The 139404-nt window shown below is 41.4% G+C and overlaps 12 protein-coding genes and 1 long non-coding RNA gene across 25 annotated transcripts in view; 7 read left to right on the top strand and 6 right to left on the bottom strand.

Moving 5' to 3' along the window:
* Positions 1–396: 396 nt before the first annotated feature.
* Positions 397–24196, bottom strand: LOC113028453 (alpha-1,6-mannosylglycoprotein 6-beta-N-acetylglucosaminyltransferase B-like). Of its 4 annotated transcripts, XM_026178729.2 has the most exons (19): positions 24040–24196; positions 23560–23615; positions 21113–21228; positions 15728–15857; positions 15489–15637; positions 9922–9986; positions 8306–8479; positions 8060–8227; positions 7791–7960; positions 7405–7536; positions 6823–6956; positions 6124–6228; positions 5403–5536; positions 4036–4191; positions 3812–3958; positions 3555–3671; positions 3364–3438; positions 1815–1975; positions 397–1502 (listed from the first exon to the last, which is right to left on the bottom strand). In XM_026178729.2, the coding sequence occupies exons 2-19, from the start codon at positions 23583–23585 to the stop codon at positions 1331–1333; spliced, it is 2331 nt and encodes a 776-aa protein (XP_026034514.2). In that variant the 5' UTR covers positions 23586–23615; positions 24040–24196; the 3' UTR covers positions 397–1330. The 4 variants fall into 4 exon arrangements, with proteins under 4 accessions (XP_026034514.2, XP_026034518.2, XP_026034515.2 ...); XM_026178733.2 differs by lacking the exon at positions 6124–6228; XM_026178730.2 differs by lacking the exons at positions 23560–23615; positions 24040–24196 and adding an exon at positions 21583–23529.
* A 3670-nt stretch (positions 24197–27866) lies between these two features.
* tbc1d24 (TBC1 domain family, member 24) lies at positions 27867–41725 on the top strand. 2 transcript variants are annotated; one of them, XM_026178742.2, is made up of 8 exons: positions 27879–27997; positions 30100–30189; positions 32582–33688; positions 34658–34816; positions 35116–35179; positions 36302–36397; positions 39117–39363; positions 40695–41725. In XM_026178742.2, exons 3-8 carry the CDS (start codon positions 32703–32705, stop codon positions 40847–40849), a joined length of 1707 nt encoding a protein of 568 aa, XP_026034527.2. In that variant the 5' UTR covers positions 27879–27997; positions 30100–30189; positions 32582–32702; the 3' UTR covers positions 40850–41725. The 2 variants fall into 2 exon arrangements, with proteins under 2 accessions (XP_080161663.1, XP_026034527.2); XM_080305537.1 differs by lacking the exon at positions 30100–30189 and having other exon boundaries at positions 27867–27997.
* A 2604-nt stretch (positions 41726–44329) lies between these two features.
* atp6v0cb (ATPase H+ transporting V0 subunit cb) lies at positions 44330–52541 on the top strand. Its single transcript, XM_026178744.2, has 3 exons — positions 44330–44802; positions 49382–49565; positions 51057–52541. The coding sequence occupies exons 1-3, from the start codon at positions 44727–44729 to the stop codon at positions 51262–51264; spliced, it is 468 nt and encodes a 155-aa protein (XP_026034529.1). The 5' UTR covers positions 44330–44726; the 3' UTR covers positions 51265–52541.
* Positions 52542–52557: 16 nt separating this feature from the next.
* nubp2 (nucleotide binding protein 2 (MinD homolog, E. coli)) lies at positions 52558–56297 on the bottom strand. The gene is made up of 7 exons (XM_026178743.2): positions 56137–56297; positions 55591–55706; positions 54507–54705; positions 54078–54232; positions 53725–53835; positions 53449–53518; positions 52558–53018 (listed from the first exon to the last, which is right to left on the bottom strand). Exons 1-7 carry the CDS (start codon positions 56150–56152, stop codon positions 52879–52881), a joined length of 807 nt encoding a protein of 268 aa, XP_026034528.2. The 5' UTR covers positions 56153–56297; the 3' UTR covers positions 52558–52878.
* A 1303-nt stretch (positions 56298–57600) lies between these two features.
* Positions 57601–63594, top strand: spsb3b (splA/ryanodine receptor domain and SOCS box containing 3b). Of its 6 annotated transcripts, none has more exons than XM_026178746.2 (7): positions 57601–57750; positions 59798–59933; positions 60337–60604; positions 61138–61325; positions 61424–61526; positions 61605–61730; positions 62551–63594. In XM_026178746.2, exons 1-7 carry the CDS (start codon positions 57710–57712, stop codon positions 63051–63053), a joined length of 1365 nt encoding a protein of 454 aa, XP_026034531.1. In that variant the 5' UTR covers positions 57601–57709; the 3' UTR covers positions 63054–63594. The 6 variants fall into 6 exon arrangements, with proteins under 6 accessions (XP_026034531.1, XP_026034532.1, XP_080161664.1 ...); XM_026178747.2 differs by having other exon boundaries at positions 60424–60604; XM_080305538.1 differs by having other exon boundaries at positions 57674–57750; positions 59765–59933.
* A 1-nt stretch (position 63595) lies between these two features.
* eme2 (essential meiotic structure-specific endonuclease subunit 2) lies at positions 63596–66868 on the bottom strand. Of its 2 annotated transcripts, none has more exons than XM_026178749.2 (8): positions 66312–66868; positions 65599–65720; positions 65416–65514; positions 65198–65322; positions 65015–65078; positions 64438–64553; positions 64165–64354; positions 63596–64088 (listed from the first exon to the last, which is right to left on the bottom strand). In XM_026178749.2, exons 1-8 carry the CDS (start codon positions 66730–66732, stop codon positions 63933–63935), a joined length of 1293 nt encoding a protein of 430 aa, XP_026034534.1. In that variant the 5' UTR covers positions 66733–66868; the 3' UTR covers positions 63596–63932. The 2 variants fall into 2 exon arrangements, with proteins under 2 accessions (XP_026034534.1, XP_026034533.1); XM_026178748.2 differs by having other exon boundaries at positions 65416–65517.
* Positions 66869–74647: 7779 nt separating this feature from the next.
* mfsd1l (major facilitator superfamily domain containing 1-like) lies at positions 74648–78652 on the top strand. Its single transcript, XM_080305542.1, has 13 exons — positions 74648–74773; positions 75091–75191; positions 75287–75396; positions 75480–75535; positions 75638–75781; positions 75879–76037; positions 76119–76234; positions 76371–76471; positions 76654–76765; positions 76996–77133; positions 77272–77411; positions 78234–78345; positions 78442–78652. The coding sequence occupies exons 1-13, from the start codon at positions 74719–74721 to the stop codon at positions 78595–78597; spliced, it is 1500 nt and encodes a 499-aa protein (XP_080161668.1). The 5' UTR covers positions 74648–74718; the 3' UTR covers positions 78598–78652.
* Positions 78653–86765: 8113 nt separating this feature from the next.
* On the top strand, positions 86766–89911 carry LOC145430426 (uncharacterized). Of its 2 annotated transcripts, XM_080305535.1 has the most exons (3): positions 86766–87261; positions 88393–88437; positions 88530–89911. In XM_080305535.1, exons 2-3 carry the CDS (start codon positions 88398–88400, stop codon positions 89273–89275), a joined length of 786 nt encoding a protein of 261 aa, XP_080161661.1. In that variant the 5' UTR covers positions 86766–87261; positions 88393–88397; the 3' UTR covers positions 89276–89911. The 2 variants fall into 2 exon arrangements, with proteins under 2 accessions (XP_080161661.1, XP_080161662.1); XM_080305536.1 differs by lacking the exon at positions 86766–87261 and having other exon boundaries at positions 87746–88437.
* On the bottom strand, positions 89396–90554 carry LOC145430427 (uncharacterized). The gene is made up of 2 exons (XR_013910999.1): positions 90272–90554; positions 89396–90196 (listed from the first exon to the last, which is right to left on the bottom strand). It is a non-coding gene; the product is annotated as an uncharacterized LOC145430427 (long non-coding RNA).
* A 3307-nt stretch (positions 90555–93861) lies between these two features.
* On the top strand, positions 93862–121569 carry ift140 (intraflagellar transport 140 homolog (Chlamydomonas)). 2 transcript variants are annotated; one of them, XM_026178752.2, is made up of 30 exons: positions 93862–94032; positions 94448–94611; positions 94695–94916; positions 95734–95855; positions 95939–96069; positions 96564–96739; positions 96908–96999; positions 97076–97182; positions 97307–97449; positions 97715–97918; positions 98023–98095; positions 98191–98282; positions 98400–98527; positions 98629–98746; positions 98865–98986; positions 99085–99211; positions 99291–99422; positions 99952–100184; positions 117096–117273; positions 117639–117829; positions 117941–118036; positions 118116–118248; positions 118443–118583; positions 118705–118833; positions 118983–119165; positions 119257–119460; positions 119644–119856; positions 120032–120198; positions 120344–120485; positions 120646–121569. In XM_026178752.2, exons 2-30 carry the CDS (start codon positions 94465–94467, stop codon positions 120823–120825), a joined length of 4326 nt encoding a protein of 1441 aa, XP_026034537.2. In that variant the 5' UTR covers positions 93862–94032; positions 94448–94464; the 3' UTR covers positions 120826–121569. The 2 variants fall into 2 exon arrangements, with proteins under 2 accessions (XP_026034537.2, XP_080161670.1); XM_080305544.1 differs by lacking the exon at positions 94695–94916 and having other exon boundaries at positions 93875–94032; positions 94448–94629.
* Positions 105687–116121, bottom strand: tmem204 (transmembrane protein 204). The gene is made up of 3 exons (XM_026178753.2): positions 114854–116121; positions 112619–112774; positions 105687–106997 (listed from the first exon to the last, which is right to left on the bottom strand). Exons 1-3 carry the CDS (start codon positions 115131–115133, stop codon positions 106753–106755), a joined length of 681 nt encoding a protein of 226 aa, XP_026034538.1. The 5' UTR covers positions 115134–116121; the 3' UTR covers positions 105687–106752.
* A 1228-nt stretch (positions 121570–122797) lies between the features above and the next one.
* On the top strand, positions 122798–127065 carry ccdc78 (coiled-coil domain containing 78). Its single transcript, XM_080305754.1, has 13 exons — positions 122798–122860; positions 123113–123244; positions 123333–123419; positions 123518–123874; positions 123995–124045; positions 124136–124224; positions 124473–124551; positions 124696–124821; positions 124901–125097; positions 125405–125579; positions 126404–126447; positions 126538–126634; positions 126740–127065. The coding sequence occupies exons 1-13, from the start codon at positions 122798–122800 to the stop codon at positions 126869–126871; spliced, it is 1629 nt and encodes a 542-aa protein (XP_080161880.1). The 3' UTR covers positions 126872–127065.
* Positions 127066–137880: 10815 nt separating this feature from the next.
* metrn (meteorin, glial cell differentiation regulator) overlaps positions 137881–139404 on the bottom strand; it is a 4142-nt gene continuing 2618 nt past the window's right edge. Inside the window, exons 3-4 of the mRNA XM_026178756.2 lie at positions 139242–139301; positions 137881–138825 (exon numbers count right to left, since the gene is read on the bottom strand). Coding sequence (XP_026034541.1) covers positions 138512–138825; positions 139242–139301 — 374 coding nt within the window. The 3' untranslated portion in view covers positions 137881–138511. The remainder of the gene's footprint in view (positions 138826–139241; positions 139302–139404) is intronic.

Consider the following 139404-nt stretch of genomic DNA (forward strand, 5'->3'; position numbering starts at 1 on the left):
TCCACCAGTTCATCAGCGTGTTGTTTCCAAGAAAAACCTCACATCAGTCAAGCTCAAAACAGCAGCTTGTTGCCATTGCTGGAGCCATCTTTGCTAACAGCTGTGCTTTGTAAGTGCAGCACCTCATCACTGACTGTGAGCTGTAGTTTCACCTTTACTTGTTATCATTTGTTTCTTTCACGCGTAGTTGTGCAACCGGTTGGTGGGGGTGATGAGAAAAGCCTGTGTGACTCTTTGAGCTTTCAGAATGGAAATGATTAAATGTACATATGTAAGATTTCCATTTTTGTTCATATCAGCTTGGACCGTAACGCACCCTTGGGCTCTCAACAAATCTGTAAGTCATGAAGCAATCGGGGAATAATCCTGGAACCCCAGTGCAAAATGAGACACTCGTTGTGATTAAAATCATTTTAAGCTTTAATTTCTATTTTTTTAAAAATCATGAAAATACAATTAATTCTGTCTTAACTGACTTTTTTCCCAGGTTTAAATGACATAAAGTTTGCATTTGAAAGCCAAACAATGAGTTCCTTCCTACAGCAATAGTGGGGAAGGGGGGGGGGCATAGATTTAAAAAGAGCTGAGGGGGTTTCCTAAGTCAAAGATGGTTGGGAACCAATGGTTTAGATGACAGTATAATAATGGTCATACGGCTGTGACCTCCCAAATGGATTCAGAGGTTATCCATGATTCACTCCGATAATGAGCCTCATCACTTAGGCTGTCACCCTCTCTCCTTTAAGGCCCCAGGCTAATATCTGCAGCCAGCAAAGCATGAAGGAGCAACATGAGCAGCAATCCCATGCAGCACTGGCCACTGTGATACATTACTGTAAGCGAATGAATAATTAGATACTTATTTTGCATAACACTGAAGCCTACTGCACTGTGTATGACTAGAGTAGGCGAAGAACTGATGTAAACTGGTCTGCTTTTGTACTCGCCAATGCCAGTTTCCACTTGATTTAAACACATGTAAACACATTTTCCCTGAGGTGCATATTGCCGGCATTCAAAGGCTTTTTTTTCTTAAGCTACAGTAACACTTGACGCCAAGGGAAATCAGGCCTTGGATTTACAGTTCTTCAGCTTGTCAAGTACTTTAAGGAAAGGACATTCAGTCATGGTTACTTCCTCAGAATTGTATGTTATTTGAATGTGTACACGTACACAAACATGACTGCAAGGCTTTCAATGGCTTTGGCGGGAGAGCTGTCTCCCTTTTGTTGGGAATCTTTACCTGTACAGCATGCATTGCAGATGGCTCTTTGGTGCTTTTCCTGAGTTCTTTCAGTGTTACTTAGAGGCAGTCAAGACAGATTGCAACCTATCCAGTTAGGTGAGATTTGCAGGGACACAGTCTGCGATAGGACGGATCAGAGCCAGCACAACTGAAAAGCAGGGGCTCCTGCTGGAGGCCACACTGACGACCCCAAGGACTGTAAGAAGGAAACAAGTGGTTGAGTTCCGGCAGCACGCTGGCGCAACTTAATCCAAGCCTGCAAATTAAAAAAAGGTAATTAATTTATTTGCATATACAGTAGTGTACATGTTGATACTATAGAACATTCTACTATATTGCATTGTATTTGTTTAATGGTGTCTTTGTGATCTTGTTCAGTTTTATGGGGAATCCTGGATGTTGTACAAGAAAAACGGCGGTGATTACTGATTTTTATCTGCTGAAAAGGTTACACAGCATTAACATTCGGATCTTATTACCACCAAGAGATCTCAAACATGATTTTATTCATGTTTTGTCCTCGGTCTTTTTCCAGATGTGCATGTGTCAGTGTTTGCTAATTTCTCACCTGGTAAACGCAGCAGGGGTGTTGAGGTGGTGAAACAGAGCCGGCTCACACATGAGGGAGGACCGCCGGCACACACTCACACAGGACTGACCCAGTGGAGCGAGGTGAACCCTCAGAGCACTTTTTGGTGGCCAAGTAGGGACAGATTTACTGCAGAAGTTCTTGATGATAACAAAGAGAAGGAAAAAACTGACAACAATTAGAGTTTGAACCAAGCAAGAACTGAAAAATCGCTCCTCTATCTAACGCTCATAAGGGAACAAAGGCCTGGGAAACAATCCTGACTTTAACTTAAAATCTGGATTTATCTATTATATAGATACACATATACACACATCTTTGATAATATTCTGTTTGATAGATCCCCAACTGGAGAAATCTTTTTCTGTCAATACTTTACTCATATGAACTGCAGTTGTGATCAGAAGTTTCCATGCACTCATCATGGGCATGAATGTTATGGTATTGCTCTATTGGAATATCCAATAGGACCCAATAGTAAAGTTTAAGAATTTGGAGGTAGACCTCCATGATGATACCACCACTATGCTGATACAGTGTTGTTAGGTTTGAAAGGCTGAGATTTACTCCTCCAAACATACCTCTTGTCACTGTGGCTAAATAGCTTAATCTTTGTCTCATATGATCATAAAACATTTCTCCAGATGACATCTGGCTTGTCCACGTGGGCAGCTGCAAATTTTTAGTCAAGCTTGAATACATCAATTTTGGAGCATTGTGATGTAAAAAATCGCTTTACAGTGACGTTGGTGTTCCAGGAGTTTCAAGTTCAGGGCAGGCTTGAGCCTTCATGCTTCCTGCGTTGTTCCTGAACCCATATTCCCTTTTGAGGACCTTTGCAAAGAAGTGACACATCTGAATAACTTGTGCTTACGTGCAACTGTCTGAATTATGATCTTGGAATCTGCAGTTGTTTAGAAATGGCTCCAGCTAGTGTAAATCCACAGTTCTCCTTCTTAGCTCTTCACTGAGTTCCTTGGACTTTCCCAATGTTCTGAGGTCAATCCAGTGAGCACTGTCAAACAAATCCTTTTTGTGCCAGCAAAGAGAAAGAGTTGCAGGCTATCATGATCACTAATGAGATGTTAATAGGATTTGGCCTGGTCAAGTTAAAAGACCCTGTAGAACCTTAAACTTATTAAAAGATTGAAGTGAGTGTCTGTATACACCTGAGACTGTAAGTCTAATTTAAAACCTGTGAGGATTAGAGAAAATCCAAAATAATTACCAACTTGTGCACCCAATTTTTCATTTGTAAAGTCATTAACGATGTATGCTGTACAATCATTCCACTCTGGAAAGAACAGTTAAAAAAATAATTAAAAGCCCCAAATTATTGTGTAAAATTCTGACCACAAAAATTCCAACAAAGGCACCGAGGCGTCAACTGATAGGTTTACAAAGGCATGCACTCTTTTTTGAGATTTCCACACATTTCAGAACATACTTCATAAATCTGATTTATGACTGAAATTTGCTGGGGTACCACCTAATAATAATACTCCATCGCTTTTTTACATCTTTGTACCTGGTGAGTGATGTAACCAAGGACCCGCTTCAGCATTCCCACACAAGTGAACTCCTGAGGAGTGAAGGACTTCACCTGCAAGATCAGACATAAACACGCTACCTTAAATGGAATTTGGGGAAATAATATGTGTGCATGTTTGTACTGAGCATACAGTTTAACTGTGATTTAGTATATTTAGTCAAAACTACCTCACTTCTTAGAATCGCTTTGACGGCCTCGCGTATGTCACTCTTGTTGGTCACATCCACAGTCCATACGTAGGGTTTACCAATGAATTCCTCAGCATAAGGGTGCTGGGAGGAGATCTGCGATTGAAAATTATAAACTGTTATTATATCTTTGATAAAATATTGCCAGTATTTGGGATTCAACAATGAAATAACAATTTAGATAATATAAAATATTTATTTTCACGTTTTATCCCCATGATTTAAGAGTTGCTTGCCTGTCTTGTGGTGGGCTTGCCCTTGTAGAAGTCATTGCTGGCTGATGAGTGTGGAGGGTCAAATCTAGGCTGAATAAAGACACATCCCATTCCTATTGCCTCAATAGGTGCTGGACCTTCATAGGGGAAGCCAAGACCTACAAACAACTGAAAGGGAAGATTTATAATATTGCAGGTTATCCAAAATAATTCTCTTTCTACACTGTGATCGGCTTTAATTAGACCTTAGCTTTACGGAGAAGTTGTTGAAAGTGTTCCTGAGTCAGCAGTCCGTGGTTTCTGATGAAGCTGGGCAGATGCAATGTGTGTCCAGGAGGCTGATAGACTGTGGCGTGAGTCTCCAGTTCTTCACTGATCACTTTCACATACTCATATTTACCCTGGAGATTACACACAGAAAAACAACAACAATAAAAAAAAAACAGATGGATCACTGAGTACATGAAATTCAAGCGTGTTCAAAACCAAAATATACATGATATAAATATTTTCTTCTGTCCTGTGGCGCTATTTATCCATCTGGTGTAAGCTTCCCAATTTTGGTGATACCGGCTGTAGAAATGTTTGCCTTCACATCAGCATAACGGAATAAACATTGCCAGTCTTGTGGTTCTCCAAAAAAGTTCCAAAAAATGCCTTTTAAAAACAGAAATAACGATCAAGTTTCTCAAATAAAGCCACAAACTTTCTGTGAGCAACAGAACCATTTCCGTTCTACCAAAGTGAACCCACCAACCTGGCAAGCATGCAAATAAATGGAGTGGTATTTATATAGTATGGTATTTAACTGTTCTGCTCTAAGTGAATGAAATCACACCACATAAGCCATATTCACCCATTTACTTGGAATTACTTCTGCTCTTTAAAGTGAGCTCAACCTAATAGTTGCATCGAGATCAGGGGTTCAGTGTTTCCAAAGTTTGCTCAACAATATTTGGTAACATGTAGACTGGAAGATGCCCTCTGCCCCCCTCCTAGCTATCTACCACTGATGAGACACTTGACATTAATGCTCCGTGTCTCATCTATAAGGTTTGCTAGTTGCATGTTTTCTTTGGCTGGCAGGCATAGTTTGGTATAAAGGCAAAAGCTTCACAACAATTGCCATGGAGCTTCAGATTTACTTATCTTTTAACTTTTCAACAATTCAAGTGGCTAGTACCCTTAGTAACGCAGTTATTAGCAGTACCATCTAGAACTATCGTACTCGAGAGAAGGCAGACATTTTTATACCCAATATCTCCAGTGCAGTTCACACCAAAACATGAATCCTTAAATAAGTAGTTCTACAGGTCTGTCTATTAACAAGTATTTTTGAGTTTTGGGTGACGTACAAACTAAGATCTAGTCGATATGGTGGCCACGAGGTTTCAAACGCATTGCAACTTAAGGAAATGTCAACGTGTTTTTTTTTCTATTGCCATTGTGTTTTATTCAAGCTCAGCTGTGTTGTGTGTTTTTTAATAGTTGGTGTTTTCCTAAGGTTGCAGTGCATTTAACCTCTCATAGCCATCAAGTAGAGGACTTCTTGGCATAATTTGTTGTGAATGTTTGTTTTCTGGTATATATGCACTTTTTTTGGTCCTCATACCTGCCACATGTAGTCCTGTTTTCCATAGACCACCGCTATCCTGTCTTTCTTGTAGCTCACTGGCTCGAGCTCGCTTCCCTTCCTAACGGTTCCTTCACTCACAAAGCCCAGGAAGGAATTATCAGGAGTGTGAGCTGGAGAGAACAGAGCAAAGAGGACTTAAAGGAGATCTAAAAATAATTACTCAAGGGTTTGAACTTCAGCTACGTTCAGAGAGAAAAAGGTAAAGCAGCAAGTCAGTCCAGTAAGTTTTTGGTAGAAATGCTGACAGACTTGAGCAGAAACTTCTCCCTAACTTGGTGATTATTTTAACTAAACTGTGATCAAAGACGGTGAACACTTATGAACCTATCTGCTCTGAAGATGACATAAAGAATAAGCTGATTGAGAGAAATGTGAAGGCTACTATTGCCGAGGACGCTTATTAGGACTATAGTTGAATAACAGTTTATATTAAAATTCTGCAAGAGAGGAAAAACATGCTGTGCAGCATAAATCATCCGCTGAAGGAAATGAGAACTCCACATATATAAGAAGGTTAGGTGTTTGGATAGGCAGCTGCCACCCTGCTGCCCTCTGACACACTGAGGTAGGTGTGAGAGATGAGTATTTACTTTAAAAGGAATGTGCCAGCAAAGGTGTGTGTTCAAACATCGATTTGTAACCTTTGCGTGTGTGTGTGTGTGCTGTCCTCTTGTCTCAAGATACTTGTTTAAAAGACCTTTGCCAAATCTCCCCTCATTCACCCAGCACAGAATTTCCTGCTGGCTCCTTTTCAGCTCCACTTGTCTCCAGCGTCTGTCTGGGTTCACCGCTTCACACACACCTATCAGATATAGTAGTGATATGCAATGAAACACTGCTATGGTCATGCAGCTTGTGGGGGTTTGGAGAAAAGCTGGGAGTGAATGAAGCGACCTTTGGTTTCTTCTGCCTGTTTACAGTTCTTGTTTCCTGTAATCCTTCAGTCAACTGTCTTCCTCTGGACTTTTGCAAAACAGAAGCATAAATGCTTAAACATTCTCAAACTTCATTCTTTTCTTTCGTCCTACCGTGTCCTTCTTCTGTTTTGTTTTCTTTCTGTCTTTTGGTCCTTCTCACATCCTCAACTAACACCCCCCTCCTCCTTTAGCAGGACAAATAAACAGTGTTCCAAGCTGAGGGATGAAGAGTGGCTCTCGGCCCAGGGCTTCCAGCTTTTCTCCATCTCCCGGCAGGGTGGGAAAGATGACAAGGAGAGGTGTTGGAATGAAAGCTCCGTCTGGGCACGAAGTTTATTTAACCTTAGCTGTTAATCCTCTCATTGTAAGGACACTTAGAGGGTTGCATTGGAGACATATTTAGAGTGCATTTTAAGATAATTGTATCCATGCGTAGGAAAGACATAGGTACAAATCAACATGCGTACAAAATAACTTACGGAACATGGTCATGTACTGTAGAGGTTGGAGATCCCAGCTGCCCCACAGCGTTTTATATCCATGGCTACGTGCGTAGCTCGCAAAGTTAAAGGCTGGTTCAGTGCCAAATGAGTCCAAGATTCTGAAGCGACACCTAGAAAGATTGTTGTTTTTGTCATTCATTGATATACTTATTACTACATGTTTTGGCGCATAAAGCTGCAATCATCATGTGACATACTTATATTTAAAATCTCACAAAGCCCTGAATGTGTCGGGCAAATATCAGGGCCAATAAAAACTGGACAAAACAACATGTAAATGTTTAATTGCTTTGACTAAAGGATCTCACAGTTTTCCTACTTCACACTGAAACAATAATCCACTAAAGCAAGCTGTATAAACGTGTCATATAAGTTCAACTTTATGGAAAACAGAAGTAATTTTTTATTATTACTGGTGGTTTTTTTATTAATGACAATATCATTTTTTATTAATGACAATAATGGTAGTTTCTAAATCATTTATGACTACATCAAAAGTCTTCATAAGAAAGGACTTGAAATGTACTTCCTATATGATCCAGAAAATTGTTTATGTACTGGTAATGCTTGAAAGCCAGTCCCATGGCTCCTTGGAGGTGAGCGAGGCCATGATAGTCGGTATAAATGAGGTCAAAGGTGAGGGGCCTTTGGATCGGACAGCTGCCTCTGCCTGGAGCAGCACCTATCAAGCTGAATTAATCACAACAAACACAAGTCAGGTTCTAGAAAGGACAACAATAATATTGTTTCCCTCTTTTCATCACTACAGTGTAAAGTAATCACAGATTAGCTGGACTGACAAACACAAGGTTGTGTAAAACATGTATAAACTGGCTTTAAGGTCTGTAATTACATCATATATCAGTGATGCCAGAGTATAAATCCTATTCAGTCCAATTAACTAATGAAATTATGTCAAAATAAATAAAATTAGTAGTAGTAACCTGTGAAGTTGGTGCTGTGAGGTGCTGAAGATCAGGTTGTGGCCAAGGATTGTTAGGCAAGCGCTGAGGTCTGCCCACTGAACCAGTTCTCCTAAAGGACCACCTCTTTCCACCATTGCTTCAAAACGCTGGCCAACACTTCCAGATAGGGCACCAGGATAAAGCAGCACCTAAAGTATATAAAGTCCCAAATTATTATTTCATTGATTATCGACTATATAAAATGAAATACCTCAATAAACTTTAATCACTTATACATATACATATACCCTCATCTGTGTGGAGACTGTGTTATTGCTGCTCTCTTTCATCCTCAGACCAGCCTGTATCCACCGTTCAGACATTTTTTCCACTCTGGAGCGGATAAACTTCATTGCTGGGCTGCTGTTGTTGCTGATCGCCTCATACAGTGGGAGTAGAGATTTACGTATCTCAGCCTGCAAATGATTATAACATGAAAGCAGTGAAAATGTCATCATTCCACATCGACATACACAGGCGCATCAAGAAGCTACCTTCTTTGTGTGAGCTTGAGGTTTCTGATGCCATGGCAGACTAGAGTGGTTTCTTCCATCTCGAGGGGGACAAAAGTCCTCTGTCTGGCTGAGGTAAGTCAGTACGGAGCAAGTGGTACCATCCACTCCATAAAAAGCATAACAGGGGTCTGACTGCCACTGAGCCTGCAGGAACTGCCACAGAGAAACTTGTTATGTTATTAAACATGTTTTTTACCTGATCAAAATTGGTCTTTGTACACTGCAAAAACTGAACCATAAATGACACATTCATTTCACTGCCATTCATTTCAATACAACTGAACTCATTTCACTTTTATTTATATAGCACCAAATCGCAACAGCAGCATATTATAAGGTAAAGACTCTATAATAATAGAGGGAAAACCCCAACAGTGGCTCCCTATGAGCAGGTACTTCGCAACAGTGGGAAGAAAAAACTTCAGTTTAACAAGAAGAAACTTCTGGCAGATCCAGATTCATGCTAAGGCAGGGCATCTCCCATGATTGGTTGGGGGTGAGGGGAGAACGATAAGACACACTGAAAAAGAGCTGGAGATTAATAAAACTAATGATTAAATGCAAAATGGTGCATAAGCACAAATAGTGAAAACAGAGGAGTGAAGAATAAAGGCTCAGTGCATCATGGGAAGCCCCCAGCAGACTAGGCCTATTGCAGTGTAACTAAGGGAGGATTCAGGGTCACCTGACCTAGCCCTAACTATATGCTATATTAAAAATGAAAGAGAGAGCGTCTTTAGGTAGAGAGTGAGTAGGTACCTTTTTAGATACTGTTTCTAAGATTTTTAGAACAGAGTACAATAACCTTACTTTTATCTTAATTTAGAAACAGTAAGTTAGAGGTCTTTATGTTTTTAAGACATTCCTGCAGATAAACTAATTGCTGTGTGTCATTTTGCTTCATGGGTAGAAAGAGCTGGTGTCATCTGTATAACAATAAAAATATACGGTGTACCTTCTAAGGGAAGCATTTATAATGTAAATAGAATTGGTCCCAGTACAGAACCCTGTGGAACTCCACAATTAACCTTAGTGTGTAAAGAAGATTCCACATTTAGATGAACAAATTTTTGACATTGCTTCCACATACAGTAGAATAGAGCTTTAGTCACACCCTCTCACAAAGAGAGAAGAGAGAGAAAAGTATAGATCAGGTGATTACAATGAAGGAACTAAATGCATTTGTCAGCAACAACTAATTTGCTTAGAACTTGATTGTGTATGGACAGCCACAGAGCGTCTTTTCCATTTACAAGGACTAGTATTATCGGGTTTTTAAGAAAATGCACAACACTTGAGTTACATAATGAATTTAACATATTGGCCAGTTACAGATATTGCGTCATAAAGCCATGGATGGAGCTGATACAACAACAAATCTATTAGCTAAGTAGGATTAGAAATGGAAGTCTTGTCTCTTGACCAGAAATAGATATTGACAAAGGTCATTCAAGGTTGAAATGTTTGCTAGGATGTCTTCATAGTAAAAATATATATATATATATATATATTTTTTTTTAAAGCATTTTAATATAGGCATAAGCATTCCAATACACCAATTAAATTTGCACTCCAAAACATTTCCACTTTCTCACCTCCACCTTCTCTGCACATACTGGATATGCAGGATCCACTGGCACTTGACACTTCTCGTTGGACCCTGTGGGGTAACATATTAACCGTCAAACTTTTTTTTCCTTTTTATGGCACTTTTGAATGCACCATTATTCTTTAATTCCTGCATCAGTAACAAAACGTATACTGTTGAGTCACCTCAACTCGGCTAATGAAGAACAGCGGACAATAACTTTGATATACAACCTCTTGACTGAAATGTGCACAGTGAGTAGCAGCCATCAGCACAATGTATAGTGCTGCCATGCCTGTATGAGGTATTAGACTAGTGCTCTCAGAGACCCTTTCCCGTAAACCCCCCACCATCTCTAGCCCATGTCAATCAACTGGAATGAATGCACTCACGCACACCTGACACACCTGCCTCCTACCAAACATTCCCATTTACCATGCTGGCCTTGCCAAAGTACACAGTCCTTAACTGTGTAAAACAACCTAGTAAAAAGGGAAAGAGAAGAAAACTTGTAGGCTGAGCTGAAGCATGAGCACCTAAAAACAGTGTTATGCTATACGAGCACAGCAGAAAGAAAGAAAAAACCTTCTGCAAAAACAGGAGTATGGGCAGACAAGTTGGTGAAAGGACTCCTGGGTAATTCAGACATATTTTATGAGTGTGAGGTAATGTAGGAGGGAGAGGGTGAGGGGCGAATAGGCTGGTATTGGTGGGAAGTGTGTGCCTCTGAATATGCGGGTGGCACATGTGGACATGCATGTCCACAGAAGTGTGTCTACAAGCATATCCATGTGATGGTGTCTGTGTGGCCTAAACTATATGAATTCCACTTTTTGAATCATACTTACCCATCCCCGGCACTCACATACCCATACAATCCTTCGCGTGCTAACTGGCGTGCGTGCGTAACCCGACTCTCACCTGACACCTCACAGGAGGGTCGTAACGTAAACTTTTTTCCCTCCCCATGCCCAGTGGATTGGTGCTGGCTATGTGGGACTTGTTAAACTTCTATTCAAGGACTTCATCCCCCATAACCACCTGCACACACACTGACCTGTAGACCCACCATTCACACCTTCTATTATCACAGCTTGTTAATTTCAGTGTGTGGTTAACCTTTTCTAAGGCTGTGAACCATACATTTGGCTCAGAGGATCACTGTACCGATACAGGCACCCACAGAGAGGTAAGTAACCAGCCAATTATTGGGATTTTTTTTATTATTTAGTATAGTCAAAGCACAGTTTAATTTAAAAAAGTATAATTCTTATTGGATCTTGAACAATGGAGTGCTTCTAATGAAGGGAACTCTAAAATTAAGTTAAACTAGGAAAGATTTATATGCCCGACCTCTCAGTGAGACCCAGTCAGCCAAATTTAATCTCCTCAAATTTGGTTTTGGAAAACTTGAACTAACTAATAATTTGATTATATGTAAATTTTCCATGTCATTTTGTTTCATAGTTAAATTGTTAAATTTAATGGAATCTGATAAAATTAAATATACTTGATTGTTATACTGAAAATATTATACTGAATATATTTTTAATAATTAATTATTTGAAAAAAATACACCTTTGATTTTACATATTTCAGTTGCAAAGAATCTTTATATATACAGGATATACAGTTGTATACTGACAATTTACAAATTCTGAATGGAAAAAATAGTAATATAAAAAATGGTAATTCACTTTTTGCAAATTTAAAATTGAAGTTAAGTAACTATAACTTCGGGTTGTGCAAAAGTTTCGGCATCCCATTAAGTCATCTGTTTTGTATCAAGCTAAAAGTCTGTCTTTATTCTGTCTGCAATGTCCTGCGGATAACTATAACTCCTGAAATAGTTTTAGGTGGTCTTGTACAGTGGGGCAAAAAAGTATTTAGTCAGCCACCGATTGTGCAAGTTCCCCCACCTAAAATGATGACAGAGGTCAGTAATTTGCACCAGAGGTACACTTCAACTGTGAGAGACAGAATGTGAAAAAAAAAATCCATGAATCCACATGGTAGGATTTGTAAAGAATTTATTCGTAAATCAGGGTGGAAAATAAGTATTTGGTCAATAACAAAAATACAACTCAATACTTTGTAACATAACCTTTGTTGGCAATAACAGAGGTCAAATGTTTACTATAGGTCTTTACCAGGTTTGCACACACAGTAGCTGGTATTTTGGCCCATTCCTCCATGCAGATCTTCTCGAGAGCAGTGATGTTTTGGGGCTGTCGCCGAGCAACACGGACTTTCAACTCCCACCACAGATTTTCTATGGGGTTGAGGTCTGGAGACTGGCTAGGCCACTCCAGGACTTTCAAATGCTTCTTACGGAGCCACTCCTTTGTTGCCCAGGCGGTGTGTTTTGGATCATTGTCATGTTGGAAGACCCAGCCTCTTTTCATCTTCAAAGTTCTCACTGATGGAAGGAGGTTTTGGCTCCTTCCATCAGTATCTCACGATACATGGCCCCATTCATTCTGTCCTTAACACGGATCAGTCGTCCTGTCCCCTTGGCAGAAAAACAGCCCCATAGCATGATGTTTTCACCCCCATGCTTCACAGTAGGTATGGTGTTCTTGGGATGCAACTCAGTATTCTTCGTCCTCCAAACACGACGAGTTGAGTTTATACCAAAAAGTTCTACTTTGGCTTCATCTGACCACATGACATTCTCCCAATCCTCTGCTGTATCATCCATGTGCTCTCTGGCAAACTTCAGACGGGCCTGGACATGCACTGGCTTCAGCAGCGGAACACGTCTGGCACTGCGGGATTTGATTCCCTGCCGTTGTAGTGTGTTACTGATGGTGACCTTTGTTACTTTGGTCCCAGCTCTCTGCAGGTCATTCACCAGGTCCCCCCGTGTGGTTCTGGGATCTTTGCTCACCGTTCTCATGATCATTTTGACCCCACGGGATGAGATCTTGCGTGGAGCCCCAGATCGAGGGAGATTATCAGTGGTCTTGTATGTCTTCCATTTTCTGATGATTGCTCCCACAGTTGATTTTTTCACACCAAGCTGCTTGCCTATTGTAGATTCACTCTTCCCAGTCTGGTGCAGGTCTACAATACTTTTCCTGGTGTCCTTCGAAAGCTCTTTGGTCTTGGCCATGGCGGAGTTTGGAGTCTGACTGTTTGAGGCTGTGGACAGGTGTCTTTTATACAGATGTTGAGTTCAAACAGGTGCCATTCATACAGGTAACGAGTGGGGGACAGAAAAGCTTCTTACAGAAGACGTTACAGGTCTGTGAGAGCCAGAGATTTTCCTTGTTTGAGGTGACCAAATACTTATTTTCCACCCTGATTTACGAATAAATTCTTTACAAATCCTACCATGTGAATTCATGGATTTTTTTTTCACATTCTGTCTCTCACAGTTGAAGTGTACCTCTGGTGCAAATTACTGACCTCTGTCATCATTTTAAGTGGGGGAACTTGCACAATCGGTGGCTGACTAAATACTTTTTTGCCCCACTGTATATGTTTAAAATTCCCCTGCAGATTTTCAATAATGTTGAAGTCAGAGAACAGTGGGAGTCATTCCAAAAGCTTGAGCTCACACTCCTTGGAGATTTGCAAGGTGTTATTTTATCAAATTCCTATGGCTTTTTTGGCCAAATGGCACAATTTAGCATTTATTTGTCCCTCAAAGAAGTCTTTTATATCCAGACATTGCTTTACGTTGTTCACACAAGGACTTTTATGATGAGGCTACATGTAGAAGCTGTTAGTGCAGCAGATAAGAGAAGTTCTTTCAAAAGAGGACACACGAGCCACCGTCTGTGTTTGTTTCTATTCAGTCACTGATTTGAAAAAACCCAGTAGTAACTTGAATTTTTTTGAATTCTAAAATTGTTCGATTTGGCCATCGTAAGTGTTCTTTCCTTTCCCTGTTTAGTGCATAGTCAATTGACAGTAACACTTTATAATACAGCCCATAACTAAGGGCACAATTTTCCTGTAATTAAATAGGATTTCAATGTGTTTAATTGAAATTACAGTGTAAATATATTTATCTAAAAATAATCAAAGGGAGGCAAAGTTAAGCCACTCTATATTTACCGAATACTTATGTTGAAAGAAGGAGAAATATTGTTTATTTTTCCGCTATGTTACCAATGAATAACGTAATACTTAAGGTTACTGACAGTATCATTATTTCTTTGTTTCCTGTAAAAACCTGACTTTTTACCTCCTTCTAGTGAAACTGCCTTTAAGTAGTTTTAGGCAAATATAATTGCAATTCCAAATAAAATACATTATAAAGCCATTTAATTACAGCGGAATTACCCCCTTAGTTGTGGGCTGCATTGTAAAGTGTTACCCACTTTTTTACTCTCAACTAGCATGCAAAGAACTCTATGAGCTGCATCCATAGATAGGTTTTTAGCACTCATGGACATATGCAAACCCGATGGATCAATTACAGGGTGCTTTGAGTTTAGTACCTTACCCAAGGATACTCTGATGTACAGATGCGGGAGCTGGGGATCAAATTACTGACCTCCTAAATTGGCAGACAGCTTTTGAAGTGTGTAGGTGATGATTGGCTAATGAGGAGATGTGTCTGAAACAAAAAGCATTATCTGCTCTACAAAAATAAAATAAAAAATAAAATGTGTGAGTAACTTCAGACTTGTACAACTGACTTCTAATTCTTGACACGTATGATTTGACACTAGGACGATTCAAAAACACTGACAACTGCCAGCACAACCCCTCAGCCTCCTAGTAGACACATCTGTGCTGTGAATATTTGAATGAAATTTAAAATATTCACAAGATTTTCAGAAAACTTCTTCTGACCTTGAGGTCAAGGTCACTGAGATTCGAACTCATCCAAGATTTTTAGTAGATACCCCCTATGGTATAAATTTGAAACTCATACGTTGTCTCATTCTGAAGTTATGACATTCACATAGTTAGGTGTCCACGCCAGCTAAACCTTCTCACAGCCCCTATGCATATGACTGAATATGACAGGGTTTACTTTGTCTTTTGGTTCAGCAGATAGAGTTTCTTCCAGAAGTTTTTTCCCAGATCTCATCTTGACTACCACAACTCCCTCATTTTAATTCCTACAGAAACTGCAAGCTGGAATTGTTTTTTAGCTGCTTAGAGCGACTTTTGGTCAGAACAAGGTTTAGAGTCAGCAAATTTGCTCATTGTAGCTTTGAAGCTGTAGTGAGCAGAAAATTCCTAATCACAATTTTTGATGTGTTTACATTTGAAGAAAGATTTATTTTTAATGTCTGTTTGTTATTGTAGGGGTTGTATTCCCTTTATTTTTACTTCAATAATTACCACTAAAGCAAATATTATTTGCTCATGGGTGCCCAAACCATTGCGTACAAGTTTACAATTTCCACCCACAGGAAATAACAAATCCAAACTGAACAATGAAATACAAAACTGTCTCTTGAAGTCAAGAAAAAAGTGAGCACATATGGTAAGTCTATTCCTGTATCATCGTTTTAGTTTAAGAGAATCGAGGTTGATCATTGTAAACACAATGTAAACCATGTTAAGTCATTTAAGAAATATTGGAAGTGATAAAAGCCTGGACTTCACCTGTGTGTGATCTACGGCTAACAAGTGGTGTTGGAGCTTCAGCCTGATGGTGGTGTTGGTGGTGACGGCTGAGCTGATCAAGCCTCTGCGATACTCTTTTCAGCTCTCTTTCTACTAAACGAGCCAAACCTTGCTGGTCCTGTCTGAAGCTGGGAAAAAGCAGAAACCCATGTGTGACCACAAAAATGCACTATAAGTCATATCTATATTTAAAAATACTGAGCTCCACAAATCAATACCTTTGCAGCAGCAAAGTGAGATCATTTCTGGTCAGCTTGGAGCCATCTTTCTCTCTGCTCAGCCTCTGTACCTGAGTATTCAAAGCCTCCAAGCGAAGAGCCAGGTTACGAAAGCTAAGCCCACGCTGACCTGTAATTTAAAGTATACGCATAGAGTATGTCACATGTTGTAATCTAGAAGTGGTATTATTAAGTCTAAAATGAATATTATTAGTCTATTAAATAAAGGTATTCATAAAAACACACTCTTTCACTACAAAGAGCACTATTGCATTTTATTTGACTAAACTTATTTGCTCAAACCTTGTCCCATAAACCCCAAGAAATAGCAAACTCAGTGGGTTAAAATGTGACTTTAAGGTTTCCTGACTGAGCAACAATGAATGATGAACCAGGAGGGAGACCAGTCTATTTAGCGAATGCTTGCACATTCTTTATTAGAGGTCACGCTAGTTCAAAATACTGACCTCACGTGCTTTAGAAAAGGCTCTTTAGCGTTCCAGTTTGCCGGTTGGACTTGAAGCAGACTGGGTTTGAGTCCCGCCCACAGCCCTTTGCTGCATGTTTTCAAACTCTCTTACTCTGCTGTCCTGTCTTTCTTCACTATCGCTATCTAATAAATCAAAAAATTTAAATAAACAACAATAATAATAATAATCAAGCAAAAAGAAAAGTCTCTGAGGTGATATACAGTCATGGTTAGGAGTTTACATCCCCACCTCATGGGCATGAATTTTGGACTTTTAATGATTTCTTTGAACTTTTCTTTTTCAAGGGTAGATATGATTGAGTAGCACAAACTGTTACTGACTTAAATGTTGAATTTTCTTTGATCGTCAAAGGGTCAAAGTATACATAAAGACCCACATACAACCCCACTAATAGTTGGTTAAATTTCCCATAGCAAGTTCCACCTCGAGCAGATATTTATGGCATAATTAGTTCACTCTGCAAGGCAGAATTAGTATAGTTGATTTGAATTGTTTGGTTTCCTGAAATGGATCCAGCTTTTAAGTGTTGTCCACAAATTTTTAACAGGGGTGAATTCGGCGCTTTGGAAACACCATTCCAGCAGCTTAATGTTATCCTTCTTTAGCCGTTCCAGAACCAGTTTTGTTGTGTGTCTGGCATCATTGTCCTGTTGGAACACCCACTTGTGTTTCTATGTGCTCCAATCTTCTAACTGTTGATGTGAGGTGTAGTTGAAGAATCTGGAAGTAGTCCTCTTTTTTTAACTGCTCCATCCACTTCGTGCAATGCACCAGTACCACTGGCAGCAAAACAGCCCCGAAGCACCGCGCTACCACCATCATGCTGGACAGTTGCTGTAGTGTTCTTAAATTTGAAAACCTCACCTTTATACCTTCAAACATACCTCATGTCATTGTGACCACTAGCTCAATTTTTTGACTTGTTTGACCATCAAACTTTTCTACAGGAGGCTTGTCCCCGTAGGCAGACGCAAACTTCAGTCGAGGTCAATGGCGTTGATTTTTTGGTCTGCACCTTCTCAGTAAGATTCATTTCAGTGTTGACGGTGACGCTGGTGTTCCAGCAGTTTCCCATTCATGGCAGACTTGAACCTTCCTGGTTCATGGGGTTTTCCTAACTATCTTAACCGATTTCCTCTCATCTAAGGGTGACAGTTTGAGTCTTCCTCCAGACCTTTGCAAAGTGGTGACACATCTGAATAACTTGTGCTTACGTATAACTGTCTGAATTATGACCTTGGAATCCGCAGTTGTTTAGAAATGGCTCCAACTTGTATAAATCTACAATTCTGTTTCTTAGCTCTTCACCAAGCTCTTCACCAAGTTTCTTTGGACTTTCCCAAAGTTCTGAGTCAATCCAGTGAGGGCTGGTGAATAAATCCTTTTTATGCTTGCAAAGAAACACTACCAGTTGTAGTCCACCATGATCGCTAATGAGAAGTTAATAGGCCTTGGTCCAGTGAAGTTAAAAGACACTGTAGAACCGTAAACCTATTAAAAGATTTGTGTAAATTTATAATAGTCCTTCTGACAGTTGTAGACTTCTCACCACAACTGTACACATACATGAAAAAAGAGGTCAGTTGCCCTACGTCACCATACATACATCTTGCTAGTTGACCAAAGGAGGTAGGTTACAGTGATATTTTTAACACTGACTATTATGACAAGTTAAACAAGAACCCTCTACTTCTTGAGTTTGGGCATGTGGACTGAGTATATAGTAACTGGGTGACCTAAAGCAGCATTTTTCATTGTCAGAACCTCAGTTAGACAGCCCTCTAACTGTGAAAATAGCGACTGTATGTTGCCATAAATACTGATGATGATGCTTAAAGAGTTCAGAGTGAAACAGCGTAATATATTGAGGATGTCTTGACCAAACAAAAATTCTATTCACAAAGAGCATTTTAAAATAGTTTTGCTGGCATTGAGCATCAAATATTGAGTGCTACACTGGCTTTAACTTGTGATGCACAGAGAAAATCATAATGTCATTTCATCTTTGTTTGCTCAGCTGATTGTCAACATGTTATTACTGGCCTGCCAGGGCTCCTTTGGGTGCAGAGACAATGAGAGAGGACATGGGACCCTGCAATAACTTACAAGCTAACTGCATGACTGTAATAGTTCAAAGCTTGTAAAGATTGTGCAGCTAGTAAAATCATGTGTTTCTGTATGTTTACATGTCTGCAACCTTTACTTTGAAGTCGCAGACGTAGAAAATAGAAAATGTTTCAAATAAAATTCAAATCATTCCTCATTTGTGTTTTCTTTTTCTTTTTTTTCATATATTTGTCACAGTTACATGTTACAAATCCTTAAACAAATTCTTATAATAGACAAAGATAACCGGAATAAATACAAAATGCAGTTTCTAAATGATGATTTCATTTATTATGAGAAAAAAGTTATCCAAACCGACCTGCCGTATGTGAAAAAGTAGCTGGCAGCTAAACCTAATAATTGGTTGTGTCAACCTTGGCAGCAAGAAGTACAATCAAGCCTTTGTGATAACAGACAAATACTCTTTTACTACACTGAAAAAGAATTTTGGCCCATTCTTTTGTGCAGAATTGTTTTAATTTAGCCACAGTGGAGGGTTTTTAGGCCTGTTGTCATCATACTAACGTATCTTACTGGGGTTGAAGTACAGAATTGACTGGGTCTCTCCATTAGCCAATCAGAGGTGCACTTGCATATGATCATTGTCCTGCTGCTTAACCCAAGTGCCACTGAGCTCAAAGGCAAAAACTGCTCCCCAGACGTTGTCTTTCAGGATTTCCTGGTAGATCGCAGAATTGATGGTTCAATCAATTATGTGCATCAAAAATAAGCCTCTGCGAGATAAGCAGTTCAGAAGGTTGGATCTAAGAGTTCACACTTGGAAATTGGAGCAGAGATGCCAAAGGGATCAAATGCTGGGTCAGGGGCTCACTGGATTTTATTCCTTGTTGCCAAAAAAAATCCCCAAAAAGCAAAACTAATGCTAGAAAACAAACGCGTTCATAAATACTTTGTGAACCAAACATCTACGCTTTTATAGGCCCCCTGTCAGTCAAGCCCCCTTAGAATCATCACTTTTCTCCCTGCCTGCTGTTCTTCAGATGTTTTTCTGGGTCCTTTTGTGTCCTCCTGGATGAGTTGTCAGTGCACTGTTGGAGTCATTTTGGTTGGTATTCCTGGAAAGATTTGCCGCTATTCCAAGTTTTCTCCATTTCTGGATAATGGTTCTCGCTGTCGTTCACAGGAGTCCCAAAACCTTAGAAAGCCTTTGTAAGCTCTTGCAGCCTATTGGATGTCAATGTCTTTGCCTCTCTGTTCGTTCTTTAAATCGTACCATGATGTGTTGATTTTCAAGCTCTTTTAGCCTGCTTCACTTTGTCAGACATGTTCTGTTTAAGTGATTTCTTGAATCAGCAGGTCTGGCAGTAATCAGGTCACGGTGTGGAAAGTGAAACTGAACTCAGCTTTCCAAAACAATGTGGTTAATTACCGTTATTTCATAATTTAATAGGAGGGGCAATTACTTTTTCCACAAAGGGCAGGTAGGAAATGAATGAATGAAATCATCCTTCAAAAACTGCATTTTGTATTTACTCGGGTCATCTTTGTCTAATATTAAATGTGTTTGATGATCAGAAAACTGTAAGTGTGACAAATGTGCAAAAAATAAGAAATCCTGAATTTTCATAATACGATATCAGTGCAATCGGGCATCATTTTAAGATTTAATATATCAAATAACTTTGCAAAACTGCAGATTTTCCACAGAGATGAATGTTTGGTGATAAATGGGAGCTGGATTAATTGTGTACAGCTATCGTGGGGCGATCGTGGCTCAAGAGTTGGGAGTTCGCCTTGTAATCGGAAGGTTGCCGGTTCGAGGCCCAGCTCAGACAGTCTCGGTCGTTGTGTCCTTGGGCAAGACACTTCACCCGTTGCCTACTGGTGGTGGTCAGAGGGCACGGTGGCAACAGTGTCCGGCAGCCTCGCCTCTGTCAGTGCGCCCCAGGGTGGCTGTGGCTACAATGTAGCTTGCCATCACCAGTGTGTGAATGGGTGGATGACTGGATATGTAAAGCGCTTTGGGGTCCTTAGGGACTAGTAAAGCGCTATATAAATACAGGCCATATTCCCATGTGGTATTTTTTCCAGTACAACTACTGCTGGGTGGCTCTTTGTACACAACTTCTGGTGGGTCCCACAGAGCACAAAGCAATTGTGGCTGTGTGTGTCAGTGGCTTAAATGCAGGAGTGGGTTATACTGTCTGCTAAAAACAATTTTCCTAGAATTTGAGACGAAAAGCATCGGAATGTTTAGACAAGTATCATCTTTTGTGGTTGCATTTTGAAACCGATTCACTGGTAGGCACATTGTTCAAGTCTTTCACAAAAGAGCTGGCTCTTTCTTATGTTAAGTGTATATATTTGGTTACTAATCCTCACAAGACAGCTATTTTTATTCACTGTAGAAGCATATTATGTATAAATGTATTCCTATGTGTGGCATTACCACACTTCATATAAGTCAAGTGAAGTGAATTAAGAAACCTTCCCAAACAACCTTGTCTACACCATCTTAAATGCCTTCCTTTAGAGAAACAGTTTAGCCAGACAAATGATTTTGGGATTGGCCACAAACCCACAACTGTCAGACGCCTGGGAGGGCCCACCGGGAACTGTGTACAAATCTTCATATAACACTGGCAAATCAGTCAGGTCAGATCTTAATCTCTGCACACAAAGAGCTTCTTTCATAATCACTGTTGCCCAAAACTATGGTAATGTGGGTGCGCGCTAATGTATTACCATTTTTGCATTTTCAGAAAAGTTTTAATAGGAAACTAAATCCACTTGTAAACTAAACTGTGTGTTCGTGTGTATGAGTTACCCAGATCCTCGGGTGAGCTCCCTGCAGGATCATCTCTGGTCATCTCCAGTGGCACCCACAGGCTCTGTAACAGCAGGGTGACCACAGACAGGCACAGACACAGCACCAGGCAGCCACTAGAGGGCACAATACACAGAGAAACACTCTACAGAACAATCAGTGGTCACCAAGCCTTTTTTGGTGTGATGTACCTCCACAGCCCAGCAAAATAGGCTCATGTATCCTTATTTGAAACTGGATGTTATTCAGTGTTGTGTTTTATGTTGACACACTGTAGAAGCCATTGTAGACTTTGTCCTACCTGTGTTTACTTTGACTCTAACTCTTCCACTAGTTTTAACTTTAAACTATATGCTAACACAATTTTAACATTATTGCTAGCTTTACCTATTAGCTACTCGTTTTAGATAATTATTTAAGCCGTTTTTATTACTTTAATATCCCGTTTCTTTTAGGTTAAGCCTACTTACCTGTTACTTTTGTTAGCAGTTGTTGTTGCTTGATGATAAGTCTACCTTTGGCAGACAGTTTAAGCTAACTATTTCAGCTACCCCATAGCCTGCGTTTTTAAACTGACAAAGGCTATGTCCACACGTACCCGGGTATTTTTGAAAACGCAGATTTTTCTATGTGTTTGCACCTTTCGTCCACACGAAAACGGAGATTTTTAAAAACTCCGGCCAGGGTGGATATTTTCTAAAACTCCGTTTTTGCATTTACGTGTGGACGAGAAAAACGGAGAAAACGCAGCGTCAAAGATGTGCGCCTTTTTTGACGTCACAGTGTGCGCCACGTTATTGTTTCGGTGAAATGAATTGCAGTGTTTAAATGCTTACATATATACACACATTTACTCTCCAGCTTTGTTTACTTTTTCCCACCGAGGCTTCTAGACTTCTGATTGGCCAACATTTCTACACGGTTAGGAATATAGCGCCACCTGCTGCTTTGGCATGTTCCTAGCAGCGTTTTCCTTCATTTCTGCCTTTACGTGTGGACGGGATTATTTTTTAAAACGAAAACGGAAAATCTCCGTTTTCAAAAATACCCGTGTACGTGTGGACGTAGCCAAAGAATGTAATTGAATACAATACAGCGTTAAAGTCAGAAGCTATCCCTCATTTTTATACATTGCTTGGATAATGGGACATAGGTGATGCAGTTTACATGGAAATACAGTATATCAGGCAAATGCATGGTCATTTTGTATGAACACATTTATTCTTCACACAGTTTGAACTCTCTTAGGCATCTTTCATGTAATTTTATTAAGTAGTTTTCATTCATCATTATCCAGGCTTTTTCTTTTCTTTTTTTCTGTCTTGAGATGATCCCACTCTGGGCTTTGGCAGGCCAGTTCATGAGTTTCGTTGTGATTTTCTATCTAGATATACTTTTACTACATTGTTGAAAAATTAAGCTGTTGATAATTAGACTTTTTCCAGATGGTGGATCAAATCTGATGGTAAAGTCTGGCTCCTTGAAAGCAATATATAAAGAAGTGAGAGGTAGTTAAATACTTTTGCATAGTATTGAACTACCTCTAAAATATTAATTTTATATATAGGTGTATTTTGTTATCAAATCATAATTCACGTCTTTTCAAATGGTTGAGGGTGTAGTTTTGCCTTTAATCTCTAAAAATGCCCCCAAAGAGAACCTGTCTGACAAGACAAGACACCATTTGCTGCAGTAAAATCAACATCATCTTGTTGTTATTATTTCCTTTGATTGTTTATTTTTATTATTTATTGGCCATGCATCTTGCAGGAAATAAAACATCACTTTTTAAAATTAGTTTTCACCATGCCCAACCAGTTAAATGTCCTTTAAACTTTATAAATTTGGTTTTAGTAGTAACCTTGATGCGATTAAAAAAACACACACAGGCGGACTTTGCCTTTCACTAAATTCATTTAGTGAATGTGGAGAGCTAAATTGTTCCATGACTTCAAGTGAGGGGACTCTGGCGTGTAAAAACAAGTATTTGAAGATTTAATTGGGGCTTATAGAGCCATCACTCTCTCTCACTTTCATCAGGCCAGTAAAAGTATTCACCCTAACCCGAAAACATACTGCATAGCCAGGCTCAAATGCCCACACAATAACTTTGAGGGCTCTCCTAGTGCCTATAAAGCTCCAGATTCAGATCCAGATCAAATTATTTTCCACTCAGTTGCATTTCATCAAAATTGTCAGTGCACTCATCACAAACTTTGAGCTGAACGGCTCAAAAGCCTCACAGGAGAAATCATGTTAAAACAAGTTACTGAGTAATGGTTGGCCTACTGCTGGTGATATCACATGCTGGGGAGATCCAGTTATGCACTAAAACCAGCTAAACAATTAGCTGTCAAAATGAAAATGACAATTTCAGGCAGCCAAAGGAAGAAAAGCAATATGTGACCTGTTTTTCTACTGTGAGCTATAACGAGACTGGGGCTTACCTACGAGGCCGCAGTGTGACGCGCATGGCCCTCAGTTTACAGGGAGTAGGATGTCACTGTCGAAGTAATAACATTAGAAATTCCAATAAATTAAACATGCACTACACTGCAAAAGTGGTACGGTTACATTTCTTATTAACTAATTTGGATTGAAGTGACAGAAAACCATTGTACTTTTTCTTTTTAAAATTGCAAATTAATGGGCACACTTTCCAACTAAACTCCATCAACAAATTTTACAGGCATAAATAGATGTCAGAGTAATGCTGCTGCCTGCAGGAAAAACCGCCAGCTTGTTTGGCCAGTGGTCTTTCGGCATTTCTGTTATGTTCATTAGACTGATAGAGATGCTAAAAACAAAAAAACGCCTGTCACCAGCCTGTTGTAGGTCAGTGTGAGTCATACACAGAGATGTCTCAACAGTTTGCCTCACAAAACCAGTCAGCACACAGACAACCACACATTCAGAAACATCCTCACCTCTGTAGGCCTTCAACCCAACCCAGTGGCAGCCATCTGGCCTGCTTTGAAAACACAAACTTGAAAAAGCAAATAAAGTTAAGGACGGGACGTGGCTTGCCTCCTTTTTTACTTCTTTCCGCTCTCTTTTCCCTCCGTCTCTGGCCCTGCCTTTTCTCTCTCTCCCAGGGCCTATGGGTAGGCATCCTGCGGTAGTCAAGGGAACCAGACTCCCCTTTAAAGAAGACAATACCCAGAGTGCTGCTTCGGCCTTTCAGAGGTACAATGGAGCCCACGCTACTGGGTGTCACTTTCTTTCAGGCTCACATTAAGTCCTAGTAGTGAATTAATACACAAGCTGGGAACTTATTTAGGTAGCTCAGTGGGTGCAAAGCTTTGGTGCTAAATGAAATGTTATAGACACAAGATGGAAGGAACTTAATGACAGTGAAAATCATAATGATGGTGATAGAACAAAGAAAATGCCCACTCGAAAGTGTGTAAGTAACAATGCAGGGAAAAGATTGTAAGTTTGACATGTTATGTTGTAACTATGTCAGGGTTAGATAGAATTTCATGCGTTTGAGGCGCAGATTTTGGTGTATGTAAAAGTATGTTTCACCAAATCTGATTATGAATTACTTCTGAGATGGCCTTATAGTCCAAGTCCTGCAGTGGAAAGTGAGAAAGTGAAAATGAAAAAGGTCTTTCTAAAGCACTCCAGTGTTAACTTGGGCTTAAACGTTATAGCAGAGCATTTTTTTTAGGGACCTATATTTTCTTTGTCCTATTTGGCAGAAAAAGCTCTAATGTGTGTCACATGTAAGTTAACATGATTCAGGGCAGCAAACATTCTAAGCTGGTTCCTTTAGGAGTAATTTAAGAACACAAACTCTACTGTTTTTGTGAGCATGTAGGCTACGAGTACATGTATGCTGTAAATACACTGCATCCGGCTTCTGAGAAAGTTCTTCCATTGAAACGCTCCAAGTGACCACCATGACTGGCAGTCATCAGGAAATTCACAGAAGCATAGTTGCCTTCTTAACCTGTTCCTAACTCTGCTTCATTCTTTCTCTAGTGCCAGTGGCAGTAAACAAAGTGGATCATGCTAACGTGGTCCCAGAGGACGCATTACGATGCATTTTGGTACAACTAGGATGTCGCAGTACAGTTTTCCCCCAAAGAGACATATCGGTGTCTATGATGTGGCCACACCTCTGGTAGAATGAAAAATAAAATATGTGGGCATAGACACACCTGTCACTTCATATACCTGCTTTATTGTGGCAACAGTCCTGCTGTTTAAACAGAGCTTTTCCTTTATTCTTCCCATTATAACACACAAAGAGCTTTTCTAAGAACTTGAAGCTCGGTTAGATAAGATAAGATAAGATAAGATAAGATAAGATAAGATAAGATAAGATAAGATAAGATAAGATAAGATAAGATAAGATAAGATAAGATACCTTTATTAGTCCCACAAGTGGGAAATTTCATGTTAAGCCAGAATGAAAGGACAAGTCAAACTGGCCCTCTCTTCTTGCTCAGATCATAAGTATACAGGGTAGTATACCTGAAGTTCTGTGTCCTCAGTAATATGTCTGGGTGAAACAATGTTGGCCACAGTGTGACTCCAGAGCCACGTGGCTTCCAATGCCAACATGTACAGCTGACAGAGACTGCGTGGAGGTCTCTTGGCTGTACTAACTGCTGAAAGAAAACAGTATTCACTGACTGATTGAGTTCTCTCTCAGGGACATTCCTGATTTGGCTTCAAAGGGTGACTTGTCCAAAACCTGTCAGACCAATGGAAGGTCCAGTGCTGCTGCACGACTCGCTCAGAGGGTCCATTGCCTCCTGACAGAGAGGATCTTCTTGGCTATTTGTGCCCTATGACGAGAATGTAGTTCAAAAGTATTGACCCACCATCCTTGCTAAAGATCCCCTTACATTCAGAGTGGTATCCACAAACTGAAGCCCTAAATCAGTCAGGGATGATTTAATCCCTTCAATTGCCTTATCTTCCCATCGAGCTAGATGGGGAGGTCAGTTCTCCTCATGTGATGCTACAGGTCTTTGTGTGGTACATGGAGGAGCTTTGAAAATCAGGTCCCTAATGGTCATTTGGACACCAGTAAGTGGACCCTGTGATTTGACGGTCTCACCATGTGAAGCAGGGTTATTATTAAAGGGATTGGGGGGAAGGTGCAAAGAAGACCGGGTGTTTGTGAGACAAGGTACTGGCCAAAAGGCTTGGATGGTGAGAGCATCCACCCCCAGTTGGGGTATTTGTCTGTCTATTAAAATTGGCTCGGTTAGTATAGTGTGGTGACAGTGGATGACTGAAATAAACTGTTGACATGAGAGGACACATATACTGAATCAAAAACAGGGGTATTTAAATGGGGTTGCATAGCGGTGATCAAGTACAAGAGATGTGGGAATTAAATCAGAAATCAGAAATGAACCCAGTGTAGACTGTGTAAACGGGGCGATCGTGGCTCAAGAGTTGGCGGTTTGTCTTGTAACCGGAAGGTTGCCGGTTCGAGCCCCGGCTCGGACAGTCTCGGTTGTCGTGTCCTTGGGCAAGACACCTACCGCCTACTGGTGATGGCCAGAGGGGTCGATGGCGCAATATGGCAGCCTCGCTTCTCGCCCCAGGGCAGCTGTGGCTACAACTTTAGCTTGCCTTCACCAGTGTGTGAGAGTGAATGAATAGTGGAATTGTAAAGTGCTTTGAGTACCCGAAAAGCGCTATATAAATGCAATCCATTATTATTATTAAACTGTTGTTTTCATTTTTGTGAGGTTCATGTGCATCCCTGTGTTCTAATACGGATTTACTAAAGTAATTAAAGTACTGGAGCAAATGTATTAAGTTGCATTGATCCTATCTATGCTTTAACGGTGCCCTAGCCCCAACATATGCCTGCACATATGCTTCATGTAAGAGAGTGTGCTGATATTTGTGTGCATGATAATACATCCATTCTGGCTGGAGTGGGAGGTAAATGGCGTCTTGGGTGGTGCAAAGTGTGAAATAGAAAAGACTTGATGAGTTATGAGTTATCCAGAGAACCATGTACATGGATGACAGATTAGATCTGCCTCACTGTGACATAGCTGCTCTCTTCTTTTGTCATTTCTGTGTGCTGTGCAACGTAATCAGTTTTGTGGTGGCTTTTTACTTATATTATATAGGGAAAAACAAATGCTGATATGTTTGTTTATTACTAGTAGTAGTATTTGCCCCTTTTTCTTTATTACTGAAGTACAAAATGACGGTATAAAAAGACATAGGCAGTGCGTGAGAGGAAGAGAGACAGAGCCAAATAACATTTTACCCAGAGTCGCTCTGTGATGGCCCCACAATTTAATCATCAGTAATAACTGTCATGTGTTGGGCGGTTGTATTTTGATGGTTGCTTTGAGTCCTGGACAAAGGCAGGGCTTGTTGTGCTTGCCAGGGTACTTCCTGTCCTGTTCCAGTGCCATCACATATTTGACACAGAAGGTCTGGAAGTAAACAGGACATAGCAGATAATGGGATCTACCACGCAACAGTACTTTTCTTCAGAAACTAAGCCATGGATAAATATTTGAGTTACTCTTTGTTGCACTCAGCAGAGTTTATGGAATTTCATAGCTTTTTGTGTAACATAAATGTTTGATACTGGCATGCCCATGTCATAAACCCCAAATTTGGCATGTCTGCTACTAATATTATATAGTTTGTATTCTAGATTTATGTTTGTATTAACGTTGGTTTTTTTTCACAAAAATAATCTAACAACCTAGTGAGTGTACAGATAAGTAACTGAGAACAGTTTATATTTAACCACTCCATCTGAGCCCCTGTCTGCAGCTTCAGCAGCTGCACGCTCAAAAACGCTGCGTCCGGGATTGGAGGCAGTGCGCATGCTCGAGGGTACTTAATATGAACGCTGTCTCCCGTCTCAAGACATCTCAGACTCAGGTAGGGATATTCATTTAATTTTCTTCTGACAGCTATTTATATATCGTCTTCCTTGTTGTGGAGTAAAGGTCATACTCTGGCGTGTTTCTAGCTTTGTGGATATGACACGCTTTTCTAAAAAATAAATAAATAAGCGGAAACATCTTGTTATAAACAAACTCCAAGACAGCCTTTGGACCAAATTAATTTGTGGTTGACAACGTCCATGCTGGCTAATCAAGCAACGTTAGCCAAGAGCTTGCTCAAATGTTTTAGCGTTTGTCCGTATCTGCACGCTTGTTGTGGAGGTTATGTGTTTAGCGAGTAGGTTTTGTGCGGCTAGTTAAGGTTCCGGTTGCTCCTGAATTGCACTGACAGATGCGGCTAGCTAAGGCTAACAGTGCTAACTTGGCAAGTGTGAATGGAAAAGGGTATATCAGATTTACTCCGGCGGTAATGTTAAATACCCTGTGACCCGTGGCCGCTTGTTTCGTGCTAGCTTATTTTGCCTCAGCTGGTTAGCTGACGTTAATCGTTTATAGGATTGAAAATGCAGCTAATTTGGAGCTGTCACCTCAGTATGTGATGACACAATTGTACCTGCAGCCTTACCTTAGCCGTTTGTGTGCTTTTACTGAGCGTCCAGAATGAAACTAAAAGCAGTAATTGGTTTTATAGTACAGCTAGCTAACAGTACAGTACGCTCTCCGTTAAGGCTAGCAAGAAGCTTCCTCCTCCTCCCCTCGGTACGTTTTACATTAATATCTGAGGCAGGTTTTGTTTTGTTTATTTCAAATGGACATGGAGCATCAAAAGAAGTACGGAAATGTGTGTGTGTGTGTGTGGGGGGTCTTTTCTTTCTGTAAATTTTCAGACACATAGTAATACAGCTGCCATCCCAGTGTCATTCTCATCTACATCTATTATCTGTGAATGTAAAGTGTATATAGTGATTAAATCAAACATTCTTTAGCTGGAAACCCTTAAACTATTACAATATTCTTTCTTTTTTGTTTTTTAAATGCCTACAGGAAAATTCTGTTATCTTGATGAAAGGTTAAAAATCTTTGCTTTGGTTTGCAATTAAAATGCAGTTTGGTTAGGATAAATCCAACCATTTGAGCCCTGAGATTTGGGAACTCGTAATTGGTCAAAATAATGGCTAGGCTGTATCAGTCTGACATCTTTATTGAGCAGCATTTGTGTAATTATTTTAAACAGGATTGCATTTAGATTTTACAGGTCACAAACAAAACAAAACCACAAAAAAAGGAAATGGCCGTAAAGCAAAAGTTTAGCAATTCTGTGGGACGAATAAGACTGTTTCACTTCTTGTTTTGGGGGTTCTTCAGTCATTCATAGTGATTGCACGCCTCGAGTGAGTTTTCCTTACTTTTCAGAGCCATGGTAAAAACTTCAGCTCGTACCTTTTGTTGTCATTAATTCCTTGTGGATTTTACGGTGTAATTCTCCTGTAATAGAAGCTGCCCTCTTTTCATCTTTGCCTTCTTTCTTTATTTTTAAATACAGATTTATTCTGTTCTTTAGTCACCCAGTGAAATATTCATCCTGCAAAACAAGACCAAAACTGCTCATTCCAGTATGTGGTTCATGAAATTCCAAACCTTTTTTCTCAGAACATTCCTGTGTTTAATGCGGACAGAAATTTCTATTTTTAATTCAAACAAACAACAAGACCTGTGTGATAGAGCACAGTTTTTCCGATGAAGCCCAGACTACAGGTGTGACCGCACTATAAAACAGTGTGCGACTGTGCTACAGACTGCCAAACTATTCTTAGACCTAATCTTAGCCACTATATTATCGAGTCTGACTTTGATCAGTTGCACCCAGTGTCACGTGTATAATGGCAACATTTAGGTGAAACATGCCCTTATTTATTATAAGTAGGACAGTTATATCGCGAGTGCTCCCAGCTTCTCATGCAAGGATATGTTGATATCGTCCTCTATGTGACAGTTATATAAACAGATTTTTAATGACTGTCTCTTTTAGTGTATTGCAAGTGATCTTTGGACTGCCATCTTCATGTGACGTCTTGAGAAAGGGGAAATAAAAGCACCCAAAAAGATTGTGCTTCAGCTATTCTCCGTATGTTTCAGGGCGCAACTGATTTGTAGGCGTACCATCTGCCTGTATCATGTGGGATGTGAAACAGTTAGTTAACAGCTTGTGACCTTCAACAATTACAGGTTTGTTTGTTTTTCTAGTAGCCAATTAAATCAGCCAAAGGTGTTTGCACACAAGTCATTTCAAGCTTTCACAGGTGTATGAGGTGTATGATGCACATGCATTTTTGTATTTGTCAGAACATGATTAGGGAAATTGATCAGTAGTGTGTCTTCATTACAGATTTACTGTGGTCATTATGCATTCCATCTCTCAAATCGCTTCTTATGGAAACAGAACTTTCTGAGTCTTTATTTTTGTGCATTTTTCTAATTTAACATTGCTACATATTGGGCAGTATTTTATGTATTCTGGTGTAAATACCAATGCTACATTTGTTATCCATTTATTAGTTTTTCTTTTTATAGCACTCGTTTTTTTTGTATTTTGTACAGTACCATGCTATAAAGTCTAATTTTCCACTTTCAGATATTCATATTTCTTCCTAATTGTATGCTTATCCTCAGCTAGCTCATATACACTAAATTGCCAAAAGTATTCACTCGTTTGTCATATAAACTTGAGTGACATCCCAAAAGACCCTAAGGCTACGTTCACACTGCAGGTCTTAATGCTCAATTCCGATTTTTTTTTAATCAAATCCGATATTTTTGTCTGCTTGTTCACACTACAAATAAAATGTGACAGCAAACGTGCTCTAGTGTGAACCCTCAAAGCGGCCCGCATGCACAAAAGAAGACGTCACACACAACGCGCTCTGTTTAGGCCCAGAACAAACAGTATTGTTTGACTGATGGCCGTTAATATAAAGACTTGTTTCATACTCTATAACTTAAAGCAAAATTGGGAAATGTAAAGTTATTTTGTTATTTACATATGGCCTAATAATTATCCTTATTGCTGTTTTAGAGAGGAGCGGTGCTTCAAAGGATAGTTGCAGATTTCTGTCAGAATCTGCAGATTATACAGTACAAATAAAATGTTCACGTTTCTCCAACGTTGTCTTCCCAACAGTTTCACTGACATCTACACTGGATGGCCAGGAAGCGTTCACAATGTCTTCTCGGGCGCTTCTCCGGCGCTGATAATTGGCGTCTGTCTTGTGTCAGTGACGTAAAAGACGGATTTAATGCGGCATGACCGTTCAAACAGCAGTCGCTTTCTAAAACATCGGATATGTATCGCATTCAGTACCACATACGAAAGTGACCCAGATCAGATTTGAAAATATCTGATTTGTGCTGTTCACACTGTCATACCATGATCGGATATGGGTCGCATAGCGTCAAATAAGTCGGGTTTGATGCGCTTTCACCTGCAGTGTGAACGTAGCCTAATTTATCCCAAAGGTGTCGTATCAGGTTGATGTCAGGACTCTGCACAGGCCAGTCAAGTTCTTCCACACACTGACCCAGATATCCATGTCTTTATGGACCTTGCTTTGTGCACTGGTGCGCCGTCATGTTGGAACAGTAAGGGGTAATCCCCAAACTGTTCCCAAAATGTCTTGATATACTGAAGCATTAAGAGTTACTTTTTACTGGAATTAAGGGGCTGAACCTAACTCCTGAAAAAGAACCCTCACACATAATCCCCCCCTCCACAAATTTTACGGTTGGCACAATACACAAGTACTGTTCCCCTGGCAACTACCAAACCAGACCCATCCATCGGTTAGCCAGATGGAGAAGTGTGATTCATCACTTGTGAGAACACGTCTCCACTGCTCTAAAGTCTAAAGCACCTGACGCTTTGAATTGTGCTTAATGATGTTAGGTTTGGGTGCAGCTGCTTGGCCATAGAAAGTCATTCAATGAAGCTCTCTACGCGCTGTTCTTGAGCTAATCTGAAGGTCACATGAAGTTTGAAAGTCTATAGCTACTGACTCTGCAGAAAGTAATCAACCTCTGGGTACTATGTGCCTCAGCATCTGCTGAGCCAGCAGAGCCACTTTGTGGCTAAGTATCTGTCATTCCCAGTCACTTCCACTTTGTTATAATACCACTAGCAGTTGACTTTGGAATATTTAGTAGCACGACTGGGCATGTTGCACAGCTGACATCCTATCATGATGCCACGCTGGAATTCACAGAGCTCCTGAGAGCGACCCATTTTTTTCACAAATGTTTGTAGAAACAGTCTGAATGCCTAGGTACTCAATTTCTATACGCCTGTGGCCATGGAAGTGATTGGAACACCTTAATTCAATGACGGCGATGGGTGAGTGAATACTTCTGGTAATATATTGTACTTAGTGTAGATCAGGACTAATTAGATAAGTTCACTAAGGGCTCAGAAGGTGGAAGCCATTTTCGAACAAATCTTTCAAGTGATAAATATGAAATTTACATCGGTGGGAACTGAATAATTCTATGATGCTACTGACAGTTACTAATAATGCATGTGCATAACTATAAGCTTTTTTTGATTCTTGTCACCCTTGTTTTTTTCCAGTGACCACAATGGGCAGATAAGAAAGACAAAATATCTGCTGTGTGGAGGCTAGAAGGTTAGTAAGACCTCGGCAGATACCTCCTCTTTTCCTGCACGAGCAGTCCAGCAAGTTTACAGCACAATGGCTGAAGAAGACTATGGCAGCTTTGTGGACTGGAACCAGATGGGCGATTTGGCCAAGAGCAGCGGGCCCACCAAGGTGGACACTAAAGATCTGAAAGAGTTCAAACGGATGGCTCGACAAGGTTATTGGGCCAAGAACCACAAGCTGCGGGCACAAGTCTACCAGCAACTCATCAAAGCCATTCCTTGCCGTACAGTGACCCCAGATGCAGCAGTGTATCGTGACATTATGGGAAATGCAGCCACAAAGAAAACCTCCACCAACGTCCCACTACCAGAGTTTGTGGATGGAAATCCCATACCGCGGTACTGTCTGAAGCCGGAGGCAGTAGCCTCAGCCCATCAGATCATCAACTGCCTCGCTGGACACTTTCCAGATATCTCTCATTGCCCAGCTCTTCCTGCAGTTACTTCATTGCTCCTGCACTTCAGTGTAGACGAAGCTCAGTGTTTTGAGCATGTCAGCCGCATACTGGCATGCAACGAGCCAGGGAAGCGACTTATAGACCAGACCTTCCTGGCTTATGAGTCTAGCTGCATGACCTTCGGTGACCTAGCCAATAAGTACTGCACAGCTGCTCACAAACTGATCGTTGCCACGGCTCAGGATGTGATGGATGTCTACTCAGACTGGCAGCGCTGGGTCCTCGGTGACCTGCCTTTTAGCCATGTGGTTAGGGTCCTAGATGTCTACCTAGTAGAGGGCTATAAGGTTCTTTACCGCGTGGCAGTAGCCTTGCTCAAGTTCTATCGCAAGCATAAAATGGGAGCAGAGGGGGGGCAGGGCAACCAGCAGCAGGATTCAAACAAAATCAAGGCAGATATTCAGGTATTTGTTAAGGGCATTGCTTCCACCGTCACACCTGACAAGCTGCTCGAGAAGGCATTCTCCATCCGCATGTTCAGCCGCAAGGAGATCACCCTGCTGCAGCTTACAAATGAGAAGTCCCTGCAGCAAAAAGGAATCACTGTGAAGCAGAAGCGGTAAAGTTTAAAAAAGAAAAAAAAGAAAAAAGTAAATGTTTTATTTTTTGTTTTGTTTGTTTTTTTAAGTGGGTAAATGTACTTTCTAAACTTCAAAACTGGGCTATTTCCTGTGCGGACACTTTGCTACACGCTGTGTTTATGTCTAAAAATGTGGCTTTATGTCATTACTCTGCTTTTTTTAAGTTAATGTTACCACATGTTGTATAATTTTTATAATAAACTTAACCAAATGGCTTCTCACAGTCCCATACTAGGAGTTGAGCTCTTTTAATAAAATTAATCAGTCCACTTTGTTAATCTAGCAATATGTGAACTCTAATGTTTCATAATTTACCATTACCTTCAGTCTGGAAATCTACTGCCATTAGAATGAAAATACTTGAACATGACTAAACTTCCTTCACGGTTTGTGGACTTCACCCTGGTATGCATGGCATGCAGACGACCAATATAAACCATTTGAAATATAATTTAGCACAAGTGTAGAGTAGATATGTTTACAGTCTTAACTGTTTTAGCATTTTTTTTATTTTATTTTATTTTTTGTTGGTAGCAATGCCCTCTGTCTTTTAAGCTTTATATTCTGGCATGCTGTAGGAAACTGTTTGAGTTGCTTTGCATCCTTTTCTCACCGTCTGTTCTTTTTTCTTTTCTGCTTGGTTTGTGCCACGATTTTTCCATGCACCATGTTCTGTCTCATCTGCACACCACTCCTGTGTTTGCCACATTGGTTCTTTTACAGCTCTAGGTGGGTGCTCTTTCATGGTTACACTTATTTCTGATACCCGTTTTAAATAACCTGTGACCAAGTTGCTGTTTTGTGGTTTGGTTTTTTTTGTTTTTTTCCCCCGGGGGGGGTGGGGGGGGGGGGTGGTGGTGTATTTTATACATATCTCTTCACTGTATGGGATGCTCTTTCCGAACCTCTCTCTCTTTCCTGTGTCTAAATTGCTTTGGCATCTGCAGGCGGAACGTGCAGCTGGCACTTAACCCTGACACATTTTCCTCGGAGATAGTCAGTGCCAAGGAGATGCATGACATCTGGTCATGGATCCCAGAGCGCTTTGCCCTGTGCCAACCACAGCTTCTCTTCACAACCTCCACTCACGGTTGCAGCCTGAACAGGTGCATTTTACAATTTAATTAAGTGTTAGCTGCTGCTCATAATTTACATTTTATAACTTTGAATGAAATTAATAACTAAAAGTTTGGGTAAATCTGAATTTAAGGTTACATTTTTCTTTTAATGGAGTCAAATCAATTTCTTTCATGGCTTAAAGCAACGGCTTCTTGTTTTAATAAAGTACAAAATACAAAAGTGTGTTACTGTTGCTGCATTACGATCCACTGGATATGTGTTAGTTTCAGTATTAGGTGTTTAATAAGACTGTTGCAGTGAATTAAATGTTTTTCCTTTTTTACAGATTCTACTCGCATTGTGAGGGCCACGAACCCACTCTGCTCCTCATCAGGACCACAGATGGCGATGTAAGTAGCATTTTTTTTCTACTGACGTAAATATTGTTTATTTTGTCTGAAGGAAACAGTGGAATGTGCCATCAGATATTTTATTATGATCAACGAGCTAAGATAAAATACGAGTAAAATGCGACCTCATATTTGGAACCAACCTTTGGGCGATCTCGATCCAGTCTGTGATGTGTGAAAAGGAAAAATTAAGCAACCTCATGAGTATTACTCATACTTTGTACATTTTGTCACAATAAAGAGGAAGCAAAGATCAGTTTTCTCTGAACTGCAGAAAACTGAACTGCAGTTTGTGACTCTGCTCAGCGCTGCTGCCTCTATGAGCTCAGCGTGATGACGCTTGAACCAGCACTCCACCTGCTGCAGCCTCTGTGGTGGTGTGACCCTCCAGCTTGCAGAGGATCTTCAGAGCAGAAGCACTGCTGTCACCGGCTGCAGTCCAAGACAAAGTGGAGTTTAACAGTCTTATCAGTAAATGGATTGGATTGTTGTCAGAGACGGGCATGCATAAATGTTAGCTTAATTTTTCTCCATTTAGGGATGCAGGTCTGTACTGAGATTGCGTTAAAGTTTGAGTTTAATGCACAAGTAAAAACATTTGCACAAATGTCTTAACATATTTCTGCACTTTTTCTTTCTATGTTTCTGTTTTGGTTTCTTAGTTTAAGGGCTTTTGCCGACCCCCAAGTCATTCTTGCCCTCTGACCCTCCCTAATATATAACTATCATTAGTTTCTATCTTTGTCTGATACAGGGAGCATCAAAGGTAAAAATGTCATGTTTGACAAGTAAAGTCCTTCTTAGCACATGCAATAGGTGTGACCTACTCGTAGCATTAACTCAGTCATTGCTCTTTATTTAAGGAGCTAAAGAGACTAAGATTAGGTTTCTGTTTTTCAAAGTAGACTCGGGTTATATTTTTGTCCTGGGTTCTGTGAACTGGGTTTAAAGTTCCTGATTATACATGTGTCGTATGATTGGATTATCCTGGCATTAGTGTTGGCATCTTACAGACACCACAGTCAGAGTCCTTCCACTTGCTTGACTTTTGTCACAACCGCTGAAGGTGAATAAATCCACAAATTATCTCACTCATGCAGTTTTTAATTTTTTTTCCAACAGGTATGCGGAGCGTTTCTGTCCACTGATTGGGAGGAAAGGAAGAGAGGAGGCAACAAGTTGAGCTTCTTCGGCACAGGGGAATGTTTTGTCTTCAGGGTAAGATTATTTTCAGTTATCTAGTAGCAAAAAACCAATTTTTTTTCTTAAAGACATCATTTGAGTCATTTTTAGAGATAGTTGGAATTTTTTTGTAGTGCTATTGTATGACCAGCAGGGGGTACCATCTATCTTTTTTCAAATGTTACTGTTGTCAATATCAATGGCCCCAGTTGGTGTATCATTTGGAGAAGTTTTCATACTAGGGCACAGTTCCCTATTCATTGACATGCTGTCAAGTGCAAAAAAAACAGCCACTCTTGTTGCTATTCTGGTGGCAGCAGTGCAACATTGCCTAGAAATAGAAATAAAGACTGGCTGTCTGTTCCCTTCTCTATGAATTATTTACTTGGCTAACTGTGTAAAGCTCAGCTGTGTGCTGTCTGAGCCTAGACACCAGAAAACACAGTCATCTCAAACACCAATACTTCAGCACACACATATCGGAAACTCCTGTAACCCGAAGCCCTCAGTATCGTAGCAGGCTCGTACCTGATACCACACCTGACACACACGAGAGACAGACTCCAGGACCAATGTCTATTGGATGGGCAGTAGAGGTTTGAACAGGACCAGGAGAAAATTAGTAGGATACAAGATAATGTATGCCATGCAAACATTAGAATAACCCTACCAAAAAAAAAAAGTTATCAGTCTCCAGAAGACGTAAACTTAAAGGTCTTACCTTCTCTTATGGGATTTTTCTTTTCTTTTTTCTATCGTTTACATTTTCAAATTCAAGAAAAGGACCTCAAACTGATGTTTGAGGTCCTTTTCTTACATGATCAGTAATGCCCCTTTGACAAGTCTCACAGCTTTCTAATGCTTTGCTAAAAGCTGTGAAGGTGATCCTCCATTCTTCCTTCATAAGGCTTCTAGTTCTGTAATTTTGGGACTTGTATCCACTTCTGTTTTGAGCTCTGTCCACGGTTTTTAGGTAGAGATTGTAAAGAGGAAAACTTCTGCTTTGTTTGTTTGTCTCTTTTTTTTTTTTTTTCTTCTATGTGGTTGTATTTTTTTAACATGTTCAAAATAAAGATTACATTCAGTTCAGTTCTGTTTGCACCTCTTCAAGGAGCCTATTCTAGATTTTCAAGTGTTAGGGAGAGAGAGATTTTTTTTCAAAAACCTAGAGAAGAGAAGATGCCTGAAGAATGAAGAAGTGTACTAGTACAGATTTTCTAAAACAAAGGCAACGTGCAGAGCTGTAGTACCTACAGAAGAACAAAAATGATGAGCCATATCATGAAGCTATGGGAAAAGAAATGACAATCGGTGTGTTGCAGTACAAATTCATGATGAGTTAGCACTACAGATGCGATGTTTGCTTCAAGTGTGTTAATGGAGAAGTACGGAGAACGTCAGAAGGTCTTTGTAGATCTAGAGAAAGCATATGATGGGGTGCCAAGAGAGCAACTGTTACTGCATGAGAAGTCTGAAATGGCAGAGAGGTAAGCAAGGATAGCTTAGACAGAGGTGAGGTGGGCTGTAGGTGTGACAGATGGATTCAAGGTGAGCCTGGTATTACTCCAGGGAATGAGCCCCTTCTTGTTTTCAATGGTGATGAACAGGCTGACAAATGAGACCAAGCAGGAATTTCCATGGACTGATCTTTGCAGATGACACTGTGATCTTTAGTGATGGTAGGGAGCAGGTAGGAGAGGGGGAGGTTTGCTCTGGAGAGAAGAGGAAGGCAAATTCATAGAAGCAGGACAGAATGTAAGTGTGTGACTAAGAGGAACATGGATGTAACAGAGAAGCTGGAAGGAGAAGTAATTCAAATGAGTACATGAGTTTAAATACTTGGGGTCAGCCATCCAAAACAACTGACCGTGTAGAAGAGAGTGCGGGCAGGATGTTGTTAGTGGAGACGAGTATCACAGGTGATCTGTGACTGAAGGATGGCAGCAAGAATGAAAGGGAGGGTTAAAAGATGTTAGTGAGACATGCTGTGATGTATGGTTTGAGCACATTGCACTGACAAAAAGACTGTGGATGAGCTGGAGATGTTAAGATTTTCAATGGGAGTGACCAGGATGGACAAGATTAGAAATGAGTACATATCAAAGAAAGCTCGTGTTAGAGCTTGTATTGTTTCTCTGCTTGACTTAATTTACCCCATTTTCTCCAAACATTTCTTTATTCATTGTGGCCATAAAGCTTTGTTTCAACTTCGTCAACACACTGGATTAGTTTTCTAATGTATGTGCCATGTTTAGATGTTCATTTGAAATCTTCTGATTGTAGACTCGTGAGGCATAAGAGAGGTTTTCTTCTGATGAGCCACGTTTTTGCAGGTGTTACGGCACAGTAAAGGTGCCACACCAGAGTCTACTAAATCATCATGAAGCTGCTCTGCAGTAAAAAGCTGAGTTTTCTTGTTTGTAGTTCTTAATGGTAAATTTCATGACTAGAAATCCAAGAAAATCTTCTGAGAAAACTGCTCCAACTTCTTAATTACATCTCAAACTGAGGACCCCTGAGGCTGAGTGTCTCCTCTGGGAAAATTTCAGAGTACCAGATGGCTGCTTAGAGGAGAATTTTTAAAGCAGCCATGACTCTAACAAGTAAAAGTTATGTTAAAGCTCCAAACTTCTAGAGTCCCCCATCTTCTGTGTTTGTGGTGTTTGTGGGTGTTTTGTTCTATTATTACTTCATTTAATGTGTAGTTTTCTGGTGTGTAGTTGTTAATTATAGACATTTCTGTTTCTCTTGTTAGCTGAAGCCGGAGATGGAGCGTTACGAGTGGATAGTAATCAGTCACCCTGAGCTGGCTTCGTCCATCAAGACCCAGGCTCAGAAAGAAACGGCAACATCTGAAGACCAGATCACAGACAGCAATAGCTTACAGCAGCCAGAAAAACCTCCTGGAGAGCTGTCACCATTTCTGTCTGCCCGCCACTTCAACCTGAACTCTAAGAATACTTCTATGTTCATGTCTGGAAATGTTGACTCCATCATAGTGGGTGAGTGGACTTTGACAGTATGTCTTTTATGTGTATTTCCCATTTTAAAGCGTGTTTTTTAAATAGTAACTTGTATTCTGTCATAATTAGGAAAATTGGTAAAGAACTAGCGCCTAATTTCTTAAAGGGGGTGCCATCGGGCGTACCTAATTCTAATCAGGTGCTGTTTTAAGCACACTGCTATCCCCCTACATGATTTGATGATGAATAGTCATCAAATTGTCAAATTCTGAACACATTTTAATGACTTCTAAATCATTGTGATTTTTACTTTCCACAATAGTGAGCTATTGGTGTAAAACACACTTTTCAGCTTTTAATAAATTTTGAAACTGTATTTTTAGAGACCTGGAATGTAAATGTTTTTGTGATTTGTAAAAGTGGTTTATGCTAACTCTGATCAGTAATGCTAAAGACCTTTACTGATATCCTTTGATTTTAAACAGGGTAGCACTTGATGGAAAGCTTTTACTGCACATGCAGTAAAGACTTTTTGCAATCTCAAACATTATAAATAACATTACTAAAATACTTAAACAGAATAATGAACCAAAGAATGAGTCTGGATAGTTTTATGGTCCAAGTTTGATGTTTTATTGTCTGGGAAAATCCTGTTTCACCAAATGAGCAAATGTACTCTATTGGCCTGAGATCTATTGACTCTGGAGGTGGTTTAGTACAGTGAACTCACTGTCATGTTCGGAAACTAGTTAAAGGTGATTTGAGCATTGTGACCTGGTGTTTTATCCTGCTGAAAACAGCCATCAGAAGATGGTGCTCATAAAGTGGGAAGGACACCATCAGCAGCAAAGCTAATGCAGACCATGGTGTTTGAACAATGGTCAAGAGACACAGTGTGCAAATATCCCCCACACCATTACACCACCAACAACCTGGTGTGGTCTTCTGCTGCTGTAGCCCTTTTGCTTCAAGGTTGCACGTGTTGTACGTTGACAGATGCTCTTCTGCATATTTAAGTTACTGTTTCCTTCCGTTAGCTCCTTTTTTTTGTGGACCAGTCTCTGTAAACCCCAGAAATGGTTGTGTGGGTAAAATCACAGTATATCAGCAGTTTCTGAGTTTCATACCAACCCAATGACCACATTCAGTCGCTTAAAACACCTTTCTTCCTTATTCCATTTCTCAGTTTTAACTTTACCAAGTAATCTTGACCATGTCTACATGCCTACTTGCACTGAGTTGCTGCCAAACTGATCAGATGTGTTGATCACTATATGTCGATGAAACAGTGTTAATATTAAAGAATCTGCTTGGAAGAAGTGCTGATCGTTGGTAACTCATGCAAACTCTGTCATCTTCTTTCCGATCAGGAGGAGGCAACGGCAACGCTCTGTATATCGACTCTGAGCTGAACCACGGGCGCACTGGCAGTTGCACTACCTTTGACAACCCGCCCCTGTGTGCAGAGAGCTTCCAGATTTCACTGCTAGAGGTGTGGGGCTTCCAGGACACCATGGCCTCATAATGCTGAGCACATACATGCAACACATACTTAGGTATTCATCCACAAACACTTAAACATGTGAAATAAGAAGTCAAGTGTTTTAGGTGGAAAACAGACATGCAAACAAAACCACATCCGTCCTGCAAATTCAACTCTGAATTACTTTTTAAAAAAAATGTATTAAAGCAGTTTGTTCAAATTTCTGCAAATGAACAAAAATGTTTCTTTTTTTTCCTGTTTATTTTTGTATTTATAGATTTGTGTACTCATTTTGTTGACGTGATAATGGAAATGTCCAGGATCAACCTGCTGAGCAAAAACATTTGATTTTCTGAATGTAAATTTAAGTCCTTTTTTTTCTTCTGTAGTTTATCTCAATCTGCCAAACTCATTGTTAAGCTAACTCTGCAGTCCTTACATTACTATCAGGTCATGAGGTTTACAACAGCATGTGTGAAGTCGAGTCTCCATGTTTGTGATATATGATGAACAAAAGAACCTAGATGTTAGAGAACCTGTCGTATCTTCCCACACTTCCTGATATATCGTGATGGGAGATCTGACAAATGAATTCATGGTGTAAATGTTTATGAAGATCTAGTGAATTTTTATGTTGCCATTTTGCACCAGCTTTCTCTTTGAGTCTGTGATGATTGTCTCCCTTTTGTGCAGTATATGAATATAATGTTGTTGTTGTTTTTTCTTCTCCTCTACATCATTTTCCTGTTATTTCCGTCCTTTCCAGTATAAAGATTGTAATGAGAAGTTGAAACGCTGTCCTGTTCCTAGTGTCGTTGGGGGGCCTCTGTGTGAGAGTGTGGATTTGAAAATGTGCTTCAGTAAAGTGTCAATTGAGTAATTGCAAATGTGAAAATACAGCATTAAGCTTTCATCAGAGTCATTGTGTTGTCATTGTTATTTTGTCTTGTTACTGAAGGTGTTTTCACCCACACACTGCAGTCCAAAAACAGCTTTAAACATCCATTTCCCTAAAACAACTCAGTGTGAGAGTAATACTAATGAATTCACAGTGAATAAATGGGTGTAAGTAAAAGTATTTCTACTAGTGAGAATGATTTTGAAGCGAGCCATCTGCTGCGGTGAGGAAAAGTGAACTCCAGACCCTGATTCTCCTGACATTATCCACAGTTCACATTTGAAGATTTAGTTTTCTAATCCTTTCAAATCTGTCACGTTTGTTCCTGCAAAGCAAGAGTTGCATTTTCTCAGATTTTCACAGAAGTGTGCCACATGCCTTTACGGTCAGCTGACCACACATTGTCTTGTGTTTGCTCTGTACTCCCAGCGGTTACTTTCAGTTAGCCTTTTCCCAAAGGGACTGCAAAGTTATACAAGTGTATACTGAAAGCCATATCACATAGGGATTGAGTTTTTTTGGGAGGGGGTTGTAAGCCTTCAAAGCACCTCAAACCCACAGAGAAATCTGTGATATTAAAACCACAACTGACACCCTAATTAGCAGAAATTAAATTCTTGCAAATTGCATATAAATCTGTAGTAAAGCTCCAGCTTTAAACTACTAAGAATGACAAGTAAATTGCTCAGACACACGCACCACGTCTATTTTCGTTTGGCTGTCTTGTGCATGTCTCTCTTTTGTGGAAGCTGACACTGACGCTGCATGACTGGAAAATATTCAGCAGATATGAGTCAGATATAGTTATAAATATATCTTGGTAGTGAGCTGCGCTGCAGAATTCAATTCATAGAAATCCATACCACATTTCAATCAAACCTAACAGAGAAACCGAGCCTGCTGTATTTGAATCATGCATACCTACCAACTCACAGCTGTGGAAACGGATACACCTGGTTATTTATCAGACATTTTATTTGGCATGTCAATGTGCAAGCGATCAATGTCAGTGCAGTCATATAAATTAAAAAAGCGCAAACTGATTTGCAGTGTGTGTGTGTGCGCGCCTCGCTGTAATGTATCTGCAGAGATGCAGCAGCTTAAATGGCGAAGGAGTGGAGTAATTCCTTCTTTTACAGTAAGTGGAATTGACTCTGTCTCACCAAGGCTGTGCTCTCCATTCAGGATTCACACTCTCCTAATCGCACATGCACGGCTATATTTAGCTGCTCCTTTGGATGCTGGTCTGGCGCATCTCCTTGAAAAACCATGCTTCTTAGCCTCGAGGAATAAGATGCTTAAGTGTTTAACAGTACACTGAGACTGGTCTTTTCCTTGACCGCCACCCCTGCCACTTGGCTTAGTGAGTGGGTGGGTTAAAACACAGGCTGAGGAGGTCCCAACGAGTACTGATCTGATTCAATGACTGAATATTGCAGGAGCTGGTACTGGGGTGTGTGTGTGTGTTTAAAATGATGTCGAGGATTTCTGTTTCTTATGTAAATTTAGACACTGGGTATCTCAGTGTTGTTATGTAAAGGGAAAATTTTACATTATCTATGACATATAACATGTGTGGAACTGAGCAGAATCACTGAAAGCTAAAGGATGACAGTGTGCACTGACACTTTGTAGCAAACGTGCCTTTCATGATGCCCTTGTGAGAACTTCTCACAGTTCCCTCTTTCCCTTCCTTAAAAGTAATTCCAGAGATCAGCCAATAAATTATAGCGTATGCTCTCCTTACAACACAGTCATTACCATTTACTCAAAACAAACAGGAATCAATGAAGTAGGTATGTAGACTATCACATTACATGCTATTAAATAGGCTCTGAGTATGAACACTATAATCCAGTCTCAGCTGAAATGCTACACACCTCTCTCTTCACCCCCCCACCCGGATCAATGAGTGTTCAGTCAAGGACCAGAAAAAGAGAAAACAGAAATGAAAGTCATTTCATTCATAGTGACCGTTTTGCTACCAGCATCACCACACACACAAACACACACACCATCCCCATCTCCAAATGTTCTGTTCTTGTTTTATACCCCTGATTTACTAAGATACTGGCCAGTTAAAGTGATCGAAAGGAAGGAGGCCTGTGGTCCTTGTGGAGAAATGGCATCACGAGTCATGAGGCTATTACAGTAGCACTGGCGGAGGGGGCCTGCATGTAGTGCTGACTTGACTAGGCAATGCAGAGTGAGCAGGGTAAGAGGAATAGATGGGAGAAGAGGAGGAGGCATGGGGACTGCACAAGCTTTCTCTGAGTCACACATGCAGACATTCTTCATCTCTAACTCGGGGTGCGAGCTCTCATGACCCCTTCCTCTTTCTTAATCTCAGTGAAATGGGGATTCTCCCACTGTTATGTGGTACATTGCTGCATATCACACCTGACTGCAAACCACCTTCCACTAAATGGCCCTAGCCCGGGTGCAAGGTGTAGAAAATAATAAATAAGATATCTATTGCTTTCACCCATCATTTCGTCCTCATTCTTCAGAAGGGTGAATTAAATGTAGATATCAAAGGGAAAGCCTGCAGCGGAGCATACCAAAGTGAAGCACAATAGGGGTGACCTTTAAAATAAAAGGTGAAAAGAAAGAACAAAAACGCTGTTTTTGCTCAGACTACGTCATTAAAACATCGCTTTAAACCCGTACATTTTCTTTCGTAAACAGTCTGTGTCGAACAGTAAATCATTAACCTTTTTTTTTTACTGCGCCCCCCTCTCACCCTGTCAGTGATAGGTTTTGTCCGTACGACCAGTCAGGTGATATTTTCCGCTTCGCCATTTTGTACTGCTGCGCCGGGTATTTATCGCAGGAGTCGTGACTGTTTCGTTTACACTGTTAGGTTAGGCGACAAGAAGGTTCCTTCTTAGTATAGTCGCTTCAGCATTTCAATTCCGTGGCCTTCGACAGGTTTCGTGAAGTGCGCTTTTTGACACACCAGATATAATTAATTTTGTATATTTAGTTTATTTTTTTTTATACCGTAAAACGTGAGAAAGAATGTCGTCTTCCGAAGGCCCCGAGTACGCCCCGTTCTTCTCAGCGATGGGTGCCTCTGCGGCGATGGTGTTCAGCGGTAATTATAAAAGGATTATATTTCATATATCAATTATTATTTAACCAGTGGTGCAGTTTTCTTTTGCAGCTTAATCCTTTTTGTGTGTGTGTGTGCATGTGTCCCAACGCGGCGATCTCAGCTATAGTACTTCTTTCCGAGCTAAGTGTGAGGGCCGTCCGCTATCGTGGCAAAGCTAATCTCGAGCAGTCGTTTATTTAGACTTCGCTGGTGCAGCCAGTGATTGTTGGCGTGTTCCCAACTTGCTAATTTTTAGTTTGTATTTCTTTGTGAATACAATTGTCACAGCTAGCCTTCCCGCTTCATCATGAGACTGCGAGGACTAGTCTAAGCTAGTTGACTAGCTGATGACGACTACAAAAGTTAGCTCTGGCGTTAGCCTGTTTTGTCTAAAGCAAAAGGCACGAGAGAGGAAGGGATGCGAACATATACGATCATATACTCTATTCAAATAAAGTAGTATTATGAGACTGAGTTGTAATATGGTTCACTCGTAACACAGCCTTTTGTTAGGGTGCTTCTTTTAGGCATGTTGGGTTGATTGCCACTTTCCTCTAAAATGCCACCCTGCTGCATTAAGGCTACAAGGGTGTTGAGTAATAAGTTGTAGGAGTTGTATTAAGAAAGGACGCAATTTTAGAAAGTGAAACTCGTAAAGCTCGAGTTTTTTCGCTCTACATAAACGGTTTGAGTTTTGTTTGTAGCGTGTTATCGAAATTACTGGTTGGTTGAAAACCTCTTTCTTACAACTGAGCACTGGAAACCAGGATCAGCTGGTTAACTTCCTTATTGGTGTAAGGAATGACACAAGATCACATGATTATCACATGATGAGCCTTCTGACTCGGAAATGCCATCTGGGTATTTATCTTCTTACACGTTAACTTCAGGATGTTAAAGTTAAGAAGTCAGCAGGGAATTGTTTTAAATATCAAGTCATTGTTAACTAGTTTCAACAGGACTGGTTTCAGGGCTTTAAGATGGAAAGTGGGAAGTAATATAAAAAGTGAACTTTGATACCTGCTTGTTTTTTTTTATTACAGGTCACAATTGTTTTATGGACTATTTCCTAATTTAATACTTCTCTTCCTTTAATTTGGTGTAATGGCAGTAATGTTTTTCCACACTTCAAAAATAATTTCACATTGACAAAGTTTACAATCATGCTGCAACAGTTAAACCACCAAGCCACTAATTGACCAATTTACAGAGTTGTAACTCCAGGCATGAGGGAGCTCTGTCATATTTATCTTGTTGATACCTTTTTTTCAAGACATCACAAGATCTGTGAAAAATTGGCATTTTCAGACCTCATCATGAGATTTCATGAGCTGCAGCAATTCAGATTCAAATATGATATAGTGAGTGCAAGTAATAAGTAATAATGCCCAGCGATTAATCACGTGTTATATGTAATTGCCCCATGTTAGAATACTTATTATTATTTTTAAGTCTGTGATGGTGAAAGAGTAACAAGTGGGACACTGCAGAGAAGAAAGGGGGCTCGTGCTTGCATGAAAATGGGGACTTTTTATGAATCGAGCTTCAGCTTTGAGCAGTCTAATTGTTCTGTGGTTTCATTAACAGGAATTGTTGCCTGTGCTTCTGTGACATCAATCACTGCAGTGTACATGAGCTCTAAAATAGTGGCTGCCATTTAAGTTTATTCTCAACATGTCGTACTTTAAGGGGTTGGCTAAAGATTCTTACAATAGAATATTTTAAAATGTTTGAACGTATCTGCTGAAATAAGTGGATGCCTTGGTTTTTTTAATAACGGCACTTGGCGTCCTGCTGTCACATGCTGTGAGTTGCAGCAGGTGTCAGGTGATAATGAATTGTTTTAGTGATCTTTAGCTAAGAACAGGTGATACACTCAGGGTGTTACAATCTGTGGGACAAGTAGCACTTCTCCTGTGGCAGCATTCTTTCTGTTTCTCCTCCTTCATGAATCACCACAACACCTTTTCTCTCTGCCGAACCAATAAAAATAAAATGTAGATTTATATCCTGATTGACAAACCTACTGATTGTGGGGTTGATGCATGTTCATTGCTTGAAAAACTGCTTCTCTTGCGCTGCAGTAAATTTTCGATTTCCTGCAAAGCTTATTTTTCTTTTTTCTGCCTAATCATTTTTAGAAAGTGATTTTTAGTTACTTGACCTTTAATTAACATTTGCGTTATTTCTCTGTCTTCCGTGTTGAGAGATGATTGGTGATGGCACATATAGGTTCTAGACATCCCCCTCAAGCTTCTGATGCAATATATCGGTCAGGGCAAGTCTTAGTTTTCACAACCAGCATCTTTTCCTTTCCACGTTGCAGCTAGAAGTCCTGTTTTCTAAGACTGGTTAACGGTTTTCGAATGAAGAAATTGCAGTTTCATGTTGAATTTCTTTTCTTTCCTCAAAACCAGTGCTTCCTCATTTATCTGCATTCATGGCAGACGGATGGGCTGTCTGCTGCGTAGGCATTTCGCATGCAAGATCATCTCTAGCTGCAGGCACCTCCCGCTCTGACAGAATAAGACGTCATAAGGGCATCCCATACATAAAATATTCTGTGGGTGGAAAGGAGGAAAAGCTCTTTACCTACGCTGCGGGGATTAGGATTAAAATCCAGAGGTTTTTCTTCCACACCACTGTAGAAACCATTCTGCCACACATCAAACTTTTAATCATCAGGACAGAATAAGAATGTTTATCAGCGCTCACCTGTCACGCTTGAGTAAGGCCTAATAGACCAAGAAAGAATAGTCGAGGGATTATATTACTGACTGTAATGTATTACACTCACTGATGATGGACGGCTGAATTTTTCTAAACTTTTAAATAGACGAAGGCTGAAGTGTGTTAGCATATTGCCCTGTAGTCATTTGGTTTATCAATATAATAGTTTTCTTTTGGGGAAAATGCTTTAAACATCGCTGCTGTCTCAATCAGTTTTTATATTGAAGCACTTCGGTCAGTGTCACGTCTAATTTAAAGCATTTACACCCCCGGCTGAAAGTTTGGCACCTCCAAAGTCAAAATGAAAAGTAAAACTCTTTTTCTCACTTCTTTTGGTTCTTGCAATTCTCACAAAAAACAATGCCCAGTCATACAAAGACACATCTGAGTAGATGAGCAGGAGTGATTTAACCTCTAGTGATATCATCAGTCTGATGTTAAATCAATATAAGTAGTGAGGGGGGTGTGGGCTGGCTGCCATGTGCACATTTGTGGATTGGCCTGAATCTCCTTCCTGTCTGTCTCTAGATCTGTTTGCCAGATATCCTCGCAGCTAGTCTTATTTAAACTGACCAGAAAGCCATCTCTCCAGGCTCTACACAGTGCAGGACACCTCGGGCTGTGTTTACCAGGCTGTCTCCAAGGATGATCTCACAAGAGACTTTTCAGATTTAATCATCATCTGCGTGTTGGCTACAGAGAGCCAAGAAAATGACATTGTCAGGGCATTGGTTTTTACACCACTGATATGACAAGGTCAGCTTAAGATCATAGTGGCCTCATAAATGAGAGGTTACAGGTTTACACTTTTTTTTTTTTTTTTTTTTTTTCCCCGTATTCTCAAATATTTTGTTACATGGGATTTGCCAGCTTGGTAACAAAATTTGAGTGCAAAGGCTGTATTGAGCAATATTGTTGAATTTGTGAAAACTGAAAATTTCCCAATAAAAATGTGAATGTGTTTATAGCCAAAATGGTGGCCCATACAGAATGTAAGCAGTGTGTGGTCAGAGCTTTGAGCTGTTTGCTTTGAAGTGAATGAACAGGTTTGCATTAATGTGCACACACCTTTGACAGAGGAAACCTTGTCAAACCAGCCTCTCTGATTCTCGACCCTCTTTCAGCCTTTTGTTTGTATATTGAGAAATGAGCCACATTGACCTTTTTTGTCAGGCAGAATTATGACTTGTTGTTAATGGATGTCTTTTCTTCTATATTTGTTTATACTATGCTTTTCTAATTTCGAAACGGGCAACTATTGATTTTTCTTTTACTCTGCTCCTGCCGTCAGACTTGATTGTGTGTGACGCAGACGGTGCCGTTGTAAGTCACAGATCAGCAGAGCTAAATTCGCTGGTGAAGCTTTTTGTTCTCTACGTCCCCCATTACTTTACAGCCTGACAGGCTAAAGATGTTACACAGCAGATGTTGCAGGGTTGTGAATAAATATGTATTCACACTGCAGTTTTGTGTGTGTACTGAAGCCCAAAGTTCTTCAGAGTGTGATATATATACAGCTCTGCAGCCTAATTCTGAAATAACATTGGTTGAATGAGAATACATATTTAATTGTCTAAATCTGTATTTGTAGAAAATGTTTTCATTGGTTTCAATTTGAAGGGGAAAATTTCCCAAGTAGAGCCATGTTGGATTTTTAAAGGGAACAGAAACTAACAGCTGTGTCGTTGCTCCATCTCCTGTTTCGCTTCTGCTTCATTATTCAGCTCTGCCTTCTGGGTTCAGTCATCTGTCTACCAGCCCATTGTGACCTGTGCATTGTAGTTTATGTGCTCTAGTTTGCTGTGTTTTTATTTATCTAACTCGTTATCATTTCTGTCATTCCTTACAGCCTTGGGAGCAGCCTATGGCACAGCCAAGAGCGGTACAGGTATTGCTGCCATGTCTGTGATGAGGCCAGAGCTCATCATGAAGTCAATCATCCCTGTGGTCATGGCAGGTATCATAGCCATTTACGGCCTGGTAGTAGCAGTGCTGATTGCCAACAACACTGCAGAGAAGCAGTCTCTTTACAAGTGAGTTCGCCTGACAAATTATTTTCTATAGATGCACAATTTGCAATTTTTCTTTTTCTTTCTGAAAGACTGACCGTCCAGTTCTGCTTTTAGACAATTTGGATTTCATTGTGTGTACTCTAATTTGGAATATTCAATCATTAAAGGACGTTCTCTCAATCTCGCTCAAAATAATGAGTTCTGGGATGGTGAACAGGGCAAAGAAAAAGTGTCAAGTCCCTCATTATCTAAGGCCAAGTCACACAAGTATAAAGACGAGATATATGTATAAAAATATATAAAATTTCAATCAGTTGGTAAGCAATTGCTGGCAGGCACTAGGTGAAAAAGGCCATTTGCACCAAAAACCACCTTATGATTGCTTTGGTTGCTGCATTTTCCAATAATTTCATGAACAACTCAGACTTCTCTGCAAACAGTTGCCAACCAGGAGCCAAGTGGTGGTAAAACTTGAACAAGTGCAGACGTTTTTGGTTTCTTTCACACTTTTCAGCCTTACTACCACTTGGAAAGTAGTTGGTTTGGAGAGAAGTCAGCCTCTTCCATCTGAACCTTGGGCAACCACGACAACCTGCTAGCAACCAAATCAATCACAAGCAAGTTTTCAGTCCAGCACTGTAAGCCTGTTTCACCTATCACCAGCCAGCAGTCATTCGCTGGCAGGTCGGATATCACATTTTTCCGTAGCAACCTGTTTCACGGTCGCCAATCTGTTGCGGGGATAACTGATCAAGACGGACAATTATTCACACTCCATATTTATTATAAATATTAAGAAATATTTGTTCCAAACATCCTTGATTTCTATCTTAATTCATTTATTCTGTGTAATGCCTGACAGTATGGGCAGTGTGCAGTATGGCCATATACAGGGAGCTTTACCAGAAAAAGTAATAAGCTATTGAAACTGCTTTTTTTTTTTTTTTTTTTTTTTTTTTTTTTTTTTTTTAAAGAAGTAAAAGTGTTGTGGGGTTTTTTACGCACTTCACTGAGTAACGCACATGGTTTGTTTGTTTGTTTGTTTTTGTTACTACACAATGGAAAGGTATAATGATCTGGAGATGAACACCACATGATCTACTTTGGGTTTTTTTTTTTTGTTTTTGTTTTTTTAAATTTCAGAATGACTTTTACTCAGTATCATCAGACTTTTAGCTGCTCTGAGTGTTTGCCTGGGCTATCGAGTCCCTTGCTATAAGGAAAGTCTGTTAATTGAAAAAATGGGGAATGAGTCATACTGTTGAACTGAGATTCAACAGTATGACTCAGTAACTGGGGGGAAGAATCAAATGAACATGTTGGTGATTGAATAAAATGTTGCATTGGTTACAGCTTGTAAAAGAAATATCAGCTTTTCGGGTCACTAGACTTGTATCGAAGGACAGGCTGTGATTAGTCACATTAGTCTTGAAGATGCTCTGATTTGTGTCAACTTCAAAGGTTAAAGCAACATCTTTGTGCTAACCACTGTCTGTGTCTCTCTCTGTGCAGGAGTTTCCTCCAACTCGGAGCTGGGCTGAGTGTGGGCCTCAGCGGACTGGCAGCAGGTTTTGCGATCGGCATTGTCGGCGACGCGGGCGTGAGGGGCACAGCTCAGCAGCCAAGGCTTTTCGTGGGCATGATCCTCATTTTGATTTTTGCTGAGGTCTTGGGTCTCTATGGGCTCATTGTTGCGCTCATCCTCTCAACAAAAGGTTAAAAAGAGAGAGGAACGGGTTTGGGCGGGGGATTTTGGCACGCAAGATGAAAGAAGTGATGCAGGAGGGGTAAAAATAAATTAAAATGGCTCCATAAATATGGTCTTATCTCAACAATGTGTACAGTCGTCCCAATTTGATAGTCAACTTGTAAATGCGCAATGTAGTGATTTGTCTGTCTTGTGTGTGGGTGTGTGCGTGTGTTTAAAAACAACTGTATGATGAAGATTCCTTTTCTCCCTCCACTTATTTCAGGCTTTGAGGCCAGCTTGGCCTCTGGTCTTAGAGAGCTGACCAAAGGGCCGTACAGCTTTTCTTTTTTTTCCCTCTCCTCCCATATCAGCCTGGGAGTTGACACAGTTTCTGCATTAATCTTGAGGATCTATTTGTAAAAAGAAATGTGTATGGACTAAAAAAAATTTTTTTTTTTCTTTTTCCACTGATTTTATTTATAAGAAATTGTTCTTTGAACTGTTTAATGCAGCAAAAGTCTCTTAATTCCCCAGGATATATACATATATAAATATATAGACATATAAATATCTATATAGATAGATTTAATGCACTGTGGGTTAATCGTGATAAGTGGTTGGAATTCCTCTGGACGTAATTCTTGGTTTAATAATTAAGATTGCCTTTAGTATGTTGCTGGTGGAGTGGGAGTTTTATGTGTAGCTGTATTCTAATCATTGCGAACATTCTCAAACTTCAGTGTTTTTCCTGTAGTACTGCTGTTTGCATTAAAAGTGTGTGTGCCCTGTGTTGGGGTCTCACAAGTGTAATTTCCACATTTCATCTCCTCTCCATCTTATTCACCTGCCCCCTTCTCCTCCCCTCATCCGTGGATGTACTTCATCTCTTCCACATTCCAGCCGTAAGAATCCTGCATGGGTTTTAGTGTTTTGTTGCTGTTGGAATATGAACCTGAAGCACAGGCTGGTTTCAGAAGATTATGATCCAGATCAAGAATCAAGACTTATGATATCAGATTTAAATAATATCATTGCAAAAAATGAGGGTTAAATGGTGTTTGGGAGATGTGTTGTAGGATGTAACAGGGAGATTAGTATGCAAAATTCGACCTAGTTTCCTACATGGACTTGACCAATTTGATCTGGAGTCTTGTTTTCTGAAAATGGTACTGCTGCTGACGCATTTTACCGAAGCACCAATCGACAAACCTGTATTGTCACTGGTATTGAATTTATCCTGATGTGTCGACGTGAATGTTTTCACAATTGAATTAAAGATTCCAACTTAGATTTGACTTGCGTCCAAACACACAGACTGTAGCGTTTTCAGTACTCCATATTTTATTGTCGTTTAAAGCCTCTCTTGGGCAGCACAGCTTACCATCGTATTACAGACCAACATACAAAGAAAGGTCAACTGAGTTGTTAACAGTAGTTATCTTTGTTTTGTTCCGCGCTCAGAGCCGACAATCTTCAAACCACAACAAGTGCAGCTTCAGCAGACATATGCACAAAGTCTGCTGTGCAGCAGAGATAACGGACACTACCAGCATGATCAGTAAATGGTTACATAAGGCTGGAACTAAACAAAGGAAGTCAACACTTCTCATGTACTTTTCACAGCACAACTATGCAAAATCTGTCTCAGTCAGTTTGTAGGCTGTTGAGCAAAGTCTGAGAAATACTGCTAATGGCACTGAAGGTGGCACTGTCAGGAAATGACTGTGTGAAGTCTCTGCCCTCCTCTATACTGGCGCTGAGAAGAGGATCCAATGGCACACAACCTGAAATGAGTGAAAAGAGATGACTGATCCCACATGAGGTTAACTCTTAATACACATCCCAGCATCCTCTGTTAGTAGTGCAACTCAAATTAGTCATTGATGAAATGTGCTATAGTTTTGTGTGCTGGCTAAAGCTGGCGACTCAATGCCACTGGTGAGCTGATCGATCTGCATTATTGATTTTCACACAAAGTGGTTATGCAGTCAGGAGAAATTATTGAATTATCTATTCATCTGAGTGACACCTACTGATCAGTTATGCATCATTCTTTTGAACAAAGTGTCTGCATAGACTTTAAGCAGCATGGAAGTGATGGAAAACCCCCAGAATCATGACTGGTGGGTCAGGAGTGACACTTCCTGCTAGTGTACTGAGACACCTTGTGGCTGCATGCTAGCATTACAAGTAATTCACTGCTGTGACTCTCACCTAGAAACACAGACCCAGTCGTTTTGGCCAACTCTTCACCACCACCCTTTGAGAATACATTGCTGCACTCCTTAAAAAAAAACGAAAAAGGTAATGATTAAAATAAAATCAGGTTATTCTAAATGGAGAACCAAAGAACGGAGATAAGACTAGAAGAGTGCTAAATAAACATAGTTTGGTGAGTAAATAACTGAGGACATATTAAAAGGAGCACAGTGTCTGATAAGTTGTATATTTCAGTAGAACAAATAAACAGCAGCATAAAGGCTCACTCACAGAGCAGTGTGGACAAACAAATCCACTCATGTTCTCTACGATCCCCAGGATCCGTACACCTGTCTTCTTGCAGAAGGTGATCTCTCTTCTCACATCACCTGTAGATACTGCCTGTAAGAAAATACATGACCAACTTACTTTGAGTGTCATTCATAAAAGAGTGTTTTTATTAGCATGCATTAGGTGGTCCAGCAGTTCTGTCTGTAATAATGACCCCAATAAAAGGAATATATGACAACATATTTTGGTCTTTGCAGAAAATACTACACAAGAGAGGTGCAGTGATGGCCAGTGTTCTTATTTACCTTACTATACAAAACGTGTGTTTTTTCTTGCCTCATTCTGATATGTACCTGAGGGGTGGTGACCAAAATGGCTCCATCCACTCTGTGCTTCTTAAGGTTTTCCAGTACGGCCAAATGCTCATCTGATGTCCCGGGCGGTGTGTCCACCAGCAGCACATCCAGCTCTCCCCAAGCTACATCTGACACAAACTGACCAATCAAAGCTGTGGGTAAAGCACATGCAGACATGGATAGGATGAATGGTAGAACAAACTTGAGCTCAACAGCAAAGTCTTCAAACACTGGGCTGGTGATGCAAACAGTCACATTGCACAATTACTTAAACTTAGTACTGTGAATGCACACAGGGTTGGAGATTCTTGGGAAGCACAGGGTGCTTGTTTGTGGTGCTCTTCAAGACCTCAAAGGATGTCTTGAAGAGCACCTTCACAGGTCTTGTACAGTTCAAGCCTTTCAGATTAGTAGTCTAGCAGATACCGGTTTTCTTGGGACCCCTCCACACCACAGCTTCATCTGGGTCCTCCAATAGAAAGCCAATAGACATAAGGGCCAAGCTCTTCTGGGTGTCAGTGTATACCGGCACCCAACCCGAGTCACACTGGTGCACGTCGGGCCGGCCCATACTCAGCATACGAGGAATGCTTGGCCCACAGAGGTCAACGTCGAGGATGCCAACCTGATTAAACCAGAAGTTCCTGAATGAGCTTCCCATTTGTATGAACATAGTCAGGCATAGCAAAACAAAACAGTAACACTGATGGGTGATTTCTCCATTTAAAAAAAATAATGAATCCAATTAAGCATTATAATGTGTTGTAATATAACAGCATGGTGGTAGGGCTGTTCGATGTAACGATATCGGATGACGATATAAAAACATATGTCGTTTCATTTTATGCTATCCTTTGTTTCGTGGTGTCGCAAAATAAACTGTTTACGGTAATATTTTTTCATGTTTTGATGGTCACTGTAGTGGCTTTATTAAAGTTCTCTCTTTCTCTTATATTTAATATAACCACACTATGGACGGACAAGCCCCTGTTTTTATGCGTTGTGGTTAGCAACAATGACGGTAACGCCATCGCGTGTCCGCTTGTTTATCTTCCACATAAACCTTTCACAATAAAGCTCAAGATCCTGTTGAGACTTTTCAAAATAAACTGAATCACGTGAAAGAGCAGATTATTTACGGATGAGAAGTAAAAAAGAGGCGCCAGGTGCTAAAAAATAAACCTTAGACTCAAACGTTAGAACAGGCTTTTCCCCACAGCACTCCGTGTAATAAACACTCACAAAGAAAACGGTGGCTGTTACAACTTGTGTCTAAAAATGTATAGTTTCATGCATCGGTTAAAACACTGGACTCCAGCTACATGACGCGCAGCTGGAAACACTTCCCGCAAGATGGAGCTGCCCGAGATTCACAGAATTTACAGAAAATGTTACATTTTTGTGATTTATATCGTTATCGGGACGATAGATGTCTTATATCGGGATATGAGATTTTGGTCATATCGCACAGCCCTACATGGTGGCATATCTTGACATGAACTAAGCTCACCTTCTTCCCAGCATGCTTCAGGGCCAGCGCCAGCTCTGTGGTGATGGTGCTCTTTCCCACTCCTCCTTTCCCTGACAGAACCAACACAACGTGTCGGACCTGGCCCAAGTTTCCATCTGATTTAAAAAGCAGAAAAAAACTAATAAATTAAGGCTTTATTAGTTTAAATTTAAACATGCTATGAGACACTCTACCTAATCTGGAAACAGGTTTTAGATAGTGCGGAGGGCACGAGCCCAGTTCACAAGTTCAGCATCAAGTTACTGTCGTTACAGTGCACAGTAACTATATAATTATACATGTTTATTACAAACTTCACTTTTCTAAGGCGATGAAGGCCTTTTACTGAGTATTGAACGACACGGTGGTTAATCCTTAGCAAACGACGGTCAAACATAATCTGAAACGGTCAGTTAGCTTCTGGTAGTTAATTGGCTAAATTAACCGTCAACTACCGTCTCCTAGCATGACAATACACAAAATATATGATAATTAAAAACTGCAGGTATCTGCGAATACTTTTGTTCGCCGGTAACTTCGACTTACCATTAATTTCTTCCATATTTTGGATATCAAATATGCGCACAGAACATGAGGGATCAACTTCCGATATAGTCACGCAGCACCTATCCAATCAAACAATACATCCTACATCCAAGTCCCGCCTTTCTTTAAACACAACCAATAGGTTTCTGAAGGGTAGTGCGCTGCATTCAAGAGCGAAGCAAACGTTCAAAAACACAGAGTAAACACGCCCTTGACTGCATGATAATGGTGATCATTATTTTAATCTGGGTCGAAATCTAGAGTCCTACCACGCCAATTTTTTTTAATCTTTGGTTGAGACTGTTATCTGACCAGAAAGCAACAGTTTTAATTAAATGTCGTGTTTAAAATACTTTACTTCCTTTGACTACGATGACCTGGATGACTGAGAACCTTCACAGACACTTTACTTCTGTGTAAACGCTTTTTGGAGAAAAGCAGAAAAAAAATGCTTTTATTAACGTTGCTGTTGACTGGGAACACAAAAACAAACCACAGAGCAACTTGTTGGGACGGATGAATATGGTTTATAGTTTTTGGGGTTATAAGACTTTATTACGAGAGGAGTGCCAAGCCCATTTTAGAGAAATTTCGGAGTGACGCACAACACCCATGCCCATGGATTTGATTTTCCTCTTTAGCGTTCTCTCTTTTTCTTAAATGGATCGTATTGAAGATGTGTTTTCACAATTCGTCTTTCCATTTAAAACACAAAACTTCGCCTGAATTGGACGTGCACACATTTTCAGCCTTTTTTTCTTTGTTTTTTGTAGACATACAGTGTGGGGAAAAATCTTAAATAGGAATGTGACGGGGGGCGGGGGGGGGGGGGGGGGGGGCAGATGGGATATTGCACAGTGGCAGGAATGAGCAGCAGTACAGACTGAACAGTACAGAAGGTTTTCTTTTGTGGCAGTTGTTACAGTATTGCACTTTTTAAAAAATATATAAATATCAATAAAGTGGAGTGACCAGTGCAGATTAAACAGAGTACTTGTAAAGCAAACAGACTCCTGTAACGTCTGCCAGATGGTAATAAGGAGAAGAGCTTATGTGCTGGGTGGCTGTGCTCCTTGATGATGCTGTGTGCTTTACGGTGAAGACAAATGTCCTGAATGACAGGAAGCCTCATGCCAGTGATGTGCTCTGCTGCCTTCACCACCCTCTGTAGTGATTTACGGCTGCTGGCAGAGCAGCTTCTGTACCAAACTGTAATGCAGCTTGTCAGCAAGCTCTCAATTGCACACCTGTAGAAATTTGAGGTGATTTTGGCGTTCATGCCAACTTATTCGTCTCCAGGTTTGTATTATCAGCAACCCACAGATCAGAATCTGTTCAGTAGCAACAATCCCACAGCATGACTATACCCTATATATAATTAATATATAGTTATTATGCTTTATAAATACCGCAACTAGGTGACTACACAAACCAACATGAACTCCTCCTCCACACAGGTCTTATCCAATAAGCTGTGAAGAGGGCGTGGAGAAGTAATGTTTACTTCTGTCTTGTAAGAAGTGGGACAGATGCACGCTGCACCCGTGACACACTTGGATATAGAGACACACCAATGAGCCACTGCAACACAGTGAGCAGGAAGAGTACAGCAAGGTAAGCACAGAATTCCTGCTGGGAATGACACAGTTCTGTTGCACTGCCTGTTATATATGTGCTAAGATAAAGGATCTGATCATATTTAACGGAACGATTCATCGCAAGCGTTATGAAGTAGACAGCATTCCTTCATGAGGAAATGGATCAGATTCAGGTACATGCGTACATTTTCAGTAGTTTTAAACGTGCCTTCATTATTGCTGTGGCAGTCCACTGGCACCATACCTGTCCTTACATAGACTGACAAAGGAGCTGCTCAAACTCGGTGCTCCGGATGATGATGCATTTAGAGTAATGTAGGGTAAGGCCCAATTAAAATGAGACTGGCTCCAGACTAACTAATCTAAATTAATGGCACTCTCCTGCACCTGTTTGCAAAGCGGTAACCAGCTGTTCCCTGCAGGCATTAACCATGAGAGTTAACAACTCAAGATGTGTAGTTTTTAGCAAATAAAGGCTCTGGTTGTGGTTTGGGTCGTTAACTGTATGTTATTACAGGGTATAATAAGTCTGCTACTCATATTATTTTGTAAACAAGGGTACATTTCAGAGAGGCAAACGCTGCCATTGAGGCATGTGATTGTGCATTTGGTAAACAGTTTGAATAAGATTAGATTCGATGTTTGAAAAAGCACACACAGTCTGGTGATGTTCTGGTTATTGCATTTGTAATTACAGTGTTTTTAACGAGTAAAGCTGACTAAGAATGGAAACAGTGTTGTTGACAGCTTCATTTGTAATTGACTGCAGTCAGCTATTATTGTAGTCTCAATAGTGTGCGCGCATTTTATAGCTGTTTACTGGCTGCCACTCCTTGAGCCTGTTTCTGCCAGAGTTTCCAGCCTGTTTTCCTCCTCACTGTTGCCAAGTTCTTGCTCAAAGGTGGTCATATGCTTGTTGGAATCTTTACGTTACAGCTTGAGACGACTAGTGTTGTGATTTGGCGCCATATAAATAAAACTGAATTGAATTATTGCTCTGTTAACAGCCAAAATCACATGATACAAATGATATAGGTTTCTTATTTTAGCTGTAATTGCTGTTACACCTGACCCACTTATCAGTGGTCAGGTGACCCTGGGAGTCCTGTGAAGCATGGGGGTCCTGTGAAGCATGGGGGTCAGCTTTAAAAAGTCAAAGGCGTGCATGAAAACACATCCTGTTGCTAACTGTGGCATATGGGACAGATGGAAATAGAGAAGCTGACACACAAAGATCATTCGAGGTGACTAGAAAGGCTTCCTCACAGTAAATCGTGCAGCTTGTCTCTAACTGTAATATCATATGTGGAAGTGAAAAATAAGGTCAGCAAACAAAACAGCTGAACTGACAGAGAGTAGTTTGGATTGACCTACTTTCAGTTGCCCTGCAGGTTTGTTAGAAACTGGTGAAATATGATAGCAGTGAGAGGTGGTTCAGACATGTTTTTGGGCCTGGGCCTTATTTTGTAGTTAAATTTAGATGAGTCAGTATGCTGCTTATTCCTAGACGACCCTCACCAGATTTTATACAAGGGGGGAGGGGGGGCTTTATATTAACTAAAGTGTCATATAATTATATAGTGTAGTATTAAGTGGACACGGCCCTGAAAAATAAAGGCATTAGACTACGTGTCCTTGGGGAGTGGAATGCTGTAGACTCTCGCTCATGCTTGCCTGGGAAAAAATAGATAACAGGGGACCATCTTCTAGTGAAAAGTTGCTGAAACGCTGTTGTTTAGACTTGAATGAGCGAGCTGGTAATAAAACTGTTAGGGGCACACCACCATTTTGAGATCCGCGGCAATGTGTCATGCAGGAAGCGTCTCTCTTCTAGAAGTATTGTGTAAGAGAATCAAAGTGTGAAATGATACTGAGCAGTGTGTTGTCTTCCATCGGATGCCTATGAGGAATCAAAAGAACTCGGTGAAGTGTTGATATTTAACAAGTACACGTACAGTGCTAAGCAGGAGTTTAGCAGTGACTGCACTTGACATAAATAAGAAATACGTGGCCTCCTGTACTTGTGCCAGCTGGTCATCAGATGCTGGGTTGGCTTTCCACAGAACTGCAATGCTAAGAAGAGGCAGAAACGGACGGGCTCGGCACTTGGCCTGGAGTCAAACCTGGCAAGAGACAGATGCCATGGCTGTGATCCAGTCATCAGACAGAGAGGAACAGGAGGGTCGGACAGTCACACAGGTGAGACTTTCCTGTTTGTGTTTACTGGGATATAATTGAAACTGGGCTAAATGGAAAAGTGGTTTCACTGGAAATGAAGAACTGTATCCCTGCAATGTGAAACAGAATAGTTCTATTTAGAGTAAGTACAGCTAGTTTTTCCACTTGGACTGTTCACTTTCTGGAATAGCAGTGTGTGAAATATGGTCATGACATGACAGCATGCCCAGTACTTTTAAAGAATCTTCTAAGTTTACTTGCTTGTATGCATGACCTCACATCACTAGTGATACACAGTGTTCAAAAACATAGCACACAAGTTCCCGTCTGGCTCTTTAGATTGCAAACTTTCCCCTTTTTTTTCCATTCAGCCTTGGCAACCTATGTTGCTCTTTGATAGCAATTTGTTGTGATCCTGATTCAGCTCTACTGCTGGAGCTCACTGCCCCCCTGGACTAGGGCCACGTCCGTGGACTTACAGGATCCTGTTTGTAATGTTTGCGTCAACCAGATCAGTGACTTGGAGCCTGAGGTGGATTACCGGGCCGGGTTCCAGACTGTCTCTGAGGTGGTGGCATTGCCAAGCACAGTACCAGTGAAACGGGAGTCTTTCTTCCACTGTGACCCAGAGGAAGAGCTCAGTCCGCTTCTTGGCGTCATCAGTGACTGTCTCTATGGGGAGGAGGACAAAGGTGAGCAGAAGCTGATGAAAGACAGCATAAAGATGCATGTAAACAATATTATAATTTGGGCATGTTGTAGAGTCTTTATATGCTTACGGCTGTCTGTCGGGGAATATTAACACTATATTCATTCATATTCCAACTTCTGTGCATTGTAAAGGTGTGATTAGTGCCACAACAAGCTTTCACTATCAGTGTCATGTTTAAGGTTCAGGATGGTCAGAAATCAACATCTTCATTTATTTCCTTTGCAAACTCATGAACAGAATAAGAAGGCTGAGAGTCACGTACACACCGATAGATCTAACACGCTCATGATAAGCAGCTGTAACATTTACCCATTAAGATGTTACCATCTGCAAATTATACTGAGCACAGCATATAGCGGTGCCATGAAGTTTAAAGCTATTTGATCACAGATCCCTCAAAACTGCATGATGAACAGCCTTAAAGTGGCGGTAGATGAAAAGCCAAGAAACGTCGGTGTGCTTCGTTTTTGGAAGAACATCTGGCATAACTGCTCGTGCATGGCGTGTGTCCAGGTTTTGACTGGGTGTGGGATGACCACTGTAAGTCCTCTGGAGCCTTTCTGAGCTGTGACAACAGGAAGGTGAGCTTTCACTCAGACTACAGCTGCGGCACCGCTGCAATCCGTGGCAACAAGGAGCTCGCAGACGGCCAACACTACTGGGAAATCAAGATGACCTCCCCTGTCTACGGTACAGATATGGTGCGTAAGAGAAGCTAAAAGAATACTAAAGTTGTAACAAAGTGACCTGAACATGAACATTTTTAAAATGTTTGTTTTGTTTTGCTTTTCTGGTGTAGATGGTGGGAGTTGGAACTTCAGAGGTGAACCTGGAGAAGTTCAAGTACAACTTTGGCAGTCTGCTGGGCCATGATGAAGACAGCTGGGGGCTCTCCTACACCGGTGAGTTATCAGATATAATGACTTTGATTGATAAGAAAACAGTAAATAAAACAAAAATGTTTCTCTGTGTGTTCAAAGGTCTGTTCCAGCACAAAGGGGACAAAATAAAATTCTCTTCTCGGTTCGGTCAAGGCTCGATCATCGGAGTGCACCTGGATACGTGGCACGGCACCCTCACCTTCTACAAGAACCGGCACTGCATAGGTTTGTGTTTTCCTGCGTTTTAAGGATAAGTAGAAGCTTTATTTGTCGGTTGCAGTTGCCTGCAGCTGAAATGACAGACCTACTCGACCATACATAAAATATACAAACACTGGGGAGACAGGTCGGGCTAGGCAGCAAAAAAAAGGGATGGACAGTGAGATGTGTAACACATAGGGGCAATTCAGGAGAAAAAAAATGGTTTCTGCCCATGATGACTTCCAACAAGTGAGTCATCATGAGGAGAAAACAAAAACCTCCATAGCACATAAAGAAGCACAGATATCATCACACTGTAACACCATGAAACACAGATAAGCAACATAAGTGGGGAGGGTGGGTGCACCAATGTACACAGTGGTCATGGTCACTGCGATTATTCGCGCCTCCAGCTGAGCCGCTGTCTCCATCGGGTGGGAGGTAAGCATGGGAGGAGGCATTGGATCCGTGGAAGGGAGTGTGGTGAGTGCACGTCAGTATCAGTGTGCATGTGTGCGTGTCGGGGTGTGTGTCCTGAGTTCAGCTTGAGAAAGTGTCCTTTCGCCTGTTAGGCCAAGATCAACAGTCCGCAGCCTACGCAGGTGGCCTTGAGGAATAGGGCAGAGAGTCAGGTTGTTCTCGTTATCATATCTCTTGGAAGCATGTTGTTGTTCTCCTCGGTGTCAACCTTCAAGTAGCTGGCACCATCGGGGGGTGGGGGTATAGCCACATTAGAGATGTAGGTAACTGGTTTAGGGCGAACGGACTGCATCCATTTTTCAGTTAGTTACGTTTGTCTGCATATTCTAATAATCCCAATGGGCTCTGCCTGTCCTGCCAACAGGTGTGGCTGCAACAAGGTTACACAACAAGAAGTTGTACCCCATGGTGTGCTCCACAGCAGCCAAGAGCAGCATGAAGGTGATGCAGGCCTGCTATACACCCACCTCCCTGCAGTACCTTTGCTGTGCAAGGCTGCGCCAAATGTTGCCGTGTTGCCCAGACCTGTTTAATGCCCTGGATCTGCCCCCTGGCCTGCGTGTCCTCCTCCACATACAGCTGGGCTGGGTCTTCAGCCTCAGCAGCAGCCCCGAACCCTCAGAGGAGCAGGAGGATTTCGGCAAGACGAGCCTGCCTTCGAGCCCCTGCCCCAACCTGAGCCCGGTGTCCAGTGCCTGTGCTTCCCCCAGCCCCTGCACCAGTCCGATTCCCAACACGGACCCTTACCCGTCACCTCAAACTCATTCCAGCGCTTGCTCCTGTCCCCCATCTCCTCCCAGCAGCGACTACGAGAGCTGCTGCTCCGAGCCAGAAGATTATCAGTGCAAAAGGTGCCGTTGGACTTGACCACGTGGTCCAGCGGAGGAGATGTTTGACAAAAAAGAAAGAAAATTGGCACACAGCTTTTCTACCGTTGCCACAAATTTCTCCTTTTGTTGATCACAGAGAGATATTTTAGCCAACATTTGAGTGGATCGTTGCTTATTTGTTTGCTATGTAACAAGTATTTGTCTTCCACATAATGTTGAAATGAACAAGAACAAAGAGTGTGTGTGTGAGAGAGTGTGTGTGTGTGTGTGTGTGCGAGTGAGAGATGAGGCCTGCTGCCATTTAAAGAGGTTAGATTCAGAGAGAAGAGGCAAACAAAAGGTAAACTTCTAGAAAGCCGTAGACTCTGGAAGGAACAGAGGTGCTTTTTGATACTGTGAAATCGACTTTTTGTAAACGTGTTTTGTAATCGCCATTTTGCTTAAATGTCAAAGGTAGCTCTGCACTGCACTCTGCAGTTTTTTTTTTGTTTCATTTTCTATTTCCAGTTTTTGCTACTTTTCTTTATGGATTTTCTTACTCAGGTTCATTCTTTAAAATAAAACCAAAAAACTAGAAAGTGCCTGCTTCAGCTTATTTATTCTAGAAAGATTCATACATATACATACAATTTATGCAGCTTATATATCTCCTATTTATACACAAAAAGCTGTGCTGAAAAACAGTCATCACATTATTCCCGGTACTCCAGATTATATTCTGGTAATCTATACATTTAATCTGCAGGAGTTAAAATGAGAAGAAAAAGTGCTTTTCCTGGAAAGTAAATCTCAAATCCAAGGCATATTTTTAACTTGTAAACATCAACATTAACATATTAGCAGCCAAGTGGAGACAGAGCATTATCAGAAACCAGATTCGTCCTCGCTGATGTCTCCTGGTCTTCTTGCTCTCGGATTAGTCCAGGACCAGCTGGGGGTTGTGGGCTGTGAGGCAGCGATAGACTCGGGCTGAAATCTCCGGTCCCACGCGTCTCTCTTTGCCTCCGCTTTTCGCTGAGAGGCCCGCGAGCAGCCCTTTTCTGTCCTCCTCTGACCCCAAGCTGTTATAAGCCTAAAATGAACAGAACATATTACAGAAGAAGAGTTTTTCTTCACGCAAACCTTATCAGACCACAGCGTCTCCTCACCTGTAGCAGCAGCTGGGGAGATGGATAGGATGCGGTCACAGCAGAGGCCACAGCAGGGCTGACTCTGTTCAGCTGCTGGATCTGCCTGCTCCAGACCTGAATCAGGCCGGAGCCATCCTTCTCTACCCAAACCCCACTGGCCCATGAGCCATCCACGCAAAAGGGCAGTTCTGCTCCCTCTGTCAGGAGTCTGCAAGAGCACAAAGTGGAGGTTTCATTAATTCACAGTCAGCCGCTATACTGTCTATGTCAGGGCACAGAACTGTGGCATACTTGAAAGGGCGTTTGGACAAAGCTTTGGTGACAGCACAAACATGATCAGTGACCTCCTGCCAGCTATCCAGGAAAACCACGGAGATATTTTTGTAGAGCTGTAGATACACGAGAACCTGGAGATGAAAGCGTTTCAAAAAGAGAGAGAGAGAGAAAGCTATTTGTTATCCATCAAGCTTTTTTGAAGATGTATACGAGTTCAAGATTCAAAGTGTTTATTGTCATGTGTACAGAGAAATAGCATCTCTCTGTGCAATGAAATTCTTCCTTTGCTGTCCATACACAAATGCCAAGTTAGATAGGGTTGAAGGAACAAGACCAATAAGGATAAAAATAATGAAAGATAAATAAATAAGTACAACAATAAGTAAGTGAAGACAAGTGAGGTACGCAGATGTTGATGTAAATGGATGTACAAAGGAGCTTAATGTACAAAATGAACTTAGTGTGCAAAGTGTCCTGATGTGCAAATTGCAGTTGACGTAGGTCAGCTGTGAGTTGTGTGTACATGTGATAAAATTAGGAAGTAAGAATCGCAAATCCTTGAAAGAAAGACAGAGATTCAAAGCAAACTGACCTCCTCAATGTCCAGATGATCCATCCCCAATTTGTATTGTAGAGGCACACTGTGGGCGTTTGACCTGTTGGTAAACAATAGATCAGGTCATACAGTTTCCGCACTTTACTTATAATCAGAAAGTGGAGAAGTGAAGGAGCCACTGGGTAACAGAGGAAGTTAAGTATTCCCAGTTAAGCTGACCTGTAATCTGGCTCAGAGTCTGTCACTAACAGAGTGACCACCTTCTTGCCATCACGGTTGAGAAACTCCAAAATCGGACTCCAGAAAGACCCCACCCCCGTCTCCACCGCTTGGCTGTGGATAATCTGCGGAGTGGCAGAGCGCAGTGTGAGTTCGAGGAGCCACAGCTCCTTCATACAGTCAATGACACCATCACAACAGCTCAAAGGACTGCTTACTCTATTCACAGAGATCACTACATCCATGAAATCAGCCAGACTCAGGACCAGAAGCACCTGCTCTTCCTCCTCCACCACTGAGACCATGCCACCTTCTCCCTGCTAAAGCCAAAACAGTAATCCCTCACGGGAATCAACAAAAATGTAGCAAATTGCTAAATCTAGATTGAGTGAGCTGCCTACCTGAGGTAAATCTTGGGTCCAGGCGATGCTGCCAACGAGCTGCTCGCTCTCGATGCTGAACTTCCAGTCAAGGGAAACCAGAGTGTCCAGCAGGACGTCTGAGCCATCCTGCTGCAGAAGAACTGAAGAAAGATACAAAACAACACAGCAATTTGTGCGTTTTTGTGCATTATAAAGCCCACTGCCATCCCCGCAGGAGTCATAGTCAAGGAAAATGACATTTTTAAGGTGGTGCCTTTTAGGCTGGAAACAACAGCCATTACTTAAACAGTACTTAGGTAATGGTTCTTAAAGATTTAGACAGGCCCTTGCAAGGAGCATTGAGTCACTGATGTGGAACGTAGACCAGGATGGAAATGCAAGACTGCAGTTTGACTTTGCTGCACTTTTCCCCCTTAAATTCAAACTGGACATCTTGTTATTGGTAATGACTGTGGAGTGGGGGCGTGAACGCTTTTGAGCTTATGCAGGGTGTTGAAGAAGTAAAGATGCCGTGGAAAACTGTATCGTAAACTAGAAATACAGAAAATACTCTTTAAGAGACAGGGATGGGATCATACATGGCACAAATACAGTCAACACAAAAGAGATCCTACCTGTGTCATTTTACATCTGCACATATTTATTTATTTATTTTTTAAAGTTGGCCCCAAATTGTAGTTGTAAAGTTAATTTCCGGCGACACCTGAAGGCATCCCTGTGTCCGTGTGTACCTGGGTGTATGCAGACAGTGATGCATTTGAGGCAGTTTTCTGGCCGGAGACTCTTGAGGGTCTTGGCTGCCTCTCTCCTCCTCTGCTGCTCCCGTCTCCTCTCCTCCTGCTCCTGGGCTCTGGCCGCTCTCTGTTTCTCTCTCGCCTCCTTCCTCTCCTTCACTTTCAGCCTGTCCTCTTCTATTTCCTCCTTACTGCGACGTTTCCTGGCAGGACTCGGTGTACCGGACCCACCTGCTGCTGGAGGAGCCAGAGCAGCAGACCCCCCCCTATTTGCTGCTGAATTGTGTGAACCCTGCTCCTGCTTTTCTGTGCTGGCTGTCTGGATGCTGTTATCGCTGCCCAAACCGGGTTTTGTTTCAGCGTCGCTGTCCTCAGACTCAGAGATTTCCCACGTTTTAGCTCTCCGTAACAAAGACATCTCACATGTTAGAGTCACAGCCGAAGTCCTTATTTGTAAAACCCTGAAAAAAACTTGGGAATATCTGAGTGGTACGGCATTGTTTGTATAAGCCCACGATGGTGTTCGATGAGGGACAAATCACCCAAAACTCGCGATACTTAGTACTGATGGGATTTCCAGCTCTTTTTAGAGAACCGTCTCTTTCGGCTCGACTCACTAAAAAGATTCGACTCTTTCGGTTCCCAGCCGACTCTTCAGGTTGTTTTGTTGCTTTAATTAATTTATTATTAACAACAATATAAAATTGTGCTCAAAAGGAATTACTATTGTAAAAAAAAGTGGTTTTATTTATATATGTTTATATATAAATATATACGGTGGTCCCTAGAGACAAAGCACTACAAACTCCAAAGCATGTACAAACTCCAAAACACATTTCTAGCATTAACTGAACTTCCAAAACAGAGCTACCTAGATCACTTAAATTACACAATTGAAAGCATATGTGTATTGTTTGTGTATTTATACACAAGCACTCATATAGATTCAAATAATTTAAAAAAAAAGTTAATTTACCTGTTACTACCACACACCAAATCCGGTCGTTGGTACTTTCTGGCTTGTGTAGCCACTAGGATCCTAGCATCCTAGAGCACTTCTGTTGTGGTTTGTACGTGTTTTGGAGTTTTTATGTGTTTTGGTGTTTGTACATACTTCGGAATTTTTACGTATTTTGGAGTTTTGACGTGTTTTGGAGTTTTTACGTACTTCGGGGTTTGTACATGCTTTGTCTCTAGCGCCCACCGTAAATATACTTTAATTTATTCACTCCACATAAAAGGTAATAAATAAATCTTATAATACTAAAAACAACTATTTACATTTCTACTTTTAACCATTTAAAATTTCAGCTTTTTCCTGTGAAACAAATTAAAAGTGAAACAACACAAAACACTGCAAACCACAACACAATTAAATATAAATTAAAATATGAAAACAAAAAGAGCATGCACATTCTGTAAAGGTCCAGTTTTGTTTATTGATCTAAGCCTGAACAGCTACGCGTAGTGTCCAGTAGAGTAATTTGCAGCCCTTGGAATGCGGAGCGAGGTACATGTTTTAAGTTGTATTTCTTTGCTTAATTGATATTTTGTTGTATTTTCTGCTTTATTTGAGTTCATATTTGTAATAAGCGTCTAAGAAAATGTATTTTGTGTTTCTGTTTAGTTTTCACGGTGCATTGGCGCACCTGGCGCACTGTTAGATTCTGAATGAATCTCAAAGTAAAAATTACTGCACCCGTCGAGGCTCTCTCTATTTCTTCCTTGGTCCGGGGGACTGCTACAGTGAAAACTCGATCGCTGAGTGAAGGCTACTTGCTAGCTCCCATGCCAGATGAGTGCAGCCCGTGCCACGAGCTGGGTCCGTGTGTCAGCTGTGAGAGATTTCTACACCAGTCAAGATCATCTTTGCTTCGTTGCCTACTGTTAGGTATTTTAGTACCATGGGAGCATTTACTGGATATTGTTTTATAGTGACATTATGCAGGAAAACTCTGTCATTCAATAAGGCCCCTTTGTTTTAGTTATTTTTCTCTTTGACCCAAGAATTGATGTGTGAGAATCACAGGCTGGTACAAGGTTGAAATACCACAGAGATCACTCCCTCAGCTACATTAGTTTCTTAATCTTTTAGACGCCTGTTGAAGGCCAAATGGTTTGTTTCAGATTTCACTAATGAAAGAACTCTTTATTTTGTGCCTTGAAAATATGTCGCTGAGATAATCACAATTGTAGCTGAACTGATAAACTACACAAAGGATGCTTCTTCACCCATGGGCAGGAAGACGCTGCCTTATCTTGGTCTGTACTGGTTTAAACTGATAAATCTGCTGTCTCATGAATTTTACCCTCTATATAAACTGTTGTACTTGTGAATAAAGTTGAGTCAATTTGGGAAGACAACCTGAAGCAGTCTCTGTTTTTTTGTTCTCCCAAGCTGCTCCCGAGCTCGTACTAACACGCTGAATGGCATGCTTGAATATTACTTGAGAATATATTTGACTGTGTTACAGACTAAGGGACATTCTCTGCTGATAGGTGAAGGTACATTCTCTGCTGATAGACGTCCACGCCTCGGAGGAAGTCGATCCACGGATTAGGCCCTGGAAACCGTTTCCTTCACCTACCTCCCCTTTGAACTCTGATGGTCACTTTACGAAGGTGCAGGTATTATGCCCATTAAGGACTTTGCTGATAACAGGACTCTGCACTCTAATTCAGAATTACTTGCCTTAAATATTTTTGTGGTTACAGCCTTAAAGGTATACTGCATTGCACTGAATAATTACAATCTTTAAATTGTATGGGTTTATTCTTCTTGAAAGTAACGTATATCAGCGGTATTTACAGTTACATTTTGTCTAATATGTGGGTGCTAATCTGTTTATTTATGTGATGTAAACGTCTGATGTGAGCATTGTTTCCAAAAGTAACACTCACGTAAGTTTAAGTCCAGACGTTATCGCATAGAGCAACATACACATTACAGTAACAAAATGTTGAACGCTGCTGAAGAAGCCGACGACTCAGAGCAACAAGGAGTAAGATCCAGCAATCGTGAAAGGCATTTAACTGAAAAGGGTAAAGAAATGCAGGAATATGAGGCAAAGAAAAATGAGAAGGCATTTAACAAAGCTTATGACACTTGGAAGAAGGCAGCTAAAAAAATCAGAACAAAGCTGAAAACTTTCTGCTCACCTGAAGAGCTAAACAATGCCAGTCATGACATAAGAGACAAGCACGCTGTAGTACAACAGCATTATGAACCCGTTCAGCCAATCCATGACGCCCGACATTGTTAAGCGAATGGATGCTTGTGCAGTGCTTACAACTGACATTTGTGAAGTTGTTGCTAAACGACAGGAAAATATCGATCAGCTCTTTAACGATCGCCTTGAAAAGGAAAGAGTACGAGTGATGTTAAACAAAAGGGACTATGGTTCTGTGTTTGGTGATACAAAAACTGAAACGTCGTTCCCAGAGGGTTCAGTTGCACGCTCAAAGGCAGATTCTACTGGCAGTCGTGAGGTGGAAGCAGAAGCTAAACTTGCAGCCAAAGTGGAACAAGCAAAGGCCACACAAGAAATATTGGCACAGGAAACCAAGATCAGCCAAATGGAAAATGAGTGGAAAATAAAGGAAGTGGAAACAAAGGCAAAGTTGGAGGAGGAAAAGACTAAACTTCAACAGTTAAAGGCAGACAGTGAAGTGAAAGTAGCAGCTGCACGAGTAAGAGCCCTTAGCGCTCAAAATGACATTGAAAGCCATGATCAAGTGTCCTGCTACAACTTAGAAAATTCCGCAAATCTCCCCAACAGCGCACCACGGCTCTCTTTAAATCCACAAGCACCAACATTTAGACTAGGGCTGCCACAAACGATTATTTTGATAGTCGACTAGTCACCGATTATTTATGCGATTAGTCGACTAATCAGATCATCATCCACTGGACGTAAAACTACAGCTTATTGCACCAGCAGCATCTGCTCTTATATAACTATCATTAGCTTACAGCTTTAAGCTTTTAAGGTGCTAACTAAAAATAAAGACAAGATGATAGTTTATTCAATTTTAATGAAATTTGCAGATTGTTTCGGTGAAGTTTAATAAACTCCTTGCTATCTAAAATATAACAGGACAACGGAGTATATTCTCCAGCGTCTCACACTTCTGATAATCAGCTGTCTGCTTGACGTTTATTCAGCTGTGTAAAAACTATAACTTTAATCTCAGACAAACCGATTTACTCAGGAACAAATAAAATACAAAAAAAAAAAAAAAGCCAAACAACAACATTTTTAATTTATCTAAGTGACTCATATATATTTAACCTGAGTAGCGAAAGACGGCGGTGGGTTTGAAAACAATTTGCCGGGAGTCCGGTGTTCTCACCGCGCTAGTGACCTAGCCCCCGGCTAGCTATCGAGCTAGTGGGTAACAGACGTCTCCGAAAACGTCGGAGCGCTTTTGAAAATATGTGGTGTCCTGATAAACTGAGCCGATATTTGAGGTTTACACAGCTACATTCTCGGCTGAAAATATGTTAAACGTTTATTTTGTGACCCAGAAAGAATAATAAGAGTAATATTAAAACTAACTAGCTGCCGCCATTGTTGGAAACTGAGCTGGGCCGCGCTATGAATTCTGGGACACAGCTGCTTCTGCTTCTTCTTCTTCGGGGTTTAACGGCAGCTGGCATCCTTGTACATGCAGTGCTGCCATCTTCTGTTTCAGTCCGTTATTACACTCTTAAATCCTGCTACTTATTCCTGCGTCTTTTGGGATCTTACAAAGCTTCAAACGACGCGTCGACTATTAAATCAGTCGTCGACGATTTTGATAGTCGACGTAATCGTGACTAGTCGACAAATCGTGGCAGCCCTAATTTAGACCTCACAATACTACTCCAGAACGTGAAGAACTTAGCTTAGTTCAAGCCCTCGCTAGCTCTCTTACCCTAAACAGGCTTCCTGTACCTGAGCCCACCATCTTTAGTGGCGACCCCCTAAAGTTTATGGATTGGAAGGTATCCTTTATGGCACTAATTGGTGACAAACCTTTACCTGTGTGTGAGAAAATGTTGTATCTAAAGAGCTATCTTGCAGGTGAAGCACGAAAGGCAGTAGAGGGATATTTCTTCCGCAACAGTGAGCAGGCATACGCAGGCATTTGGAGCGTTTTAGAGGAAAGGTATGGCAGCCCATTTGTTATCCAAAGAGCCTTTAGGGCTAAACTCACAAAATGGCCTAAAATAGCTGCCAATGATCCTAAAGCACTGAGGGAGTTGGCAGATTTTCTCCAAAGCTGTGCAGAGGCTATCCCTCAAGTCAAAGGCCTAGAGATCCTTAATGATTGTGAGGAAAATCACAAGCTTCTAAGAAAACTGCCTGAGTGGATAGTGCAGAGATGGAGCCGCATTGTGGTGGAGGAGCTAGACAAAAGCCAAGACTACCCCAACTTCGCTCGCTTTACAAAGTTCATACAAAATGAAGCTAAAGTAGTTTGCAATCCTGTTGCCTCACCATTCCTAATAAACGAAAGGGCATCAGAAGAGCGGCATGTTAAAAGAGCGAAGGCACTCAGTACTACCATCCAACCAAAGTCTCCACCAATCCCAGTATCTACTTCTAGACCTAAACCCCCATGTTTGTTTTGCAAAGAAGAATCGCACGGCATAGCTAAGTGTCCTGCTTTTGCAGCGAAAACTAGTGATGACAAGAAAGTTTTCATTCAAGAAAATCATCTCTGCTTTGGGTGTTTGAGGAGGGGTCATGTAACCAAAGAATGCAGAGGACGTCACTCCTGTAGTAAGTGTGGTCGGCGTCACCCCACCTGTCTACACACAGAAAGAGTGAATGAACCTAAAGAAAAGAAAACTGAGGATTCTAAATCCCCAGATGAAGGTGCAAACAAGGAAGTGCATAATGTTATGACTCATGTACTAACAAGGAAACTATCTTCCACATCCAGCATAGTACCAGTATTTGTGTCAGTTGCATCTGAGCCTGAGAAAGAAATACTTACATATGCCCTGCTTGACACCCAGAGTGACTCATCCTTTATTTTAGAGGATTTGGCCTCAGAACTAAATGTAGACGCCCAACCAGTGCAGTTAAAGCTTAGCACCATGACTTCCGTCGACACAGTCGTTGCAAGTAAACTTGCCAACAACTTACAGGTGCGTGGGTTTGATTCTGAGACTCGTGTCCGAATAGAACACGTCTACTCTCGTGACTTTATCCCAGTTGACAAGTCTCATATCCCTACCAAGGAAACTGCACTTCAGTGGCCACACCTTGAAGGCTTAGCTAACAAGTTACAGCCATTACAGAACTGTGAAGTAGGTCTATTGATTGGTTATGACTGCCCATCAGCACTAGCCCCCCTAGAGATCGTCACAGGCAAAATAAACGAACCTTTCGCACAAAGAACCCTACTAGGATGGAGTATTATTGGTTCTGGTAATCCTCACCTAGACAGAGAAGGTAACCAGAGTTATGTGCACAGGATCACAGTCAAAGAAATGCCCATACCATCAGCCACAGAAGTACTCAAAGTCCTAGAGACTGACTTTAATGAGAGAAACTATGAGGATAAGTATGTATCACAGGATGATGTTCGCTTCATACAAATCCTCAGTGATACAATAAAACAAAGATCAGATGGGCACTATGAGATGCCGCTTCCCTTCAAGGGCAATGATCCACCAGCGCTTCCCAACAATAAGAAGTTAGCCACAGTCCGACTGCAACACCTGAAGAAAAGGCTAAAGGCTGATAAACAGTATCATGAACATTACTGTTCCTTTATGAGAGACATTATCAGCAGTGGTGATGCAGAATTAGCACCTCCTTTGTCTGAAGGCAAGACTGCATGGTACATCCCACACCATGGGGTATATCACCCGAAAAAACCAGCCAAGCTAAGAGTTGTCTTTGACTGTTCAGCAAAATTTCTCGGTGTCTCATTAAACGACACTCTTCTCACAGGTCCAGATATGATCAACTCATTGGTGGGGGTACTCTGTCGTTTCAGAAAGGAAAATGTAGCCATAATCTGTGATATCGAGAGAATGTTCCACCAGTTCTCTGTTTGTCCAGACATGCGCAACTATCTGAGATTTCTGTGGTGGCAGGATGGACAATTAGACAAAGAACCCAGAGAATACAGAATGGCTGTACATCTATTCGGTGCCAGTTCATCCCCTGGATGTGCTAATTTCGGCCTGAAATATTTGGCACAACAGTACACAGCAGACTATCCTAAGGCCTCAGAGTTTGTTGAACAGAACTTTTATGTAGACGATGGTCTAACTAGTGTCCCATCAGTTAAAGAGGCACAAGAACTCATCACCGAAACACAAGCACTTTGTAGACTTGGCGGTCTACATTTGCACAAGTTCAAAAGTGATGCGCTTTCCCAGCTGGAACCCTCAGACAGAGCAGACACCACAGAACTGCTTGATCTCAAACCTGACACAACAGCTGAAGGCCATGTGCTCGGCATCCAGTGGTCAATCAAAAATGACACTTTCAGTTTCAAAATAAACACTAAGGACCAACCTCCTACTCGCCGGAGCATACTGTCAGTGATCTCATCCCTGTACGACCCACTAGGGTTCGTAGCTCCCTTCACTTTAAGAGGCAAAGGTATCCTACAGGAACTGTGTCGCAGAGGCATTGAATGGGATGACCCCCTTCCTGACAACTTACGCTCACGGTGGGAGGACTGGAAAGATGGGTTGGAAAGACTAAAATCAAAGGTTGCACTGCCTCCACCAGGAAAGTTTGTGAAAGAGGACTTATATGCAAGGAAACGTTGGCGCAGAGTCCAGTATCTCACTGAGCAGTTTTGGAGTAGATGGAAAAGAGAGTACCTTCTGAACATATCTATGAGACAGAAATGGCACCTACCACGTCGAAATCTTAAAGTCAATGACATAGTCATTATCAAAGAAGACATGCTTCCCAGAAATCAGTGGCAACTGGCTCGAGTGGTTGAAGCTCCAGAAGAAGATGACGGTTTGGTCCGCAGAGTCAAGCTTCAAGTTGGCGATCGGGGCTTAATAAAGAAGCAGGGAACAGCACACAAACCTCACGTAGTTGAGCGACCTGTTCAAAAGCTTGTAGTTCTATTAGAAAATAACTAATTGATGTTTCAATCAATACTGTCACATACTGTACTGTACTGCAAATTTGGGTATTAAGTTGTTTAAATGTACTTACAAAAATAAATGGCCAACATCAAACTATAATCAGTCCAATGAGCAGTACAGAACCCTGATTGTAATTTATATAATGTTTTATTTCTCTAGGACACCTGTAAGTTACTTAGCAACAAACACATACGTTTCTGTCCAGGTGGTTTTAAGATATGAGTTTCCCAGTATCAGCCACAGAAGAAGCGGCCGCTCACTCTGTTCATGTAAACGACAGTGAAGGATATGATTTTTGACGCTGTTTCTACAACGAAAACGATGGCGCAGCCGGCGGAAAAAGGTACGTCTCACTGCAAAGTTAATTATTAAAAACACAGCAAGTCAGCACAGATTACTGATACGAACCAGACCTCTGCTTGTGACCCTGAACGCGCTTCCCTAAAATCTCAGCATTTTATACTTCCACTGGGATTACAGAATTACATACTTTTTTCTCCTTAAAAACAAGCTAAAAACCAAAACGCACAATAGCGCTTTGTTGAAAGCCAAAAATGTCCTCAGACATAAAGACAAGTATTTGTTATATTGATCTGAGGCTGTTGCCTTTTTAAATCACCTGATGTTGCCCTTTCTTTATTGTGCTTCACTGTCTTGCAGCATACTATCGCTTTGTGGTGCTCTTCTTTAACTGTCTGCTGACCTTTGGGTCCTACTTTTGCTTCGACATTCCCAGTGTGTTACAGGATCAGTTCCAAGGGGTGAGCAAGAGGCAGCGCTGCTTACAGATCGCATCAATATTGCACGACTTGATTATCAGCAGGGAAAGACTGATGTTGTTTTTAATGTTTGACAGAACCTGACGTGTCCCAATGCGACGGTGATCAATGGGACAGTGGACTGTGTGGAGGGACTGGGGATGACCCCTCAGCAGTACAATCTTCTCTATGCCATCTATGCTTGGACGTAAGCACGTTAATGCATTGATTTCACTGTGAAAATGCAGAAAAGTGGCTTATCAATGAGAAGCTTCTCTCTGTTATCAACAGGAATGCAGTAGTGGTGATCCTGGCTGGATTCCTGATTGACAAATTAGGAAATCGCTGTAAGTTTTGTTTTATGTTTTCTCTCTGCATGGTCTGCAGTTATTTTTAATCTACTGACAGTAAAATGATGGTACAACCATTTCTTTTGCTCCTCTTTGCAGTCGGTGTGTTTCTCTTCTCTTTTCTCTGTGTTTTGGGCTCATCGCTGTTTGCTCTCGGCTCCCACTTCAAGGGATCTCCCTACTTGCTGCCGCTAATGCTCACCGGCCGTCTGCTGTTTGGATCAGGCAATGGATCTCTGACTAGTAAGTTCTCTTCATGGATATGAACAAATATTCTCTGCAGCATCGCCTTTGAGGAGCATTTCTTAACCACTCAGTTACCTTTCTCCTTCTTCATTAGTTGTTCAGAAACGCATCACAGCCTTCTGGTTCAAAGGGAAGGAGTTGGCTTTGGCTTTCGGCCTGACCCTGGCCCTCTCGCGGCTGGGCTCGGTGTTGAACTTCTTCCTCACGCAGAAGTTTGAAGAAAAATATGGCATGCAGTGGACACTCTGGGGTGGTAGGTGACGAGTGTGTAGAAATCTCAAGGATTATGGTGTGGTGCCATGTGACCTGGGTTTCTTATGTTATTGTTTCTTAGGCGCACTGTTGTGTGTGCTGGGCTTCACTTCCGCTGTCATTGTCAGCACCTTGGACAAGATTGGAGTGAGACAGCTGGGTCTCGATGGAGCCATCCAAGAAGAGTCTCGCAAAGTGGTACGATCAATATCCTTTAATAATAACAACATGCATACATAACACTGAAGATTAAAACCTTAATTTTTCAGTATTATGGACACACTAGTGATCTGTGTGTGGAGCATCATTTATTGTTGTGTGTTTTTATGTGTAGAGGATTCAGGATGTGAAGCTCCTGTCAGTAAGATACTGGCTGCTGGTTCTCACCATCATGTTCTTCTACAACGGCGTCTTCCCCTTCATTGCTGATGCAAGGTAGAGTTCTCAACATAAAGTGTGAGCATAAAGACTTGTACATGCAGAGCTGCTTTCAGAGTCATCCGTGAAACTTAAACCTGCATTCCTCTAAATACAACAGCACGTATTGCAAGTGATACTAGTGTCACAAACATTTACATCTGTCTTCTTCTTTTTTCTTTTTTTTTTCCATATCCCAGCAAGTTCATCCAGGATAAGTACAGCTACTACAGCCAGGAGGAGGCAGCTTATATTGTGGGAGCAGTCTATGACAGCTTAGTGGTCCTCTCAGCCATCGTGGGCATTCTCATTGTACGTATCTTTAATTTAAACCCAAATCTTATTCCTGTCTTCAATTCAATTTTATTCATACTGCACCAGATCAAAACAACTGTCCCTGTAGGGTGCTTTATATGGTATGCTAAGACCCCCCATGAGCAAGGACTTTGTGACAGTGGGAAGAAAAACTCCCTTTTAATAGGAATAAACCTTCATCAGGTACAGGAGGAATCTTGAAACACTCTCGCTGTCATGCGTTCCAGGATTATGTGGGTCTGCGGGGAGTTTTTGCATTGGCGAGCGCCGTCTTCACGCTGCCCGTGTTTGGACTCCTGGCTTTCACTTTTGTCCCTCCTCTGGTTTCAACCATATGGCTGGGAGTCACCTACTCCTTTGCTGCTGTGAGTGCGGATTTTTTTTTTTAAATTCATTTTTGATAAATAAAATCTTAGACGTCAGAGTTAAAATGGTAAATTATTACAATGAATTAATGTATTTTCTAGTATGTTAAACTTGTTGCTGCCTGTGTGGCATTCCAGGCCAGCATGTGGCCGTCTATTCCCCTTGTCATACCTCAGGCAACTCTGGGAACTGCCACCGGCCTGGCCACCTCCGTACAGATGTTTGGGGTCGGGATCTCCAATCTCATTGTTGGACAGATACTAGGCACCAAGTCCAGGTGGGGAGAACCTGACATTAGAATCTCATTGCAGTGCACTTGTTTAGAAGGTACCATGAAAGCTGCAGCAATCGCTTCAGAGTGTCGGGTCAGAACATTTGTTAATGTTCACATGAGTGTGGAACAAAACAGCAGAGTCCAAGTTGTCGTTCTTCATATTTAAAATTGAGAAGTGTGTGTGTGTGTGTGTGTGTGTGTGTGTGTGTGTGTGTGTGTGTGTGTGTGTGTGTGTGTGTGTACAAAGCATAATAATGCAAACCAGTTACACTTCAAATTACATCATACACATAAAGATACAGCTGAGCTGTACTCAAATGCAGTATATAAATAAATAAGCTGGCATATTACTTCAGACTGGTTATGTAAACCTAAAGTCAGATAATATGAATTAACACACATACAGCTATGCAATGAAAGCAACTTCACACTATTTAACATCCAGTACACAGAGCACAGAAACAACAAATCTCTCTGCTAGAAGCTAGTCAGTAATAAAATCTGTTATGTTAGCGAACTGCCACTTATGCAGAACCTCATTTAAACAGAAGCACAAAGAACTGCTCATATGTCATCAAACACGCTAAACATGGCTAAACAAAAACATGACTAAGTGAAGTACATCTTTAAACATACGGTCTCATGAGCACACGCACTGTCAGTTGTTTAGCTGCTGTTTGTCTCTGAGATGAAGCTGCCCACATGCACACCTATGGTGCATTCAAGGGTACATGGGAAATCCCACACACAATTCTACCTTTTTGTACAGCACTAATTGTCCTTCCAGTCTTGTTTAGCTCTGCAGTTTCTCCATTTGTGTTGCAGTGAAACTAAGATCCCGCTGTGGCGTTGGCAGAGGATGATGATCTTCATGTTGGCCAACACCATCAGCTGCATTGTGACCTCAGTGCTGCTTAACGTTGTTGATCACAGACAGGTCAGACATCTGAGGTTACCTCATTTGGTTACCTCATGACTTTATTTTCTCGAAACACTATCAGCAGAAAGTTAATGATGCCCCCCACCCTTACAGGACGGGATCCTCAACAAGACAACCAAGAAGTCAGGGCAGGCACAAGAAGGCTCCAAGAACTCGGGCGCAGAGAAACTTGAAGTGAAAGCCGCTCACCCAGGCAGAGGAGAGGAAGAGCCAAATGAACAGAAAGGAAAAAGTGCACACTTTCTTTAGTAAAGTAGAAGTACAGATACCTGGGTTAAAATAAAATACTCAATTAAAAGTTGAACTACTGAAGCAATTTTTTTACCTAAGCAAGAGAGAAAAAGTACAGGCTCTGAAATGTACTCAAAGTAGGCAAGTAAAAAGTTCTTGAAGGACAATTCTACTGAATTGTCCTTCAAGAACTGTTAAAATGACAATCAATCTAATTGAAACAGCTGCATGTTACAGATGTGGCCTCAAAGATTTGTAGTTTAGATTTAAAAGCACTTAATGTAATGAACTCAGTCATTTTCCATTCGTTCTGCAGTTTGTTCCAAGCTAAGGGTGCTAAATGAACAAAAGCTCTCTTACCAAATTCAGTTTGGGCAAATATACCATTTATACTGTCTTTACACTAGACAGTATAATGTTGGAATTCAGTGAATGAATCTAAGCATCACTACTATAAAGGGACTGAGTAAGGTGCTGCTGAAATGGTGGTCAGCAGTATTTCTCATGTCAGAGATAACAGAACTACCATTAAAGTCAACCTCAGGTCCTTGGTCGCCTCCCTGACTGAGATACTTCTTGCAAGAAAAGCATGTGAAGAGTCCTGCCAAATCAAAAGGTCTTCTACTTCAATGTTCTTTAAGTCAAAGTGTTCCTGAATGCTTCTGAAGTCATTTTGTAAGCGTGGATTTTCTTCGATGTCATGTTATTCGTCTTCACATGCAGTGAATGAGTAACTACCATCTACTTAGGTATGTGTCTGCTTGTTTGTTTGTTTTTAAGCAATATTTAACTCATTACCACAGGTTGATTTCACTCAGGTTATTAAATGACAGATTTTCATTTATTTGACTTTATCTACAGGACATAAGTAGATAATTCAATTTTAAAACACATTTTATCTCTGCTGAAATAGCTATAATAACTACTGCCATGAATAACTGTGTGGACATTACTGCTGTTACTAAATCATGTTATATACACTGAACAAAAATATAAACGCAACACTTTTGTTTTTGCTCCCATTCCCCATGGGATGGACGTAGAGACCTAAAATTCATTCCAGATACACAATATAACCATCCCTCCCAAACAGTGGTCACAAATCAGTCCAAATGTGTGGTAGTGGGCACATCTGCTATATTGAGATAATCCATCCCACCTCACAGGTGTGGCCACATCAGGATGCTGATCTGACATCATGAGTAGTGCACAGGTGTACCTCAGACTGCCCACAACAAAAGGCCACCCTGGAATGTGCAGTTTTGACTCACAGCAAAATGCCCCAGATGCCACAAGCAATGAGGGAGCGTGCAATTGGCATGCTGACAGCAGGAATGTCAACCAGATCTGTCGCCCGTGCATTGAATGTTCATTTCTCAACCATAAGCCATCTCCACAGGCGTTTCAGAGAACATGGCAGCACATCCAACCGGCCTCACAACCGCAGACCTCGTGTAACCACACCAGCCCAGGACCTCCACATCCAGCAGGTTCACCTCCAAGATCGTCTGAGACCAGCCACCCAGACAGCTGCTGGAACAATTGGTTTGCACAACCAAACAATTTCTGCACAAACTGTCAGAAACCGTCTCAGGGACGCTCAACTGCATGCCCGTCGTCCTCATCGGGGTCTTGACCTGACTCCAGCTCGTCGCCGTAACAGACTTGTGTGGGCAAATGCTCACATTCGATGGCGTCTGGCACGTTGGAGAGGTGTGCGCTTCACGGATGAATCATGGTTCACATTGTTCAGGGCAGATGGCAGCTGAGAATGTCCCAGTTCTTGCATGGCCAGCATACTCACCAGACATGTCACCCATTGAGCATGTTCGGGATGTGCTTGACCGGCGTATACGACAGCGTGTACCAGTTCCCACGAATATCCAACAACCTCGCACAGCCATTGAAGTGGAGTGGACCAACATTCCACAGGCCACAATTGACAATCTGATAGACTCCATGCGACGATGTGTTGCACTGCATGAGGCAAATGGTGGTCACACCAGATACTGACCGGTTCTGGGTCCCCAGACCCCCAATAGTGCAAAAAACTGCACATTCCAGGGTGGCCTTTTGTTGTGGGCAGTCTGAGGTACACCTGTGCACTACTCATGATGTCAGATCAGCATCCTGATGTGGCCACACCTGTGAGGTGGGATGGATTATCTCAATATAGCAGATGTGCCCACTACCACACATTTGGACTGATTTGTGACCACTGTTTGGGAGGGATGGTTATATTGTGTATCTGGAATGAATTTTAGGTCTCTACGTCCATCCCATGGGGAATGGGAGCAGTAACAAAGGTGTTGCGTTTATATTTTTGTTCAGTGTAGTTATGGATGTTAATTAAAAGATTTAATGATCTTGCAGGCCAACAGGTTAACCCACAAATGTTGGCAAATGGAGATCAGGAACCTGCTAATGGCTTCCTGAACGATCTGTATCTCGCTCTCCGTGATTATTGTTGCTATCTACATGAGCTAATAGCTTCAGTACTGGCACAATATGACAATTACCTTTACGGGGACGAAGATGATGACGATGATGACGACGACGACACTGATGTTCAAAATATTCATGTGAGGGACAACGGTGACAACGATGAACAGCACGGGGATCACAATGCTGTGGTTGTGATCATTTTCAAGGTTGGTGGCATTGAAAATGAGGAGGCATTTGAAGGCCGCATGGATGTTCGCCAGTACATCCCAGAAGAGGACCCTCAGCCAGGTGTTTCCAGGAAGAGGTCTAGAGAGAGGGATGAAGAAGATTTAGGAGCAAACAAAAGAATGAGATGGAGCGATGATGACTCTGAAGTATTTGAAGATGCGCACGAAGAGCTTGATCATGAAATTGGAGGCTCGAGGAAGCGTTCCCGAGAGGATTTTGAGGAAGAAGAGCAATACTTGCCTGTGTGCAAACTTCAGAGGTGTTCAATTGAGTCGACCAGCAGCAATGAAGACTAAGACTACTTCGACGGGTTTTTTCAGTATCCTTTCAGTAATCTGATGGCCTACTCAGGTGATCCTGAATCCTCTATGCTGCAATAAGCTGGGCATACACTGTGCTGCGATTTTTCAGTCGCGTTATTCGGCTCCTGATCAAACTGTAGGATTGACTCGCAGGGGTGAGAAGTTTGATCAAGGCCAAACTCGGGACGATCCCCAAAACGATCGCACGACTGAAAAATCGGCTCAAAATGGGCCAAAAATCGCACAGTGTATGCCCAGCATTAGGCTGCCGGGGGATTCCCATGATGCACTGGGTGTTTCTTCTTCACCCACTATGTTTAATAGACCTCTGCACTGAATGGTACTTGTTATTAACCTCTGTCTCTGTTCCATGTCTTTATACTATTTTCCTTGCCCCTCCCCAACCGGTTAAGCCTAGTTACCACTGGAGATGGCAGAACAAACTGGCGAGGAGTAGCAGGCAGCGCTGGTTTAAGAAGCCCTCCTGCTGATTGTTTGCAGATGAGGCCCAGGTGAGATGCTGGAAACTCCACCTCTGAAGTGTGGACACAGTATCCCCATTCCAAGTGGAAAAGCCCCTCAGACACTTCCATGGTGCATGACAAGAAGGATGAGAAAGCATTCATGGTCCATCCATCCGTCCGTCAGCGTAATGCCTAAAAGTTTATTCAGATGTAAATGTATTACATTTTTAAATAAAGATCATCAGTGTTTTTAATGACGCTGCAGTTCATTCATGTGTCTCTATTGGACAGTGTTGTAGAAGTTACAGAAGACAGGAATCAGTTCCAGCTTGGCCTGACATTTGATCACTAGTGATGTGTGATACCACTGATTTCCTTTCCGATCCCATACCACGTAAAATTCAGGGTGGTATCGACGATACTGCTCCGATACTTTGTACAAAAACTTTACTCTTTTATTGTATCTCAAATTATAGCGTCATAATCATTACAGGACATCAGATTACTTGTTCTTATCACTTAATAATGCAGAATTCATCATATAGAAATCAAAAACCTGAAGTTGTGCACTATGTGAACACCTTGCCTGCCTGCAGCACTAAAGGACTCCCTGAGAGACGTCTGTCTCACCCTAGCAGCACCCGTCCTTCTCCTCTTCAGTTTGCCTCAACATAAGCTCGTCATATTCTGTGATATGATTTACTTTGAGGTGTTTGACAAGGTTAGTGGTGTTGCCACAACACCTCACTTTCTTGCCACATGTATCGCAAACCACGTCTGGGCTGTTTGTGGATGTAAAATACGTGCGCACATGACTCCAGTTACGCTCAGCCATTGTTGTGAGTGCGCACGCCACAGGCTGCCACACATTTATACAGCCGTATTTCACACATGACTATAAAAGGCGGAAGAGGGAGTAGTTCTTTCCAATGTAGACAATCTGAATGATAGTTTCTTTCCACTGTGTTCCTGTTAATGAAAAACTACAATTTACCCCAAAATGATTCAAATATCGATATTTTAATGTGGAAACCTTCTGTTTCCACATCTGGACTTTCTGTTGCTGCCCACGCGGGTGAAACTTTCTTTGAAGTGGCTCATTGAAGTTGTAATTGATAATCAATTCCCACACAATGAGAGAATCCAATCAATTTGTTTATCAGGGGAAAGGTGTGATTTCTTAGGACACTGGAGCCTAACATTAACTGGTTTAAAATTAGCTTATTTCCATAAGAAGAAAAACATACTGAGAAAGAGATCACCAAAATATACATGTACAAATGTGAAATAGTCATATGTAGTGTGAAAGAGCTATTTGACATCTTTAAATTCAAAGTAATGTATAAATCCACTTACATAAAACATGAAAAGGCGGCGCAGCGATGCCCATCTCAGCCAGTGTATGATGGTGGGGCAAGATGGCAGCTTCCACAACATGACGCCAGCTCCTATGTATTTTTAGTAGATAAATGATACGTTTATGTATCAATTTGTTGGAAGATGTAATTACACCTTAATTATGTAATTAGAAGCAAAAATGATTTTTTTTTTAATCAAATCACCTCAAAAAATTACTGTACTTACTTTCTAAATCATTCTTTACCTCTGAAAGGGGTGGCTGTGGCTCAGGAGGTGGAGCAGGTCATCTACTAATCAGATGGTTTTTGGGTCGATCCCTGGCTGCTCCAGAGTGCATGCTAACTGTCCTTGGGCAAGACATTAACCCCAAGTCACTCTCTGATGCATTCATCAGAGTATGAATGTGTGTGAATGTTAGGTAGAAAGCACAGAAAAAGGGCTTCTATGAACAGGTGTGAATGAGGCAACCTGTATAGAGCGCTTTGAATGTTCAGGTAGAGTAGAAAAGCACTGTAAAAATTTCTCTGTGTTGATTTCTTTTGGACCTCAAACATTACTCACCTTGTTGCAGGTTTCTTTATTAATGCTGAAAACCCAGAATGGAAACTGACCTTACTGCTTCCTTCCTTTCCAAACTATTGCGGCTCCTCCAACCAACGGCCGCGGCAGGCTAAACATGAGGACACAGATGACGTGCAACAGTAAATGGTAAATGGCCTGTATTTGTATAGCGCTTTTCTAGTCCCTAAGGACCCCAAAGCGCTTTACACAACCTGTCATCCACCCATTCACACACACATTCACACACTGGTGATGGCAAGCTACAATGTAGCCACAGCCACCCTGGGGCGCACTGACAGAGGCGAGGCTGCCGGACACTGGCACCACCGGGCCCTCTGACCACCACCAGGCGGCAACGGGTGAAGTGTCTTGCCCAAGGACACAACGACCGAGACTGTCCAAGCCGGGGCTCAAACCGGCAACCTTCCGATTACAAGGCGAACTCCCAACTCTTGAGCCACGATCGCCCCATGAGATACACCTCTGTACTATTTGCTACTTTTATTCCACATACAACTGTCCACTGTACAAATCGGCACACGGCCTCAAACCATTAAACAAATGCACAGACTGCACAAATAACTGCACCATTTACTATGCCAAATTTCAACATTGGCCTATTGCATAACTTAGTGCAGAAGTATACATAAACCAAAAGATGCATCAAAATGATTCAAGCTGCGCTCAAGCTGCAGTCAACAGAAGGTTTCGCCTCATGCTCACCCTACCTTTCTGCTCATTAACATCAGGTGCCGTGAACAGGTGAGTGCAACCACATTTATCACACCCATTAAATCCTTTTATCTCATTGTGTTTGAATAATTGTAATTCCTTCTACTGGGATCTCAGCCAGAAGTCCATCTTTCACCTCCAGCTCATTTAAATCTCAGCTGCCAGACTTATAACAAATTCAAAGAAATAAATCATCATTCTCCTCCTCACAACCTTTTGGGTATACGATACATGGGTACAAGCCTTGTTTCAGATTTGGTCACTTTTTATGAACCAAGTCACTGCCTGCATTCTGCACATCAGACACTCTTAGCTGTCCGTGCAGCCTGGCTCAATGCAAAAAGAAAACAAACCGTTTCGTGTTTTAACTCTTTGAACTTTTCTTTTGAGTTTTTAACTAAGATTTTATTGTGTTCTTTAACACACTTTGTAACTGTTTTGAAAGTGCTAGGCAAATTAACTGTTAACTATTACTGTTATTATTGTTATTGACAGTCTGGAGCTTTGGCAGTATGGAAGGTGGATGCGAGAGGGAGACTTCATGGAAACCACCTTTTTCTTTCCCATCACCATATTCCTGAATGTTTCCAAATGCATAGGTTAAAAAAAACAAAACTCGTTGCTTTTTTAAAAATTCTGCAACACTCAGAAATCCTAGCAGCTGGCACCACCAATGGACGCATAGCAATGTGGAGGATGGTGGTGCAGTCGGGTAGCAGTAGACACTAAGCCCCAGTGGAAACTGCAGACACCAACAGAAATTGGAGGAAATGTCACTCAGCTACAGGTAATGTCTTGACCAGCATTAGTACATTACTTTCGTTTGGTTTAATTACACTTTTATTTTAACTGGAGATTGACAGTAACAACACTGTTTTTCTTTGAGCCAAAATTTCATTGAAGGAAATTTCAATGCAGCTTTGATGCTGGATGGAGACAGCAACGCATTTTAAAACCCTGACTTGGACTGTGGGAATCAAGTCTTTACAATACGCACACACACACACACACACACACACACACACACACACACACACACACACACACACACACACACACACACACACACACACACACACACACACACCAGCTGACCAATAAGAGCCAAGAGTTGCAGTGATAGGCAGGCTGAACCAGCAAATAGCCAGAAACAACTGGTCAGTGCAGCACCGCCTCAGGTACCACATACAGATTTTAACTGGCTTCTGACTTTGTGTGGTGTGGAGTATGCTAGATTTTATATAAATATGGATGAGATTAGCTGGGGATGAACAAAATCTCCTTCAGCAACTATTAAATAGCCAGAAGGGGCCAGACAGTCAATATATTAATTCAGCGTTCCTACAGAACAGACCGTAAAGCATTCCCAAAAAGTCAAAACAATTATTTTAGCAGCTGATTTCTGTACTTAAAAAAACCCCAAACAAACATTTATTATAGCTCTATTATGTAGGTAATGTAGGAGACGTGGACACAAATACACAGAGGGTTAACGAGGGAAGTGGGAGCACACGGGGAACACAGGCGACACTGATAATCATAACGAGACACGGCAGGAGTAACACAACACTGACGGGAGACTATCAAAGTAAAACAGGAAGCACACAGAGACGCAGACCAGATTGGAAGAGAACACAGACATAGCGGGCTGGGAAAACATGGAATAAAACACAAGGAGGAGAAACGAGGCATGGGGGCTGGCAGATACACAGAGGGGGCACACAGGGGGTAAAGTCACGAGGGGAAATCAAATAAGCAACATCTTAACAGAACAACCGAGGGACCCTAAAGCTGACATCAAACAACAACAATACAAGACACACAAAAAACCAGGTAGAAGTCCCAGGACCATGACATATGGTTAAAATGATTCAAATGCACTAAGTATGCATGTTTTTCATATCAATATAGTCCATAACTTGATTACTGTCTGTAGCCCACATGATTAAACACTTTAGTTACATAAAACATGTGAGGTTAGATTTTATCTACTGTATAGCCTGTATAGTAAATTAATATGTAGCCCAATAAGTATAAAATCCAGAAAGCTACACAACATGGGGCGGTTCATTTACAAACACAGTTCTAACTTGAGTTTCACACAGTTTTTATTAGAAAACAATCAAATTGTTAAATGCTTCAAGTACACAAAATGTCAGAAATCTGCACCGTCATGAACAGAAATTTAAACCTAATTTTTTGTGATTTGTTGATTAACCCTCCGAGGTCTAAATCCCACGTTGTGCACATCAACATCACAGATTTGTACAAATAAAATTTATAACAAAGACATGTTAAATATTAAGCACTGGAAACAGCTTGTTGTTTTGTTGCCATAGTGTTTTGTTTTGTCTCCATTTAAAAGATATCAAAATCTGAGCAAACAACTTGATGTCAAAAGAATCTCTGCACATTCCGCAGTCTTTGCTGCTAAAGTGACATCACAGCATTTAAGCATGTTTGAATGAAAACATCAGCATATGAACACAAAACTGAAGAGACACTGCAACCGAATGAAAGCAGACCACTATTTAGTGACATTTGGACGTTTCCCTGAGGATTAACTGCTGTGTAATCTACCAAGAACTAAAGTAAGCTCAAATTTCAGTTTATAAACTCAAGATCATTTACTTAAATATATAAAGCCTGATTTCCCTGCTTGCCAGGACAGTATTTATGTACTTTACATTGTGCAAGACTAGACTATATTTTCCATCATAGAGAGGATGATGTGGATCTATTATTCAGGAAAACAAATGAAGACTTAACTATTTGTCAGCTGATGTAATATTTGACAAATGATACATAAATTAGAAAATGTTCTTAATCATATCTTAGAGTGACAGAAGCTCTTTTTAACACGATTATTTCTCAGATTATTTTGTTCATTTAGGAAAATAGAGAAGACGTAAGTTTTGTTCTCAAACAAACTATTAGAATTTCTGAGAAACTGAGCCTACGTGCACATGTACATGGCTATTTTTGAAAGCGCAGCTTTGTCTCTGCATTTGGGCCTTTCGTCCACACCTAAACAGCAGATTGAGTCACTGAAAGGCGTGTTGAAGTCACGCTGTGGCCACGTTATTGTTTACATGAGATCAATTTCTACAATGGCAGATGTAGACAACATACTGTGTCTGTTAATCTTAGTATCTGCAGTTTTTACACGCTTACATCAGACGTGGATTCTACATTCAACACAGACGCTCTCCCAACCCAAATCCTGACGTCGGTTTGGAAGAAATGTAATTTTAAAAAATGACATTTATGTATGCTGTATGCATTTAGTCCATTCCAAAGTTGTGAGTCTGTCTTTAGTTATTAACATTTGAAACGATGAAGGCACGTGAAAGTAACACAAAATTAGCTGCTTTTCCAGAAAAAGACAAAAACTTCTCAGAAGTACGTAAGGTTTTATGAGGTTTTCCCACCCAGGCTTCTAGACTTCTGATTGGCCAACATTTCTACACGGTTAAGATTTGGCGTGTTCTTGACAGCGTTTCACTTTGTTTTTAGTGTTTAGATGTGGAAGGAGATATTTTTTCAAAACTGCACATGTGGACTGGATTTTTATTTTTTTTTAAACGAAAAAGGAAAAACGTCCGTTTTCAAACATAGCCGTGTACGTTTGGACGCAGCCTAAAGTCATCACAAAAAAAGCAAATTCTCTGAACATTCTGGGTTGAGGTTTAGTGATCATTGTTGTTTTGTGTTCCTTGTAGTCAAAATGAGTGCAAGTGGAGACGGACCACAAAATAACCAAAACGGTAAGCACATGTACTCAGTCTTGAAATTGATGAAAAACAGATTTTCAGCAGATAGTTATGGATGTTAATTAAAAGATTTAATGATCTTGCAGGCCAACAGGTTAACCCACGAATGTTGGCAAATGGAGATCAGGAACCTGCTAATGGCTTCCTGAACAGACTGTATCGCGCTCTCCATGAATATTGTTGCTATCTAGATGAGCTAATAGCTTCAGTACTGGCACAATATGACAATTACCTTTACGGGGACGAAGACGATGACGATGACGACGATGACGACGACGACGATGACGACGATGACGACGACGACGACGACGACGACGACAACGACGATGACGACGACGACGACAACGACAACGACGATGACGACAACGATGACGACAATGACGGCGGCGACGGCGACGGCAACGATGACGATGACGATGACGACGATGTTCAAAATATTCATGTGAGGGACAATAATGCCAATGGTGACAACGATGAACAGCACGGGGATGCTGTGGTTGTGATCATTTTCAATGTTGGTGGCATTGAAAATGAGGAGGCATTTGAAGGCCGCATGGATGTTCGCCAGTACATCCCAGAAGAGGACCCTCAGCCAGGTGTTTCCAGGAAGAGGTCTAGAGAGAGGGATGAAGAAGATTTAGGAGCAAACAAAAGAATGAGATGGAGCGATGATGACTCTGAAGTATTTGAAGATGCGCACGAAGAGCTTGAACACGAAACTGGAGGCTCGAGGAAGCGTTCCCGAGAGGATTTTGAGCAAGAAGAGGAATACTTGCCTGTGTGCAAACTTCAGAGGTGTTCAATTGAGTCGACCAGCAGCAATGAAGACTAAGACTACTTCGACGGGTTTTTTCAGTATCCTTTCAGTAATCTGATGGCCTACTCAGGTGATCCTGAATCCTCTATGCTGCAATAAGCTGGGCATACACTGTGCTGCGATTTTTCAGTCGCGTTATTCGGCTCCTGATCAAACTGTAGGATTGACTCGCAGGGGTGAGAAGTTTGATCAAGGCCAAACTCGGGACGATCCCCAAAACGATCGCACGACTGAAAAATCGGCTCAAAATGGGCCAAAAATCGCACAGTGTATGCCCAGCATTAGGCTGCCGGGGGATTCCCATGATGCACTGGGTGTTTCTTCTTCACCCACTATGTTTAATAGACCTCTCTGCACTGAATGGTACTTGTTATTAACCTCTGTCTCTGTTCCATGTCTTTATACTATTTTCCTTGCCCCTCCCCAACCGGTCGCAGCAGATGGCCGCCCCTCCCTGAGCCTGGTTCTGCTGGAGGTTTCTTCCTGTTAAAAGGGAGTTTTTCCTTCCCACTGTCGCCAAAGTGCTTGCTCATAGGGGGTCATATGATTGTTGGGGTTTTCTTTGTAAGTATATCTTACAATATAAAGCGCCTTCAGGTGACTGTTGCTGTCATTTGGCGCTCTTTAAATAAAATTGAATTGAAAATTAAATAGATGTCACTGTGATGATTTCTTCCCTGCATAGAAAGCTTAGACCCAAATGCAGATTCAATGCACATGGTTAAACTATTTATGAGACTTTAGAGAGGGAATGGAGAACGTGGCTCGAGCTAGGAGTGTCAGCAGACAGCAGGAACCAGAGGAAAAGCTATCGAGAGACTGAACACCTGGCTCCTGATGGGAACAATCCAACGGGAATTCTGCAACAGAGGGAGAAGAAGTTGCTGGACGGGTAAGGGAGTTTGAGGGTAGGATGAGTACGTTGGCAGAGGAGACCTAAACACAGGGAAAACAAGGTTAAACACAGGGAAGGAGCACGCCAGAACTGGAGCAGAGGGGAAGCCTAGTTACCACTGGAGATGGCAGAACAAACTGGCGAGGAGTAGCAGGCAGCGCTGGTTTAAGAAGCCCTCCTGCTGATTGTTTGCAGATGAGGCCCAGGTGAGATGCTGGAAACTCCACCTCTGAAGTGTGGACACAGTATCCCCATTCCAAGTGGAAAAGCCCCTCAGACACTTCCATGGTGCATGACAAGAAGGATGAGAAAGCATTCATGGTCCATCCATCCGTCCGTCAGCGTAATGCCTAAAAGTTTATTCAGATGTAAATGTATTACATTTTTAAATAAAGATCATCAGTGTTTTTAATGACGCTGCAGTTCATTCACGTGTCTCTATTGGACAGTGTTGTAGAAGTTACAGAAGACAGGAATCAGTTCCAGCTTGGCCTGACATTTGATCACTAGTGATGTGTGATACCACTGATTTCCTTTCCGATCCCATACCAAGTAAAATTCAGGGTGGTATCGACGATACTGCTCCGATACTTTGTACAAAAACTTTACTCTTTTATTGTATCTCAAATTATAGCGTCATAATCATTACAGGACATCAGATTACTTGTTCTTATCACTTAATAATGCAGAATTCATCATATAGAAATCAAAAACCTGAAGTTGTGCACTATGTGAACACCTTGCCTGCCTGCAGCACTAAAGGACTCCCTGAGAGACGTCTGTCTCACCCTAGCAGCACCCGTCCTTCTCCTCCTCTTCAGTTTGCCTCAACATAAGCTCGTCATATTCTGTGATATGATTTACTTTGAGGTGTTTGACAAGGTTAGTGGTGTTGCCACAACACCTCACTTTCTTGCCACATGTATCGCAAACCACGTCTGGGCTGTTTGTGGATGTAAAATACGTGCGCACATGACTCCAGTTACGCTCAGCCATTGTTGTGAGTGCGCACGCCACAGGCTGCCACACATTTATACAGCCGTATTTCACACATGACTATAAAAGGCGGAAGAGGGAGTAGTTCTTTCCAATGTAGACAATCTGAATGATAGTTTCTTTCCACTGTGTTCCTGTTAATGAAAAACTACAATTTACCCCAAAATGATTCAAATATCAATATTTTAATGTGGAAACCTTCTGTTTCCACATCTGGACTTTCTGTTGCTGCCCACGCGGGTGAAACTTTCTTTGAAGTGGCTCATTGAAGTTGTAATTGATAATCAATTCCCACACAATGTGAGAATCCAATCAATTTGTTTATCAGGGGAAAGGTGTGATTTCTTAGGACACTGGAGCCTAACATTAACTGGTTTAAAATTAGCTTATTTCCATAAGAAGAAAAACATACTGAGAAAGAGATCACCAAAATATACATGTACAAATGTGAAATAGTCATATGTAGTGTGAAAGAGCTATTTGACATCTTTAAATTCAAAGTAATGTATAAATCCACTTACATAAAACATGAAAAGGCGGCGCAGCGATGCCCATCTCAGCCAGTGTATGATGGTGGGGCAAGATGGCAGCTTCCACAACATGACGCCAGCTCCTATGTATTTTTAGTAGATAAATGATACGTTTATGTATCAATTTGTTGGAAGATGTAATTACACCTTAATTATGTAATTAGAAGCAAAAATGATTTTTTTTTAATCAAATCACCTCAAAAAATTACTGTACTTACTTTCTAAATCATTCTTTACCTCTGAAAGGGGTGGCTGTGGCTCAGGAGGTGGAGCAGGTCATCTACTAATCAGATGGTTTTTGGATCGATCCCTGGCTGCTCCAGACTGCATGCTAACTGTCCTTGGGCAAGACATTAACCCCAAGTCACTCTCTGATGCATTCATCAGAGTATGAATGTGTGTGAATGTTAGGTAGAAAGCACAGAAAAAGGGCTTCTATGAACAGGTGTGAATGAGGCAACCTGTATAGAGCGCTTTGAATGTTCAGGTAGAGTAGAAAAGCACTGTAAAAATTTCTCTGTGTTGATTTCTTTTGGACCTCAAACATTACTCACCTTGTTGCAGGTTTCTTTATTAATGCTGAAAACCCAGAATGGAAACTGACCTTACTGCTTCCTTCCTTTCCAAACTATTGCGGCTCCTCCAACCAACGGCCGCGGCAGGCTAAACATGAGGACACAGATGACGTGCAACAGTAAACACATGAGATACACCTCTGTACTATTTGCTACTTTTATTCCACATACAACTGTCCACTGTACAAATCGGCACACGGCCTCAAACCATTAAACAAATGCACAGACTGCACAAATAACTGCAACATTTACTATGCCAAATTTCAACATTGGCCTATTGCATAACTTAGTGCATAAGTATACATAAACCAAAAAATGCATCAAAATGATTCAAGCTGCAGTCAACAGAAGGTCTGCTGCATCTCAGACACCATCGCGCTGGCAGAAAGGGCGCCAGAGCCAGAGCAGCGGAGAGGCGAGCTGGAACAAACCATTTTGGGAGGGGGAGAGGTTATCTATCATATTGTTGCTAAAGTGTTACGTCTCAACCAAGTACTGTATGCTTTTCATATTTTTAGTAGTGTGTCACACAAACAGCTGAAGCACCTCCCGAAAATGGGCTAAAATCGCCCCTGGTTGAGATCATGTGACTGATCGGCCAGTTGAAGAATATTCCATTTCTTTGCCTTGAGAAACTCTTTGCATTTGCAGTTTGCTTTGGGGTGCTATCCATTTGCACTGTCAACTGCTGGCCGAGCAGTTTTGCAGCATTTGGCTGAATACGAGCTGAGAGCATAGCCCTGTACAGTCACATCATCAATAAACACTAGTGAACTGGTTCTATTAGCAGCAAACTCTAATCTGTCCTTGCTAATTGTTTGCACCTTGTAGTAAACCCTCTGTATTTCCATTCGTGAAGACATCTTGACTGTAGACCATGACAAATTACTTTTAGGTCTTTCAAAAAGGAGCACTATGCAAAAAATATATATTTTTTAAAATTTCTAATCAGTTAATGTAGGCTAGTACTTTTGTTAAACCCCTTGAATTAAAGTCTTCATTGTTTGATCTAAAATCCATTATGGTCGTGTGCAGAGGCAAAACTACTATAAAATGGGACATTATCCAAAAATGCAAAGGTGTAATTGTGTTTATTGTTATAATGGTTGATGCTCGTTAAACATTAACAGAGCTTCAAATTAGCACACTTGCAGGTAGTCCTTGCCAGCCAAAAGACGCTGGATGAGCTGATGGGCTGCATTAAGAAGAATATAGATAAAACCTAATAGACTATTTTGTGTGTTGAATCATGCAATGCAACTTGTAGGATCGAAGAATATTAATGTGTAGGTTGAAAATAGCATAATAGGCTACCTTTAAAACCAATGAAAGCCACCTCACTGATCAATTTAAAAAGCTTTTTAAAATATGAAATGTTTGCGAAATGACAACAGACAACAGTAAACATGCAAATGTCACACAGTTCAAGGCACTTTCGGTTTTGCAAGGTTATCTCGGCTAAACATTTTCGTAGAACTGACAATATTCATTTAGAATGAGTAAAGCCTGTGACAGCTTCATCAGAAATTAATACTCTTTGTGTCTGATTAGGCTTCTCTCAGTTTAGAATTAACTTCGACAACTGTCGGGTTTTTCCGTCGTTTCTCTTCGCTCCACCTCCTGTGCAGTCTGTAAGGTTGTCAGGGGCAACTGGGAGAGACGCTTTACGCTCACACCAGAGGCTACGCGACAACACTGGAAGTAACTGTCGATGTCTGAAGCCCTTTTCAGTCTCTACAGATAAGTTGGCGTCACTTTAGAAGAAAGTGAGCTGAGGTGGGTTTCGACAAGATGACTGACTTCGTTGAACGTTAGCGAGGGCCAGCCATAAATGCTAACTTTGACTAGCTTATCTGGCTTAGCTAATGTTAGCTGCTAGTTGAAGCTATTTTGGATTTATCGTCTTTCCAGTGATGCTGCTATCTCCTGTAATGCTACAGTATCAGCCGGTTTTGTCAAGTATTACGGTGAACTTATAGCTTCACTTAGGTCTGCATTGTTTACTGTCTGCATGTATCCATTAATGAACTAGCCATGTCAACTCCAAAAAAACTAAAACAAACACACAGCAACCTAAAGCAGAGAATGATACTTGACTCTACATTTTAGGGCTAACTTGTAATTTTTTTTCCAAAGCTTAACAAACAGAGGAATCCATCTTTTGTCTTTTGTCTCTCTTTTTTTAATATAGAGAAGTACACGGGAGATATGGCGGTCTATTTTGATCACCGCATTGAGGCTCCTGATAGCAGTGATGTACCCTTTCAGTTGACCTGGCACTCAAGTCTTCCTATATTGGCTGTGGCCTCAAGCAGTCCTGCCACCGGTGGAAAAGTAGACCTGTATCTGCAGCAGGTAACCTCGGACATAAAAGTATGTAACATTTCTCTCATATTGACACACACAAATATCGTCACACCTATCTGGTTCATGTTCAGGGGGAGTATGTGGAGAGCTGCCATGTAGTTCGTCCTCACCAGCCCACAGGGCTGCGCTGGCATCCAACAAAGCCAGTTTTAGCGGTAGGCTGGGATAATGGAGAAGTAGTGCTGCTGACACACCCCCCTGGAGATCAAACAGTCTTGCCCGGTGTACATACAACCACCATCAAACTGCTGGAGTGGAGCAGCTTTGGCAGCCGCTTGGTAACTGGTGATGAGGTGAGTTTTTTGCAATAACGTCCTGGCATATATTATTATGTAATATAATAATATATGCCAGGACGTTATTGTCTTTTACATGCTGATGTTTTCATGAATGATGGATCAGTTTTAATAAGATATAATCACTTATTTTTTCTGGGTATGCACTCACTGTAAAATGATGGACTTATTTAAAAATGGCCTGATAACCCTTTCCAGATTGATCGAAGCAACAATTGCTTCCCTGAGATTGTTACCGACATGGCGTGAACACAGACTGGAAACTACCTAACCTTTGTTTTTCAAAGTGTGTACAGCATACCTTTAGTGTCATTTTTTTACCGCAGAAGATTGTTTTGTTTTTTTTAATCTGAAGTGGACATTGAAAAAAGTCATACATCCTTTTATCTCATTGTGTTTGAATAATTGTAATTCCTTCTACTGGGATCTCAGCCAGAAGTCCATCTTTCACCTCCAGCTCATTTAAATCTCAGCTGCCAGACTTATAACAAATTCAAAGAAATAAATCATCATTCTCCTCCTCACAACCTTTTGGGTATACGATACATGGGTACAAGCCTTACATGTTACAGATTTGGTCACTTTTTATGAACCAAGTCACTGCCTGCATTCTGCACATCAGACACTCTTAGCTGTCTGTGCAGCCTGGCTCAATGCAAAAAGAAAACAAACCGTTTCATGTTTTAACTCTTTGAACTTTTCTTTTGTGTTTTTAACTAAGATTTTATTGTGTTCTTTAACACACTTTGTAACTGTTTTGAAAGTGCTAGGCAAATTAACTGTTAACTATTACTGTTATTATTGTTATTGACAGTCTGGAGCTTTGGCAGTATGGAAGGTGGATGCGAGAGGGAGACTTCATGGAAACCACCTTGTAAAACATGAATACAAGAAACCTTTAACTTGCTGCATCTTCAGACCGTCCACACCTGGAGAGTAAGCAGCCTTCGAAGTCCCATATCAAGTGGAAGAGTATGACATTTTTTTAATCAAATACTATTTTTTGTATTTTATTATAGTGATGTGGCAATGCTAGCTCGAGCATCTGTGAGAGGAGATGAGCGTGCGCTGGACAAGTTTAGCTGGAAGGGGGCACCTCTGAAGATGGGGCCACAGGAGGGACTTGGATTCTTTATCTGCACTGCAGATGGTAGGAGTTTGTGATTCCTGTTGGAGTTTGGAAAATTAAATCATTTGTTATTTTCAATGCATTTGACCATACTTTCTTTAAGACACAATTTGTTTTTTCATTGCCTTGTATAATTTTGTCTGAGGCCAGCAGTCTTCTGCAGTCACAGCCCTCAATGTATAAAGGCTGTTTATTTTATTTGTTTGTTCTGTAAATTGCATTGATGATACTTTGCTTTATTTTTGAACAGTTACGAAGAACAGTATGAGAAAAGTATTCATGGTTTTAGAAAGTCTGATTAATCCAGCAGACTTGTTGAAAATTATATCAAAAGTGTATTTTGCCTCTGTGAAGCAGTAATCCTGTGGGAGTCTCCAGAAAGGGGAAAATACAACAAGCTATAATGCTATTGATCCAGAATCCAGTCTGATCTTTAATAAATATGAACACTTTGTGGTTTGAGCTGTCAGATATTCCACTTATTTCATCTTTAATCCCATGTCTTATGCATATAGGTAAAGTCCATAGTGTGGATGAGTATTGTAAGACGAGTGTCCTTCTCAGTGTGGAGGGCTCCATCAAGAAACTTCTCTACATTGAGAAGACAGAGGCCCTCGCAGTGATCACAGAGAACCTCATGCTGTCACAGTATGCTCTCGGACCTGAGGGTGGAGCACAGGAGATTATGAAGGTATACAGAAAGATTTTTTTAAAAATATATATTAACCAGTAATATCAACATGAATGATCAATCTCAGTTACTTTAATTATTAATATACTTGAATATGTGTGCCCTTTTTATATTCTGTGCCAGGACTAAAGATCAGTGTGGAGTAATGCGTGACTTTTTTTGTGACAGGGTAAGTTGAGCAGCAAATCCGGGCAGAATGTAGACGTTGTGTGGACAGAAGATGGCCTCCTCATCACTGCATCCGGGGAGCAGGTCATCAGGTCAGTATATACACACTGAGAAAAAAAACATGTAAATTTCAAACTTGAGTAATAATGTCCCTGTTGAATATTTTAGGCTGTGGGATCTGGAAAGAGATGACAACTATGTTTTGTCTCTTGATGAGACTCTGGGATATGAGAGGGGAGAGATGATCAACTGTGTTTCATACTGTGCAGGCAAAGGTAAAAGTTTTCACAGAATTGTAAATGAAAAGAAGCTTTTTCTTTCCCATCACCATATTCCTGAATGTTTCCAAATGCATAGGTTAAAAAAAAACTATTTTTTTAAAAATTCTGCAACACTCAGAAATCCTAGCAGCTGGCACCACCAATGGACGCATAGCAATGTGGAGGATGGTGGTGCAGTCGGGTAGCAGTAGAGGTGACACTAAGCCCCAGTGGAAACTGCAGACACCAACAGAAATTGGAGGAAATGTCACTCAGCTACAGGTAATGTCTTGACCAGCATTAGTACATTACTTTCGTTCCATCCATGTTCTACCACTCCAGGTCTATCCCAGATGTCATGCCAATGAAGAGTCATCAGTTAAACTAACCAGTACAGTACTCTGAACAGATACTTTGTCTTCCTCCCACAATCCAAACATGCATGGGTTAGGGGTGTTTCGATTACATTACATAATTTTTTTAATGATTATGTCACAAACCATCTGTAGTGTTCTGTTTAGAAATTCCACTTTGATCTATCCTTCAGTGGGGCTCCAACCTGAATCTCCTGGCGGCAAACAATTCAAACACAGTTCTGATCCTCTGTGAGCATGTGATGTCAGCCCACTTCAGCCACCAGGTGGCAGCAGTGCAGCTTTCCCCAACACAGCTCAACATCACTCAGTTCCACACAGGTCTGCACTTTTCTCTGCAGTCTGACATACATGTCAGAGGGGTGTGTGTTACTAAGGTAAGGGTAGAGATGAAGGCTTTCACAAAGTATTCCTGTTGGTGACAAGCAGAAGTTTAAACTGCTGTCATGTCAACATAACTTTCTTTTTGTCACACTGTCAGGACTCAGTGACGGTCTGGAATGGCAAGCAGGTCACTGTGTATGAGCTTTCAGGGACAAGTCTGCGCAATACAGGTACAGCACTCACTGAAAAAACAGTAAACAGCGCGGTTTCCACCTTTAATTTCACCACATCTGCTTTCTCTGCCTTACGTCTTTCTAATTCCCAGGATCATTTCCTTGTGATTCGCACGTGGTGGCTGTACACGGCGAGAATCTTTACACTGTAGAACCAAACCGGGTACAAATCCGCACACCTCAGGTCTGTTTGCCTCATATATTTATATAAACACAAATATGAGACAGCTTATCAGCTGACGTTAAGTCAGAGTGGATTTTAAAGAATGTAAACATATTTGATCTTGGGTATTGCTTTCAGGGCACAGTGAAGCAGCTTTTAACCTTCTCCAAGGCAGAGGGAAACCCTGTACTACTCAATGTGCGCCAGTCCTATCTGGTGGTGGGCACAGACACGGCAAACATCAGAGTGTTCGACCTCTCCAGAAGGTTGGCATTCACGTGGATGTTATCCTGGTTAAAACAATTTAAAAAGAAGCCTCTGTGCTTTTTTTATTGAATCTTTATCAACATGTTCTTTGTCCTTATAGAGATGCCAAAGCTCACTGCAGCACCAAGAACCTAGCTGACCAGATTCCCAATCTGGGAGCACTAAGGTCAGTTAAATGTAATGCTAATGGGAGCCAAGTCAGCATCCTAATCTCTCAGGTGAGTGTACTGTGAGCACATCAAACCTTGCTTCTATTTCATATTGGAAATGTAATGTCTTTATATCAAACTGTGCATATTTAACTTAAATGAACTGTGCGAGATTATTTCCTCTCAGGTGAATGGGCAACCTGATCACAAAGTGTACTTTTATGATGTTGAGATGGACACTGTGACACACTTTGACTTCTTCACTGGCAGACCTTCTAGTGGTATCTCACAGGAAGAAGAAAGTGAAAAGTAACCAAAGTAGCTTTCGTCTGTTTTTATTGTGTTCGTGCATATTACCTTTTCCCCCCTTTGATTACATACTGTGCTCACTCTGTTCTGTTTTCCAGGCAGCAGTGGTCGCTCAGCGGTCACTCTCCTGTGTCTCATTTTTGGGATGAGAGTGAACCTCGTCTTTTTGTCTGCGAGACTGTGCCAGTCAGCTCTGAATCCATATTAAATAGTTCCTTGGATATGGTAAAGACCACTCCTAAACACTGTAATATAGTAATAACTAAGGGGTAGTTAAAAAGTATGATGGCTTCCTTTCACTTAGGTGGATGTGTTGGTGGTGACCCTCTTCTGCACACAGGAGCATGGGCTCCTCCTGCAGGACTGCTCCCCTAGACCTCCAGGCATGCAGGCGCTCCTCGCTCTGGATGTGCCCTACTATTATTATAGCTGCAAGGTGAGGACTGAGCCTGTGTGTGTTCTCCATTTAGCTGGGGTGATCCACATATAAATCTGTTGCTTAATTTTTTTGTCATGTATCATGTGTCTTTTTATTTATGCTTGTCATTATTCTTATGTGCAACTCTGTGTTTGGTCCAATACACCCCCAGCTATTATTTCGGAGGGGTGATGTATTTCTGCCTGAAGTAAGTGTCTGCTCTGTACGGTTCGTTCAGAAAGCCTCAGTTTTCTTTGTTGTGCTGTGATTGTGTGTGCCTTGCGTTCCATATAAGAAAACATGAAAACTCCAGCCAGCACAAGTGCATCTGTGGAATATCTACAACTCTAATTGTGCACAGCTAAAAAAACACTTAATAAGTACGGTAGACATGTTTTGTGATCCCTCCTACTCAGTCTCTAATGCTCATTGTTCCCCTTTGTATTTCACATTTATTTTATTTTTAAGTTCTCACTTCACAACATGCTTATTACGAGTGGGTCTGAATCATGTGGGTGCTGATCTTACTGCTACATATTTTTACCAGCCAGGTGAGAAGGATCAAGGGTTAATAGAGGTTTCGGCATCGTCATACCGAACCCAGCCAACGACAGGGACGCCCTCCCAGGTCCCTCATATGGTGTCCCGGAAAGCTCTTAGAGACTTTGTAGGTCTGGAGAACTGTGAGAAGGCCACTCGTGACGCCATGCTCAACTTCAGCTTCTACCTGACTATCGGTGACATGGATGAAGCCTTTAAGTCTATAAAGCTCATCAAGAGGTATGTTTACATCACAGATGCATGTGTCTTTCTCAGTGGTATTTGCTAATAGAGGAGGCATGGAGCATGGTATTTGCTTCTGTTTGATAACCGTCATCACATCCCCACCAATCCACTAATTGTTTCCACAGGGGCTTTAGTTCAAAGACAAAGCACACAGCACACAGGGGGTAGCATTGTTAACACAACCTTGACAGTTCTTGGAATGCTTTCCAATGCTCTGCAGTGGGAGAGCTACAACAAACTGTTGATTTTCATTTAATCTCATTTTACTCAGCACCTTTGACTGTTAAGGTCAAACTCTTACAATAGCTCTGTAACCTTTAGTGTGCTATGCTCTCTTAAAGTCTCATGAAGAAACTGTCCCTGCTTTTTCAATATTTTCAAAATTTGTCTTGCCTCTAAAAACATACAGGGTATAAAGGATGGATGTAGGTGTCTGTGTCATTACCTGTTGGTAGGTGCTGCCTGGTTATGAGCTGAGAGTTTTCATCGTCATCATTTTGGCGTTTTATAACCTTACATGACAGTTGAGAGGTGGATCTGACTGTCAAGCACACCGCACTATCATTCGTTAACAACTTGTGATCGTCAAGTCATTGGCCAATGAGCATGCACAGGTCAATCTTTCTTTCTGACTCTAATGATAAGTATAATTTACAAAATGAGCTTAATGTTTTATTCAGTATGACCTGAGTTGCTAAAAGCAGAGTATTTATTGATGTCCACAGAAACCACGGGAGCATATCAAAATTATTTGAAAATTCTGACTCAGTAACTAAAAATTACTTTATTTATTCAGAAGTTTGAGTTACTTTTGAGATACTTAACCTGAAATTTGGCTTGAAAAAAGTTTTTTTCAATTGGGTTTCTATTGTTGGTCCTTGCTGACAATTACAATAAATAGAGGTTTAAAGTACATTAGCCTTAATTTTTCAGTCCCAGATACGACGTCCATCATTAATACTGTTAGTCCTAAGCAATGAGAGCCTTTGTAATTAAACACCTGGCAACGAAAAGTGATGACACACCAATGATCTTTCAATTTGAAATCTCTATATGGATCCTTTAAAATAACTCACTGTACATAAATTAGATTAAAAACACAGGACATGATTAAGGGTTTTTTGTGTGTCTCTGTTGAGGGAAGGAACTCTTCAGTGTGTATATGTGTGACTGTTTCTGTTAGTGTGCGGGTGTGTTCTGAGGGGATGTACTTTTCTAAACATTAAATCTCACACACACACACACACACACACACACACACACACACACACACACACACACACACACACACGTTCGAGGTCCCCCTGCCAGTTTGGTCCAAAGCGAGTGCCCCTTTTCCATTCTTACAAACATTAAATCAGGTCACTAAAAGGATGTGTGTGTTAGTTCCTGCAAGTGTGTGTGCGTCTTTGAGAAATTTATGTGATATCAGCGATGATCTGATATTATCTTTAGGGGAGTACGTGATCCAGGGAACAATTCTGCTGTAGCGTTGCTTTCGCACGTACAAACATTACCCAAATGGGAAAATAGCATAAAAACAAACAAATGGGAAAACAGCTTACACCATTGGCCGGATATTCCAAACTGTTTAATAGGCATGATGACAGGTTTACTTGGTTCCTCATTGAAGGCTATTTTTACTGCTGCGCATATTTTTTTTTTTGAAGATTTGTATTGTGTATGATTCCCGCATATCTCCACCCACAGAATTATGCATTTCCTGCAGTACTAACCTGTATCTTCAGGGACTTGTCTCTATGATGCAGGTCTGAATTAACAAAGGGTCTCATATTTAAATCTGACTCTAGCTCGTGAACCAGAATTCATTCAGATGTAGTAGATTTATTTTGAGGAAATATCTGGTGGAAACACTAGAGGCAATATGCCTGTTTGACATGTGTGCATTAAAAGGTGAGATCACCTGAGTCACAGCTGCATCAATGTGCACTATAAAAGGCCCTTCCTCCCTCTGATAATGAAACCCACAGTATCCATGGATGAGATATAAAACATGTAACACACTTTGAAGGTGATGTTGTCAGTATCAAAGTTCCTCCTGCCGTTAAAAGCAGTGTGTCACATCCAGGTTGGGATGTCTTACTCAGTGCACACTGTGCTGCTTCCTCTCATTCACATTGTCCTTGACTTTTAAGTGACATGCTGCTACAAGATTATCTTCCCACACTTATGCAAGCAGTCTGTTACAGTCTTTTTCTTTTGAATTTATTCTTTAGAGCCAAACTTTCCTTGGAATTAAATGACTCAAGAAGGTGTTCAGGCTGAGACTGGTGTGATACATTTGACCCTCATGACCCCCATTTAAGCCAGTTGTCACTGGAAAGAATGAGCTAATTTTAGTTGTTCTTCCCTGTGAGGTTTTCATTCTCCAAGGAACTGATATCGTCATTCAGTACTTTTTGTACCATCCTTTGATGCTTCAGGCTAGAGTCAAGTTCCTTATTATAATAGTACAACTGGAAGTTACTCTGAGACTAGGTTGTTTTGGATTTGCTGAGATATAACTGCTGGACATGGTTTCGGGGTTCAACAGCTGTGATGCAGCTGTACGCGTATAGTACTATGAGAAAGTGCCCCCCCCCCTTTATCTTAGTTTTTTCTATATTTGTCACAATTACATGTTTTAGTTCATTCATTAGACAAAGATAACCTGAGTAAATATAAAATGCTGCTTTAAAATGGTGGTTTAATATTTTAAGGGACAAAAACTTTCCAAACTTACCCAATGACCTGTGAAGAGGTAATTTCCCCCTAAACCTAATAACTGTGCCACCCTTGGCAGCAAGAACTGCAATCGGGCATTTGGAGAAACTGGCAAAAAGTGCTTCACATCGCTGGGGAGGAATTTTGGCCCACTCTTTGCAAAACTATTTTTAATTCATATTGGAGGCTTTTTAACCATGAACAGCCTGTTTAAGGTCAGGCTAAAGCATCTCAATTAGATTTAAGTTTGATTAGGCCAAAACCTTCATTTTGATTTTTGTGAGCTGTTTAGAGGAGTGACGCACCAGGACTTGCTGGTGTGTTTTGGATCATTGTCCTGCTGCATTACCAGAGTGAGCTTGATTTTTGTGTGATGAACTGATGACGGACATTCTCCTTCTGGATTATCTGGTCGAGAGCATGGTACTATCGTCACACTACCACCTCCATATTTGACTATTAGTATGAGATTCTTTGTGTTAGTTTTACGTCAGCAGTCTCTTTCTTATTGTTGAATAATGAACTCTCACCTTAACCAAAGCAAGTGACCCTCGCAGTTTTTTAGATGTTGTTCTGGGTTCCTTTGTGACCTCCTGGATGAGTCGTAATTTTGGCATACCGGCCGCTACTGGGAAGGTTCACCTCTGTTTCAACTTTTCTCCATTTGTGGATAATTCAATTCAATTTTATTTTATTTATATAGCACCAAATCACAACAAAAGTCGCCTCAAGGCGCTTCATAGATACAGAGAAAAACCCAACAATCAAATGACCCCTATGAGCAAGCACTTTGGCGACAGTGGGAAGGAAAAACTCCCTTTTAACAGGAAGAAACCTCCGGCAGAACCAGGCACAGGGAGGGGCGGCCATCTGCTGCGACCGGTTGGGGTGAGAGAAGGACGACAGGATAATGGCTCTCACTGTGGTTCACTGGAGTGCAAGAGCCTTATAAAATGTCTTTGTAACCTGTTCCAGAAAGATAGATGTCAAGTACTTTGTTTCTCAGCTGTTTCCTTAGATTGTGACATGATGTGTTGCTTTTAGATTTATTAACATATTTGACTTTGTCAGACATGCTCTGTTTAAGTGATTTCTTGATCCAGCAGGCCTGGCAGTAATCAGGTCTGGGTGTGGGTAGTGAAATAGTTCATTCATGATTAACAAGGAAGGCACACAGAGCCAGGAGGGTTTGGATATTTTTTTACCTTAATAAATGAAACCATCACTGAAATCTTTTTCTAGATTTAAAATTTGTTTGATGACCTGAAACATGTGAATGTGCAAATGAATGTGAGTGCGAATGGTTGTTTGTTTGTCCCTATGTGTTAGCCTTGCGACAGACTGGCGACCTGTCCAGGGTGTACCCCGCCTCTCGCCCTATGACAGCTGGGATAGGCTCCAGCGCCCCCCGCGACCCTGAAAAGGATAAGCGGAAGTGAATGGATGGATGGATTGACCTGAAACATGTAGGTGTCACAACTGTGCAAAAATAAAAACCCACACTTTTTCACAGCATGTTGGTCTGATGACTCAAACAAGCTCTCCTCCACACAGTCCTTATTCATAAAGTGCTTTACAACAGCGGTCCCCAACCCCCGGGCCTCGGACCGGTACTGGTCCGTGAGTCGTTTGGTACCGGGCCGCGAGAGTTGAGGCTCAGGTGTGAAATGTATGGTTTTCAGGGTTTTTATCGGTTTTCAGCGTTATTTTGTTATTGTTTTTATCGTTAACTTTTTTCCTGGGTCTTTTCACGTGTGTTATGAATAAATCTTATTTTTTTGTGATACCGGTACTGGTTTTATTTTGTTGTATTTATCCGCGACACCTTAAAGGCCGGTCCGTGAAAATATTGTCGGGCATAAACCGGTCCGTGGCACAAAAAAGGTTGGGGACCGCTACTTTACAAAATCAAACATTACAGCTCACTGCTGGATTTTCCCTTTTGAGTGCAGTTAGCCAAACAGCAAACAGCCACTTACTACTAAAGAGACAGTTTCTTAACATAAAACACATTTTTTCTGCCAGGAGCAGCACAAAAGTGATCCCTTAAACTGGTTTTTAGTTTTAGTGTCCTTATTTTCCTCCGAGTTATCGATTCTGTCACTAGTTAGCTAACATAAACTAATATAGGGCTATTTGCTGCAACCAACCAACCACATTCCTTACTAACAGAAGATGACGCTAAACATGTTTTTAAAACTTTGACTTTAAACACTTATTTCTTAAATCCAGCTTCACAGACAGTGTTCTATGTCAGTTTTTGAGAGCAGGGCTCAGTGATGTAAATTAAATGTGTAGCGTTTCATGTCCTCTTTAAATCAAATCTGTTTTGGAAGCAGCCATCTTGGATCAAATATTGAGGAATACAGAGGAATAAAAATAAAAATCCTGTAAAGAATCAGCAGGCAAATCCAATTTAAAAAAGAAATAAAGTTTGTTGACTTTGCCCCAAAATTGTTTTTTTTTTTCTCTCAACACAGTGACATGATTGGCTAATGTGTTTCACATTAAGATAATTAATCAGCTCTTTGGGAGCATGGGCAGGACAACTGTCATCTTTAGTTTTTCTTCAACACATTTCTGTCCCACTTCTCCTCTTAATGTAATTTCTGGTTAAATGTTATGAGAAGACAACTGCTGATAAAGAATTTCCAGTTGATAAATGGTTAAAGTCACTAGAAAAATGGTAATTCATTAAAATAAACTTTTAATGAATGAGCCTTTTTTAATGATGTTGGGCACCAAGCAGCAAAGACAACAACCACTGCTTGATTATACTTACCAGTAAATTTATTGAATTTACATGATATACATGGTATATTATTATTTTAATGTGGAAGTCCCACAAATAACCTGGGTTTTTTTGCAGAAATATGATATGGTCATTACTACTACTTATGATAGCGCTATGGTATTATTTTTTATATATATTATATTAATTTAGGTATCGAGTATGTACCAAAGCAAGGAGAGAATCATAAAGGAAGCATCATGAAAAATGAACTTAACTGAACAAGTTGCAGTACATCGGCAAAATAGCTACTAACAATTGAAAAAAAAACTATTCCACAATTATCCATACACATTGTTTAGTGGGTTATTTGTCTTTTATCTTTTTTAAATTTTCTTGCTTCAAAGTATTCTTGGAACATTATAATATATCCTCGTGTTCTTCTTTCATTTGTTCAAAATGCCATCTCTCACTGGCTATAAAAAAAAATTAAATATTGTCACTGATTTGGCAAAGCACGGCCCAAAAGCTAACTGAAGACTCTTCAGCTTTTATCCTGGCATGTTCCCTACATGTAACATATATAATTATTATGTGCATAACATTTTTTAATAAACTTTAAACTACAAATATGAGGTATTCTAGTATTATAATTTCAACATCTTTCATTTTCTTAAATTTATGATTGTGCAGGAGACCATTTCATAAATGCACCATTAATAAAATATGTCAAGTTCCAGCTTGATCTTTTCATATGAATTATGTTTTATGAAAGACAGTCCTAATCCAAATTCTTTACTTAACAGATTACTCTGGCTTGAATACATGATTGAATCATGCAGGATTTGAATTTCCCTGGAACGTTAGGGCTGCTTTATACATTAACTTTAGTTAAAAATGTGAAAACTGTGCACTAAATAGCAAAATATTTATCATATCTCTATTGTTGGAATGGGAGAAATAGAATACGATTGCAAGCGTATGTTAGTCCAGCTGTTGTGGGAGCACAGGAGCGTCGTCTTCTTTTGAGAGTCCCATTACTGTCACGTAGCTGGAGTTAAACATGAAGGGTCCTGTCACTGGCGTGTCATGTGAGATCTCCTGAGTTCAACAAGGCGACTCCACATAGTCATTGTCCAGACGTGGGTGAAAAGGTGACGCTAGTGAGGGACTGATGATTATAACTCGAGGTGCAAGGCAGTCATCACGGCGGTGTAAAATGTTCCAGATGAGCATAGCCGCAGCCATAGTGGCCAGCAGGCAAGCTGCTATGTCCATATAGCAGGAGTAGGAAAGGTGGGTGTTGGGCCCGATCTTATAGAAGGTCACAAGTCCAATAACCAGAACAAAACCTGCAACGGAGCAGAGAGAGAAAAATCAGTCAGCTGTTATTTACCAATATCAGGATCCAGTGAAATACAATTTGTGCTTTTTCTTATTTTAAATTATGAGGTGCTCTTCTATTCAAGCTGCATCTTGTTTCACACTGGAAAAACAGACAAGGTCATGTTTCATCTTGACATAATTACTGAGAGACTCAGAGTGCAAACACTGTGTTGGTGAAATGAAGCGTTTACAGGAATGCTAGCAACTCCTGTGCACATTCAAACCAGGTGATCGAGGTCAGCATGACCATGAGCTGGCAATGTTGTGTTGTACCAGATGAGACTTTTGACAATTAATTGTAAGGTTGAGACAGAGTCTCTGGGATCGTTTTAAGACATTTTAGTTACAACAGTTAATAAAATGAAACCTGCAGTGGTAGAAGAATCCCATTCTCTCAAATTTGGAAATGTATTGGTAAGTTGAAGCATTAAGATTTCCTTTCACTGGAACTGGCCAACCCAAGAAAAACAACAGTTACGATTTTTGTTTTTTACCTTTGATATTTAGAAGCCCAAGTGAAAGAGACTGCTTGGCCTAATGTACAACTGAAGTCTCTCTGTGGCTTTTAAAATCCCACATACTGACACTTAGACCCCATCACTGTAGTCACTGTATTGCTCAGGAAGGCCAGAGCTATGTGCGCAGCCTTTGATTTGGGAAATCTGTTTCCTCTGAGGAAGAACTTCAGAAATCTCAAGATTAAAGTTCTCAATAGCAGAAAAATATCAGAGCATGAATACAGGCTTGGAAAAGCCTTTGAGATGTTTTATCTCCTGCTGTCTTTGATTCACAGGAGCTTGACTGAAGCAAAGAGGAATTCCTGCTTGCATGCGAAGTTATAAAGCCTTAGTCTTTAGTTTCATGCTGTTCCTTTGATCTTTATTTGGTTGTATCAACATTTTTCACTGTCTCCATGGCCGCTGTTGTCCTACTTCTTTACAGTTAGGTACAGTGTGTCTTAAATCAACACTTCTTGGGGTTTTCCTCATTCAATGCCTTCAAGTGTGCTCTGGAGCCATTATATAGTTCAACAATGCTACATGTCTAAAAAACCTGCCTCATCCACAGTGGTATAAATACAGGGACCAAAAATAATCACTGGAAATAGGGATGTTAGTGCATTAGGATATGAATCATTCGGTTTCCTGAAGCAGTCAGTGGCACCAATGAGGGAAGTTCATTTATATTTCTTTCTCTACCTCCACTGTAAGATGGTTGTCATTGTTTTAAATGAGGATGTGGATAATTGTGTCTGTATATCAATATGTGTCCACTACACTGTGTATGTAAGAATGTAACTGTTTGCTCATGTCTGTTCATGTTTAACCTGTCTGGCTCCTTATCCAAGAAAATGAATAATCTCCTCTCCAGCTTCCAGCCAGGGTGGGCTGTGTGAACCTCTTTTCTGGCAGGGACTTATCTCTCAAGCTTCCTTCCCCTGCTTCCTCTTTCCATCCTTCCTTCCTCGCCTCCTTGCCACACCCTGAGCTCCGAGGTTAATACATTTACTGGACATCTGACACAATGTGTCACAGAGAAAATCTTAATGAGTCTTGCTGCTATGTGACTGGTTCTTGGAAATTCCTTTGGCCCTGCATTTTCCTTTTAGCTAGTAGTGACCTACTGAAGTTGTCATGATGTCTTGCTTCTCACCAGGAATCTATTGAGCCACAGACTTTAAGACACAAATGTGACTTATTTTGGAGCCAGGTTTAAAATCAGTGAACGGATCGTACAAATTCACTAATCACCTGCTTCTTAGTGGGATGTGATCTGCAGTGTTGACATTTGTCACGTTAGAGCCGTGTCCATTCAGAAAACACATTCCAGAGTTGTCTCACGGGGTGAAAAGACCACTATTGTGCTTTCAGTCTGGACCAGCCAGTGTTGCTGAGATATGGCTCTATGCAGCTTAATATTGTTATTCCACACACTCACACTCTACTTGCAGTTGTAAAGCATTTTGGCACGTCCGAAAATGAAAACATTCCAGTGAAAGGGAGCGATGGGCAAAAATACCTCCATTCATTCAGAAGCGAGCCCCATTCAGTGACTCAGTGGGGGAGGGCTGAAATGGGAGTGGGGAATGAATGAATGGTAGAGGCCTGCATAACTATCTACACTCAGATGATTTGGTCTTCTTTGGGATTTTTCAGCCTTTATTTCCAGGAATTATGGCTCAGTCACTTCATTATTATTGAATCTGATGGTTATTTTTTAGAATTGATTAATTGTTTATTTGTCCAACTGTCCAAACCTCCAAAAATGCTCCAAACTGGATGGCATTTTTATTATTCATGTTACTCTTGTGGTTTTAGGGATGGCACTGTTAGTCTGTTGTTCGTTTAGTTGGGCTACCGCTGTGGCCCAGATTAACGTGCTGTGCAAAAGTGTTGAGCCACCATCATTTCTTTATATTTTCCGATGGAAATAGGTGCAGTTATTTATTGAACCACGTACCAATATACATGGAAATGCAGTATATAAGGTAAAAACAGAATTTGCTTTCCAGATGGTATTGTATGATGGATCAAAATGGGACTTTTCTGTGTGCATTTCAAACCATGAGAGATCCTCCACCGTGTTTAGCAGATGGAAATATAAACCCATCCATCCATCCATCCATCATCATTCTCTCCTGCTTATCCTTATTAGAGTTGTGGGGGGCTGGAGCCTATTCTAACGACCCAAAATTTAAATTTTGGATACATCACTCTATCAGACCTGTTTCTACTGATTTCCAGCTCAGTTCTTGTGTATTTTGGCAAAAGCCATCAATTTATTCCTTTCCCTTCCTTCCCTTCCACTGGCACCATTGAGGTGTCACTGCTGTTCATGAGGCTTCAGTAAACAGTAGATGGATCATCTGAAGGGCCAGATGCAATTCTCATGGTCCTGTTTCAGGTCTTTTCTGAAAGTTTTTCTTTTATCTGTTCAGACCATGATTTCCAGATGCTGTTCATCTGCTGTCGATGGGCCACTTCTTCTTTTGTCTTCTGTTTGTCCAGTTTTCACAAATCTTTAAAGACTCACCATGCTAAAATACGCCAAGTTTTAAACCTTTAGCCCTATTAGTGCAAAAGTATTATTTTATGCCCGTTAAACAATCAAACAAAATGGTCTGGTGCAAGGACTGAAGTAAAAATGAGTGGAAGGCAGACAATGTCTGAAGAAAAACTTCAGCTTCAGAAAGCATGGAGAACTTTTGCTGAAGACCACTTTAATAAATGACCAGAAAGCCTGGCTTGAAATAAGAGGTGGCCCAAGTTTTTTTTTCATAGTGCTTTAATACAATAAACATTGGATGTATTTTCAAGAAATTTGGTTGAGACGGCCAAGCTTAGGATGGTGTAGGATTAATGTTGCTGACTTATATCTAATGACTCTTGACTTACATGTGCAACTACCCCACCCATTAGATCAAAGTTTACTCTCATCTAGTGACACATCTATGCAGTATTCAGGAAATACACATTTTCCCCAAGTGACTGGTGGGTACTTGGAGGTTGCTGACAAGTCTTTAGGCCGGTGTGACTGGAGCTTTAGACTTCTAGTTTGTCTAAAGAACAAGCCTTGTTTGTGACCTTGAGAAACATCTTGCTGTTATCCATACAAAAAAAGGCTTAAAGAAATGTGCCTTTTTTTATTTTGAATTTATATTTCATAGGATAATATTTGGAAGTCATATCATTTTCTAATATGTGAAAACATCTGCCGAGCCTAGAACAGATAGGTCTGTTTGGTCTGGATTGATCTGTTAAAATAATGCTGTTCTGCCTTTAAGACATATTTATTGCATGTCACAGAGTTTTCACGTAGCAAATATTAGTGGATAGTTGCTTTGATACACGTGTTACGTGTATGTGGATATGGGAGTGTATTTTAAAAACATCAGAAAATAATATGAAGTGAATAATATGAAATGATGAAGAAAATAATATAAGTGTAGCAGTTGTTGAGTTTATTTTTATGTATGTAATAAACTCAAACAGAAGATTTCTATCAGCTGGAAGTAGCAAGTTAACTTCAGCTCCAGTCGTCAAAATTCGAATGTTTAGTCTGTTTTTTTCTTAGTTTTGGTAGTTTTATCTGCTGTCCATGTGTTAAAGATGTTCTCTGGAGCAATCTGTCTTTAAGAAAACAAAGGAGCTCAGTATATACAAGCGACACTTGTCATCTGATTTTTTTTTTCTTGTGTCGTGTCCTATGAACGACTATGAACTGATAAACTTCTAAGGTCAAGATTACATTTTGATAATAACCTTTTTGTGTCAGAAGAGTAAAATTGGAAGATCAGATTTTTCCAGAGAGTGTTATTTTTTTTAATGTCAGGGAAGTAGGTGTGTGCTGTAAATTTCTTTTTAGAATGCCAAATCTATTATGCTGCTGCCTTTGGTAATCGTTCTTTTGTGAGATGAGCTCTTGGCCACTGAGGTGTTCCTCGTGTTGTTGTCTAATATAGGAAAATGCAGTAATACTGGGTGGGCCTCAATCCTCTCACCAAGGTCTTTAGATAAAAGCCATCAGCCCTGCTGGAATTTGTCCTGAATAGACTAAAGATAAAGAGGAGATTCTTTACTTGCAACTACTCTTAGACACTTTGTAAACAGACATAAAAGCTAGGCCAGTGTATCTAGAGTGAGGCAAGTCCCACCCTGCTGTCATGAGTACCAAAGGACATTTCTTCACCGAAGCTCACTATAAACAGACAATCACGCCACAACACACTCTTAACATACACAAGCATATATGCACATATTCCCTCCTGTCAGTGCACACACAAACACACAGTCCCCGTCGAAAACTGTCTTTCCCGTTAATTCCCCCCTCCCCTCTTTTTCCTTCTTCAGCTCAGGGGTTTGCATAACAGGTAGTTACAGACATTTCCTCGTCCTGAGCAGGGATATCCTGGCGCCCGACAGTCGCTCCCTGGCTCACTGCAGCTTTGGTCCATGGATTTTGGACTAGGACTAAATTTAAACCCACAGCAGACCCCCTTCATGCTGCTCAGAAACCAAGCAGCTGAGTGACCGCAGCGCACAACACACTTCCTCAGCAGGGGCACCGGGACAAGTCAATACTAGGGGACACTTAATGTCGATAGTAGAGGATGGATGGATGGATGGATGGAGGGATCGACAATGGATAGATGCTAGTTAATTCCAATTGCAGTTAATCCTGAGGATAGTACAGGTTCTATCTTCCTCTCGTTTTCGAAATTTTGACTGAATTGATGGAGAGTCTTATCAAGTCAGATTTTGTTTCCGCTATTGTGACCACTTTTCATTTAAATATGGATGAGTATCCACATTTAGTAAAAATATGGTCTATGATGCATTATTTTTTTTTTAAATTAGGGTTTACTTTTTCTTAGGTAGACCTAAAGGATGAGATTTGCTAGTGTCTTAAGTTTTTCACAGTAACTTCCTGCAGCATTTGAGGCTTAGAAGTCGATCTTCAGTATTGGAAAGTTGCCCAGTGCAGGTCCAGCTGTGATTACAGCCCAATTTTATGGCACTAAATTTTGGATTTGGTTAAATCTTTGCAAATGGCAAAACACTTAAAAAGAGGGGATGCTGGTACTTACTGGTTAGTTGGAAAAGTGCAGCGATGGCTTCTTCCCACCACTGGGATTCGTGTGAGATGAAGGGCAACTTCATCAGGCCTAGAAGGAAGATCAGCTGACCTGCAGTCAGGGCCACTGTCGCTATCAGGTTACATGCTCGCATCATGTTAAACTGCACTTGAAGGACAAGAAGAAAAAGTTGTGTCATATTTCTGGCACTGTGATGTAAAAGGGTCAAATATACACATGAAAAACTAAATGGCAATAATAGTTTTTAAAGGATAGCTTTATTATATGTCTTAATTTTTGAAGGCACCATAAAACCAATTTACTAATTTATTTAAAATGTACCCACGGTTTCTAAAAAAAAAAAATCTAGTGCAAAAACAACACAGAACATAGAGGCCACCTCTTCTTCTGAAACACTGAAGGATTTTTGAACTGTGGAGTATAACTCATCTACTTTTGAAAGTAAATATAGGATTTCAGCTTCACAGTGGTTCAGAGCTGGTTTGTCTTGTTTCAGTTTTTTTATGTGTGTGTGTGTGTGTGTGTGTGTGTGTGTGTGTGTGTGTGTGTGTGTGTGTGTGTGTGTGTGTGTGTGTGTGTGTGTGTGTGTGTGTGAAGGCAGGAATGCTCAGGACTCTTTTCCTCTGGAGAACTGCAGTTATACTTGCAGAATTGTAATTACGTGCAGAATGTGGTTTGGCATTGTCTTGCTGAAAAAGACAAAACCTTCCCAGAAGCAAACGCTGCCCTGATGGCAGCATACGCAAGTATCCAGACATTCTGCACTTTGCCAGTGCCTTGTGTACTACTCCATCCCTATACCATCACAGATGCTTTGGAACTGAGCTGGATGGATCTTGTCTATAGCCTGCTGGACAGACTGTCCATGACTCTATCTATCTCATATAAGATCATTCCCAGAAAAGGCAGCTGTGTTTCTCAGTCTTGTTTATACATATTAATATATTTTTTGTGTGTTTGTTTTACTGGTTGATGTGACTCAGGGGATACAGCTGATCATTCCCTGATCTGAAGGTAAATAAACCTGTTCTTAGATAGTGCTTTTCTACTCTATTTGAGCACTAAAAGTGCTTTGTACAGCATGTCTCATTCACCCATTCACACAGTACCTTTTTCTTCATCTAACTGCTTTCTATCTAAGATTTACACACACACGCACACTGTGATCACGCCAAGGATAGCAAAGCATCCATACTTATGAACCATCATCCTTTCAATTAGTAGATGACCCGCTCTACCTCCTGAGCCACAACAACCCCTGAAACATCCATCTACAGATTTCCCTTGAAGACATTCATGTATTCATACAGTCCAGTAGATACATTAAGTGGTCAGTTAGAGTGTAAAACCTCTACATGAATACCAGTTCATGTTCAATTTATGTTTGCGTGTTAGAGCTTGAACTTTTATTTGTGGATGCAAAAACTGTGTTCACTTTGATTTTAGAAGTATGTAGATTTCTCCAGATTATCTGAGTCTTTTATTTATGGCAGTTTATACCGCAGATGATGAAATCATGCAAGGATAAAACTCCTATATTGGCTGAGATTTTCTGAAATTGTCGAGGTTTCTATGTTATGTTATGTTTTTTGAAGTTTTGTGGGGGGAGGAGTTCTGTTCTTTTGTGACCTATATTCCAGTTTTTTTGTTTTTTTTGGAAACAGGGTTATAAAATACACTTCCAGCACAGGAGCATTGACACGATTACTATTTTTTCATGAATGGTAAGTCACTTCTGCCATTAGTTGGCAGCGCTGCCCAGTGACCAGTAAAGCTGGCCAATGGATTTCCAGCATTTCCCAGACTTGTTCTTGAATGACAGTTTGGAGCTTATTATTAGAAGCATATAAATCCATTGTAGCATTGACTTTGACTGAAAAATGTAGCTGTTTTATGGAGTACATGCTACAGATTTTTGGATGGTTGAATACATTGGATAAACTTGGAAGTTAGGAGCTTGGATTTAATTCATGGATGTCAATTTTACCCCAACAGTGAAATTCTTCAGAGGTGTGTTTTCATATGAAAACGAACAAAACTGACTACTATATAAAACTCTGCAGTACAGCGATATCTGCAGCATTAAGTGTATTTCTTTTATTTATAAGGATGTACCAATGTATCAGTCAGCAAGTTTAACAAGACAAAGGTTAGACACTTTTTTTAAAGCAGACATAAGCATGCTGTGATGTCGAATGTAAAATCTAAAGTAAAGTTAAAACTTACATTTGACAGTGCTACGGGATTCTTGGTAGCCTGCATACTCAGAGCCCCAACCAATGCTTTCACATTGCTTCTGTGTGCCTTGCCCCCTTCTGTCAGCCTGGAGGTCGTCACGGCCCCTCTCCCCGCCGTTGGGGCACATCTTCCATAGTCCCACACTGCGCTTTCGGCCGTCCTCCAGAGCCTGCAGAACCCAGCTGGGTGTGACGGCTGCCACATTATTTAGGACCAGGGACAGCAGGGCTACGGCCACCGCTGCTACCACCAGCCTCTGCAAGGCCATGTGATGCCCGGCACCTGCCACCTCTCCCCCTCCGTCGTGCCCCTGCTCCGAGTCCTGTTCGAGCTCAGTGGGCTGCCAGCTCCCTCGCCTCTCCTCTGGGCCAGGAGCACTAGCAGTGCTCTGGGCCCCCTGGCTACTCTCCACCTCCTCCACCACCACCTTCTTCTTTCAGCTATTAGCTAGTGTCGTCCCAGCTCACCCAGAGGTGAATTTGGCAAGAGTTTTGTTTTAGGGCTTAGCTAAAGGACATCTCCATTCATCCTCATTCAGGAGTCGGTTGTCGTTGCAGCAGATCCTCAGCCCTCCTCCTCAGACAGCAGTGTGGGTACGTCGGGATTGATCCAACTGGCACCTAGGTCCATTCCACTGGCTCCGGCTGACTGCAGCTTGACTCTTGGATCTCAGTCCTTGCTTGTATTTTTATCTTCTGCTTTTCCACCCTCCAGTGCTCTGTTTAATGCACTTTTCAGACTTATGGGTTTGCAGTTGGTTTATTTAGGTGTGCAGTAGATCGACTTTCCTTTTCTTCTTCTCAGAAATGCCACATTTCTTCCAGAAAAGTACAGATGACAAAAGTAGATTCTTCGGAGAGCGTTGCTAGGAGCTGACTCGTAGGTGGCTTTGCTTTGACTACCCAAGACTGTCTCTCAACTTGAAGAGCCCCTGCTGCCTGCCTGGAACAAGAAGTCCTCTAGCCCACCCCCTTTTGCCTCCTTCTATCTTTCTCCCCTCTCACTCTCTCTTTTTCTCTGTTGCTCACTCGCGCACACACGGTTTCTCTGCAAATGTTTGCGGTCAGAGTTGAAATGCAGGGGAGTTGCAGTTCATCATAATCCGAGGAATCACTTAGCAGCTGTAGCAAGCACTGAACAAACAGCTCCCTCCTTCATGATCACTTTAAATATGAGCCTGTGTTTGTGCCAGTGCGTTCATGTGACAGAATGTCCAAAAGACCCCCTCTTAGACGTCACTGTTCGGTATATTCTTTTGTCTGGAGACCAGGGGGCGTTTGCTAAAGTCTCCACTCTCATGTACAACAAACATAGTGACTGCCACAGTCGGCCAGCAACAGGATGTGTTTCCTGAGAGGAAAAGAGGATGGGAAGAGAGGCCAAATGTAGACCTGTTTCTTCTCTTGTCTTTCCTTTTCTGGCTCTCTAAATCTGGCCACTCAGAGTAATGTGAACATGATTTTTTACTCAACATTTTTAAATAACCCAGATTTTTCCCTCCCTCTGTTTTGTTTTCTATTACCATAAACAGTAAGACTTTGGCTGCCACCTATTACTATTGCTTTTTTTCACTTTGTCTCACTTCTTATAGCAAGGCCCCTAAAGATTTGGGGTATTTCCTGTTGCCTAACTTTAATAAACAGCCCACATCTGTATCAGCTAAAGCAAGGAGGAGGGAGGGGATGGAAATAGAGACCAGATGGCTGTGGAATCTTATATTTGGAATTGAAACTGAACTGGGGGATGGGGTGTGTGTAAAAGACTTGATTTACGTCAGAGAAAAGGAAAAAAGAAAAGGAAAGATAAAGAATGACCTCTGTTTTGAGTTTAAAATCCTCTTCTCCATCTTAAAATGTAATAATTTCTAGGTTATGCTTTTATCAGTAAACAGGATTGTTTGATGGACATTCATTATCATTGTTTGATATTGGAATGATACTACACCACTAAAAGTCTGACCCTAGTGACATAAAAGCATTTAAAGCCTTAAGTCAGGTTTGTCCCCATATTCACATGCATTCAGTCTAACTATCAAATATAAGCTTAAATGGAACCAGACATAAGTGGAAAATATTAAATACCTACCAACTTTTAATTTTTTTCTATGTATATATTTACTTATTTGTGTATGTGTGTATAACTGATCTTACTGTTGAATACTAAAATGCCAAGGCAGTGAGCCACACACACATCATCCTTGCAAACAAGCCATTTCTCCTTTCTCTTGTAGTAAAGCGGTGTGGGAAAACATGGCACGGATGTGTGTGAAAACCCGCCGGCTGGATGTGGCACGCGTGTGCCTTGGGAATATGGGAAATGCCAGGGCAGCAAAAGCACTAAAGGAGGCGGAGGCTGAGCCTGAACCAGAAACCCAAGTTGCGATGTTGGCCATTCAGCTGGGCATGCTGGTGAGATATTAAAGAATCTTTTTATTTTCGCCCCAGACTATAAGAAAGAATTGCAAAAAGGGTTATTCCTCTGTATTTGGGTTCAGGTTGCAACTTAATGTGAAAACTCCATAAGAGAAAAGATTACATTTCATTTAAAAAGACAAGATAACTTTAAAAAAAGGAACTTGAGTTTATAAAATCATTCTAGAAGATAATTTTAGTCATTTTTAAAACAAAAAAACCTGCGATCCAGCTCACAGAAATGCCACATGCTTTGGCTACAAATAACACATCCTTCCTTTAAGTTGTACCACGCACAGACTAAGGGACTTTCCGGGCCAAAAGCATTTATCTTTCCATCATCTTTTCCTGTCTTCCAACAGGAGGATGCAGAAAATTTGTACAAAAGCTGTCAGCGCTACGACCTGCTGAACAATTTCTATCAGGCTTCTGGTAAATGGCAGCAGGCTTTGGAGACAGCTGAAGTTCATGATCGCATCCACCTGCGCGCCACGTACTACAGTTATGCCAAATACCTGGAATCCATGGGCGACAAGACACTGGCCCTCACTTAGTAAGGAAAACAAAAGCTTATTTATTATTTGGTCAGTAATGTAGTCGTGTGTGTCAGAACAACTATACAATAGGAACAAAGTGTGACTGATTGTTATCCTTTTTGTTACAGCTATGAGAAATCAGACACACACAGAGTTGAAGTGCCCAGAATGCTCCAGGACGACACGTCATCTCTAGAGATTTATGTTAACAAAATGAAAGACAAGTAAGTCCCGGCTCTCCCTTTATGGTTAAAAACATCTGAAATGCTTTTAAACACCAGGCCTTCCATATGTATAACTCAGGAGCATCTATAAGTGGTGGGCCCAGTACCTGGAGAGCCAGGCAGACCTGGATTCTGCACTGCATTTCTACGAGTGTGCTCAGGATTATCTTTCCCTCGTTCGAATCTTCTGCTACAGGGGGGACATTCAGAAGGTGACTCAGTTTTTAAACTTGTAATTTTAAAGAATTTGATCTTGAAGAGTTGAGTTTACTGATTTATATATAGTGTCTTGTGTACTTAGGAAACATGTATAGGCTTGTACCACTGTAAGCCACTGTAAACAGTATTGTTATTCTGACTAATTTACATTCTTCTTTTATATGATAACATTTTTGAAATTTCCTAGGCGTCAGAGATAGCCAACAATACGGGAGACAGAGCAGCTTCTTACCACCTGGCCAGGCATTACGAGGGACATGATATTAAACAAGCTGTTCACTTCTACACACGAGCCCAGGCCTACAATAATGCTATACGACTTTGTAAAGTAAGGGTTTTTCAGCAGCCTCAGTTAGAAATATATATCTATATATAAAGCAAGACTTTTTTTCTTTTTTTTGTTTGCTTTCTTTTTTCCCATCGTTGTTTTCTTGTGTTTCTCTGATCAGGAGAACGGCCTGGATGACCAGCTGATGAACCTGGCCCTGCTCAGTAACCCAGAGGACATGATGGAGGCTGCGTGTTACTACGAGGAGAAAGGCTCCCATTTGGATCGTGCTGTTGCGCTTTACCACAAGGTGTGTTTTTTTTTCCTTTCCAGTGAATGGATTGATGCATTATAAATCGTTCCACAAGGGGGGGTGGTGGTATTGTTAAATACATTTAAAGTAAGCAATGTGAAGTCGATTTTCAACTGTGGCTATATTTATTCATTTCTTTCTTATAGGCTGGCTATGTGTCCAGAGCTCTAGAGCTGGCCTTTGCCACCGAGCAGTTTGGTGCTCTTGAGATGATTGCAGAGGATCTCAATGAGAGCTCAGACCCAGCCCTCCTGGCTCGCTGCTCTGACTTCTTCAGCACACATTCCAAGTATGAGAAGTCAGTGGAGTTACTGGTAGCAGCCAAGAAGGTACCGCTGCGACACAGCATCACCTGTCTGCTCGTAAATCCATTCATATGTGCTAACTCCTGCTTTTGTGTCTCCACATTTGTGTACCCAGTACCACCAAGCCCTGGAACTGTGCGTGACGCAGAACCTAACGATCACAGAGGATTTGGCCGAGAGAATGACTGTACCTGATTCGAAGGATATGTCCGAAGAGGCCCGCAAGGAGCTGCTGGAGAGGATCGCTGACTGTTGCATGCGGCAGGGCAATTACCATCTGGCCACTAAGAAATACACACAGGCTGGCAACAAACTCAAGGTAATTATCAGATGTGCTATACACTCATTAGGAATTCTGTGCATAGGATGTATCTTGCCTGATACATATGCAACACCTAATGTGTCTCCTTGAGGGAAAAAAAAAGTATGCGTCATGCTGTTACACTGGAAACGAAATAATTGTGACTCTAAAAACTTAAATTATTTTGTTTCTTCTTAACAGGCAATGAGGGCGCTCCTGAAGTCAGGCGACACAGAGAAAATTGTTTTCTTTGCCAATGTTAGTCGTCAGAAAGAGCTTTTCATCTTGGCCGCCAACTATCTCCAATCTCTAGACTGGCGTAAAGATCCAGATATCTTAAAAACAATTATTGGTTTCTACACTAAAGGCAGGGCACCGGACCTGCTTGCTGGCTTCTATGAAGCTTGTGCTCAGGTGAGGAAAATATCAGTTCATTTGGCCGGTTTGTTTTGACGTTTATATTGAATTATATAATTGGAACAAAAAAAACAAAAAAGCTTGCCTCAGTATCAGAGCACATCAAGCAAAGTACAATTTATAGATAAATCTTGATGATTCAATAAAAAGTTATTTTGTTATCATTTAAAAGGTGGAGATTGATGATTACCAGAACTATGAAAAGGCTCTGGATGCTCTGACTGAGGCATCAAAGTGTCTCTCAAAAGCAAAGGACGCTTCAAGCGGACAACAGGAAGTGCGACTGGCTGATCTGCAGCACAAGATCACCTTAATCAGGAAGTTTGTCCACATACGCAGGTACGAATATGAACTCATTTTCATTATTTCAGTTTTACCGTAAGTTTTAGTTTTCATCATAGAACGGGTCGTTTTTGATGGATGTTTTGTTATTGCGCGGGTCAACCTGTCTGCGAAGCTTTGAGCTCATCACATTTGTCTACAGTTTGTACATCGAGGATGCCAGCGAGGCGGTGCAGCTGTGTGAAACCCTGCTGGAGGAGCCAGAGCTGGACCCTGCTGTGAGGATTGGAGATGTGTTTGGTTTCCTTATCGAGCACCACTGTCAGCAAGGCAACTTCCAATTGGTGACTGTCTTCTTTTTCTAGATTTTTCAATAGGTCAGATTACACTAATCACATTAATGTAGGGCTGTAATGACTCATCATGTAACTCAATTTAAAAAAACAAATCCTTGGTGCTACTTTCTAAATTTTTCTATTTGTGTCCTTTGTAATTCTTTTCCAGGCCAATCGTAAACTGGAGCAGCTCCAAAAGCTGTTGCCATCCCAGAATGTTAGCTACTACATCAGCCAGGCCAGCCTAGTGGCCCTGCAGAAAGAGCTTGGTATACCTATGGATCGCAGTGACAAGATACACATCTCAAAGGAGGAAGATGAAGTGGAGGAGGATTTAAACATGTTTTAACCCAGTAAAACTATATCAAATATATCTGCACTTTTTCAGACCGGAAATAACTGTGGAGTTAGTTTTGTCCGAAACAACTTACATGGGAGATATGAGGGTTGCCAAAGTCACATTATGTGGACTGAGCACAGCATCTGTTTGCATTCAAAGGCACTCGACTATCAGATATTGAATGAGTACTGTGGAAAACACGAAAACTAAAACGTTTGTGTGTGTGTGAGCTGCAAAACATCAAAAACCTACACAAGATACTGCAATATGGAGTTAATGTATATGACAAACTTGGCCGAGGTTGCAACATTCTCCAAAATGCTGAATATAATGAACATTGAACCTCTATCCTCTGCAAAGGGAAATCATGTAATGCAGCTGTTTTATTCTTAAATTTAAATCCTAGGTTTAACCTTTTTCCAGCAGCTTTTGTGAACGCAGAACGCCTTTGAGCTAAACTTGGCTCTGAATGATGTTATAGATTTATCTCTGTGGCTTTATGAACGACTGTTTTTACAGGGATTGATTTATTCCTCATGTCTGACTGTGGTTTACACACATTTGGTACAATTTATTTTCATATTCAGCTGATGTATTAAATGTAAATATCTTCTCAGTGTCTTGACTCATCTCTGTAAAGCCTTTTGGAGCTATTTTTGATAACACGAGGCCACGTCTAGCAGTACCATAGACTGTGAATTAATTGCATTGTTCTTATACATTGTAAAGTTCCCATTAAAACATCAAATAAAATGAGATGGAAATCATAGTTTTTGTTTTAGCTAGATATGCAAAAAAGCTCACTGCACACTGACTGAGGTGTAAAGCAGTTTTTTGTGTTGCAAGTGCTGCTGGAGTTCTAACCTTTTCAGACTTTTTTAAGTATCAAGGTGTAGCAGAAACCTCGACTGTGCTTCTATTTTTTTCAATTATCATGATCACCTTTTGTGTATGAGAGATAAGATTGTTATGTTTGGCTGAGTTAGCATAACCCCCTGTCATTAGTTATGATGTAATATAATGAGCGTATGGTACTATCTTGGGTTGTTAAGCTAGATTGTTGAAGTATTATAGAAGAGCAGCTATTCCAACTGTGTGCTCAAGAGGGCGCCGTTGTCCATAGAATTGTACCGTAGTTCTTTGATAAGGGACTGAATTAATACAGTATAAAGGATAAATAGAAACAGCGGAGTCGCTTATAAAACTGTTACTGTTACCCGTACTTCATGTTTTACCAAGCTAACTTTAGATACTAACAGGTTAGCAGGCTAAGAGCGGTCAAATATGCACCAGAATACATTTACTGTGACATGTGGTGGTGATAATACACATTTATTCACGATTGGTATTAAGTGAAATCTGAAGAAAGAGTTTCCACACATGAGTTTTGTTTGTGTTGTGGAGTCATGGAGAGGTTGTTGGTGGATACAAGCAACAGCTGACAGTGGAGGGGAAGAAAAGATGGACGGCCAGGACCAAAATTCAAATCAGCTTCAGGAACGAGTTCAAGCTCTGACAGGAGAAAATGTGAGTAAGACCTTTCCCATTTGTCTTCTTACTAAGTATTCTCGCTTTTGGCAAGGTAGCTTTACCAAAAAGGGTGAAATGATCACACAGCAGCAAAACTGGAGGCCTTGAGACTAGTGCTTTTTATGTTTGCTTTCTTCCAAAGAAATTAACAGTTTCGAAGTTTTATAATGGGTTCATTTTAATGGACAAAGAAGAAAAAACAACCTAGAAAAAAATAACTGATTAAATAAAGTTCTAAATGTATTTGCATGTTATTGAGTGAGATACCTGATCTCCTTTAACCCAGCCACAACTGGCTGTGTGCCCATGTGGTGCACAGCCAACCAACCAATTGATCAATTAATGATACTCCTGATCGTAACTGTTATATTTATAGAGCACACCTGTCCACAGAATTCTAACCTTTCCAAAGAACGTCAGGGACAGGATTTTACACCTGCACAAGGCTGGAATGAGCTACAAGACCATCAGCAAAGAAGCTTGGTGTGAAGGTGACAACTGCTTGTGGGATCTTGTAAGGGTCCCTATGCACATGTGTAGGCAAACTTATCTGTTTGATTCAGAGAAGTCTTGGCAGAAAAGTTGTGTGGTCAGATGAAACCAAAATTGACCCGTCATGTTTGGAGGGAGGGAAATGCTGAGTATAACTTAAAGGACACCGTCCCCACAGTCGAGCACAGAGAGGTGGAGGCATTATACTTTGGCGCTGTTTTTCAGGGGATCAAAGAATTATTTCCCCCTCTGTATAAAATGTGTGCGTGTATAGTTGCAGTGGCGTGGCAAATACGAGCGTGTCCTCACCAAAGTGGGCTACCTGGAGACCAGACTGAGCCACCTGGCCAGCTCCAACACAGACCTGTCCTGCAGGCTGGTCCAGAGTGAAGAGGAAAGACTGAAGGTGCGTTAAACAAACATGAGTCATAATTTAATTGTGAGTGTATACTACAGAACTAACCTTTTTATTTTCTCTCCCAATGTCTGTTTAGATCTATAAGGAGCTTGTAGAGGAGAAACTTAAGGCTAATAAGATAAGAGAACAGTATGAAGAAGAGACATTTGAGCTGAAAACCAAGGTGAGGGTTTTTCTACAAATCCTTCCACAACAAGACTGCTGGCAGGATCATCCTGAATCACCTTTTCTACACTTTTTTTTCCTTCTCACTCTGGTTAGGTACTTAACCAAGAAGGTGTGATAACAGAGCTGGAAATAGAGCGAGACAGGTTGCTCAGGGAACTGCAGTCCACTGAGACATGCCTGAAAGGGAAAGAGACTAGTGGCCAGGACTTGACTGAGGAATATGCCACACTAAAGAAGAACTACCAGATTCTGGCTGAGGTCCACGATAAAGAATTAGCCAAGAGTGGAGCGCTCACAGCAGAGCTGCTGGTGCTGGCCCAGGCCCAGGACGCCCTCCGCAGGCAGCTGGAGGAGCAGCATCAATGTGTGAAGACCAGCACCGAAGGTCTTCATGGGGAGCTAGACAGGGTGCGGGCTTTGATCACCCGCATGTCACATGACACAGTCAAGGTGAGGCAGTAAATATCGAGCTCCACCATAAGGAGCAACTTTAAGTTGTTAGAATTAGAATACAGATTCTCATGTTTTGTTATGTTGTTCATTTGAAATGCTTGTATGTTGTATTGACAGCCTGAGGAACAAGCAGAGATGGAGAAGGAGCAAAAAAGCATGCAGAAAACTGTGAGTCCTTAAGTTTCAAAATAGTAACCGTCGAAGTTTATAAGTCTCTGACTGCCTCCCTCAGCTTTTTCATTCATCTTCCTCACGTAGCTGCTTGAAAACCAAGATGAGATCAAAGACAAGCTGGAGGAAATGAAGAGCAGCTACAAGGAGCAGCAGAAGAAACTGGAGGAGAAAGTGTGCGAGTGTTTGTCATTTACTTGTGCAAAAGCTCAATGAAAATAAAAGATCATTATCTTTGCATTTCCAGTCAGGATGTAGTGCGTCCCAGTGTTTGCCCCACATGCATCTGCTTTGTGGTTGCCTCTTTGATTTTTTTCTGCTAAGCTGTGGCTTTACTTGCTCTGTGCATGTGTGATGTGGTCTCTTTGCTTCTTCTCTGTGGATTTGTGCTCTCTTGTGGTCGTGGCCTGTGTTTGGTCACCAGGGTGGCGATGGGTAAAGAGCACCAGCAGATCCACAGAGCGATGCACGTTAGCCAGCAGAAAGTCTCTGAGCAGAGTGCGGTGAGCATTCCTGGTTATTACCACTGTTTATATGCTGATTTGTAATGCTGTGATAACTTTGTATATCCATCCCTTGCTCTGTTTAAACTTTAAACTTTATAGGTGGGGGGTAATGATGTTCTGTATGTGCTGTTTCCTTTGAAGGCCCTGATGTGCTCTCAGAGACAATTAAAGGAGGCAGAGGAGGAGAACTCCAAGCTGCAGCTGCAGGTGAAAGAGCTGATTGAGGAATATCGCACAAGGCTCGTGTGCTACTTACAGGACATAGCTGTGAGTAACGGCACACACAAAGCAGGTTTGATAGTAAGACGTGGCAGTATTGATAAGACCTCTGCTCTGTGTAATCCAGGACTACATCGATGGGCTTGAAGAAAGTAAAAGGCCGTCAGAGCCGAGTAAGATGAGAGGATTCATCGACAGCATGCTGCAGGATGTTCGTTTATCCTACAGGGCGAGGGAGGAGCAGCTCGCCACTGCTGCTCGCTCGTATAAGAAGAGACTACAGAGGATCACCCAAACTCATCATGCCCTCCTGATTGCATACAGGTGATGCTTTCTTTGTTTCATTCCTATTTGTTTAGACGTGATTGTTTATGAGCTGCAGTTTAACAATGGTCTGATCCATTTACTAAAATTTATTGTAGTGTGTATGAAAACGTTCCCATAATTAGATTTAGCATGTAGGACATGCTAAATCTTGCACATAGAGCATAATATAACACGACTACTTTGGATTATTTTGTTGCAAAGTTATTCTAACCCGGCAATGTCCGATCTGTGGGCGGGGCTGAACTCAAGCACTGCCATCAGCGGTGTAATAATACCTGGTTTGTTCCTACATGATGGTCTTTAGGCTTCAGAGGGAGCAGATCTTGGCCAAACCAGAGAATGGTCTTGATCCCGGACCTCCAGAAGCCCACTTCAACTTGGAGCCAACTGAACTGAAAGATGCAATGGAGAAGGAGCTCCAACAACTGCACCAGGACAAAGCAAGGCTGGAAGGTCAGCTGCAGGCGGCCTGGGAGCAGGTAGCACAAAGCAAAAGTCTGCTTTGAAGTGGAATGATTTGCTTTTGTTTTGTCTCGTGAGTGCTTATTTTCGGTCTGTAGGGAGTCGTCTTTGTTTCCATACTTCCCGTATTAAGAGACTTTCTTTTGTTGGGAGTGGTGATACTGAAAATATTGACTTTAAAGTTTGTACTGCTGTTTCACTGCTGCAGAGGTGGATTCGGATCATGTAACAGCACTCATATATAAAAGTCGCTGCTCTGAATCAGTTTTTTTTCTGACTTGGTGCCATGCAGAGCCGATTTTACTTAAATACGCTTTCAGAAAAAATAACTATTTGAGAACATGAGTGTAAATCAGAGAAATACTCACTGACTTCTCTAAAATGAGAAGTTTAGACTTGTTTCCAGTTTAAGGAAAGATTACACTTACTGACACCTTTATTATTGTTCAACTACTTGTTAACACAAAAATCAATTAGCCAATCATAGGGCAGCAATTTAATGCATTTAAGTATAGAGTCATAGTCAAGACAAGAAGTTTAAACTCAGGATAAACTTAAAAACGATGGGCTGCACCAGCAGAAGACCACAGTGAGCAAAGAACAGGAAACTGGGGCTGCAATTCACATAAGATCCCCGAAAACTGGACAACAGAAAAACATTTCCTGGTTTGAGAAGTCTTGAGCCTGTCTCTGAACCTTGCATAAAAACAAGGTGAAAGCATGGATCCATTCTGCCTTGTATCAGCTGTTCAGACTGGTAGTGGTGGTATAATGGTGTGAGGGATATATTTTCATACAGAGAGGATCATTCCTGATCTTAAGCCTGACTTTTCCGTTTTAGGTGGCTACGTTCAAAATACCCATGCAAAATATAAACCGTCAGCAGTGAGTGTCACTGTTTTTTTTTCTTGCTCTTATTTTTATCAGATAACAAATGTGGTCAGCTGTGCATTTTGTCAAATAAATGTTTGAAAAATGTGACTTTACCAGGCTGGACAAACCGGAGCAGCGATTCGAAGAATCCTGTGGTGACATAAGAAAACAGCTGAAGGAGCCCACTGACTCCACACCGGTAAACAAATCACTATTTTCAGCTTTTTATACTGTCTGATTACATACTTAATATGAAACAAAATGCTAATAAAAGGTTATTTGAAGATTTCATTCCTTCAAACAGGTGTCCTTTGAGAAGGAGCGTGCCCTTCTCATGACCAGAGTGACAGTTGCAGAGGCTCAGGTGCTGGAGTTGCAGGACTATATTGAAAAGCACCTGAGCAGGTCAGGAAGTAGCTTGATGTGTAGGTTATAAAACGTCGGCTCTCAGACGCATGCTACATTGGTCTTGACTACTGATTGCAGGTATGAACAAGAGATCGCACATCTGCGCGGATTACACGGGACAGTAGAGGAGGCGGGGCGTTCCCAAAGCGCCAAATCAGCTCAATGCTAAGGAAACAAGTAATAAAATGAAAACATCAAAATAAAATTAAATATATAACATTATGAATTTGTAAAATTCTCTTTTTTTTCTCAGATCTCAATATACTCAGTATAAGTGTATTTAAATAGCTCATTTTAAGCATTTAAACCTGTCCCATCAGTAGGTGGTGCTGCGAGCACTGATGGTCCCCGCTATGAAAGCGCCCGTCCTCTCAAAGAATCTGGCCTTGAGAAAAAAATGCCTGGAATGTTTGTAGAGCTTATGTCAATTTCACGAGCTCGGGAGAAGAAAGCGTTGTGACAATGAGGGGTCACCGTGGTGAGAATAATGTCATTACATGTTACCCAGACACATGCACGCCTGTGAATGCTTTCCCCTCAATACAGCGTTGAGAACTGTCAGGCAGACAAGCCAGGCTTTTTCCAGAATGAGGGTTCATATTTATAACCTCAGTGATGGTGTGAATGGGCAGCTATTCCCTTTAAATCCCTTTAACAGTGAAAGGGTCTGCTTTTCTTTTCTTGTGAGATTGGTGGCTGGGTGTCCTGCCACAGTTCACAGGCAGAACTTTAAAATTATAAAAGTCTCTTTAGCGTTTTTTTGAAATAAGAAAAAAAAACAATGTCAAACTTTACGTTGAAAAAAAATTTTTTTTTTAATGTTCATGCTACCGTACTGTAGAGGAAATGATGAGAAAAGAAGAGATTGAAGGAGTCATACGCATGTCACCCCAATTCCCATTTCTGGGGGCATGCCAGCCATGGGAGAGAAAGAGGGGGGGCAGGGGTGTGAAAGTTTGAGAGGAATGGGAAGTGGGATTTTGTTAGTAATGTATTACACTCCCAGGGCCCTGGGAAAAGGGGTAGGGGGTGTTCAGCTTTGGGTCTGTGCCAACATAGTCACTGTGCCAAAACGCTGGGCGCTGGAGACCACTCCTCTCTATCTGTGGGAGAGCCGTCTGTGGGAAAATCAAATCCAGGTTTGCCGCTTGGCCACCGGTCGTAATGCGTAAGCGCGGATACCTCCGCAAACTTGCACAAAATTAATTTGCTCTTAGTAAATAAATAAAGAGCACGCAGTGGAGATTGTAACATAGCAAGTGCAGAGTGCTCTGCTGCACCACAGCTGGTCCCCGAGGCAATGTGCCAGGACCCCCCCCTTAAGATGGGAAATTTTGACTCCATAGTATGTGAGCTGCCATTTATCTGCTGCCACATATGTGACCGCTATTATGAAGTAAAATCTGGCCATAACCGTTATTAGATTAGATTTAGATTGTAGACATCTAAATGGAAAATTTCATTCATGGGAACTAACAAGTAAAATATGGCAAAGGCTTTGATTAAATAGTATAAATGAGTGTCACAAGAAGGATTGGTTGGTAGTTATTTTAATGTAACAGCTGCATTAAACCACACAGAAATCCCGTTAATGGCTTAGTGAAGAGTCTGGCTGACAGTAAAATACAGAAAAAAATGTTAATGACTTTTTTCCAGTTGAAGTGGAGGCAAAGTGCCTGCTTCCTGCAAAACCTCCAAAAATACGAGCAGTTAGACAAACTGTAAACTAAACACAAATGAGTTTATGTGAATCCGGTGCTCAGTTGATGAGAAAGCTCTTTGTGAGGTTAATATGAGCTCATGGGGAGAAGCAATCATTCAAATGAATCCACCATCAGTGTGATGGGCCTTTTGTCTTTTCAGTTATAGTGATATTTCTCTTAGAAGGATTATAAAAACTTCTATTTATAGCAATTTTCAGACCCTTAAAAAGAAGTGAGCAACAGAGTCATTTTCTTATTGATATAACACAAATGTGTACGAGCGTGCAACCCGAGGAGTCACCCCCTGGTGGCCATTGGAAACAATGTTGTTTGAAGGCAATTGTACTTTGGGTTCCTTTTTAGACGTGGGTGCCAGTCCAAGGCTGCTGCCTGCAGAGGCTATGAAAGGCCCCAGTCGCCCACGAAAGCAGTCAGTGACCATCTGGCAACCACCGGTCGCGAGGGAAAAAATGTATTCCTCGACTGGCTGGCAAGTGACTGATGGAAGTTGATGCCAGTCGCTGTGAAATTGATTGCTAAGGCCTCTGTCACACTGTGCTAGAGACCAGTCTGTGACCCCCTGGAAACAACAGGTTGCTAAGGAAAAATGTACAAGTGGTTGGTGAAAAGTTCCTGAAGGTTTCACAAGGTGAAACTGGTAGAGAGTTATATGGTGCTTTGTTTGCTAGCAGACTGGAAGATGGCACTTTTGCCTCACAGCAAGAAGGTCTTGGGTTTGAATCCACCCTCTGGTCGGGGCCTTTCTCTGTGGGTGGAGTTTGCATGTTCTCTCTTCCTCTCACAGTCCAATGACATGCAGTTAGTGGGGTTAGTAGGTTAAGTGTTTGGTGTAAGGTGTAGGGGTTAGGTGACTTGTCCAGCGTGTGCCCTGCCTCTTGCCTCATGGTAGCTGGGATAGGCTCCAGCCCCCTCACAACCCTGAACTGGATAAGTAGAAGTGGATGGATGGACTGCTAGCATCTGCCAGCAAACACTTGCCAATGGTTTGGGAAATGCACATTTTTCCCTAGCAACTAGAGGTCACTGACTGGTCTCTAGGCCTGCATGACCAAGGTTGATGGGTGTAATGGGTTAGACTGCAGCATTTTAGATTTCAGCATCAAAATCCAAACTGAACGAACTCTGTTATTTCTGATCAAGGGTGAACAGTTTAAACGCCACAAAGACGAAATTTATTTCAGTTAAATTATGATACATTCTTTAATATTTCTACTTTACTGATACCAAATTAAAACTGTGATTAACACATCCGAGCTCATTTAACACTTTATCTCCCCTTTTCTGTCTTTTTAGGCACACACAATCATATACACAATAATTTATCATTTCAAATTTATTTCAAATTTTTATCTTTTTTATGTTCATGACATATTTATTTTGTTTCTGTGTCTGGGTTTCTTGGTGAATTGTGAATGAAGAAAATGCTGTGTTTCAATAATTTAAAAAAGTTCTGTTTAAAGTTACCCACGCAACAATATCATTTATATTGTCGACAGAAGGTTGCGTCACATTCACGCAGCAACTATAGGAGCGCATGGACCATTATCACTGAGCTTTACATGGAATCATTGCAATGCAGGACCATGACCTAATCAACATTAGCAACTACATGGAAACATATGATGCTTATTTACGTTCCCTACACTCTTCTGTTTTGTCGATGATACTTTGGGCGCGCATTTGTTTTGGTGGTGGGAAAGTGGTGAAAAGGTTGCACGAATGTGTCGTTCTGAGGATGGGAAGTGGGGTGTAGCGATGCGGAGGAAGTACCTCACATGGCTCGCGATGGGCCGCTCGTCAAGAGCCCCTTTGTTTTAGGAGGTTAATGCCTAATTGATACAAGCTTAATGAGAGTGGGCTGTGTGTGAGCCTGGGGTGGAGGGGGTTGGTGGTGGTGGTGGTGGGGGTGCTGCACGGCCCTGCCGTAATTGGAACGGACAAGCCTTGTGTGGTCGAGGGGTGTACGGGGAATGGATTTCTGGGAACGCAAGGAAAGTTGAGGAAGAGTGGGAATGAGGAAGAAAAAGTGACAATGAGTGCGAGGAATGTGGGAGAAAAATCTGGTGTGATAGTGAGAGCATCGCGAGATCATGAGAAAGAAATGTAGTGACGATGGGGGGGACGACTCGCTGTTCTCATGGATGTTTAGTTCTAATGGAGGTCATTGGAACTTTATTGTTTTACGAGCTTCCCATAAATCGCTCGTGCAGTGTACGATACAACAACTGCAGACCTACCAACATCAACTGTAACCGTTCTCTGAGACACCTGTCGTTTCTGATGAGCTGTCTTTTCACCCCCTCTTTCAGTCTGACAGTCTGAGACTATTCATGCAAGAGTCCTCAGCTTCCCTCCAGACAAGCTTTCAGTATGAAGGCTGGAGAGGCATTAAGAGGGAGGAGGGAAGGGGGCAGGAGAGGGGTGCACAGAAGAGACGAGCCGTGCACTTTAGAAACCTTGAAGAATTAGGACTGAAGGCTTTGGAGAGTCTGGGTGGCTGCAAGAAAAGGGGGTTAAAAAAAATTGTAAACGGGTCCTGGTTGCATAACTATAAAGATGAGAGGGAAAGCAAGATTTCATAAATTGAGCTTAAGCTGGGTGTGCTTCAAACAGCCGTGCTAAATGATGATAGAGTGAGTGTGGAAGACTGGAGAGGAGGAACGGTTACAGTACTGGTGAGAAAGACGGGAGGGAGGCGGCTCAATGAACAGGAGTGAGTGAGAATGAGGCTGAGTGTCGGTGAGGGAAGGAGAGAAGGGCAGGCCCTCTGCGTTCCCACACTCAGCAGGTTCCCACAGTAGACCCAGCTAATCCCTGTCTTAATTGGGGGAGAATTCCAGCGCACATGTTCCCCTGGAATGAGCAGGGAAACTCAGGGAGCATCTGACACATCAGACAAGCTGCAGCGGCTGAGCTGATGCACAGTGTGCCAGTGCACTCTGTTGGAATATAAACACACCGCCCGACTGTCAGCACATCTGATGCATAAATGCTTTCACAAGTTACACTTTTTTTCCCCCTCCCCACCCTTTTCACTCCGTCCAGCGCGAGAAGTGTTCTCGGCAGCCACTTAGCATCGCTTTAACCACATTCCAAGAGTTAAAATTGTGATTTTATGAATGTTAAAAGCAGGCGTTGGTACTTCAAGACTTTCACGCTTTCAAATGTTTGGGTTTCACTGAATTCCAGGAGCAATTTTTAGTCACGACAAGTTTCTGTGTTACGTCTCTGAGTTTAAGGATGTTTGGCTGCTGGTGATATTGTTGAAAGGAATACACTGAAGCTCCAGTTTGGACTCGGGAGCTAGACAATGCAATAGGTCTAGGCTGCTTCCCATGATACAGTGATGAATGTTTCTTTTTCATTCAACCGTTTTTTCTCAGCATGTGTTTATACACCACTCTGCATTTAATCGTTAGTTATTACTCATCTCTGGTTCTTCTCCACAGTGTGTCTCACCCCCAACTGGTCTCTCTGAGCCTTGTTTCTGCTGGAGGTTTCTTCCTGTTAAAATTGAGTTTTTCCTTCCTACTGTCCCCTAAAGCGCTTGCTCATATGGGGTCTTCCCAATGTTGGGCTTTTCTCTGTATTATTGTCCGTATTAGACCGTGGAGTGACCAAAATAATGGGTGACTGACTGTATTAAGGCTAATGATTATACAGGTGGAGGCCAATACAGGCAGCTGTAAGCGATGTCTGTCTGCGATGCCTCACCTCAGCTAAACTGATAACCAGACCTCCCGACTGGGTTTGTGATGTTGGTACCTGTGGTTGGAGCATTCTTAAAGCAACTAACTGACAGGTGGTCTGACTAAATAACAATCTAAATAAATCGAAATATTTGTTCTAGTTTTGCTGAATAGTATTTTTTTTGTACATTAGATTAATTACAGTAAATAAATGAGGTCTCTGCTTCTTTTTTAAAATATCACAGTAATTAACTTCTTTAAAAATCTATTGTTAGAAAGTATCATGGGTTTTTCAGCTAGCTTTCAACTAGCGAAATGCTAGAAGTGCTCATAGTAAGACTAGTATAAGATGGTAAGACTAGATTTTAGTGAAGGATTGTACGTATGAAAAAATGATCACTTGGTACTAGACTCAGTGTTTTATAATGAACCCCCACCACACACGCACACACACACGCCTTTCTGCTGAAGAACCTGTGCTTTCTGCAGGTTTAGTTTTTAAAGCATGACGTTTACATTCACACCTACCTTGCATCGTGTCTGGCTGATGGTGCAAAGGTATTAGTGTAAGGAGGCTTTGAACTTCTCTGTCAAGCTTTGATTGAATTTTTTTCCCTCATTTTAATCAATACTCAGCTGTTTCTGCTTGTGGAACACAATCGACCCCTAACATGAAAGCGTCTGAGGGTGTGCACCACTATTCTCATTTTTTGGATTATTTTGTCTACTGCCTCTCACGTGATGGCCGGCTTCACCCTTCCCTCGAGGAAGGCTGTTCTGAACAACTATAAACACCATTCAACTTAAAGAGACGACCTTCTGACTTTTAGCTTTCCAAATACTAAAACATAGAAGATGTAACATTATGTATTAATATGCCCTTATGTTAAAAGCTGGCTATTTTCTGTGACATGCAGGACAGAGGTTGGAAATCAAAACCTTACACCAAAGCTAGAGAACCTCGAGAAGCAAGACAAAACGACAATTTTTCATTATTTTTTGACTGATATCGACTAAATTTCTGTGTCAAGCTACTTGTTTTTCCTCAGTGAAAATAGACAGGTTTTACAGCCCTGTGCACCAAATGTATCTGCTGACAAATCCTGCCTCGAAGCTGTGTTGGGCAAGAGAACATTGCAAGGAGATACTAGTAACACAACAAAACTGCAGTTTCGCTCCTGCCTACCTCTTTCCTTAATAAACAGTTCGAACAATAGGTATAGTGCAATACGTCTCTGAGGAGGTAACCCAAGACAGCTACTCCACAGAGCAAGATAACAGGCGAAAAAAGCCCAAAACAAAATAAAGAGCAAAAGGAGAGGCAGGCAGTGCTGCGCTGCAAGATTAGATGGGAGAAAGATAGAGTGGGTGGGCACTTTGTGAGAGAAGAATTCAGCTAATCTTCTGGGGAAGTTTCTCCCTTTTGTGTTGACAATCAGAGAGGTTTTTGTCAGAAAACCATAATCCTGTTGGTTAATTGGGAGCGTTTAAAGGCCCGGCTGAAAACAGGTGTATTTGTCTTTGGTGGGTCGACCCTCTGTCTGGAGTTTGTTATGAAGAAGGCTGACGTCAGCTGCACGAGGAGGAGAGACAAAGACATCAGTCGTCCTCGCCTAACACCGAATTCTGCTGCTATGTGAGGTTATTCCAGGAAACAACTGTGCAGAAATGCAAGTCACACCTCAAGCATGATCGCATCATAGTGAGAATATTTCAAAAAAGGACACTGTGATGTCATCTGCTGCTTGGCGCGCTCTTGGTTTGAAGCTGTAAGGCTGTCTTCCTGTATAGACTTCGTGCCATAGGACACCAGTCTCAGAATAAGCCTCAAGTGGCCATTTGAGGAACTGCAGCTATTAGCTCCGGCGCTATAGTGATTTGAATTCAGATGTGAATTTTGTTCAAGTGCAGCAGAGGATGAATCCTAATCAGTCCATCTGCCATGTTTCTCGTCTTCCTTGAGCACTGAGTGACCCTAAGTGGCATTATTAAGGTGTGATGTCAGTGTGTGGAGGTTTTTGTGGTTGTACCCCCTGCCGGCGATGTCAGCCCCAGCTGTGTTCAGCTCGACGCGGTGCTAGCGAGCCTTCGCTGGAGGGGGTTGCAATTCATTCCCTCTGTCTTTTCTTACAATACTTTCTTTTTTGGCGGGAAAGCACCAAAGACGCTTCTTTGACCCAACTTGTGTTTCTTTGCGGCAGGGCCCGCCTCCAACCTCATACACCATGTCCACCCTGTCTTGATTGATTTTCAGTGCACATTTTGGAAGGGATTAAAGCCATCTGCAGCCTCTCGAGGAACAAAGGGTGCTACTCGCTCTCCACCCTTTAGCACTTCAGAGGGATAACATGGACAGAAAAACATGCTCTTGCACTGCTATACACTTGTTCTCTATTTTGCTTTGACCTCTCAACCCACCCAAACTGCCTACTCTACGTTTTGTCTCCCAAATGTCGCTCCGCTCTGTGGACTTACCAGTTTTTCCAAAGTGCTCAGTGCAGAAAGATCGTGATTTAAAAAACACTGTTGCATGTTGCTGTAGAGGTTTTTCCATGCGTATATCAGCATGGCATGAAGTGAAGTTTCCTTTTGGAAATCACCTCTTCCAGCTGTTACGGGGTGTTATGGGAACAAGAAATTGTCAGCTGGGAATCTGGGAAGCCAAAATGTGGTCATAGAAGTCTACAAGGACTCATCCTCAGCTGGTGCCGAGCTGATGGAGAGGCAGCAGGAATCACAACCACCGAGTCAAACAAAGAGGTGGATGGACCAAGTTTTGTACGAGCTAATGTTCAGTTACCGTGAACTATGGAACAACCATTTGCATCTGTGGGAAAATAAAGCACATTGAAATCCCTGGCTGTGTCTTCATCACTTCTTTGACCACCTAACGTGTGCAACAGTGTAACTCATCACCTCAGCTTATACACCAGATAAAAAATGTAACAGCCTTTGGGATAGAGGCCGAAGAGCTTCAGAGGTCATTTAAGAGCCTTCAGCGCCGTTTGGCACAAAGAGACTGAGGTTTGAGATCGCTGTCAAGTGTGTGTCAGAGCATCGCAACCACTGTTTTAGATCTACGACAGCACAACAACCAGCAGCTGTGGACCCAAGTTATGGAAAAGATTAGATGATGAACCCGTGAAAAGACAGCTCCAGCGAGGGAAAAAGGATCCAGATGAAGGATTAGTGTGAGAAGCCGCACTTAGAGATCTGGCAGCGAGCGTACCGAAAGTTTGTGTAAGAAACGCAGCTGATGATCTGGCAGTTACACAACCACAGAGAGAGAAGCAAAGCTGGTTTCAGCTCTAATAAATAGCCAAAAACAAAACAAAGAAACAAGAAAAAACTACGTTATAACGCCGAAAGCAGTGCTGTTGCATATATTTAGGCCTTATGTTGCGATTTTGTCAAAAATCCCCAGAATCATTTCACATTAGGAAAACTGCAAAACTACCTCCAGGTTTATTATTAAGTTTGATTCATCCTCAGATTTTTTTTTTAAAGCTGGATAACAGGAAGAGCTTGTGCTGAGCCTCAGCAGTGGGTGGGGTGTTCTGCTGTGCCGTGTTTGGGCGCACCTTTCCCCCTGTCTGCACTCTCATCTCTGGAGCTTTGTCTCCGGCCACTTCCCTCTAAAGTCCGCACCCTGGAACACTCTCCCACTGCTTTGGATTCTCCTTTCTTGAGTGCTTCCTGCTTTGCTAAGCTGAGCATTGAAGGAGTCGCTGCCATCAAAAGAGGATATTTGACGACAATCCCCAAAGTCTTATTGGGATTTTTTTTCTGTTTGTGTGCATTTAAACTGAGCAGTGTAACTGTGTTGTGTAACTGTGTCCTTTTAAGGGGTTCAACCTGGGGTCACAGACAAGTGACAACAATGCAGGAAATTGAGCTTTGTCAAAATGTCACATGATGTATAGGTAGGGAATATAATTTGAGTGCTCTTTGTTTTGGCTTATCAGCTCTGCAGCAGTAAGCTCAGATGGACTGAAGGGGAGGGGGCTGAGTATTTTTATGTGTGTGTGTGTGTGTGAAGAGCCTGGCAGCTCGAGGCCACCCAGCCAAAGGATGTTATAAAGGGGCACTGAGGCAGTAAATGGTCGGGGAGGCTGGAGGTTCACCCACATCAGCTCCTGAGACAGTGGCGCCAAACCTGTGCCTTTCTACGGGAGTGCAGCCAGACGTGGGAAGCATTCTTTTCAATTAAACTTAAGCACCAGGTTAATTCCCCCAGCTGCTCTTTTCCACATGGCTTTACAGCTCACAGTAAATCTGAGAGTTTTCTGGAGGTGTTTATGCAGCAGTGATCACAGTGATTCCTCATCTATCCATGTTCCAAGCAACTCGACCTCTGAGCAGAGTGGAAAACACATTGATTCGACTGTCTCCTCGTGCACACGCGGTCAGGATAAAGCAGGCGACTGTGTGGCACCTCAGCTCAGCCGGGCCTGCCGTGCCACTCCCTTAATGGCAATTTATTGCTTCCTGTCCTAAAAACGGGAGGCCGAAGACAACAGAATTCTTCTCGCTGTTTTTCGACCTTCCCTTCCCTTCCCTGTCCAAATACCCTCAGGGTCCCAAACAGTCCCTAAATCTCTCCACCCTTTCAGGCCCTCTCGCTCTCTTCGGCCACGCCATTTGTTCTGCGCTTTCAGGAATCTGATTCATGAGCACTTGGAGTGACTTATGTTCTGAGAAAAGGTAGCCACGGAAGAAGCCTTACATGCTCTAATGGAGGCTGACCAGTTTTAATGATTTGGTTCTAAGAGGATTAGGGAGCACGAAAAGCTCAGTAGAGTAAGAAAACCTTAAAAAGTTAAAGAAAAACACTCAAACACACACATCTGAAATCTGTTTTTTTAACAGAATATTTTAATAACACAGACAAACATAAAAATAATCCACAATACTGAGACAATACTTTTTTCATGCTTTTGTTTCTAGACTTTCTTATGAACATATTTACAATCACATTATATTCACATTTACACACAAAAATGGCAGTGTACGCATTAAAGGCATACCGTGTCAGCAGATTATGGTCATTTGGTACGAACCCCTCCTCCTTGGTGATATAGTGCACATCAGATCATTCTTTACAGAACTCATTTCACACATTAAATGCATATTTTATTGTTTTCTTGAGCTAACCTCGTCCAACCAGAGTAATGTCCTTCCAATGAGAGGTTTTTTACTTTTATCATCAGTGTATGAAGTTTGCTGATTATAAAGAGTCGAGTAGCATTTACTTTCCATCAGTATGTGAGAGCAGAAAGCAGAACGCGATAGGACAACAGTCAGATTTACATCTGCTTTGGCAAGACTCAAGCAGCTTTGCTCTTTACGTTTAAATACTCTTCAAAATCAAAGGCAGTCCAGTCAGCTGTAGTTTTGCAGAAATATTGCATGCAAATTAAACACGTCTTATCTTACATGACTTATAAAGTTTGCGTCTCCTCACGGAAGCAGAAACGAATCTCAGACAGGCTACAATAGGAAGGTGCTCTCAGCACTATATCGAGCTGTGAAACCTGCTTGGGTAGCCATAGCTTTGTTACTGTTGTACGTGCTCGCATTTATCTGAACATATATTAAATTCTCAGTTGTTTCACTATGCTACATATAGTTGCTTTTTTTTTAAACATTTATTTGGTTTTCAGTGCTTGCAGCATCACACTTTCTAGATCATTCCCTTTCATTCAGTGCAAGTTGTTTTTAATGTTTCTCTTAGCGTGGACTTATATAATCTCCTTCATAAAACTAACACTGAAGACAAGTATCACATTGTCCTGTTATTATCTGATAAAAGACATTATGAATAGACCGCAGCAACACCTGTGTGGCGTACGCTCCACAGGATGTCAGCTGATAGCCTTGAGCTTTTTATAGAGCTTTTCTTTTTTTCCCTAAGTTTCAATGCGATGACTCTCAGTAGGCCTGAATTAATGGAAAGCTTTTTCATCATTACATCATTTTACTTTGACCATCTTTATGGCATCACTGCTTAAGCTTCGTTTCAGCCGTGTCCCCCCTCAGTGTCACGAAAACCACTGGGCTCTTTGCAACAAGTGACCGCGTATTGCACTGAAATGGTGTCTGAAAAGTCCATTTCACTCCTCAGGCCTTTGGGAAGGCTACGCGAGCCGACAGTCGCCCGTCTCGGCTTCTTCCCGAACGTGGAACAGGGCTGAGTTTGGCCTGGCGCTCAGCACAGCTTCCAATTTTGCGTAGCAGACGAGCTGAGTTTTTGTCTCAGTCTACGGGCAGCTCGCATGGTATCTGCTGGGCTGCTTTGGCTATGGTGTAAGCCCTCTGGAAGTCCTTGTAGCGCGGAGCGCAGCCCAGCCAGGCCTCGCCGAAGTGGACTCGGCCGGTGAAAAGGAAGCTCCCGGGTCCGGGTTTGACGCCACACTGGAGCAGAGTCCTGATCTCGCCCCGGCTGCTCAGGCGGCTGTTCCCGGTGAACAGTGTGTACTTCTGGCGAAACACGCGGGTGGCGCTGACCTTGATCACGGCCGCTCTTAAGTTCTCGTCCTCCTCCACTGACTTGATGTTGCCTCGCACCACTGCAAATTAGGAGGATATTCAGGTTAACATTAAAGCTCATTTCCAGAATAATTATCCAATGCATGTTTTAAGCCTTGGTTCAGAGTCTGCGAGCTACCAACAGATAAAAATCCTTAAGAAGTCCCTGACCTGCGTACTAATCAATGAACTTTTGTTCAGTCAGCTCTACTTCTCCTCAGCCCTTTACAGCTCAATCAGAGGCCTGCAGATTAGTCCACTACTCCTTCTCTAGGGGGGTGATGCTGGGGTTAGTCCACTATGGTGCCTGTGGGGGGGGGGGGGGGGGGGGGGGGGATTTGCTATTTCACCTTTAACCTTTCCTATTTTTAAGGGAACATTTGGAGGCAACGTCTTTGAGCCAATCTCACGTCATTAAGATGCAGAGGTCTGGTTTGATGTATATGTAGTGACTTACCAAAATCACTGGTGCAAACAGCCATCAGAATCTCAGTGTTGTTGCAGGGTCTGCAGGCGTCTGGAGGGACAAAATAAAGAAAAGAAAGCTGGAGTCATTTGGTGACCTTAGACAAGACTCTCAACTCCTGAAAGAAACCTGTAGGCTAATGTGCTTGAAATCA

Source organism: Astatotilapia calliptera, chromosome 8, assembly GCF_964374335.1.
Source record: "Astatotilapia calliptera chromosome 8, fAstCal68.1, whole genome shotgun sequence".
Classification (NCBI taxonomy): domain Eukaryota; kingdom Metazoa; phylum Chordata; class Actinopteri; order Cichliformes; family Cichlidae; genus Astatotilapia; species Astatotilapia calliptera.

Coding starts and splice junctions, on each gene's coding strand:
- atp6v0cb (XM_026178744.2), top strand. CDS start 44,727: ATGTCGTCTTCCGAAGGCCCCGAGTACGCCCCGTTCTTCTCAGCGATG. Junction 44,803..49,381: donor TGCGGCGATGGTGTTCAGCG/GTAATTATAAAA, acceptor CATTCCTTACAG/CCTTGGGAGCAGCCTATGGC. Junction 49,566..51,056: donor GAGAAGCAGTCTCTTTACAA/GTGAGTTCGCCT, acceptor CTCTCTGTGCAG/GAGTTTCCTCCAACTCGGAG.
- spsb3b (XM_080305538.1), top strand. CDS start 57,710: ATGAGCCACTGCAACACAGTGAGCAGGAAGAGTACAGCAAG. Junction 57,751..59,764: donor AGCAGGAAGAGTACAGCAAG/GTAAGCACAGAA, acceptor TACTTGTGCCAG/CTGGTCATCAGATGCTGGGT. Junction 61,527..61,604: donor CTGGGGGCTCTCCTACACCG/GTGAGTTATCAG, acceptor GTGTGTTCAAAG/GTCTGTTCCAGCACAAAGGG.
- tbc1d24 (XM_080305537.1), top strand. CDS start 32,703: ATGGCTGAAGAAGACTATGGCAGCTTTGTGGACTGGAACCAGATGGGC. Junction 34,817..35,115: donor CACGGTTGCAGCCTGAACAG/GTGCATTTTACA, acceptor CCTTTTTTACAG/ATTCTACTCGCATTGTGAGG. Junction 36,398..39,116: donor GGGAATGTTTTGTCTTCAGG/GTAAGATTATTT, acceptor TTCTCTTGTTAG/CTGAAGCCGGAGATGGAGCG.
- ccdc78 (XM_080305754.1), top strand. CDS start 122,798: ATGAGCTACAAGACCATCAGCAAAGAAGCTTGGTGTGAAGGTGACAAC. Junction 124,225..124,472: donor AAGAAACTGGAGGAGAAAGT/GTGCGAGTGTTT, acceptor TTTGGTCACCAG/GGTGGCGATGGGTAAAGAGC. Junction 124,552..124,695: donor AAGTCTCTGAGCAGAGTGCG/GTGAGCATTCCT, acceptor TTTCCTTTGAAG/GCCCTGATGTGCTCTCAGAG.
- eme2 (XM_026178748.2), bottom strand. CDS start 66,732: ATGTCTTTGTTACGGAGAGCTAAAACGTGGGAAATCTCTGAGTCTGAG. Junction 64,355..64,437: donor TTGTCCAAACGCCCTTTCAA/GTATGCCACAGT, acceptor GTGCTCTTGCAG/ACTCCTGACAGAGGGAGCAG. Junction 64,089..64,164: donor CTCCCCAGCTGCTGCTACAG/GTGAGGAGACGC, acceptor TGTTCATTTTAG/GCTTATAACAGCTTGGGGTC.
- LOC145430426 (XM_080305535.1), top strand. CDS start 88,398: ATGAGTGCAAGTGGAGACGGACCACAAAATAACCAAAACG. Junction 88,438..88,529: donor ACCACAAAATAACCAAAACG/GTAAGCACATGT, acceptor ATGATCTTGCAG/GCCAACAGGTTAACCCACGA.
- LOC113028453 (XM_026178729.2), bottom strand. CDS start 23,585: ATGCGCGTCACACTGCGGCCTCGTAG. Junction 7,537..7,790: donor TCACAGCACCAACTTCACAG/GTTACTACTACT, acceptor TGATTAATTCAG/CTTGATAGGTGCTGCTCCAG. Junction 1,976..3,363: donor TTGGTTACATCACTCACCAG/GTACAAAGATGT, acceptor GTTATCATCAAG/AACTTCTGCAGTAAATCTGT.
- nubp2 (XM_026178743.2), bottom strand. Junction 54,233..54,506: donor GAGGGGTCCCAAGAAAACCG/GTATCTGCTAGA, acceptor CTTTACCCACAG/CTTTGATTGGTCAGTTTGTG. Junction 53,836..54,077: donor TTTTGGTCACCACCCCTCAG/GTACATATCAGA, acceptor ATTTTCTTACAG/GCAGTATCTACAGGTGATGT.
- mfsd1l (XM_080305542.1), top strand. CDS start 74,719: ATGATTTTTGACGCTGTTTCTACAACGAAAACGATGGCGCAGCCGGCG. Junction 75,192..75,286: donor TACAGGATCAGTTCCAAGGG/GTGAGCAAGAGG, acceptor AATGTTTGACAG/AACCTGACGTGTCCCAATGC. Junction 77,412..78,233: donor ATACTAGGCACCAAGTCCAG/GTGGGGAGAACC, acceptor TTTGTGTTGCAG/TGAAACTAAGATCCCGCTGT.
- tmem204 (XM_026178753.2), bottom strand. CDS start 115,133: ATGGCCTTGCAGAGGCTGGTGGTAGCAGCGGTGGCCGTAGCCCTGCTG. Junction 112,775..114,853: donor ATCCCGTAGCACTGTCAAAT/GTAAGTTTTAAC, acceptor TTGTCCTTCAAG/TGCAGTTTAACATGATGCGA. Junction 106,998..112,618: donor TGCACTTTTCCAACTAACCA/GTAAGTACCAGC, acceptor GCTCCGTTGCAG/GTTTTGTTCTGGTTATTGGA.
- ift140 (XM_026178752.2), top strand. CDS start 94,465: ATGGCGGTCTATTTTGATCACCGCATTGAGGCTCCTGATAGCAGTGAT. Junction 97,000..97,075: donor TCCGGGGAGCAGGTCATCAG/GTCAGTATATAC, acceptor TGAATATTTTAG/GCTGTGGGATCTGGAAAGAG. Junction 118,834..118,982: donor CTGTTGCGCTTTACCACAAG/GTGTGTTTTTTT, acceptor TCTTTCTTATAG/GCTGGCTATGTGTCCAGAGC.